Source organism: Arachis hypogaea, chromosome 11, assembly GCF_003086295.3.
Source record: "Arachis hypogaea cultivar Tifrunner chromosome 11, arahy.Tifrunner.gnm2.J5K5, whole genome shotgun sequence".
Lineage (NCBI taxonomy): Eukaryota > Viridiplantae > Streptophyta > Magnoliopsida > Fabales > Fabaceae > Arachis > Arachis hypogaea.
Genome location: NC_092046.1, coordinates 134,452,078 through 134,565,989, shown reverse-complemented (window position 1 = coordinate 134,565,989; position 113,912 = coordinate 134,452,078). Strand labels below are relative to the sequence as shown.

At 36.2% G+C, this 113,912-nt stretch overlaps 8 protein-coding genes and 2 long non-coding RNA genes across 13 annotated transcripts; 4 read left to right on the top strand and 6 right to left on the bottom strand.

Moving 5' to 3' along the window:
• The first annotated feature begins 24,334 nt into the window (after positions 1-24,334).
• On the top strand, positions 24,335-25,889 carry LOC112721865 (uncharacterized). The gene is made up of 2 exons (XM_025772890.1): positions 24,335-25,649; positions 25,750-25,889. The coding sequence occupies exons 1-2, from the start codon at positions 24,335-24,337 to the stop codon at positions 25,887-25,889; spliced, it is 1,455 nt and encodes a 484-aa protein (XP_025628675.1).
• Positions 25,890-31,466: 5,577 nt separating this feature from the next.
• LOC112722733 (uncharacterized) lies at positions 31,467-34,649 on the bottom strand. The gene is made up of 6 exons (XM_025773866.3): positions 34,192-34,649; positions 33,711-33,896; positions 33,186-33,302; positions 32,887-33,036; positions 32,072-32,130; positions 31,467-31,793 (listed from the first exon to the last, which is right to left on the bottom strand). Exons 1-6 carry the CDS (start codon positions 34,396-34,398, stop codon positions 31,658-31,660), a joined length of 855 nt encoding a protein of 284 aa, XP_025629651.1. The 5' UTR covers positions 34,399-34,649; the 3' UTR covers positions 31,467-31,657.
• Positions 34,650-35,411: 762 nt separating this feature from the next.
• Positions 35,412-39,328, bottom strand: LOC112722732 (outer envelope pore protein 37, chloroplastic). Its single transcript, XM_025773865.3, has 6 exons — positions 38,761-39,328; positions 38,591-38,680; positions 38,332-38,508; positions 38,001-38,095; positions 36,412-36,532; positions 35,412-35,764 (listed from the first exon to the last, which is right to left on the bottom strand). The coding sequence occupies exons 1-6, from the start codon at positions 39,133-39,135 to the stop codon at positions 35,633-35,635; spliced, it is 990 nt and encodes a 329-aa protein (XP_025629650.1). The 5' UTR covers positions 39,136-39,328; the 3' UTR covers positions 35,412-35,632.
• A 6,273-nt stretch (positions 39,329-45,601) lies between these two features.
• Positions 45,602-47,467, top strand: LOC114924688 (uncharacterized). The gene is made up of 2 exons (XM_029289960.2): positions 45,602-46,166; positions 46,800-47,467. The coding sequence occupies exons 1-2, from the start codon at positions 45,602-45,604 to the stop codon at positions 47,465-47,467; spliced, it is 1,233 nt and encodes a 410-aa protein (XP_029145793.2).
• A 1,126-nt stretch (positions 47,468-48,593) lies between these two features.
• LOC112722731 (type I inositol polyphosphate 5-phosphatase 12-like) lies at positions 48,594-54,525 on the bottom strand. 2 transcript variants are annotated; one of them, XM_025773864.3, is made up of 11 exons: positions 53,578-54,525; positions 53,224-53,476; positions 52,204-53,020; positions 51,925-52,049; positions 51,664-51,748; positions 50,993-51,158; positions 50,850-50,890; positions 50,492-50,759; positions 50,049-50,172; positions 49,609-49,966; positions 48,594-49,173 (listed from the first exon to the last, which is right to left on the bottom strand). In XM_025773864.3, exons 1-11 carry the CDS (start codon positions 54,338-54,340, stop codon positions 48,895-48,897), a joined length of 3,279 nt encoding a protein of 1,092 aa, XP_025629649.1. In that variant the 5' UTR covers positions 54,341-54,525; the 3' UTR covers positions 48,594-48,894. The 2 variants fall into 2 exon arrangements, with proteins under 2 accessions (XP_025629649.1, XP_025629648.1); XM_025773863.3 differs by having other exon boundaries at positions 48,762-49,173; positions 50,850-51,158.
• A 3,557-nt stretch (positions 54,526-58,082) lies between these two features.
• LOC112721863 (uncharacterized) lies at positions 58,083-59,434 on the bottom strand. The gene is made up of 3 exons (XM_025772888.1): positions 58,909-59,434; positions 58,660-58,770; positions 58,083-58,270 (listed from the first exon to the last, which is right to left on the bottom strand). The coding sequence occupies exons 1-3, from the start codon at positions 59,432-59,434 to the stop codon at positions 58,083-58,085; spliced, it is 825 nt and encodes a 274-aa protein (XP_025628673.1).
• A 3,538-nt stretch (positions 59,435-62,972) lies between these two features.
• On the bottom strand, positions 62,973-64,364 carry LOC140175978 (uncharacterized). The gene is made up of 3 exons (XR_011867105.1): positions 64,087-64,364; positions 63,529-63,611; positions 62,973-63,239 (listed from the first exon to the last, which is right to left on the bottom strand). It is a non-coding gene; the product is annotated as an uncharacterized lncRNA (long non-coding RNA).
• Positions 64,365-82,691: 18,327 nt separating this feature from the next.
• LOC112722730 (uncharacterized) lies at positions 82,692-84,500 on the bottom strand. Its single transcript, XR_003162825.3, has 3 exons — positions 83,989-84,500; positions 83,109-83,255; positions 82,692-83,015 (listed from the first exon to the last, which is right to left on the bottom strand). It is a non-coding gene; the product is annotated as an uncharacterized lncRNA (long non-coding RNA).
• Positions 84,501-94,460: 9,960 nt separating this feature from the next.
• Positions 94,461-97,388, top strand: LOC112722728 (ankyrin repeat protein SKIP35). Of its 3 annotated transcripts, none has more exons than XM_025773860.3 (4): positions 94,461-94,664; positions 95,021-95,522; positions 95,721-96,150; positions 96,364-97,388. In XM_025773860.3, the coding sequence occupies exons 2-4, from the start codon at positions 95,080-95,082 to the stop codon at positions 97,165-97,167; spliced, it is 1,677 nt and encodes a 558-aa protein (XP_025629645.1). In that variant the 5' UTR covers positions 94,461-94,664; positions 95,021-95,079; the 3' UTR covers positions 97,168-97,388. The 3 variants fall into 3 exon arrangements, with proteins under 3 accessions (XP_025629645.1, XP_025629647.1, XP_025629646.1); XM_025773862.2 differs by having other exon boundaries at positions 94,518-94,664; positions 95,072-95,522; XM_025773861.3 differs by having other exon boundaries at positions 94,522-94,664; positions 95,030-95,522.
• A 1,034-nt stretch (positions 97,389-98,422) lies between these two features.
• On the top strand, positions 98,423-102,201 carry LOC112722727 (protein TIFY 3B). Its single transcript, XM_025773858.3, has 5 exons — positions 98,423-99,040; positions 99,806-99,905; positions 100,309-100,501; positions 100,607-100,664; positions 101,766-102,201. The coding sequence occupies exons 1-5, from the start codon at positions 98,889-98,891 to the stop codon at positions 101,887-101,889; spliced, it is 627 nt and encodes a 208-aa protein (XP_025629643.1). The 5' UTR covers positions 98,423-98,888; the 3' UTR covers positions 101,890-102,201.
• Positions 102,202-113,912: the final 11,711 nt, after the last annotated feature.

Below are 113,912 nucleotides of genomic sequence, written 5' to 3'. Positions count from 1 at the left end.
GGTGTAATTTTTCATTTTTATCCACTTTTAGTGACTTTTAAGGCTTGAAACTTAAACCCCAAGTGCTCCATTAATTTTTTACTGTCTCGTACATTTTCTAGAAGCAAATAGCTTCATATATTACTCAAATAACAGTCCAAAAATAGAGAAGCATCACTGAATTTTTAGAATTAAGAATCAAGCACAAAATCACCACAAAATGACTTATATGAACACCAAAAACAAGCACAAACATACTCTAACTAATCCTAATCCTTACCTCTTATTGAATTCAGTTCTTAAAAATTTCACACACTAGAAAACGTGCACACAAGAGTAGAAGCACAGATGGTGATGCTGCAGTTTCGTTTTTGGGCAAAAGTGTCGCAAAAACGTCGAAATTCAACCACTTTGAGTTCGAATTTCTCTAACTCCTTAAGCGTGCTTCAAGAGGAGTTCTCTATATATGAAGGAGAGTAAAAATTCATCATGGCTACTATTTTTAAAATAGAAAAGGAAAAGAAGAAGAACAAGGGTTTACCTAGCCGAAATTTTGGTATAAATGCAAGAGTTAGCGAAAATGGCAAGAGTTTGTATTTGTATGGTTTGAGTCCTTGAAGAACACTTGAAGAATAGTGTATGAATGGTAAGATAAGAGGCTGAAAATTCAGGTAGTGTGTGCAGAATTTTCTCTCTTTCTCTCTCAAGAATTTGGTCAAAAGAATGTAAAAATGTGTAAAGTGTTTTGTGAATTTTGTGGCAAATGCTTCCTTAAATATAAAATCAAAGTCTTGCTGAATTTATGATGGTAAAAGGGGCTGGAATTGTCGTGGTCAAGGGTTGAGCTTCAATGAATAAGGGGCGTGAAAACGAGAAAGCTTGGTCAGCGCTTGCATGTCGAGCTTATCCACGGTTAACCGCAGTTAGTTACTCGAGGTTAAAAACACAACATAGAGGAGTGAAAGGCTGAGATAATCTCGGCCTAGAGGCTGAGAAAGAGAGACAAGTTACTTGGGTGGCAAGTAAGAAGATTTGGGGTTTCTAGGAGTCGTTTGCGAAATGCTAGTTAGAAATTCGGTTCAGAGTAAATTTTTTCCGGGTGGTAAAATAATTAATGGCTACTGTTTATTCTTAAAGGAGTAAATCATGAATGGATGGCTAATATAAATTTTGAGGCACATTTAGTTGGGTAAAAAATATTTTGACCACTGATTCCAAGATTTTCGGTTACTAGAATTTTTCTCGACGCACGAAAAATCATCATTAAAAGTGAATTCCCGGCTCAAAAAGTCTCTAGTGAAAAAATAAACCAATGGTAATCTAAAATCTATTATTTACTAGTCAAACTTGACTTAGGGAGAATTAATTACCCTCATAAAGTCAATTTTGACCTTATTAATGGCCTTTTTCTTTTTAATTTTTAATTTTTTTTCTTTTTTCTTTCTTTTTTTTTATTTTTATTTTTTTTACCATTGGGTCAGCCTCAGTATTTATTATTGGAAAGTAATTCTAGATTTTGCAAAATAAATTTTAAAATTGCCAGAAAAGTCTGTTTACCGAAAACTGGGTTCTTACATTCTACCCTTCTTAAAGAAAATTTTGCCCTTAAAATTTCAGTTATGCACAAGGAATTATAAGGACATCTATGTTTTGTATTATGGTTAATATTTTTAATTGGCGTAATACTCACCTTAAGCGAAGTGACCAGATCTAGTGGCGCTGGTGAATAATCACGGTAAAACTCTGCCCTGGTGACGGGGTCTAGAGGCCCTATCTGAAATTCTCTTGCGAGTTGCGACAGCCCCTTGCCAGATGTCCCTCATTATTGTTGTAGTAACATATATTTGTAGCAAACCGGCAAGGCCTCCCGCCATGATTTTTTTCACACTTCGGGCATATGAAGCCATCTTGAGTTTGCTGAGGTTGTTCTTCCTGTATCAATTCTAGGTCATGATTATTGTTACTACCATTGAAACGAATAGGAAGGTCACCTCCAGGTTGGTTCCAGTGTTGTTGCTGTCCGTTAGATTTGAAATCTCTACGCCGACGGGCTAGTCTCCGATCGAAACTTTGTTGTGTAGCCTCTCGATGATTTGCTCGTGCAACTGCCAACTTCTTTGAATATTTCTCCGCTAGTTGACTCTTATTGACTAATTCAGCAAAGTTCCTGATCTCCATTGGACCCATTAAGGCTAACAGCTCCTCTCTAAGACCTCTCTCATACTTAATACACTTCCACTCCTCATATTCTTCAAGATTTCCTTGGCACACCTTCAAAAATCGACACAAGTCCTCGAACATCCGGGTGTACTCAGCCACCGTCATGCTTTCCTACATCAACTACGGTAATTCCAACTCTTTGGCAGTGCGGGCTATAACACCCTACCACACGGAGCCTTATGCTTAAGTCATAAGACAGAGGTGGCGAGGTATTACGACCTCTAAAAATAAAATTTAGTACATATAGTATTGTGAAGAATGTTTATAACTAGGAGCCTTTGAAGAAAAAAGGGGATAAAACAAAACCGTCAAATGGAAAAGCGCAACACTCCGATCGAAAACATAACGGATAACGGAATAAGCTAAAGCATGATCATATATATACAAAGGAGTGCCAAAAACAGGAATATCAAAAACTCAAAATCCGGTTGCGAAGATAACCAGTCCGAGCATAGAAATATATACATGTAAATAAAATAAGAAACCCCAAAGGAAACCCAAAGGGATGTAAATAGAGAAAACCTATTCTCCAAAACCTCCTCTAAGAGGAGTCATCACAGTATGTATTATTTAGTGGAGATAACAAGTATCTAAGCAAAACATATAAACCAAAATAGAGTCCCGAGAACCAAGGATCTTCGCTAATCCAGAAGCGTCCAGCATGCCTCAGCGAGAAGCCTCACATCCTGCATCTGAAAACCACAAAATCCGCATGGGTGAGAACCGGAGGTTCTCAGCATGGTAACAGTGCCCACATATCTAACATGTAATGTCCTGGAAAAGCCGAAGGTAATCCTAGAACTTTCACCAGATAAATTGAAAGCTTATAAACAGTCTAAACCACAAATGGCAACTGACTAAAGATCTTCAGTCTAACTAATACTTCCCTTTCTAATTTTTGCAGACCTCCCAACTGCCAGCAGTAATATAATAAGGCTAACACAATTATATCAGACAAGGAGATATACAGATAGGAAGCAGGTATGACATTTAGACAATTAGCAGGTAATATGCAGTCAATTAGGTAATTCCAAACAATCCACATAGTATGCATATGATGAATGCCTGTCCTAATAGCTGATGATATCATCTGTAGGTTATATAGCTAACCTGACAAGTCCTGGTAGCTAACCATTGGACTGTCCCTCTGTCGTGTATCCCCAACTCGAGTTATACTCAAAATAATTCATATTCATAATTCATATCCAACACCATCACTGGTGTATATTCACGGGGGCGAGCTCATCCAGAACTTTCACAGTGTCCAGCCACACTTACGATATAGGGTCAGCATAGTATCAAGTCTCAACCTAAAGCACGTGATGGCTAGCCACTGCTACTACCCATGGAAACTCGTATCTTAGATAGTGGAAGTGCAACATTCACATTTCATTCAATACGCAAATATGCAATCATACTCAGCCATAAATCAATAATGGTCCCGCCGTAATCTGGCAATAACTCAGCCATCCGGCTCACAGTTCAATCTAGAACCAGCCATTTATCAACAAATACAGCCCTTCGGCTCATGGCACATAAAGCACTTCCACCGCCATCCTCCGTATCTCATATAATCATCTTTGATAATCATTGATCATATATTTTCCCCTTTCTTCATTCACAAGTTACCACAGTTCCTAGCTTCTTCCCATTGCTAGGCTTATCATAATGATTTAAGACATAAGGGGTGAGATCGAAGGCTTAGAAGTATGAAATTTGGCTTTTAAAACTCAAAAATCAACTTTGAGATGAAAACAGGGTCACGCGTGCGCGTCGCCCACGCGCACGCGTGGAATGCCTCAAGATACAGCGACGCGTACGCATCCCCCCACGCGCATGCGTGGATGGGAGAAAAGCCAAGTGACGCCTACGCGTCAGCCACGCGTACGCGTGGGTGCGTTTTGTGCCCCAGGCACAAAACCGGCACACAAGTCAGGCACAACTCTCTGGAATTTGGCTGGGAAAATCGAATTCGCTCATCGACGCGTACGCGTGGGCCACGTGCACGCGTGGGTAGTGAAACTTTGAAAACGACGCGTGCGCGTCGGCCACGCCTACGCATGGGAGTGCTTTCTGCCAAAAAATTTTCTAAGTTAAAAAGCTGCAGAATTCACAGTTTCACACCCCAATCTTCCGACGGGCATAACTTCTCCGTTTTAAATCATTTTTCACCCGTTCTTCGAACGGCATAAACATCCCAGATCCAATTTTGTTTCTAAATAAATTTGGCATAAACGGGTATCCGGAGTCCAAGTTATGCTCTGTCAAAGTATACCCAAAAACTATATTTTCATACAAAACCACAAAGTGCCATTTTCAAAACACACCAATTACAACCCTTTTCAAAATCAACCAAAACATACCAATTTCAACCCTTTTTGAAATCAACAAAGCATACCAAATTCAACCTCAAGCCTCCTCAACTCATACATTAACATTTTTATCAAAACCACAACCATCATCCGACCATTTTAGCCCATCTCAATCAAATAGCTAAATTACAAACACATTAACATGTCATACACCCTTTCTCATCCCAATTTCCAACAATACCATTTCCAATCAACCATCATTACACATAACCAATATCATACTCACCATCAACATGGTTTCAACCACAAATCAACCTCAATCATTCATCAAGCATATGTCACAACATGCATTTTTCTCATATTTCACACCATCAAGGCATCAATATTCATAATCACATATATGACCACATAATATATCTCAACCATCCAACAACATCAACAATTCAATGCCTATCTTAGGGCATCTAGCCTAAGTTTTCACACCACATTACATTTTAGATATAGAAAACTGAGACCATACCTTAGCCGATTTTCCCCGTTCAACCGGAGCACTTCCAAATCACTCTTTCACAAGCTCTCAAGGTCTCAACACCTCCAAGAACAGATTTTTGTACACCAAAGCCCTTTTCCAAGCTTTCCAAAATCTCAATCAAGCTTCAGTATTCACATACACACTACTTAAGCCATAATTATCATACCCAAACACAACATCTCAATACCCAAACATCATAGAACAACAAATTACACTAGGATTAAAAATTTTACCACACCCAAGGTTCAAGAGACAAGATTAATCTTCTCCTTCAAGAGAGTTGGATCCTATAACATCAAAGACCCCAAAATCTCAACACATTTCTCCATGAAACTCGAAATTTAGGGATGAAGAACTGAGATTTAATCGTGGCTTACCTCAACAATAAAGTAATGGGTTTTGTAGAGCTCTTCGCGGTGAACGTGTGGCCATAAATAGTGCGGTAATCGGAGCTCTAGATCAAAAGTTATGGTGGTTTGAAGATCAACCAAGGGTTAGAACCTGAGAAAGTGTTCTTCCCCCCATCCCTTTCATTTTTAGCGTGTATGAGTGTGTTGTGAGGAGAGAGTGCTGAAAATTAGGGTTTTAGGTTTAGTTTAGGTTGGGCCAAGGGCCCAATATGGGTCCGGTTGGCCCGATTTGGCCCGTTCGGTTCAATCTTGGTCCGATTTCTATAAAATTGGTATCGAAATTCTTGTCTCAATCTCCTCTATCATATTAAGTCATAAAAATCATATTTTTGGCTTTCTAGAATAAATTCTCATTTATGGGCTAATTAGTCATTAATTAACCGGGTTTTACATTCTACCCACCTAATTGGGAATTTTGCCCACAAAATTCAAATTCAATTACCTGAGAATAAGCGCGGATAGTCAGTTCGCATCTCCGACTCGAGTTCCCAAGTGTGCTCCTCAACACCGGCTTGACTCCATGCCACTTTGACTAACGAAACCTCTTTTCCACGCAACCGCTTGATACTAGTATCGTCAATTCTGACCGGAGTCACTGGAAGCATCAAATCTTCTTTTAACTGAACCGATTCAGATTCTAACACATGGCTAACATCAGAAGTATACTTCCGAAGCTGCGACACGTGAAATACGTCGTGCAGGTTCGAAAGGTGAGGTGGTAGAGCCATCCGATACGCCACCAGTCCAACCCTTTCCAGGATCTAAAACGGACCAATGTACCGAGGATTCAACTTCTTTGCTTTAATTGCCCTACCTACTCCTGTGGTTGGAGTAACATTAAGGAAAACATGGTCTCCTTCCTCAAACTCCATGGGCTTCCGCCTCTGATCGGCGTAACTCTTCTGACGACTCTGAGCAGGAAGTATCCTAACTCGGATTTTCTTGACTAGTTCAGTGGTCTCAACTATCATTTTCGGCCCCAACAAGTCTTTCTCCCCAGCTTCATACCAACATAACAGAGATTGACATTTTCTCCCATACAAGGCCTCATACGGAGCCATTCCAATGCTCGCATGGTAGCTATTATTATATGCAAACTCCACTAATGGCATATACCGATCCCAATTCACCGGTTGGTCCAAAACACAAGCCCTCAACATATCCTCTAGTGTTTGGATCGTCCTCTCGGATTGACCATCCGTTTGAGGGTGGTAAGCTGTACTCAAACTTAAGCGGGTCCCGAAAGCTTTCTGAAATGCACCCTAAAACCTCAAAGTGAAACGAGGAACTCTATCAGAGATTATAGTAGTAGGCACACCATGAAGTCCCACAATCTCCTTTATGTACAAACGTGCTAACTCCTCAAGAGTGTAGTTCATCCGAATGGGCAGGAAGTGAGCTAACTTCGTCAGTCGGTCCACAATCACCTAGACAGCATCAAAACCGGCCCTAGTCCTTGGCAATCCGGACACAAAGTCCATCGCAATGCTCTCCCATTTCCATTGCAGAACCTCTAAAGGTTGCAACGTCCCGGAAGGTCTCTGGTGTTCGATCTTCACCTTCTGACAAGTTAAGCACTTTGAGATGTATTCTGCCACATCATTCTTCATACCTGGCCACCAAAACATCGCCTTTAAATCATGGTACATCTTAGTACTCCCTGGGTGGATAGAGAATCCGCTTTGGTGTGCTTCCCTTAAGATATCTTGTCGCAAAGTGCCAACATCCGGCACAATGATCCTATCCTTTAATCTCCATAGCCCATCCTGATCCTCCGACACTCTCTACCACTTTCCTTGCTCAATAGCTGGCAACACCTTCGGTAGCACGTTATCGTTTTCATGAGCCTTTAGGAGTTCGGATTTAAAGTCACTCGAGATTTGTAGTCGACTCAAACATAGAGTCCCAGACACTTCTTGAACACCAATCTTCAGACTCTCGAATTCCTTGAGTAACTTCTCTTCTTGAAGCATCATCCAAGCAGCATACAACAACTTCCGACTTAACACATCCGCTACTACATTAGCTTTTCCCGAATGGTAATTCAACTCAAAGTCGTAGTCCTTCAATAATTCCATCAACATCCTTTGTTGCATATTAAGCTCTTTCTGATCAAAGAGATATTTCAAGCTCTTGTGATCAAAGAAAACTTGGAACTTAACCCCATAGAGGTAATGCCTTCACACCTTTAAGGCAAACACAACCGCAGCAAGTTCCAAATCGTGCGTAGGGTAGTTAACTTCATGAGGTCTCAACTGTATGAGGCATACGGCACCACATTACGATGCTGCATCAGCACGCACCCTAGACCCTTTAATGAGGCATCACAGTACACCTCAAATGGTTCGTTCGGCTCAGGTAGCACCAAAATGGGCGTAGTGGTCAACTTTCGCTTCAACGCTTGAAAGCTATCCTCACACTCAGGAGTCCAAAAAAACGGCGCATCCTTGCGGGTCAACTTTGACAATGGCAAAGCTATTTGCGAAAAGCCTTTGATGAACCTTCGGTAGTAGCCAGCTAAGCCCAGAAAACTCCTTATCTCATTTACTGAGGATGGTTGCCTCCACTCCATCACTGCTTCCACCTTAGATGGGTCTACTGCTATCCCTTGCTTACTCACCACATTATCGCAGAAACTTCACCTCCTTCTTCCAGAATTCACATTTAGACAGTTTCGCATAGAGTTTCTTTTCCTTTAGTATCTGCAAAATGGTCCTCAAGTGTTCCGCATGCTCCTCCTCAGTCTTGGAATAAATCAGTATATCATCAATGAAGACAACAATGAATTTATCCAGAAACAGACGAAAAACTCTGTTCATGTAATCCATAAACACTGCAGGAGTGTTTGTCAACCCAAAAGACATTACAGTGTACTCGTAATGACCATAACGAGTCCTGAAAGCGGTTTTAGGGATATCCTCACCCCTCACCCTTATCTGGTAATACCTGGATCGTAAATCTATCTTGGAGAAGACCCCAGCTCCTTGTAACTGATCCATGAGATCGTCAATCCTCGGCTGCGGGTACTTATTCTTTATTGTGACCTTGTTCAGCTGCCTGTAATCCACACAGAGTCACATACTTCCGTCTTTCTTCTTTACCAGTAGCACTGGCGCACCCCACGGAGAAACACTTGGTCGGATAAAGTTCTTACCCAACAAATCCTCTAACTGAGACTTTAGCTCGGCCATTTCCAGTAGTGACATCCTATAAGGAGCACTCGAGATTGGTCCAGCCCCAGGTACCAACTCGATAGCAAACTTAACCTCTCGGTTAGGTGGAAATTCATCAATATCATCGGGAAACACCTCCGGAAACTTACTCACAATCAGAATTTGTTCCAATCTTTGATCATCACCCGAAACACCCGCGGTTAACAACAAGATACCCTGACATTCGGTCCCAGAGCAATTCACCATCATAGCATTCAAGTAATAACTATTCAATACAACCGGTCCTTCTGTATCTTCCGGTATAAAGTACACCGATTTTGCAGAACAATCGAGTAGGACATGGTTCTCAGATAACCAGTCCAATCCCAAGATAAGATCAAGACCGATCATCGGCAAGCAGATTAAATTATGGACAAAATCACGTTGCTTGACCCTAAATGCAACTTGCAGGCATCCTAGCCTAGTTATCATGGCTTCATGGGTGGCATTATACACCTTTAGGTCATAACCTAAAACTACAATCTTCAATCCTAACTCACTAGCCTTTTCAAATGCAATGAATGAATGTGTTGCTCTCGAATCAAATAAAGCATTTAAAACTTGACCAGCCATTTCACAGTTACCTGGATAAGTGTCTCGGATCCTTCGGCACCTATAGCTGAGGTGGTGAACACCCGACCAGTCTGCTGTGCTTTCCCTGCACCTTGTTTCTGCTTCTCAAGACATTTTGCGGCTTTATGCCCGCCTTACCACAAGAATAGCACAAGCCCCACTCGGCCTTGCACGGGGCTCCCGGATGGTGACTTCCACACCTAGCACAAGCTTACTCACTCTGAGGCTGCTTCCCAAATCTCCTCCCTTGGGAGTTGTTATTGTTGGACCTCCTGAAATTATTCTAACCCTGATTCTGGTGTGATCCAGAACCTCCCCGCTTGAAAGGCGGACCTCTAGGTGCAAAGCTCTTCCCTCGGTTCTGTGGGAATGATCCCTTGTGACTTTCTCTCTCTGCAGCTGCCTTCTTCACACACTCTTCAGCAACCCTACTCTTGTTCACCAACTCAGAGAAGGTTCTGATCTCCATTGGTCCCACTGAGCTGAAGATATCGCTCCGGAGTCTTCTTTCATACTTAATGCACTTCTATTCCTCATAGTCTCCCGGAGTCCCCTGACACATACGGGAAAACTTGAATAACTCCTCAAACTTGTCAGTATACTCAGATACGGACATTACACCCTACTTCAGCTGCAGTAACTCGAGTTCCTTGGCCGTCCTGGCAGAAGTTGGAAAGTACTTCTTATAGAACTCTTCCCGAAAGGCATCCCAGGTGATATAGTCATCACCTTGCTGCAGGAGACGTCGGACTCCTTGCCACTAATGCGATGCTTCCCTAGTGAGCAAATAGGTAGCAAACTCAATACACTGCCCCTCAGGTACCACCTGCGCTTACAGTGCTCACTCCATAGCCTAAAACTAGGTATCGGCTTCAATCGGACTAGTAGTTCCCTTAAACTTAGGTGGATTAACCTTCAAGAAAGTTGCCATTGTCATCGGGCCCTGAGCTCCACCTCCGTCATTGCTATGGTTGTTCATTTGTTGCCCAAGAGCCTCTGCAGTGGCCTACATAGCAGCAGCCATGTTCTCCAACGCCGCCATAAAGTCTACCGGGTCATTTGGGTTAACCCTCAACCCACTAGCACTAGTACGACCTCTCCCATGACCTCGACCGCGTCTACGAGGTGCCATCTGGTTCCTATATACACCAAACAATCGATATTAAGTTGATCAATCTCAATATCGGAAGTCTAGTGCTTCAAAGTCCCAAATGCATGCTCATGAACGTTTATGCCAATTATATCAATCAGATATACTAATAGCACATAACACACATACAGAGAATGCACAAAAGCATAGTCAGTCCATCCCCAGGCTCTACAGGAACGAACTGCTCTGATACCATAATGTAAGACCCTACCACACGGAGCCTTATGCTTAAGTCATAAGACAGAGGTGGCGAGGTATTATGACCTCTAAAAATAAAATTTAGTACATATAGTATTGTGAAGAATGTTTATAACTAGGAGCCTTTGAAGAAAAAAAGGGGATAAAACAAAACCGTTAAATGGAAAAGCGTAACACTCCGATCGAAAACGTAACGGATAACGGAATAAGCTAAAGCAAGATCATATATATACAAAGGAGTGCCAAAAATAGGAATATCAAAAACTCAAAATCCGGTTGCGAAGATAACCAGTCCGAGCATAGAAATATATACATATAAATAAAATAAGAAACCCCAAAGGAAACCCAAAGGGACGTAAATAAAGAAAACCTATTCTCCAAAACCTCCTCTAAGAGGAGTCATCACAGTATGTATTATTTAGTGGAGATAACAAGTATCTAAGCAAAACATATAAACCAAAATAGAGTCCCGAGAACCAAGGATCTTCGCTAATCCAGAAGCGTCCAGCATGCCTCAGCGAGAAGCCTCACACCCTGTATCTGAAAACCACAAAATCCACATGGGTGAGAACCGGAGGTTCTCAGCATGGTAACAGTGCCCACATATCTAACATATAATGTCTTGGGAAAGCCGAAGGCAATTCTAGAACTTCCACTAGATAAATTGAAAGCTTATAAACAGTCTAAACCACAAATAGCAACTGACTAAAGATCTTCAGTCTAACTAATACTTTCCTTTCTAATTCCTGCAGACCTCCCAACCGCCAACAGTAATATAATAAGGCAAACATAATTATATCAGACAAGGAGATATATAGATAGGAAGCAGGTATGACATTTAGACAATTAGCAGGTAATATGCAGTCAATTAGGCAATTCCAAACAATCCACATAGTATGCATATGATGAATGCCTGTCCTAATGGCTGATGATATCATCTGTAGGTTATATGCTAACCTAACAAGTCCTGGTAGCTAACCATTGGATTGTCCCTCTGTCGTGCATCCCCAACTCGAGTTATACTCAAAATAATTCATATTCATAATTCATATCCAACACCATCACTGGTGTATATTCACGGGGGCGAGCTCATCTAGAACTTTCACAGTGTCCGGCCACACTTACGACATAGAGTCAGCAGAGTATCAAGTCTCAACCTGGAGCACGTGGTGGCTAGCCACTGCTACTACCCATGGAAACTCGTATCTCAGATAGTGAAAGTGCAACATTCACATTTCATTCAATACGCATATATGCAATCATACTTAGCCATAAATCAATAATGGTCTCACCGTAATTCGACAATAACTCAGCCATCCGGCTCACAGTTCAATCTAGAACCAGCCATTTATCAACAAATACAGCCCTTCGGCTCATGGCACATAAAGCACTTCCACCGCCATCCTCTGTATCCCATATAATCATCTTTGATAATCATTAATCGTATATTTTCCCCTTTCTTCATTCACAAGTTACCACATTTCCTAGCTTCTTCTCATTGCTAGACTTATCATAATGATTTAAGACATAAGGGGTGAGATCGGAGGCTTAGAAGTATGAAATTTGGCTTTTAAAACTCAAAAATCAACTTTGGGATGAAAACAGAGTCACGTGTGCGCGTCGCCCACGCGCACGCATGGAATGCCTCAAGATACAGCGACGCGTACGCATCCCCCCACGCGCACGCGTGGATGAGAGAAAAGCCAAGAGACGCCTACGCGTCAACCACGCGTACGCGTGGGTGCGTTTTGTGCCCTAGGCACAAAACCGGCACAAGTCAGGCACAACTCTGGAATTTGGCTGGGAAAATCGAATTCGCTCATCGACGGGTACGCGTGGGCCACGCGCACGCGTGCGTAGTGAAACTTTGAAAACGATGCGTGCACGTCGGCCACGCTTACGCATGGGAGTGCTTTCTGCCAAAAAATTTTCTAAGTTAAAAAGCTGCAGAATTCACAGTTTCACACCCCAATCTTTCGACGGGCATAACTTCTCCGTTTTAAATCATTTTTCACTTGTTCTTCGAACGGCATAAACATCCCGGATCCAATTTCGTTTCTAAATAAATTTGGCACAAAACGGGGATCCGGAGTCCAAGTTATGCTCTGTCAAAGTATGCCCAAAAACCATATTTTCATACAAAACCACAAAGTGCCATTTTCAAAATACACCAATTACAACCCTTTTCAAAATCAGCCAAAGCATACCAATTTCAACCCTTTTTGAAATCAACAAAACATACCAAATTCAACCTCAAGCCTCCTCAACTCATACATTAACATTTTTATCAAAACCACAACCATCATCCGACCATTTTAGCACATCTCAATCAAATGGCTAAATTACAAACACATTAACATGTCATACACCCTTCCTCATCCCAATTTCCAACAACACCATTTCCAATCAACCATCATTACACATAACCAATATCATACTCACCATCAACATGGTTTCAACCACAAATCAACCTCAATCATTCATCAAGCATATGTCACAACATGCATTTTTCTCATATATCACACCATCAAGGCATCAATATTCATAATCACATATATGACAACATAATATATCTCAACCATCCAACAACATCAACAATTCAATGCCTATTTTAGGGCCTCTAGCCTAAGTTTTCACACCACATTACATTTTAGATACAGGAAACCGAGACCATACCTTAGCCGATTTCCCCCGCTCAATCGAAGAACTTGCAAATCACTCTTTCATTTTTGGCGTGTATGAGTGTGTTGTGAGGAGAGAGAGTGATGAAAATTCGGGTTTTAGGTTTAGCTTAGGTTGGGCCAAGGGCCCAATATGGGTCCGGTTGGCCCGGTTTGGCCCGTTCGGTCCAATCTTGGTCCGATTTCTATAAAATTGGTATTAAAATTCTCGTCTCAATCTCCTCTATCATATTAAGCCATAAAAATCACATTTTTGTCTTTCTAGAATAAATTCTCATTTATGGGCTAATTAGTCATTAATTAACCGGGTTTTACACGGGCGGACAAAGGAAAATACTTCTTGTAGAACTCAGTGCGGAAGTCAACCCAAGTGATCTCAGTGCCTCCTTGTTTCAACAACTAGCTCACTCCCTGTCACCAATGTTATGCATCCCCCTTTAGCATGTAAGTGGCGAACTCCACTTGTTGTCCTTCAAGGACATGTTGCACCTGTAGAGCCTGTTCCATGCCACGAAACCAATCATCTGCCCTGGTCGGGTTGGTGGTTCCAGAGAAATTTGGCGGATTAACTTTAAGGAAAGATGCCAAAGTCATTGGCCTATCCCCCTCCGGTACGCTATTTTCCGATCCATTTCCATTTCCATGGCCGTTCCTATTACCGTTCCCCAACTGTCGTTCCATTTTTTACACCGCTCTGTTGGTTGCAGCGATGGAATCGTGCATAGCTGCAGCCATTGCGTTCATAGATTCTAACAAGGCGGCCGGGTCAAATGCCGGCTCGGAACTCGGACTCGATTGACGTGGGCTACGCCTGTTTGCAGACATTGAGGTCCTGTTAACACCAAACGATCAACATTAAGGTGATCAGTCTTAATATATCCAGTTTAAGTGCTAACATTTCCAAAATGAATGCTCACAGACCATCATGCAAAATGTATCATTAGAGATACCCTAGCAGCATAGAAATACACAAGCAGGGCATACGGTGAAGCATGGTCAGTCTATTCCCAGGCTCTACCAAGGATGAACTACTCTGATACCATTTGTAACGACCCAGCTTTCAGCATGTCATGACCAATGCTAGTCGCCAGGCGCTACTACACGGCTTTCCCTAGAGACTTTAGACCCTATATTAAATATATACATATGAGCCTGTAGCGCTAGTTGAGATCGCATATCAGATATATAGATATAACGAAATAGATAATAGTTAAATAGATAATATATACATGAAGCATAGAAAATACATAAAACATAGTAATATCATACACATATGCCTGAAGGTTCATTTAGTACATCATAATTCACACCGGGTTACGTTGTTGCTTATTCATAAAAATATTTACAAACACCGTATTTATACTAACAAGCCTCGACTGACAAGAGTCACCCTAGTCTGGACCTATTCTAACTTGTTTCTATAGGTATTTACAAAAGCACCTAGCCCTCTAAAAGTCTATACAAAGCGAGGGCAAAGACAACAACAACTACTACTACTATTATAACTACTACTGGTCATCGATCCCTGGTAGCTGAAGAAACACGGAAGTACTGTGTGGAAGTAAGAGAAGTCGCTCTGACCCTCCGGTAATGCTACTGCTACTCACTAGTCCCAAGGCTAGAAACTCAAAGAAGATCTCGCCAGTCTGCATCTGCGGAATAGGGAAGTAAGGGGTGAGAACCTATGGTTCCCAGCAGGGTACTACACAGGAATCCTATGGGGGGGTTCCGCAGCCTAAGTCTAAGACTTCACGCAGTTAGGTCGGTAAGTCACACAAACAAGTACAAGCACAAGTATATAGTAGAATAGTAAACAAACACAAAGTATAGGAAGCAGAGACAAAATACAATCACAGGTACAAGTAAGCAACCACAAACATAGATAATGCAGCAACCAAGTATGATGCATGTCTAGTCCTATGCAGGCCATGAGCTCATGCGTCGGTTGACTACCCGCAACCTGGCGTTACCTAGGAACTAGTCCTAGATATGGTTTCCCAATTGCGTCCGTCCGTGTATACGTGTCGATGTGGTTAAGCATACCACCAGTCCGTGACAACAGGAAATTGTCGCAAAACTTGACGCCATAATATACGCACAAAGGGGAAACATAGTTTTAGCAATCAGTGGGTAAATACCCGCCTCCAAACAACCTCTAGCACCTTGGGGTTTACATTTCTTTTTTCGCAACACATCGCAATAAACTTTATCTCTAAGGAACTTCTCTGCCCTTCTTTTTAAATAAAACGTGTGCCCGGTCCTTTCTTAAAATATCTCAGCCTTATCACATATTTTACCATTTTTTTATTGGAATTTTTTGTACATTTCTAATTTTACCCTTTCTATATATAACTTCATTTTTCTAGCTTTCTTTAGACTTTTAGTGACGCTTTCACCACTAGTGTTATTACTTTATCATTCTAACCTCATACTTTTACTAAAGACCTTCTAACCTTCCATTAAGTTAATTAATCATTTTTAATTTGACTTTATGCCTAAAATTACTAATATGCTCCTAAGTACTCTAATTTTACCGTTTAACCTGATTTACCGTCAAAATGTTACCGGATTAATCCTAATATTTTTTCTATGACCAAATTACCCATAATACTTTTAATTAATGTTAATTCTACCCTTAGGGACCTAAAAGATCATTTCACCATTTATTAATTTATTTACTTATTCTAGTTACCACTTTTTACCATTTTACTTCTAACTTTTACTAAAGCTTTTATTTAGACCCGAAATTTTATTATAATTATAATTTTGACTCAACTAATTTATATAATTACTATCTTACCCTTAATGATACTAAGTTCAAAATTTTATTTATTTTTCATTTAAATTATCTTTTTAACTCTCTTTTTACCCAAAATGACCATAATACCCTTTTTACTTTTACACCTTTATTCCATAGGATTAAAAATCAGTTTTTTAACCTCTTTCTAACCCTTAAACACGTGACTTTCATGATCATTTAGTTCTTGGATTTTAGGGGTGCATTTTTTTATTTTTATCCAATTTTAGTGACTTTTAAGGCTTGAAACTTAAACCCCAAGTGCTCCATTAATTTTTTTACTGTCCCATACATTTTTCAGAGGCAAATAGCATCATATATTACTCAAATAACAGTTCAAAAATAGAAAAGCATCACTGAATTTACAGAATTAAGAATCAAGCACAAAATCACCACAAAATGACTCATATGAACACCAAAAACAAGCACAAACATACTCTAACTAATCCTAACCCTTACCTCTTATTAAATTCAGTTCTTAAACCTTTCACCCACTAGAAAATGTGCACACAAGGGTAGAAGCACAGCTGGTGATGGTGCAGTTTCATTTTTGGGCGAAAGTGTCGCAAAAACGTTGAAATTCAACCACTTTGAGCTTGAATTTCTCTAACTCCTTAGGCGTGCTCCATGGGTGCTTCAAGAGGAGTTCTCTATACATGGAGGAGAGTAAGAATTCATCATGGCTACTATTTTTAAAATAGAAAAGGAAAAGAAGAAGAACAAGGGTTTATCTAGCCGAAATTTCGGTATAAATGCAAGAATTAGCAAAAACGGGCAAGAGTTTGTATTTGTATGGTTTGAGTCATTGAAGAACACTTGAAGAATAGTGTATGAATGGTGAGATAAGAGGCTAAAAACGTAGGTAGTGTGTGCAGAATTTTCTCTCTTTCTCTCTCAAGAATTTGGTCAAAAGAGTGTAAAAATGTATAAAATGTTTTGTGAATTTTGTGGCAAATGCTTCCTTAAATATAAAATCAAAGTCTTGCTGACTTTATGATGGTAAAAGGGACTGAAATTTTCTTGGTCAAGGGCTAAGCTTCAATGAATAAGGGGTGTGAAAACGAGGAAGCTTGGTCAGTGCTTGCATGTCGAGCTTATCCACGGTTAACCGCAGTTAGTTACTCGAGGTTAAAAGCACAGTAGAGAGGGGTGAAAGGCTTAGATAATCTCAGCCTAGAGCCTGAGAAAGAGAGACAAGTTACTTGGGTGGCAAGTAAGAAGATTTGGGGTCTTTAGGATTCGTTTGCGAAATACTAGTCAGAAATTCGGTACAAAGTAAATTTTACCATATGGTAAAATAATTAATGGCTACTATTTATTCTTAAAGGAGTAAATCATTAATGGATGGCTAATATAAATTTTGAGGCACATTTAGTTGGGTAAAAAATATTGACCACTAATTCCGAGATTTTCGGTTACTAGAATTTTTCTCGACGCATGGAAAACCGTAGTTAAAAGTGAATTCCCGGCTCAAAAAGTCTCTAGTGAGAAAATAAACCAATGGTAATCTAATATCTATTATTTACTAGTCAAACTTGACTTAGGGAAAATTAATTACCCTCATAAAGTTAATTTTGATTTTATTAATGACTTTTTTCTTTTTAATTTTTTATTTTTTTCTTTTTTTTCTTTTTGTTTTTTTTTTACCATTGGGTCAGCCTCACTATTTCTTATTGGACAGTGATTCTAGATTTTGCAAAATAAATTTTAAAATATCCAGAAAAGTTTGTTTACCGAAAACCAGGTTCTTACACCTAGCAGCCCCAATTTTTCCAAATCGCAGTAGTCTCTCCAAGAGTTGAGAAGAATGTTGGAGAGCAGCAGCCAAGGCTCAGGTAATTCTAGTAAAGCATGTTCGCATGGTGACTGGGTGAAGAACGCACACAGTGATAGATGTGGGAATGTTCTGCATTGGTGCGGTTGTGGGTTGCGTTCTATTCTTCGATGGTCTGGGACAGATTCAAATCCAGAGAGACCATTTTATAGATGCCCTAACTATAATGTGAGTTGGTTGAATTGTTGCAACTTGATTGTGTATCTCATTTCTCAAATTCTTCTTGGTTTTGTAGTTGTTCTTTCTCTCAATTTTTTTTTTGGATTTTTAGTGTTGTAGACTGCCGGTAAGAGATGATGCGACTTTTTTAAATGGGTAGATGGTGAAGAAGAAGAAGCCATAGATGGGAGAAATAAAACTCCCATTAGTGAAGATCATTGAAAAAAATTTTTTGGGATGAAAAATTAGTGTAGTTGAAGCTGAAATTAGAATCTTAAAAATGTGGAATATTATGTTGTCTGTGTTTGTCATTATTTTTGAATTTGTGATTGTAGCTTCTGGATTAGGTGGGATGAAATATATGTAAATATGATATCAATTATCTAAATGAAATATTGTTATGTATTTGATTTTTTTTCATGGACCACGAAGTTGATGACAAAATAGAAATAGAATTTTCTGTTCTCTTGAGTAATGATGTATCCTGTGAAAATAGTATAAAACTGAGATTATATGAAAGAGATATAAAATTTTACAAAATAAGTTATAAAAAAACAAAAGATAGCCATTCATTTAGTAATACATAGCGATTAATCATTGTCATCAGTGATAAGCAGCATTAACAATAGCAGTATCTGTAACACACCACAATACCTTACATAACACAGTTTTAGAATATCCTTAGCCAAAATAGATTTTTCTACATAACAGAGTCTCAAAATATCAAAAGAGCATAGTTTGATCAAATGCTCTCTACAAAATATGTCCTATACAACTTCCAGTCAACATTGTAAATCGTATTCTATTTTGTTGTTGGTGGTTTGAAGCCCGGAGTGAGGACGAATTTCATAAACTCTGCAAGCGTGCAGCTGTTCCAGAGCTTTCTCCTTGCATTGGGTCCATCTTAAAAGTTGTTTTTCTCTTAGATTGCAACTTCTCAGGCCTTGTCACATGTTGTGAACGTGGAGGTGGAGGTGGGTCTGATGGAGGGACCTAATAAGATTTTTAACAGAATTAAAAATTAATACATCCCAATTAAAAGATATTAATATATAATCAAATAATATCAATTAATTGGATACAAACAACATTTAATCATATATGATAAACCAATACAAACTAGTCAACAGTTAATCAAATATTAAAAATCAATCACTACCTGTTCTTGGTTTTCTAGCTGTGAGTAAGTGGGTTGGGTGAGTATAATCTCTGAAGTTTGTGCATCATCATCAGCATGAATTGGTGCTAATGGAGCATTTCCATTAACCTCAACAGCTTGTGTGTCAGCAGTAGCAGCATTTGTTGGGTCTGTAGTCTCTCTAGCCTTGGAATCTTTTTCTTTTGCTACAATGGCTGCTACTGCATTAGCAAGGGCACTTGCAAGGTCATCAGCCTTCCTGTGAGCGCAATTCCTCTTTGTATGCCGTCTCGTACCACAGTAAGTACACGTGAATTCCTTGTATTGCCTCTTCAACTTGGTTGAAGTTTTTAACTTCTTAACACCAGAGGGCTCTTCATCAGCGTCCTTCTTTCTTTTTTTGGTTATTGGCCCTGGCTTTTTCCTCATTTTAGGTGCATGAGACCTATTGTGTTGACTTCTCTCCCAAAGATCCTGCCCTGGTATTGGATTGAGAGAGTGATTGTAGGTATTTCTATAGGCTTTTATGGTCAGCCAATAATGACAAAAATTCTCTGAATTTCGATTTATCCTGGAGATGGTTGCACATGCATGGACACACGGCATGCCTGCACACTCTTCTATCATTGTTCTTTGCATAGAAGCACATCTATACCAGCTCCTTGTCATGACTTAGTGCTCGCAGTACACTTTTCATAGGTCTACCAGAAACAAGCCACCAACACTCAACCATATTATCATAACCTAGGACCTTGTAGTAATCTCTCAGTGAAAATACGTCTAGTACATCCTCATTCATCCCAATCAACTTATCAATGTGATCATTGTTATAAACCAAACTGCCATTTGATTTGGTGATAAAACAACCTCCATGATGATACACAATGATTATACATTCATCCATCTACAAATAAGATTAAAAAAGACACAATGGTTAAAAATAACACTAACTTCAATATATTGAAAATAGTAATTCAGATTACAAACAATTCAATTAGGGCCTAGTTTCAATATATTGAGTAAGTTAATCAATCAAAAGTGTATTGGCAACCATTAAAAAAAGAGGTGTTAAAACTTGAATTTTAGAGTAAAGTATTTTGTTAAAGTGTAGTTTAAATCCAAACTATCTCATGCAATCCTTTCTCATTTCAACACAAATTAATTCTACCAAGACCAATTTTCTACAATAATAAGAACTCTCACTACTGATTTCATCAGGTTTCTGTCATGTACAGTAATTATATTCCTTTTACATTGCTCTAATCATTTAAAATGACAAATTTATACGAGAATCATGGTTACTATAGTAATACAATGGTCTAAATATATGTAATTGTATAGTTATATAAATAGAGAAAAATGAAAGAATAAGATTGTCATTTTAAATTGATTAAAGAGTAATACAATTGTTTTAACAATAATCATGGTTGCTATAGTAATACAATGGTCTAAATATATGTAATTGTATAGTTATATAAATAGAGAAAAATGAAAGAATAAGATTGTCATTTTAAATTGATTAAAGAGTAATACAATTGTTTTATCAATAGTTGTTCCAGTAAATAAATATATGTAATTTTAACCGAAAAATACTGGACAGATAATTAAATTAAAATGGAATTTGAAGGAGTAAGATTGTCATTTTAAAATGTGTTACAGATCCGGCCCACGGATCCCGGACCCACGGCTAAACCCGAACCCGGTTCCTCGGGGTCCGACCCATCTCCGTCTTCCGGAAGGCCCGAAACCGGCCCTCTAGAACTCCTAACCGACTTTCGAATTCAAACATCTCCCTTATCTTAGCCAGATAAGATAAGATAAGATAAGATGTTCACCAACGCCTATAAAATGAGGACCCAAGTCCCTCAGGTATTCATTCATTCCTCACACCTTATACCTCTTAGATCCATTCTGACTTGAGCGTCGGAGTGTCTTTGCAGGTACCTCCCCCCATTGCTCCAGTCAAGTGATCCGGCATCTGCCTCAACCCGCAAGTTCTCGATCCATCTCTCAACCCGTACCAGAGACATCTTGTACATTGGCGTCGTCTGTGGGGAACTTGCGCCAGCCGAGCCGGATGGGGGACGTCCTGGAGGAAACCCCCTCAAGCCAGGATGACTCCCGACCGCTTAACCCTACCCCAGAACACCGGGAGGTCACAAACCAAGCAAGAATAGCAAGTACCCTCCACCACACGAACGACCACGTCGTCACGAACCAACGACATCCTGAGAAAGCTAGGGACAAAGCGGCACAGATCATCTAGGATCTCTGCCTCCGGGTCCAGGAGCTCGAAGGCAAACTGACTAATAGAGAAAAACACAACAACGAACGCGGAAGCTAGGCAACTTCCAGATTAAGATCTCGCCACGGCAGGTCACCAACCCGACGACACGATAGGAGAGACGGTCGCAGCGCCTCACACGACCACGATCATGAGAAATCTCCGGAACGATGATACAACAAGAAACACAACCGCAGCACTTTCCGAGATCTAAGTCGTCAACACGACTCAGACGAAGATCGGAGGTACCGAAATACCAAGCGCACAAGAAACGACCACACAATAATGGGAGCTACACCCTTCATAGAAAGAATCTTAAGAGCGAAACTCCCCAAAGGTTTCGACAAACCTACCGACATGAAGTACGATGGGACCAAGGACCCCCAGGAACATCTAACGGTCTTCGAGGCCAGGATGAACCTAGAAGGAGCGGCCGACGCGGTCCGATGCAAAGCCTTCCCGGTAACCCTTGCAGGGCCGGCAATCAAATGGTTCAACGCCCTCCCAAACGGATCCATAGCCAGTTTCCACGATATAACACAAAAGTTCATGGCCCAGTTCACAACCAGAATCACCAAAGCCAAACACCCTATCAGCTTGCTAGGGGTCACGCAAAAACAAGAAGAATCCACAAGGAAATACCTCGACCGCTTCAACGATGAATGCTTGACGATCGACGGACTAACGGATTCCGTCGCAAGCCTTCGCTTAACCAACGGGCTCACGAACGAAGATTTTCGCAAACACCTCACCACCAAACCAGTATGGACCATGCACGAGATCCAGAAGGTCGCCAAAGATTACATCAATGACGAAGAAGTCAGCCAGGTTGTCGCCGCCAACAAACGGCAGCACGACAACACCCAACACGGCAACTCGGCTCCTCGCCAAAATCCACCACCCAGAGAGAATCAAAGGGACCACCCCAGACCGACAAATACAAACCGACCATCAAGAATTGGCAAATTCTCTAATTACACACCCCTGACAGCACCAATTACGGAAGTATACCACCAAATAGCAGACCGAGGCATCATTCCGAAAGCCCGACAACTCAAAGAAAGGACGGGAGGCAACAAAACCCTCTACTGCGACTACCACCGAGGTTACGGTCACAAAACACAAGATTGTTTTGACCTTAAAGACGCCCTCGAACAAGCCATACGAGACGGCAAGCTCCCAGAATTTGCCAAAATCATCAGAGAACCAAGGCGCGTGGAAAGAGACAGGTCACCGGAAAAAGACGAGCGTAACCCGAGAACCCAGAAGCAACCCTCCAGAGGAAGCCCAGAAGACGACCCGACCATCATAGTAAACGTCATCACGGGCAAAGACATATCGAGCAAGTCAAAACTAACAATGAAAAAAGATCTCAAAGTAATGGCGGTCAGAAACCAGACTCCAACCACTACAGCCGACAACACGATAACCTTTTTACCAGAGGACTGCCAGCACGGCACCTCGGCTGAAGATGCCCCCTTCGTCATCTCGGCCAGAATCGGAACAGGACTGGTACGACGGATACTGGTGGACACCGGGGCAGACTCGAACATCCTCTTCCGAGGAGCCTTCGACAAGCTCGGGCTCCACAACGACAACCTCCAAACACACCGCAACGGAGTCACGGGACTCGGAGACAACTTCCTCAAACCAGACGGCTCAATCACCCTTCCCATCACCATAGGAACAAGCAGCCAGAAGAAGACAATCCTATCCGAATTTGTAGTCCTAAAAGACTTCACAGCCTATAACGTGATTCTCGAAAGAAAAACAATCAACTACTTCTCCGCAGTCATCTTTACCAAATACCTCCTCATGAAGTTTAGAACCGAGGACGGATCCATCGGTACCATCCACAGGGACCGAGAGGTCGCAGCCGAATGCGACAACACCAGCCTAGCTCTAAGGAAGAAATCCCGAGATGCAGCCGGGATATTCCTAGCCGACCTGGACGCCCGCCAAGACGACCAACCCAGGCCAAAACCAGAAGGAGACATGGAAAAGCTACAAATAGGGCCAACCAAGGAAGAATACACCTTCATTAATAGGAGCCTCCCATACGATCTTAAAGAAGAACTCTCCCAACTCCTGAAGCAAAATAGAGACTTGTTCGCATTCACACCAGCCGACATGCCGGGAATAAACCCCAACCTAATGTCCCACCGGCTAGCCGTGGACCCCAAAGCTAAACCAGTGGCACAAAGGAGACGAAAAATGTCATCAGACCGAGCCGCCGAGGTCAAAAAGCAAGTTAAAGCCCTACTCGAAGCCAACTTCATCAGAGAACTCCCCTACACGACATGGTTGGCCAACGTTGTACTAGTGAAAAGTCTAACGGGAAATGGCGAATGTGCGTCGACTACACGGACCTCAACAAAGCCTGCCCAAAGGACGCCTTTCCCTTACCAAACATCGACGGACTAGTAGATGCCGCATCCGGCCACCGATACCTCAGCTTCATGGACGCGTATTTCGGCTACAACCAGATCCCGATGCACCGCCCAGACGAAGAAAAAACAGCGTTCATCACCCCAGACGGGACATACTGCTACACAGTGATGCCCTTCGGCCTGAAGAACGCAGGAGCCACCTATCAAAGACTCGTCAACAAGATATTCCAAAACCTATCCGGAAACAAACTAGAAGTCTACATAGACGACATGCTCGTCAAAACCGAATCCGGCGAGCAACTCACCGACGACCTCAAGGTCATAATGAACACCCTACGGAAGCACCAAATGCGACTCAACCCGGCAAAATGTGCCTTCCGGATGGAGGCAGGGAAGTTCCTCGGCTTTATGATCACGCAACGCGGAGTTTAAGCAAACCCGGAGAAATGTCGCGCCGTCCCCGAAATGACGAGCCCAAAAAATGTTAAAGACATCCAAAAGCTCACCGGCCGATTGATGGCGTTATCACGCTTTCTCGGGGCATCGGCCCAAAAGGCGATCCCCTTCTTCAAATTAATGAAAAAAGGAGCCCCTTTCAAGTGGGAAACGGAATGCGAAGAAGCATTCCAACATTTCAAGAGAGTCTTAGCGGAACCACCAATCCTCGCCAAACCCCAAACAGGGGAAACACTCTACCTATACCTCTCCATAACGGAGGAGGCACTCGCAGCAGCGCTCATCTGTGAAAACGAGAAAAAAGAACAAAAACCTGTATACTTCATAAGCAGAGTCTTACAGGATGCGGAAGCTCGCTACTCACGCTTAGAAAAACTAGCCTTCACACTCCTTACAGCCTCCCGACGCCTACGACAATACTTCCAGGCCCATTCTGTGATGGTTCGAACCGACCAGGCGGTTAAGCAGGTACTACAAAAACCCGACCTAGCAGGCAGAATGCTAGCATGGTCCATCGAACTATCCCAGTTCGATATCAGGTTTGAACCCCGATACGCGATCAAAGCACAAGCCATGGCCGACTTTATCGCCGAAATGACACCAGGAAACTCCACCCCCGAATCATGGAGGCTACACGTTGACGGCTCCTCGAACATCACTTCCGGAAGCGCCGGAGTCATTCTTGAAAGCCAAAATGGAGTCGTGATCGAACAGTCAGTACGATACGATTTCCCGGTCTCAAACAACCAGGCAAAATACGAGGCCCTCTTAGCAGGCCTAGCTTTAGCCCGGGAGGTCGGAGCAAAAATCCTAGAGGTAAATACCGATTCCCAAGTAGTCAGCTCCCAAATTAACGGAGACTACCAGACACGAGATCCCCTACTCCAACAATACCTCGCCAAGGTAAACAAATTAAAAGAAGGATTCGAGCACATCACCATACAGCACGTTCCTAGGGAACGAAACGCAAGGGCAGACCTACTTTCTAAACTAGCCAGCACCAAACCCGGACACGGTAGCAAATCACTAATCCAGGAAGTCGTCAAGTCACCTTCCGTGTCAACGACAACCAACGCTCATCTGACATTGTCAAACCAGGGGTCCTTAACCCACCCTATCCTACAGTACCTCCTCGAGGGAACACTGCCGCCAGACCCCAAAGAGGGAAAGCGAATAAAAAGGGAAGCCGCCAACTATACTATTGTCGCAGGACAACTATACAAACACGGATTCTCGCAACCCCTGCTCAAATGTATTGAACCCGGGGACACGGAGTACATACTCTGCGAAATCCACGAAGGCTGCTGCGGCCACCACGTCGGAGGCAAAACGTTAGCCCAAAAAGTCATCAGGGCAGGCTACTTCTGGCCCACAATTATCCGAGATTCCATACAAATAGTTAAAAACTGCGACAAATGTCAAAGGTACGCCAATATCCACCAAGCCGCCCCTCACCAGCTCAGCATCATATCGGCAGAACGGCCGTTCGGCACCTGGGGTATCAACCTCGTCGGGCCTTTCCCTACGGCACCCGGTCAACTCAGGTACCTCATCGTCGCCATAGACTACTACACCAAATGGATCGAAGCCGAACCCCTAGCCTCCATAACGGCAGCCCAATGCCGAAAATTCCTCTAGCGACATATCATCACCCGATTCGGGATCCCCGAGATCGTTATCTTGGACAATGGAACCCAATTTGCTGACAAAAAGTTCAGAGAATTTTTAGAAGGATTACACGTATCTCACCGTTTCAGCTCGGTAGAACACCCCCAAACAAACGGACAGGTGGAATCCGCAAACAAAATAATCGTCAAAGGACTCAAGAAGCGGCTCGACGAAGCCAAAGGACTATGGGCCGACGAACTCGGATCGGTCCTATGGTCATACCGAACCACACCGCAAACGACCACAGAAGAAACACCCTTCCGATTAACATACGGTGTGGAAGCGGTCATCCCGGTAGAAATCGGAGACCCAAGCCCCAGAAAAACGGTCGGCAGTAACGACGAAGAAGCAGAACGAGACCTCATTGACGAGGAAAGAACCATAGCTCATATCAAAGAGCTAGCCCTAAAACAGAGAATCAGCTTAAGATACAACCATGGCGTCATCCGACGAGAATTCACAACCGACGATCTCGTCCTACGACGAAACGACATCGGTCCCCCGACCCCAGGAGAAGGGAAACTCACCCCCAACTGGGAAGGACCATACAGAATCAAGGCGGTAATCGGAAAAGGAGCATACAAACTCGAACGGCTTAACGGCGACGAAGTCCCAAGGACCTGGAACGCCGCAAATTTACGGCGATACTACACCTAGGCCGACCTAACTAGGTCACCCTTTTTACTTGTTTATGTATCTTCCCATTTTACAACTCTCAAATTTGCTTATCTTCCCATTTTACAACTCTTGAAATTGCTTAAGTATCAATCCCGGGTACTCTTTCCCCCCAAAGACGGAGGGTTTTAACGAGGCCCACCCATCAATAAAATTCCATTAAAAGGCTATCCCTAAATTCTTTAATTTTAAGATATCCCAAATACGGAACAAAATTACGGCCACAACTGGGGGACCGATCACCCCCAGGCCCAACACACAGATATCCACAAAAATACGACCACACGACAGTCCGCTCATCCCAAACAGGGAACGAAATAAACCAAAAAATGGAACAGTCTTAAACGGAATATACAAAAAGGCCCGAACGGCCAAAAAAGTCATTTAACGAAATCCGGAGTTACGAAGTCACGGTTACACAGCCCACGGCTAAACCAAAATATCCAAAAAACAAGCCAAGTCTCAAGACAAAAATACAAAATTACAAGAGATAAAGCTACTCGAGGTCGACTATCCGGCCATCACGAACGGCCTTGAACGCTCCCATCACGGACACGTCCACGCCCGGAGCCAGCACCAGGGCCTGTGCCTTCATCGTCTCCTCGGTAGCAGCAATCGCATCCTTAGCATCAGCCAACAACTCCGTTTTCTCCCTCTTCAAGGCAGCAACCTCGGCCTTCAAAGCCTCCGTCTCACCGAGAAGCACGGCAACCTGGGAACCCGCATTAGAAGCCTTTTGCCGCTCCTCACCCAGTTGAGAAAGAAGTGAAGTCTCAACCTCAGAAAGCCGGAGAATCTCTGCCCCGGCCTCCTCAGAAGACTTCACTGCCTTTTCCCTCGCAATCTCGGCAGCCTCAAGCTTCTCCTTCAGCTTAACCATTTCAGCCTGAGAGTGACGGAGTTTCTTATCCAGCAAACCAACTTGAGCCATCACGGGCTCAGCCTTCCGAACAACGACAGCAGACTGAAGGAGGGCACGGTACACCGACTTGGCCTGGAACGAAACATCGCAACCATCAAAAAACGACTTCGTACCAGGAATCAAGTGTTGATCAATAAAACCCGGGGCATCGAAACGACGATCCATCACACTAGGCACCAAACCCTCCTCCTCAAAAGTCTCGCTGCTCGGGTCCTCAGGCCTTTTTCTCTTCCGAGAAGCCTCAGCAGCCGTCACCACGACGACTTCAGGAGAGTTCGCAGGACCAGGAGAAACTTGAGCATCGGCCCGCGCACCTGAGGAAACCACCTCATGAGAAACTGGCTGAGAATCCACGGCAGGATTAGAGACAGGGGTAGAAGGAGACGAAGATCCCTCCTCCTGACCCATCGCGGCCTTCAACCTAGCCAAAGAAGTCAGCCCACCAGCCATCTCAACTGAAAGAAACCAAAGAAAAAATCAAGTTACAAACTCGGGAAAACAAAACATAAAAAATCAGGAAAGAGACAGGGCACACACCGATATACGCCCGACAAGCCTCGGGGTCCCCCATGACATCACGAGGATTCAACGGACGCTCGCCAAACAAATGCCACAAAATGTTGGCGACATCCTTATCCTTCTGGGACAAGCCATCATAGGTGAACTTAGTCAAAACCGACGGGCCAGCCCGGAAATTCCAGTACGTCGGAAACCGGCGGACGCCTTCCGGCGACAACCAAAACGGATGATGCCCCTGAACGGGAGGCACCTTAAAATACTCCCTTTTGAAACCATGAAAGGAATCCTCAAACAACCCAAAAATTCGGCGATGAGGCTGAGCACGGAATGACATATATCCTTTCTTATGCTTCCCTTCTTTAGTCGGGAGAGTGCATAAGAAGAGAAAAAGAAAAATAGGAACAGAAGCCGGAAGGTCGAGATACCGGCACACCAATTCAAAAGACCGCACGGCAGCCCAACTATTCGGATGAAGCTGAGACAGCGCCACGGAACACCGACTCAGCAAATCCTGAACAAACGGCGAGAAAGGAAACCGCACGCCGAGCCGTGTAAACATCGACTCGTAAACCCACATCCAGTCCGGAATAGTGGGCGAATGAAGATTTAAATAACAGACACGCTCGTCGGCATCTGGAAGGGCAAGCTCGTACTGCCGCTCCATCTCACCACCACCACAAATCGCCCCCTGATCACGGAGGCGTTGAAGATCGGCCTCCGTCATCCGTGACGGAACACCCCACACGTCGCTAGTCACCCAAGTGTAGCGAGCGGGGACGCCCCTGGAGGGAGCCACGGGAGCACCAACACCCTCATTTCTCCGCCGATGCATACCTAAAACAGGGAGGAGCACCACCATCAGCCTACCAACCCTACGCAGAAGCAAGAACAGAAACCTACCGCTACTGCCAAAACCAACACGGTGGTGCACCGCCACTACTAACCAAACACAACCACACTCAGCCCCCCCCCCCCCCCAAAACTTAAATACCACCACAGAAAACACAATGCAGCAAGGAAATAACAAAGCAACGCATGGCAAATACAAAACAGGCATAGCACAAAACAAAAAAGAAGAAAAGCGAAGCACACCAACCTGGAAACGGAGAAAAAAGATCCTGGGGAAGCTTGAGAAGCAGAAGCGGCAAACAAGCACCAGAGAGCAGTAACACAGAGAGAAAAGAAGATTTCTTTAAGAAAAAACGAAAAAAGGAAAAATAAAACAAACGAGGGAATTAAAAGGCCAAAACGGTTACCAAAGGAGGGGGGCAAAAATACACAAATAACCCTAAGACAAGGTAAGGCTCGTAGGGGCAAAAGAGGAAAATGCTCCCTCGCATTAAACACCTCCCTCGAAAATAGAAGCTAATAAAGCACGCCTCGAAGAACGCAACAGACGCAGTAGGCTCGGAAGAGTCACGTCAAACCAAAACGGTCAGACGAACCTTCCAGCAAAAGCCGAGGCCAAGACACCGATCTCACGACGGAGAATCAAACGAACACCCAAGAAAAACTAAAGACCCAGCCCGCAGTCAAATACCACACCTCCCAGCAACAGACCGACCTTGCTCGCTCTCCCGCTGCGGGGGCAACTGTTACGGATCCGGCCCACGGATCCCGGACCCACGGCTAAACTCGAACCCGGTTCCTCGGGTCTGACCCATCTCCGTCTTCCGAAAGGCCCGAAACCGGCCCTCTAGAACTCCTAACCGACTTTCAAATTCAAACATCTCCCTTATCTTAGCCAGATAAGATAAGATAAGATAAGATGTTCACCAACGCCTATAAAATGAGGACCCAAGTCCCTCAGGTATTCATTCATTCCTCACACCTTATACCTCTTAGATCCATTCTGACTTGAGCGTCGGAGTGTCTTTGCAGGTACCTCCCCCCATTGCTCCAGTCAAGTGATCCGGCATTTGCCTCAACCCGCAAGTTCTTGATCTATCTCTCAACCCGTACCAGAGACATCTTGTACAAAATGAAATATGAAGAATTAATGACTGCGTTACAAAGAATTGAAAGATTCAGTTGATCACAGCCACATACATACAAAAAAATTAAACTCTAGCATACAAGAACTCTATCATCATCAACAACCATAATCAACCAAAGTCCCCCAAAGTTTTACTTATGAAGTAGAGCGAAAAAAATGAAAAACAAACCTCATGCAACATTTTGCAAAAAACAGAACATGGTATGTTGAGAGCAACGATTTTGTTACTAACCTGTTTTTGAAGAGATGGTGATTTCCAGGCAATTAGTTTTCACAATGGGAGGCGAAACAAGTAAGAAAAGTTTCAAACTTCAGTTACAGCGACAACCATGGTTCTTCTCTGAGGGTACGTATATGAGGGGAGGAGGAGGAAGAAGAAAGGTCAATTTAGATTTCACTTTTGAAGTGGTTAAGGTTAAGTTTTTGGTTTAACCCCTTTTTCATGTCACACAACGTTGTTTTTAAATATTTTCGGCGCCAAGAGTTAAAGGACGTCGTTTTGACAGTGCCAGATGTCAACTAAAATTGCCAGGTCAGCTTTCCAGTGACGGAAAACAACGAAAGGACCAAATTGAAGCACGCATCAAAATTTTAGGGTACAATTAGAATCAATTGAAATTTTGAGGACTAAATTGAGTCGCGATCAAATTTTAGGGAGTATTAACTCCATTATAATCATGTGAGTTTGTTTCTAAATCTTAGTTAGATTTCGTTATGATCTCCCATAACAGTTTATGATTAGAGTGAACAAATGAAATTGCGAGCATTAAATCATATCTCATATGATATAGTTACGGATATTTTCCACACAAATTTTAAATTAAAAATAGTCAATAAGGGTGCAAAACATTCATAAATGATTCTCTTAACAAATTAATAGTGAATAAATAATTGTTGAACACTAAAATATATATAACTTTGAGGATTAAAGAAAGTTTTTTTTTTTTAATTACGTTAACAAGTATCCTTAAGAATATAAAAGCGTCGATATTATATATTTATTCTATTTTTGTTTTTTCGTGGATATTTTGAAATGGATAGTGTAATAAATAATTCTTCAAATACAGGTAAAATTTATAGACATAATTTTCATTAAAAAAATTCGATTATTTATACACCACACAAAGATATTGAGCACTTTGACTACAATTCTCATTCTCAATTCTAAGTAAGGTCAAATTTCAAGATATCATAAATATAAAAGTAGCCTTCTATCTATGAAAAAATTGGATCCAAAAATACTCTTCGAAGCACTTTCTCCTTCCAACCCTCCCTCCCTCCCTCCCTCCTAACCCCATCTTTAAACTAAAACAAAAACAAAAAGCAAAATAAAAAATAAAAAGGAAATGGAAAAAAGAAGATTTAAAGAAAAAATCCATAACCATTCTTCACGAATGAAATTGATGTACCTTCCTAACGATCTTCGAAGAAGCACGAGAAAGCAATACCTCATTTAATGATTATAATATAATTTACAAGTAAAAATAAGCACTACTCTCTTGGTGAACCCATTATGCACATAAATAATTTATTGTGATGCGTAAAAAATGTGTCAGTCAAGGTAGAAGAGAGTCACGATCTTCCTTAAATTTTTGGCTTCCTGACAAGTTTCCATTAGCAACCTACTATCATGGAAAGCAAAACAAATGACTTGCTGGACGTGAGAAATGATGTCCATATTGCATAGCCTGCATTTGGAACAAAGATGTTATCGAAGGTTGTGCGAAAGCATGCTGATTTGACCACTAAAAGGGGAAAAAAAAACACCACCAACTACTACAGAGGAAAAGTCTCAATTTCCCTCATCACTCTCTTCTCTCATCTCTAAATGAGGACAATTGAGACGTTTACATTATAGTTGTTGAATGTTCACTTAGTTGCTCCATTTTAGTTGTCAAATTAACATTTCCCGTAAGTTTTGGTTAGTATTTATGCTAAAATGAAACAAGAAAAAGCAAATATAAACCTGCTTGCTTCTATCAGAGGTAGATGATCATTGTAGGGCTTCTCTATCACATTTTTCACCTGCACATTGAAGGAAATCAGGAATCAGTCTAAAAAACTGGACTAGCCTGTCTAGAATTACTAGAGAAATCAGACAGCCATTTTAAGATGTTATTTGATCTCAAAGATCCAATAGGTTTAGTAGTATGAGACAGTTTTCTTTCCCCCCCCCCCCTCCCCCCTCCCCTTTTCTTTTTAGTGACATCTTTTCATTTCCAACATGCATAAAAGATTTCCACTAAAAATTGTGAAAAAGGAAGGAAAAAAATGTGTTAAAAGAAATAAAGATGAACATATTCCAATAAAAGCAAAAAAAATAGCAAAAGATATTCTAACTGTGGGCAGAGATTCCAGCTTATATAACCTCTAAATTCAAAGAGGTAAAGTATATAATTGAGACTAAGAGACGGGAATACACATAGAAATGAAAAATCTAGTTCACATCCTTCAAAAGAAGAATAATCCAGTTCCTAATCCCAATAAAAATCCCCTCAGCACACACTCCATAAAAGGGAATAAAATTTACACTATTCTTTACATTTGGTAATTATATAAATATATATAGATATAACAATAGATAAACACACAAAGGATATCATATCTTTTCTTAACTGAGGATAAATACGTCATAAACAACTACAAAGAGGACTAAGTTCTACAAATAAACTATCTTTGGTTGAAATAATTAAGTAGAGCATATTATGAAAAGGAGTATAAACACAGAACTTTCATTTCATCTGAAAGAGGGTGCACAAACACTTCAAACTTAAACCTTACTTTTGACAACAGCTCCTGACTCTCAGGAGGCTGTTTGCTTAAACTTTGAGGCAATATAACTGTAAGCAACTCTGGTTTCTCAGCCCGTAAAGCACCTCGAATAACAGCTGCATTAGTCCCAGATGCTCCAGATGTAAATATGTGATTTTTCTGCAAGCAAAAATTTTTACATAAACAAAGGCACAAGCAGTTGTTAGACAAAGACATAGGAATGAATACCGAGAAATCCTAATCAGAATAGTGTTATCTACAATATTTTAAGATAATCTTGATTGATGATACAAGTTACAACATCTTACCGTTATAACCATAGCATAGCTAAGAATCTCAATTAATTCCTGGTGCATGAATCCCATGTTCCGTGTTCCAAAAAAGCCAATAGCTCTAGGTCCTTGCTGTTGAATGGCCAGTAACTCCTGTAAAATATCAAACTTTATTTAATGATATTGTGTAACCTACTATCAAGAAGACAACTCATGTTATTTTCAGGTTACAATAATAACTAGATTAATATTATTTTTAGCCATGGAAAAAAATAATTAAAAAGTGCCTGTAATACTTCATTAAAGAACATATACTATTTATTAAAAATAATGATAGCAAAAAAGACTTAGTTATAACTACAGAAAATTTCAAGTATTTAATTTCTATCCAATGCCAATATAACACCTCCTTAGAGTATTGACCCAATAATACGTTTCCGAATTCCAACTACTTAGAAACTCATTAACCTTTTTATTGACGACCAATTCAATGATGTGTCAATACAAACATTAGAGGATCAATAAAATTTATACAAGTTTTGCAGCTGAATGGTTACGAACCTGGAGATAATCAACATCAGGAACAGGCTTGAACTCAGATACCATAACTGACCCTGATCCTTCGACAACAGATTGAGCCTGAGTGGGAATTTGTTTGCCTAGTTCATCGTCAGAACCATATAAGCCTAACACGTCATCGAATTCGTAACCTGGCTCTTGATCCCTCTTCATGTGTCCATAAAGCCACTATACCAGTACACAAAAACAGAGTCCCTGGTAGTAAAAATTCGTGAAAAAATAACTGCCTGCTGATGCAAGATCCACAAACCAATCCTACACACACTACCCAAACGAAAGCATACTTTTCCATTACATAAATATGATAACGCTAGACTTCACTATTATATCTTATTAGGCAATACTCTAGGTAGCAGCTTTGAATACGTACATGGAATTATCATTCTAAAACTGTTCAGAACATAATTAAGCAATTGGAATAAAATTCAAAAACCAAGGAGTTCAGAGAGAGAGAGAGAGATACCGTCCGTCTAGAAGGAAATGGTTTGGGAGCAGCGGTGTTCCAGTGAGCGAGGCGGCTGTGGTGGTGAGAGAGAGAGAAGTAAAAGAAGGCATTGAAATTAAAATTAGGGTTTGGCTTGGCTTTGTAGGAATAATAGCAATGTGGGGAGAGATAAGAGGAAGTGATGATGGTATTGGTGGAAGGACTTAGAGACATAATTGCGTTCATCTCTTCTCCCAATTTCTCCCTCCCTCCCTTCCTTTTTTCTTCACAATACAATACAATTCAATTATCTCTACACCTTTTCCTTCTCACTGTAAAAGCTTCGGATTTCAGCGCTTCGCACGGACGGAGTGGGATCCCACCTTTCCTTTTTTTTTTTTTTTGTTAATCGAAAGAATAAGGGCTTGATTCGAGCTACTTTCCGAGAAAAACATAAAATAAAATTCTTATTTAACTTTTTTTTTTTTGAACATATCCTAAGATTGCGTTAGAAATTAGAATATATAGATTTTCAATAAAGTGTTTAATATCCTCTAAAATAATATATTTCAATCATTTTCATAGAATAAAGATGATACGAAGAAAGTTCAAATACTTTAACCCGAAAGTTTGATTCTCGTATTGGATATGGAAAAAACTTTAAAATGTTAGACTAATAAAGTAGCCCTAAATTAATCATAATACACGGTGGCAGTGAAATGATAGATACCATATTATGGACAGAAAAGACTAATAATTATATCATAATGCATAAAAAGATAAATCTATTTGACAAATTGTAAGAAAAAAGATAATAATTGTAAGAAAACTTCTCCATGTTTCATTTCCATGGGGAATAAGCCCTCTCAAGTATAGTCGCATTGGATGAACTCATCAGTCACGTTCCTTCCAAGCCCAAATTGCTCAAAATCCCAAAGCTACTTATTTTGTTGAAAATCTCATGTTCATCTGAAATTCAGACTTAGCCCTGTATCCAACAGGGCTAAAATATAACTCAATTGTAAAGACCAAGTAGTAAGGATGTTGACACTTACAGTTTTCTGGACCCCCTACGCGTATGAAGAAAGGCTTTTTATTTTTTGTACAGAAAGGCGTTTTTTATCAGAACATGAACTTGCAAATTTACATGTGCAACGACCAAAAGCATAGTAAATGGACGAATTAATTATTAGTCTGACGGATCGAGAGATATCGCAAAAAACTAAAAAAATTAATAAATAATTTCAGCATCGTCTCCATCTGAGAATATTAAGCTTGAAAATTACAAATCAGAACATTATTTTACAAAATGTGTACAGTTGAAAATTCTGGTCTTCACATAAACCAGTCAAAATAGTTGATCAATAACACTTTTTCATGATGATGTGTCAAGGTACCACGACACCATGGAGTTATCAATAACAAGTACCTTTCTTTTTTTTCTTTTCTATGAGATGAATAGAAATACATCAGCAAACTATTAAATATCCCATCTCTTCTTAACCCGAAACATTAAAACTGAAGATTTTATGTCGTCTTGTGGCACTTGAAGCATGAATTGAACTTTCATCTTCATGGGGGCTGCTTTGGCTTTCCCACCTTCATCTCCGACCTGAATGGAACGAATCAAGTCACTATACATAGTACAGGCACTTAAGACCATCCATACGGCTATGTACTTATGTGGCTGTCCATTTGCTCTAATTGCACACACCACTTCGTGTTTTACAGCTTCACTTTCGAATTGTTCAACTTCTGGCTACAGCTATACCATTGCCAAGCCTTCTTACTTGAATGTTATTAGTATTTTATAACATTCTTTTCCATTTCTGTTTGCTTATACATATGACTTCTTACACCATAACACGGTTGCACAATTTTACGTATCAAGTTTGTGAATTAATGAAATGGTGCCTGAGAGAGGAAAAGAGGGGGGGGGGGGGACTGAATCCACTCCCATCTCTAGTTAAAAAACTAAGGGAAATCTAATGTGGCATGCCACATGTCATGTGCCATATCAGCATTTAACTATGACAAATTAATGGCAACAACCAAAACCAGAAATTTTGAAGATATTCAGGACCAAAACACACATTAAAAAAATTTTCACGGACAAGAACTTATTTAACCCAATATTTTAACATTTTATTATGTGAAAATAATGCATATCACTTGCAACACAGTAACACACACACACAGAGAGAAAATACTATTAAGGATATCAAGCATGAGTTCAATAATTGCAAGATGAGAACATACCCAAAGAGATGCCCAGCCAAGACGAACCTCTGAATCATAACCAGTTTTGAATTTGAAGTCTTTACCATAGGTGCGCTTGTAGACAGCACTCCAATAGTTGGAATCACAATTGTACCAATAACTATACATAAAGTATTTAAAATAAAAGCCACATTAGCATAGGCAGACTTTAACTTTTCATATACAAAGTTGGTAAAGATATTGCATATTTTATAGCAGAAATTTTTTCAGTTATCTTGTTCTAAGTTTAACAATGGCTGTGATTTCAGGACAATTTACAATACAACTTGTACCCCAAGGGGGAAAAAAACAAAAAGAAAATTGAGGGAGTATTCAATCAGTCAACCTGAATACTGAATCATGCCCAGTAGCAAGCTCATATTTTCCCCTTACAGTCTTTAATAGCATAGATAAGTATATACCATTATTCCACAATCTCATGATGAATATTTAAAATAAGGTAATAAGGTTGCATCATGCTAACTAACTCAAAATTACTTCCCAAACATTTTAAAAGCCAAATTTCAAAACCACTCAGATTACTGCCAGGAAGGATGCAACAACAGCAAAGAAATCACAAAGTTTTGTTGTTTATAGATCAAATGCCATTCTACTGTTCTGTTGTAAATCGTCTGCAAACAAAACAGTCAATCCTAAAACCTTTCCAATGGTTTTACACTTTTGCCTATATTTTACTTACGCTTCCTGTACTTCTAACTGTTGGCGATCCTCTATATTTTCTACTCTCTTTACGAAATCTTCTGCAAATGTTCTTCATATATGACCAAAAACCATCTAAAAGAATATTTATACCATCTTTTCTATAAAAAAAATTATTTAAAATAAGAAAAGAATAATAGTGGAGGACAACTGGACAACAGACCACAGTACAAGAAGTTAGAATATACAAAGTATAATTCAAATGAGCAACGCTTCCCAATCCTTAGTATACCTTTTTTTTCATTCATCTAATGCAATATTCTCATATATGCAGAGCATTAAATTCATACAAAGTATAATTCAAATGAGCAACGCTTTCCAATCCCTTAGTATACCTTTTTTTTCCATTCATCTAATGCAATATTCTCATGTATGCAGAGCATTAAATTCATTCTCTTAGCATTTTACAACCCAATTAATCTCATTGAACATCCAAGCAGCTACATCATTGAAACTATGTTGAATAGTATGTTGCGCAATTGACAACCAATATAAAATTGTCTTTCCAATAAATTTATATTATTCAATGGGTTATGATGTATTATATCAACATTCAAGTGCCACCACTCCAGTTTCGTTATTCAGTAGCATGTGAATACTTGAAAAATGAACACAATCAATATTCAAAACCCTAAACAAATAACATCGTTTACCTCCCGATGTTGCCAAAATTGTATCCCTTGGTATGGTATAGATCAAAGAAAATAAAGAAAATAAGCATGCTAGTCAAGAACAGGTCGTATGGCAATGACTGTAAACTAGTAATACCACCATTAGCATTATTATTGTTTAAAAACACTTTGACATCAATGAGTGAGGGAGAGAACAGTGGACATATATATGGTGGAGTCTTAAGAGGCTGTTCTAACCTTAACTTGTCGGAAGGAGTAAGCCTACGCTTAAAGGCAAAAGACAGAGCATTTGAAGGGACAGATAATGTGGGAATAAAAGACATTTCATCATCCTGCATTTATTTGTAACATTCAACACTAAGTTAGACAAAGCATCAAACGATCAAATCATCAAATAACAAGGAGGGGAAAAATAAAATGGCAAATAATGTATACAGAAAACACAAGAAGAAGTTTACAGTAAATATCCCAAGAGAATGTTTAGGAAAGTGATGAAATAGCAACAGAAGGATCATACCAAAAAAAATAAATAAAAGAAAAGCATCACTGCTGCTACCAAATAAATCACCTTATAGCAATATCTCAATTTCAATTCTTCATCCTTATACTGAGCAGTGCCAACACCATCAAAAAACTGACCCTTGAGAATCCCACTCACTGACAACAAATTCTTGGCTTCCTCTTCCTCTGTCTCCTTCTCCTGTAGCGAAACTTCACCTACAGGAAATCTAAGGGTTGCTTTTGGCTGCAAAAGTCAAAGCTGCTATTTATTACTCACCTTGATACAAAAATAAATAAATAAAAATATGCAAATAAATAAATCATACCAATCCAACAGATGGAACGGGAGTGGACAATTCAAGCGCATAGCCAGGATCAGCGAGGTTTGCAAGCATTGTAACCTCTCCTTGTTGAGCCTTAATTAGGGCACAAAAGTGAGAACAAAGAGGAATATGGAGAAATCAGATTGAGATTGAGATTGATAGAGAGATATGACCTTGACATCGTGAGCAGCTTTGACATGCAATCTGGGACCAACATCGAAGGAACTCTTAACAAGAGCATTCTGGTCTTCGAGGTCATAGTGGAGACTAAGGTGCTTGGACACGAAGCTGAGTTGAGGCTCGGAGATTTCACCTTTGCTGTTATTGTGGAATTGGAACTTGAACTTGGCAAGTGTGTCCAACAACTTGCAAGAAATTTTATGGAAGAAGATTGCACTGTCACTGTCGAACTCAGTAGTCACTCTTAGGGTCGGCCTCCTTGGAAATGAGAAGATTGGCTGCGGATGGCTTTGGCTTGACGGCAGTGACTGCGGCGGAGGATCAACCGCCGGTGTGGGTGGAACCATGTGATTAGGGTTTGTTTCCATTTCTACCAACCAATGCTTCCCGTTATCTGTCTCGTCTGGTGTGGCTCCAATTTTTATGTTTAATTTGTCGATCGTCGATACAATCCACCTTTCTTTTACTGACTCTGGTAAAAGACCAAAAGAAAAGAAAAGTCCACCAATTCAAACATTAATTAATTAATTAATCACTCTTCAATTGAGATAAGAAAATAACAATTCAGTTGTGATAGCATGAGCGTTTATATCGCCGTGGGTTTGTTTCGTCAATTTTTTTGAAATTTTTTTTTTTAAAGTTTTTTTTAATTTATAAAAAAATAAAATAATTTTATGTTTAAATATTTTATCCAAAAATAATTTTATTATTTATTAATTATATTTGAATATAATCATATAAAAATATTTTTTTATTTATTTATGACGTAAAAAATATTTTTTTTAAAAAAAATATGTAAATTATAACTTTTTAAAAAATATTTTTATTTTTTTAATATTTTTATTTTTATTATTAAAAATTTATCAAATATACTAAAAAAAATTTTATTAAAAAAGATATTTTTTTTATCAATTTAATAACATCTAAATAAATATTATATAGATTTTTTTTTGAAAGATATTTTTTTTCCTTATGAAAGATGTCTTCTTTTAAATTAATTTTTGAAGAAATAATTTACATTTGAATGTAAATTAATTCTTTTTCCAATTTATATTTTGATGTATATTAAAATGATTTATTTTATTTTTAAACATCCTTTTATATGTGATCAAAAAATTCTTTTTAAAAAGTAAAAATATAATTTCTAACGTTTTTCTTAATAATTCTACTTTAAATTACAAAAAAATATTAAAAGATCGGTAGAATTTAAAATTTTTGTTCAGTAATTAATTAATAATATCTAAAAATATGAATTAAAAATATGTTATCAAATTATTTAATTAAAAAAATATAATTAATAATTAAAAATATTAATTAAAAGTAATAAATTCTGCTGATTATTGAATTTTTTTTGTGCGACAATGAATTCTCAAACACAATAAAAAAGTTGGAGAAGATATAAATTTTTAAATTTCTTTCGGAATAACTTAAATAAAGTCCATAATAATATAATATTATGAAGTATGAATATTTTGTTGAATTATTATATTCATACTTTATAAGTCAGATACATATGACATTTATGTGATACATATTTATTTTATGTACACTTTATTTTAATAAAAAAATATAAATACTTCTTTTGACACACTCAAATTACGTAAGATGTTTTATATAATTAAAAAAGTCAATTAAATTATTTTTTTTATATTTTATATATATTACATGTCTTTTGTCTAAAAAAATTAAAATTAATATGTGTTTATCTTGTATTATATTATATTTTGTGTATATCATATTTTATTGTCTATACGATCTAACCATAATCTATAAATGTTTTATTTGGTTTGTGTATGTACTTAGACATAGACATTAAGATATAAATACTTGAGACATAGATATAAAATATTTGTGTTAGTTTATGTATAATGTTTGAATATAATAAACATGACAGTAACATAGTGTCTAATATTATATTTGATTAATAAAATACAAGAACACTATATAATTAAAATGACTATTTTATCTTTTTAATTTAAATTGAAAATTCAATCATTTAAAAAAAAAGACCAAAGAGAGGCAGAAATCCCAAATTGAATCGAGGGTTTCTCCCCCTCACTTCAAACTCTCAAAAATCTCCCTTCTCCCTAGTTGACATCTTCCTTTTTCGCTATTCTGTGTGGTCCTCTGTGCGATCTTCTTCTGCTGCTGCTGTGCGGTGCCCTTCTTCTTCTTAATTGTTTGTCTTAATTGTTGTGAGTGTGTTTGTTAGATTCTGTTTAACAGAAAGAAAGAGGAAGGCATGGCTCATCGATAAAAAAGTACCGTGTGTAGAATTAACTATCGAAAAAGAAGCCAATGCTAAGAAGCATCTACCATACCCATTTGCTGCTCGATAATATATATGCACAATAATAAAAAAGAGCACCATATAGTAAAATTATTTTCAGGACTATACAAGAATTGCTATGACAATGAGCACAAATTTACTAATACGAATATAGCAGAATTTTTAATAAATTACTAGCAGATTTATAGCAAACTATCACTCACAGCAAACTAATACTTAATAATACATTTATAGTAGAAAAGTACTACTTACATCTTGGGATGGAGTAGGACTATTAAAATAAATAATTACTAGCACAATATCAACATGCTTCAACATTTTCAATAATATTATAGACATTTAACATCTTTTAAAACCATTAAAACAAACTCTTGTCTAGTTGTGTCTTTAATTAGAATACAAGTCATCAAACTGAATTGGCAAATACATATGCCACAAGGAAAAAAATTCAAATGAATTCAAATATAATAATAGTCGACAACAATTGTATGCATACATCATAAAACTAGCAAAAATAAAAATTTTATGCGCCATGTTCTCCTCTCTATACGTTCCACATTTCTGTTGCTAGGTTCTCACGCCATTGAGTCTATTTGTGGCTATTTTTCGCAACATCAATTGTGTCGGCTTCATCAACATCAATTGCATCCTTAAATATCCTTGAATCAGATGCCGATCCTTCCCAACCGCTAAGGACATAGACGAAATTCATATTCCGATTGCAAACTTCTAAGACATTGGTGGATATTCTAGATTTCCTTGTCTGATATCTAGATTTATCATTCTTCGGAACAATGACATCTATGTAAGTTTCATCTAATGCTCTTAGACAACCCTATCAAATGTTAAAAAAATTGTTATTACACACCAGATAAACTTGACCAGCAAGAATTTAAGCTATAAAAAAGACCTACCTTAAACCATTTCCATCTGGGATCCACACAATCTTCCAATACAAGATCTACCGTTGCAAATAATATACTTTGAACACGCAAAACTGAAAACAATATCTTGTGAAAATACCTACTTATAGTTTCACCAAACCTATAGAACCTAACTTGTACGCTACGATTTTTGGTATGATGAGTTAATATGATTAAGAAAGTAGCTACTTGCTCGCCTATGCCAACATGACCATCTTCGTCCAACTCACCCTGAACATTTAGCAATTCACACAAATTGGCAAATGCATTCAAACTCATTCGTAACTCCCATATGCAATTTCTATCTCCACCTGCCCCAATGATATTATCTAATGCATCTCTCCTTAATGGCAATATGTTCACTCTTTGACCAATCGAAGAATGACTCCGCCTTCTATTCCTAACATACATATATAAAGTAACTAAAAAAAATAACATTAACGTGTCAAATTGCATTCTCATAATCCAGTAATATCCAACACATAACTTAATTTGCTCGGAACGATCCATCATCACTTCCTAACAAACAATAAAAAGTAAATGCGTAAAAATAAATAAATATAAATATCCAGCACCAAAACATTCAAATAAGCTTTATATAGTGACCATAACAAATCCAAAAGAAGCAGAGCTAGCAACTCTAGAGTGGACTGGGATCAAAGACTTTTTCCCCAAACCAATGCTCTAAATTATAAAAAAACAAAATAAAAAACTTGAATTCAATACTTTAAACTTCCAACTTCACAAAATAAAAGATCCATGACCCACACTGAATTTCATACTTATATAAAAGCTTCTAAATTTTCTCATTAATATTTCAAAACTTTCAAATTTAGAAAAGACAACAACTTGAACTTTAAATCTAATGCAATTTTAAGTCTAAACTCATAAATTTTTCTGGTAAAGATAAAAGACATGTAAACTATGTGCTTTTTATAAAACAATACATTCCAAAAATTGCTTGCTACTCATACAACATAAATAGTTTTCTTGCTGTTTGAAAATACAAGAAAGACAACCAGACTATGACAAATATTATTGAATTATTGGTTGAAACTTTATAGGCATTCCTCATACTAACCCTTACCATAATCAGATAATAGCTCCAAATATTAACTAAACAACAATAAAATTCATGATACTTCTAATTTGCTTATCATCTCACATTAATCTCCAAAACAAATTTCAACATTCACAATACTTCACAGCCTACCAGTATTATTTGTTCCTTTATTCACACACCACTATTTTTTTCAAAACAAAATGTATTAAAGTTCATGGTAACAAAGCAAGGGAAGACAAAAATAAAAAACTTGAGATAATAATAGAGATGGATAGCATAATCTCAAACCTTTAGTGGAGTTTTCAAGAACAGAAAAAGGTTAGAGAAGCTCCACAAAAGTAGCCATCAATGAGAAAGCTCCACAAAAAATTTTGAGACTTGTTAGGGTTTGTCAAAGGTAGAAGAAGAAGTCTGGAAGTTAAAATTTTAATAAGGATAAAATAGTAAAAAATAATTCAGATAAGTGTCCATCACTCTTTGTCTGTGTCTCATCATTTCATTGAGACATGAAATACGTGTATTATGTGTGCCCCTATGTGTAAGCATGTCTTTTATTTTTTGTGTCTCACAAACCAAACAAGAGACACGCCACTGTGTCTATGTCTTGGCTGGCCTGACATACACACAAACCAAACAGAGTGTAAAGCTACACATAATTAGGGCTGGAAGCAGGGACGGATGTATTCATTGGGGAGTGGGGGCAACTGCCCCCAGTGAAATTCCAAAAATGTCTTAGTAGTTCTTAGTGAAATGTCTAAATTGCCCCCAGTATATAATTAATTTTGACCCCAGGACCCAGACCCCACTTCAAACTAAATCCCTAACCCTTCTTTTTCCCCAATCTTCTTCATCTGCTCCAGCCCTCCCTCCAGGCTCCAGCCGCCAGTTGCTGTGTCGCATGCCATCAAGCACCAGCCCACCACTCCGCGTTTCAGACAGTGTCACGGTTCTCTCCTCGCTTACGTCTCCGCCCTCGTGTCTCCAGAGTCCAGAGTCACTGGCTCACTGCTGCCGTGCCGCGTCTCCGAACGACCGCATCCCCTTCTGGCTTCTGCCTTGTGCCTTCTTCTTCTTCTTCTTCTTCTTCTTCGAATACTGCGAATCTGCGAATCTGAGTTCCTCTTCTCTCTTCGATTTTCACTCTTCAGACTTCAGTAGAGAACGCCTACCTTTCGTCTTCGTCCTGCTGCCGCTGAACGTTGCACGCCAACACCGCTACTGTCTATTGGGTTCTGCACTTTTGCTTCTTAGTTCCTAGAGTTCAGCTGTTCAGATTCAGTCTTGAATTATTCTATTTCTTGGTACATTCATGAATCATGATTCAGCAATCTGCAATTCTGTTTATTCACTTATTTGCTAATTGGATTAATTTGTTTGATAATTGATTTAGTTGGTTTGTTAATTGTGAATTTGTGATTGAATTTGTTCTGATGTAATTGCAACTTTGCAAGTTTAGTTTGATTAATTTGTTTGTTAATTCACTTATTCACTTCTTGGATTAATTTGTTTGTTAATTTGTGAATTGGGATTGAATTTTATTCATTTACACTATACTCCTTTTTTTCTTCTTTGATATATAAAGATTGCGTCTTTTGGTCTTTCCTACTTGCTTAAGATGGAAAAAAATGAAGACTAATATCTGATATGTAAAGACTCATTATATCATATGATATTGTTTATATGAGCTTTGAAATAAGTTTATATAGTATTGTTTAAATTTCATTACAGCCTTACAGGGCCTTTGAAATAAGTTTATATGCTCAATTTCTGTTTCTGGAGTCTGGACTACTATTCTACCAATGTTGAACAATGGCTCAATGAGTAATATTACCTCATTGACTTAGATGGCATTTATAGGCAGGCCTATAGCAATTCTGTCTCATCATCAGGTGTGCATCAGCACTGCAAGAGCTTAGAACGGATTGGGATATTAGTTGTTGTTATTTTTGTTGGAACTTGGAAATTTATTTAAATGACATATGTATATCAATTTTGTATTTATAATTTTTAATTTGTATAGAATTGTGAACTTTTTTATTAATTAATTAACTTAGATTTATAATTTTATCTTATTAGTAATGGAGAAGTATTTCAAAAGAACCTCGTCATTGGAGATTGGATCTCAAAATAATTCATCGACCTCTTCTAATAAAAGGAGGTTTTTAGAATTCGAAGTAGAGAGTCTTATAGCAGATCCAGGACAACGACCAAAGATTTCAAGTTATCACCCGAATGACAGAGACAAAGTTAGATGTGCATATTTGCAAAAAGGTCCTTGTCAACCAAGGACTCATGATTTTCCACAAACTGCTTATGGTTCTTCTTTTCGAAGATTTAATCCTAATTGGTTTGATGACTATGGCAACTGGTTAGAGTATAGTATATCAAAAGATGCTGTTTTTTGTCTTTGTTGTTACCTTATGAAATCCGAGACTGAAGGTGGTGATGCTTTTGTAACTAATGGCTTTTCAAATTGGAAAAAGAAGGAGAGACTACAAATTCATGTTGGGATTCATGATAGCGCTCATAATCAGGCTTAGAGAAAATGTGAAGCACTTATGAGACCAAAACAACACATCACTGCTGCTATTGAAAAACAATCTGAGCAAGCTAAAAATAATTATCAAATTCACTTGACAGCAACAATTGATTGTATTAGATTTCTTTTGCGACAAGGATTGACCTTTTGTGGTAATGATGAGACGGATGATTCTGTTAACCAAGGAAATTTTTTGGAACTTCTAAACTTTCTTGCGCAACATAATGAAGAGATTGATCGTGCTTTCAAAAATGCTCGTGAAAATCTTAAACTAATAGCACCCTCAATCCAAAAAGACATTGTAAGAGCTGCTGCAAGGAAAACGACAAAAGTCATTGTTGATGATCTTGGTGATGAATTATTTGCTGTATTGGTTGATGAAGCCTGCGACATTTCCATTAAGGAGCAAATGTCAGTTTGCTTAAGGTATGTGAACAAAGAAGGACAAGTTAGGGAGCATTTTTTTGGTCTTGTTCATGTTTCTAATACTAATGCTTTATCTCTAAAATTAGCATTGGAGTCATTATTAGAAACATATAATTTAAGTTTATCAAGAGTACGTGGACAAGGATATGATGGTGCAAGTAACATGCAAGGAGAATTTAATGGTTTGAAAACTTTGATATTGAAAGAAAATTCTTATGCTTTCTATGTACATTGCTTTGCCCACCAACTTCAGTTAGCTCTTGTAACGGTTGTAAAAAAATAAGTTGAAATTGCTTTGCTTTTTAATTTGTTAACCAATTTGTGCAATGTTATTGGAGTTTCGTGTAAACGAAGAGATATACTTCGTGATAATTAGATGACTAAGATAATTGAAGCATTAAAGAGTGGAGAAATTTCTAGTGGGCGTGGTTTGAATCAAGAAACAGCTTTAAAAAGAGCTGGAGACACTAGATGGGGTTCACACTATGGAACTATACTTAGATTAATTTCTTTATTTCCTTCTGTGGTTAATGTTCTTGAATATGTTGAGGAAGATAGAAATAATTCAGAACAAAGAGCTGAAGCATGTCATTTATTGAATGTCATTCAATCCTTTGAATTCATTTTCAACTTGCACTTGATGAAAAATATCTTGGGAGTTACTAATGAGTTATCTCAGGCGTTACAAAGGAATGATCAAGATATTGTAAATGCTATGGCATTAGTCAAAGTGTCTAAGTAATGATTGCAAAATATAAGAGATGATGGTTGGTCTCTTTTACTTGATGAAGTCTCACTGTTTTGTGACAAACATGATATTATTGTTCCAATCATGGATGATATATTTGTGTCACAAGGAAGATCAAGACGCAAAGCTCAAAAGATATCAAATTTGCATCATTTTCAAGTTGAGATATTTTATCAAGTAGTTGATAGACAACTTCAAGAACTCAATAATCGTTTTACAGAGGTGAATACTGAATTGCTTCTTTGCATAGCTTGTTTGAATCCAAGACACTCATTTTTTGCATTTGATAAGGAGAAGTTGATCCAGTTAGCTCAATTTTATCCATTAGAATTTTCTTCCACTCAACTTTTGGCACTTGACAGTCAACTTGAGAACTTCATACTAGATGTGCATTCTGATGATCATTTCTCGGACTTAAATGGAATTGGTGCTCTTTCTCAGAAGTTGGTTGAGACTCGAAAGAATATTGTTTATCCATTAGTGTTTCTTCTTTTAAAGTTGGCTTTAGTTTTGCCTGTAGCAACTGCATCAGTTGAAAGAACTTTTTCTGCTATGAACGTCATAAAGAGTCGACTTCGTAACCGTATGGGAGATGAATTTTTAAATGATTGTTTAGTGACATACATAGAAAGAGAGACATTTGATTGTATTGACAATGAAAAGATTATTCAATCTTTTCAAAATATGAAACTTAGAAGAATGGAATTCTAAATTATTTGTTATTATTTTGAATTATTATTTTATTATTTTGCCCCCACTAAAAAAATTTTCTGGATCCGTCACTGGCTAGAAGTGAGTTGAGTTGAGCCGAGCTAGACCAAGCTCAAGCTCGGCTCACGAAAATTAAGTTTAGCTCACGGCTCGACTCATTAACAATCGAGCCTATTTTGTAAGCTCAAATTCGACTCAACGAAAGCTCACGAGTTAGTTCGAGCTCATGAGTTGGCTCAAATAATAGGAATATAATCTATAATTCTATACCAATAAATTATAACTTATATATATATTAAAAAATATTTTAAAAAATTAATATATTGTCTATCTATCAATTATAAATTTTTTATTTATATCCTACATCAAAATTATATATAAAAATGACTATAAAATTTTAAACAATTAAGAACATTAATATATATCTACAATTATATATTACTATTATATATATATATATATATATATATATATATATATATTAAATTATTAATACGCATAACCTATATGCATTTAATCTATACTTTTAATATTATATATATAATCGAGCCAGCTCACGAGCTAATGAGCTGAACTTATCCAAGTTCAAGCTCGACTCATTTAATTTATGAGCTCAAATCCAAGTTCAAGCTTGGCTCGCCAGCTCACGAGTTCAGGTTATCGAGCTATTAATGAGTCGAGCTCAAGCTGGCTCATGAGGGACTCACTTCCAGTCCTACACATAATACATCTATATACAGACAAGGGGAAGAAATTATGATTAATCTTTACAAATTAAATTATAAAATTATCTATATATTTATTAGTTTCTCATGAGAGAAGGATGCGTTTTATTGTTTCAACCAAAATGTATAGCTTGCTAAATTGCTCAGAAAAGAAGAGAGTAGATGTTAGCAACTTTTTTTATATAGTTAAGATCAAATACATTATCCTTATTCAAGTTTTAGTTTGATAATTTTATTTATAACTTGAATTTAATTTTGTTATTTTCCTTGATTGTGTTTGAGTTTAATTATAAATATGAATTTGGGAGAATGGTGAAATTGTGATTCTTCAAGTCAAGTAACTCGTGGGCATATTATTGGAATGCTAAGACTAAAGATGGATCTTTGGTTTTCAAGGGTGATTTCTTATAATTCCCTATTATAGTATTATACAAAACTCAAAAGTTTGATAAAATCAAGTTTACAAAGATCACATTGATTGAAAATTAATTTTACAAACTCTAATCCAAACATACACTACAAATCAAAACATAGAGAGCTTTCAGATGTTTAACAAATTCAACAATGCCTCTTATCCTGTGAGTCTCTATCATTGACCTTTCCCTCCTTCCCCTTAGACCTTTTTCTTCCTCTTTTTTCACATCTTACAAGCCATCAACCACATAAGTGGAACTGCTTAATTTCTGAAACTAATCTATGTAGTTAGCATGCATAATTTCTTCTAGCATTGTTGGATTTTGAGTCAGTTCGAAGTGTCTTTGCCGTGAAGTAATGACGCACGTGGACTTTCTGACTGTATGTTTGGATGGAGCAACTGCCTTGGACATGAACAACTAAGATTACTTCTTTGTCTTGGTTCTCTTCACTCCTCCGTTTCGTTGATCCACCATCTGTAGAATCTTCTGACGAATGCAACTCTTCATGCCGTACTGAAACCTCTACGCTCTGCTCAGGTTTAATTATGCCAGCAGGTGGAGTAACCTAATTTTAAGATATTTCAGATAAGAACTCTTTGCTAATCATAATTTTTATTTAAGGTATATGATTTGACAACCATACATGATAGGGTTGAATGGCATTGTTTGATCCATAGAAGCTGACGCGCTATCTAGTGGAATAAGACTTTGTTGTTGCATATGATTAGAAAACCATTTTTCTTAACAATTATTATAAAAGGATAAGAATATTCAACAGGAGAGGAGAACAAAATAAAGTACACAGAGATAAAATCATAAAGCAAAAGCAAAAACAAAACACGCATATAAACAAATTAAAACTAGTAAACTACACCTAAAAGCCTTGAGGCATAAGAATAACGCTATATGAAGTCATTTTTGGTGAGGACACCAAACAAAAGAGAAAGAGAGCAAAGGGAAAGGAGAAAAAAATAAGTGAGAGAAAAGAAAGATACAATACCTCAAGCCATCTAGGAAATCCAAAGTCACCTTTTGCAACAAAATGAGGCTCTCCCTCATTCTTGACAACAGACTGCCCCTCACAAATGATCTTATACACAACATTATCCTTCGTACTTTTGTTTACTATAAGCAACGATGAAGTATCCAGGTTTTGAAGGGTTATTTTGTCTGGAGTGATAATGGTTTCTGGAACATGACATAATTCTTCAAGCATAGATCTAACTTTCTCATTTGATGTCATAATATCTCCAAATTCCTTTCTCCTTGTAGATCTATCAGCATGAGAAATTCTCACATTGATTTTACACCGAACTGGTTTGTGATCACTATCAGTCACATCCATTACAGCATCATACCTGTTAACGGATCAAATGGTGAAATGATGTAGCCAAGACGAAAATCAAACAATGAAAAAGCAATCAAGACGATGTAACATACAGTAAAATTGATGACACAACAGGGCAGTCTAAGTTGCATTCAGCTTGTGTACTTGATCGAGTGTCACGATAGATAATTCTATCACACCATGCAGGAATTCGTTTTTTCTCTCCCGAATCATAACCTAAAAGAATATATTAAAAGTTATGCTATTGTTATTTTCATTTTTAACCATGTAAAGTTACAAGTTTATTAACGGACATATTCAAATTGTTGTGTTCACCGAGTTAATAATGCTTTTGACTAAAAAAATAGGTGAAAACTCAGGTACAGTCGACTTCACGTGAAGTTGATAACCGTTAGATAATTTGACTGATTTGACAAGTGAAGTCGAGTGCACCTCAGTTTCCACAAAAAAATATGATAGTGAAGAACAAAAACGAAATAAAAAAAAATCTAGTACACAGACACTAAAAGTAGTGTTTGCTGTCCCTATTTATTACCTCCTAAACCAGGCTGATGCCTCTCAAATTTATAAGTTGGAGGAAATTTGATAATACCCTCCCTCATTCCCTGGAAAACTTTACCAGCTTTCATCTCCGCCCTGAGCTGATCCTTTTCTCTTAGCCAATCAAAGCATCTTTGAGAAACAAAATCCCTAGCTTCATCATATGATATACCGAAAAGTCGGTAGTTGAAATCACCAAAAAATACCACCATATCTGCATCAGATAGCTCAGGTTTTGCTTCTTCAATGGTGATACCCATAGCCTATGGCACAATGAGGCCATGTAACAGTTATGATGAATTAGTTTGGAAAGACATGAAAACATTATCATAAGATGTAAGAAAAATACTCACATTTGTACCGCGCAGCATATGAACAGCAGTAGAGACACCAGCTGCAATAGAGAGGACCAATGGCAAGCCAGAAGTGTAAAGTAGCCAAAATAAATATGTTGACAAGGCAAGAGAGGAAGAGAAGAACAGGTATGGCACCATACCAGCTGCAGTATTAAGTAGGTTGGATGATCGACTGAATACCATATTTCGATAAATGTGGTCAAAATCAGCATTACGCCGATTAACTGCTTCTAAATGTGCAGCCAAGTGACAATTTACAAAGCACATTATTCGATCATATACTCTGATTCTCAAACCCACTCCTCCCTGCTTGATCAAATATTGCCTCATTAGTATTCATTTCATTTAGAGTGAAACTTATGTTCACAACTCGAGCATTTTATTTTTTAATGCCCATCTAGTGTTTAACATCAAAATTAATACTGCTATATACATACTAAGAAGTCACAATAAAGTGAATTGTTCAACTCCAAGAGAGAGAGAGAATCTCTAACATTTCTTCCATGTAACACATTCGCTACAGTTTAGATAAGGTACTGAATAGGGGTATTTGGATGAAACTTCATAGATAACTTTCAAGGTTAACCAAATTATGTAGGAAAATGTACTTGCGCTAAATTGAGAAGAGAATGGCATAATTGAATATAAAGTTTTTAAGCATTTGAGCATTACTTGCTTGAATTTCACTATAACAAACAGTTGAAACCATAATGAACTGATAAACTTTACTATAATTATAGTGCCTTCATGGGCAGAATTGAAGTACAACCTTATTTTAAACCTTAAAGTAACTGGGAAAACAGATGCAAACCTTATTGCCAATTGCACGTCCAAATCCACATGGGACTGCTCCAGCATCAATGTCACCAACATGTGTTCTAAGATTCTTTCTGACCCTAATTGAGGAATGTCAACTCATAATATATGAACAAGAAAAAAATATTAAACATAGAAATCAGAAGTACATAAACCAAAGATTTAAGATGTCTTTCCATGGCAAAAGAAACAGGAATAACTAGTTTATCTCATTAATTTGATTGATCAGCCACAAACTTTCACAACAATTACTCACCAAAGAGAAACAAGCAAACCGGCAAGCTGCCTAGAACCCATACGCTCAAAAGCTTTTCCTTCTCCTAAGGCCTTTCCTATTGTATCCAGCCACCATTGCCCCATTGCGCTTCCTTCGAGCCCTACCTGAGATGTAGGCAATAAATGCATGCAAACAAAATGCATATTAGATAAGATAGGTTATGTAATATTTATATTTGATTCTCCAATACACATTATTCTAAATTTTAAAAAGGAAAAAAAATAATTGCATAATTTAGGCATATGAATGAGGTCTTACAGTTTCTTTTGCTGCCGACATTGCAAGGAAACCTGCACCCATCTCCACTTCTTGCAAACCAACTACAACTATGCCTACATCTGATACGACGGAACCCAACCATGACAAAAGTGCCTCCTGGGATGTTCTACCTTGACCGACATTCCATGTGCCAATCAAAATTCTAACATTGTGCCGTCTCGTGTAACTAACTTCTCTTGCAGCTAACTCTGTCCTTATTATGTTGTCAATAGGACCTGGAGATGCGATATTCCATCCCCGTATGCCTCCATGACTTGCCAAGCTAAAAACATAACCATTGCCAACAGCTAATCTAATCACAGGACCATTATGAGCGACCCATCCTGCAATTAAATTGCCTTCAAGGTCCAAAACTTGGATAATACCACTCATATAACCTACATACATCCGTGTTCCAAAAGTGCAGATGCACTGGACAGCACAAGGATGGCGATTACAATCTTGCACACGGTTCCCGGTCCCATCCCATTGTACAAGCATGCCATTTGTAGATCCACTCCAAATCATTCCATCGCTTGTCTGCACAAGAGCTTCTGTTCTTCTAGAATCATCAACAAATGCCCCAGCTCCTTTGCTTGCAACTCTACGGACAGCATCTGCAGCTCCCATTATAGCATTACGCGATCGTTGAAGAAAACTAGGACCCTGAGATTTATCCTTTTTGTTGGAGGAATTAGACTTTGCCTTGGGTTCATCTTCTACTCCTTGATCTTGCTGCATTGATGACATGTCAACTCGATTTTCCGCCTGGCCATCCACGTTAAATACTTTTAGGAGTTCCTTGGTACGGGCATCCCTATTAAAGTATCAATTATTGAGTTACACGAATTCTACTTAGACATTCATGGCCTATTTTTGTAGGCAAAATCCTTCTAAAAATGTTGAGGAGGACAAAATGGAGATTACCACAAAAAAAAATCACAAAAGGATGCAAAACTTTAAACATATCCTCTCATCAACCTCAACGAATGTAATATTATGTAAGAATAAGAAGCATACCATAGTGAAAAAGAAAGAGGCCCAGCACACCAGACTCTACCTTTAACATGATCAGACAACAAACACTTAACCTCTTGAGAAGATATGCTGCAAACACCATTAACTGTGACTTGACTTCTAAGGTCAATGAAAGACCGCTCTACAAGTAACGCCGCCATATGCCTTTCCTCTGGAGACAGAGAAAGAGATTTCTCCATGGATTCCCATGGCCAGATTTTAATCACACCCCCTTCGGAACCCGACCAGAGATCACCTTGATGCAAACCAGAAGAAAGAATCACAAACTAGGTGGGAAGAAAATACAGTTACACTAATAAGGAAGTGATAAGAGAATGAAATTAGCATAGCACCTACCATAGGAACTTATGACCATGGAATGCACTGGTCCTCTATGTGCCTGCCAAGAAAGACCTTCCTTAAAGGGCGTAGAAAAAGTTTGATCCATCTTCCAAGACCTAATTTTTCCATCCTTATGGCCACTCCAAACCAACCTAGTGCCGTTATCAACCGCCAAAGACATGGTAGGTGATATCTCTGCTGATTCATAAAATGGCGAAGCATCCTCATCCCCTCTTCTCACCTTTCCACCAAGACCACAACCTGCTTCATATGCATTCTTGAACTCCCACACCCTCACCCCACACTCCTGCCCAGCCCACAACTGCTCTTCCGTACAAGCAATCGTTCTCAGGAACTTACCGAGTTGAGTCTCCCTCAACGGATGCGGCCTTAATTCAAGACACGGAGGCCGCCCTGGATGAACGGCGGATCTAGTAGGAGCCTTGAAGATCCCCATCCCGCCGCCGCTGCCTATAAACTCCTGCAAAGGCTGAGCCTGATCTTCAGGTCCACCGGGACCCTCGAGGTATTCATCGGTGGCAGAGGAGGAGCGCGTGAAGAATTCATCATCGGAATCAGATTGTTCATAGAAAGAGCTAATGTTGTTGGAAATGCGATTGTCATCCAAACTGTGCTTGCGGACTTGATTGTGTCGCTTGCGTTCCGAAGGTCCTGGAAGCTGCTGGCTGTAGGAATGGGCCTTGCGATGTGGCGGAAGGGAGCCTCCGCCCGCTAAATTTTCGTTGTCCTTGTCGTCGTCTTCGATTCGTTCGTCCATGGTCGGTGGAAGAATGGGAGTAGCGGAAATCGAAGGAGATTGAAGAAGAAGAGAGAGAAAACGAAGAATGATTGAAGAGAAAAGTGGAAAGGGTGTATAGGGATTGGGGAGAGTGTGGCCATGCGGGAACTAAGGCGCTGCATACTCCAACCTTACGGACAGGAAAGCCTTTGCACTTCTTCACCACTGAAATACAATACATTCATATCAATCTTTCACTTTGGCGCGCCAAATCAATATTATTTTTTTAAAAAAAATTAAAATAGTGAGTTATTAAGTGTTAAATAATAAATACTTTATTATTACTCTAGATTTAAACAAACTAAAATGTGCATGGTGACATGTATCCATAAGTGTAACTAACATTCAACAAAAAATTGACTGATTTAGAATGAAATTTGAATTGAAATTAATGGATAAAATAAAATCTGATTTTAAAAAGATGATATCACATTAATAAAAAATGAGTGAATATTAAATTCGAGTCCTGATAATTTTTTTAAAAAACAACGAGACTCCTAGAAAAAAAAAAAACTATTTTCTAACCTTTGATTTTTTTTTTCGTAAAATAAGTTAGTCCTTACGTCAATAATCTATCTCTGAGATTAATAGTAAAGGTACCAGGCTTAGAGGGAAGCAGATGAATGAGGAAAGAAAGAGAGAGGAGAGAGAAAACAGAGAAGATAAACTTTCAATTATGTTTACTTGAGTGAGATGAATAAATTAGTTACAATGAATGAATATCTGCAATATGTAACTGCAACTAATGAACTCCCTGCCAGGTGGCACACTAAGAACCACACACCTACTAACTAACTAATGCATCATCACAGTAATATACTTATCACGCCTAATACACTACCACAACTAATACACACACTATCAAATAGAATATGAATATGTGGCACGTTAAGATGATGTGTTCGTTAAGTGCCAGATTGGATTGGCATATTAATGAATCATCCAACTCGACTCTTGACAATTTTTAAAAATATAACTTAGGGTTTTGTTTGCGGCTTTGCGCAGAACATGAGTAACCCTAAGTGCCTCTTCCTCCTTCCTCTTTGTATAGAACTCTAATTATGCTACCACCATAAGTCATGGGATCATTCTTCAAAAACTAGGAGTCGCACTCTGCGTGGTTATAGTGTTGGTGAAGAGAGTAGGAGCTGCATCTTTTTTTTTCTGTGGAAGTCTTGGGCAGCCAAGAAAGAAGAAATTCATGTCTCCAAAATGTCACTGTGACACTTATGCGATTCTCTTCCAATCTTGCACAAAACTTAATCCAATTAGGTTCTTCTTGGGATACCCTAATTACAATGTAAATATTGATTTATAATTTTTGCATAAAATTTATTTTTTATATATTTTTTAAATTTAAAAATTTTATATAATTTTTGTATTTTACAATCAAAATTTTTAATTTTCAGGTACCCATCCCACATTGTAAGTATTTCAAATGGCTAGATGTATTAGTTCAAAAAAATATTGATGAGGACATTATTTCTAAAAATGCTATTTTAATAGAAAGGAGATTAAAGGAGGTAGAACATAGAATGAAGGAGCTAGAGATGGAATTGAATTTGAAAAATCAAAATGAAATTGGATCTTAAGGTGGTAGATATTACTTCAAATGTTTTAGGCTTATAATTTTGAGTATAATTAGTATCATAATTGATTTAATTTTTAGGACATGTCCTAAGTAATTGTCATAACCTTAGTTGTGATATTTTGTGATAATTATGTTACTTTGTAATGCTTTTAAGATGTAACTAAATCTGTGTAAGATTATATTTTACATTAATAAATTTGCTATCACTTTAATCTGAAATGATATTGTATTGAAAGAAATTAGATTATACTACAAATATGTAATCACATATTTTAATGGATAAATATATAAAAATCTGGGTATACAATAATTGTAAGCTAAATCTAAAATATATGTTTCATCAATCTGAAAAAAGTCTCTACAATATGATTTTCGTATCTGTTATATGATAGTAAAGATGGAACTATAAGCACAATCCAAAATAGTTCCATAATCTATTATAATAAACTTAGCACTATGTCTAAAGTATGATTGTTTGTGCAGTAGCAAAATAATGTCTCTAAATTCTAACTTATATACCAGCGAATAAGTTTACAACTATTAATGAACCAAAATATAATTAATTGAGTTCATAAGACACATATTACTCTTCATTTATAGACCAACAAAATACATATGAGTCTTCACTTGGTGCTTGCAATCCATTAATGAATCTCCTCAAGTATGAATTGGAGGCCTAAAATCAGGTGTTGGCATGAAGGTAAACCTGCTGCCGGATGTCCCTAAGGTAGCTACTCCAAGTGGTTCTAGATAGTTTTGAGTGGATGGTATTAGAGGCCTCACAATGGTTTGCTTCATTTAGAACCCAACAGGAGGCTCGGAAATTTGCTGAGTAACATGCACAAGATAAAATAACCATTTCAGCACAAGAAATGAGCAACATTAAAGTCACCAAATACAATCATATACTCACAAGTCCATCATTATGGGGTGCAAATTGAGATAAATCAATCTCTTCAATAAAATCTACATTAGGTGAGGCTCTCACTTTTGGCATCTTTTTCTTATTCTTTTTTGCCTTTGCCTGGAAATGATGACACAAATATAACATATAGATTCAATAATTTGCAATCAACAACACATAACAGACTTGGCAGAATTAAAACAATTAAAAAAATAGAATACAAAAAATAACAAATGCAACCATCGAATCATGCTGTTGTCCTTGCTTGTTTGTGCAGCTCCAACAGAAGTTCCTGATTGAGTCATGGTTGCCTTCTTTGTCCTTTTAGTCTTTGATTGTCAATTTGAATTTTTAGGTGCACCTTTGCAAGTCTTGTGATAATGACATTTCTCTCTACACTTACTACAAGTTACTTGGCCTGATCTCCTAACTTTATTGCCAATCACCATTTCGATAGGAGCTTTCATCTTCCAAAGTTTTGGCCGGCCAGCTAGACGTACGATTGGGGGAGGGAGGATTCCTTGACAATCTGTAGGGATCAAATATTTCTCAATGTTTACCGGTTGGATCACATAAGAGTATATTGCTCGGACAGCATCCATTGTCAGTGACTTATTGACAAAGTCTTATGATTTGTATCCCATGTTTTTCAATCTAGAAATTGCAGCAATTGCATGCTTGCATGGAAGTCCTACATACATTTTTAACAAATCAAAGACCATAATGAATAGGCATAAATATAGTTGATATAATTAATGATAGCATAGTATACATGAATTACTTGTGAGTTGCCACACATTGCATGTGCAAGTGTGCTCTTTGAGATTTACACCAAGCTTGTGGGAATTTCTTTGAACTTCATAGATAGCTTTGTCATTATCTCCACTCCATACTGCATTCCACTTGTTGCTTCCAGGCATAATAATCTGTTCCAGCTTAATCTGTTGCACATGAGCCAATTTACCATTGTATTTAGCTAGTTTTCTCTTGTGATTGGCTACTTTTCGCATAATATAGCATTTCAACTCCTCATACATGGTTAATATTGATTTTTCTTTATAACCAACAATCTTGGCATTCCATACTTCACACATATTGTTGGTTATGTTGTCCACTTTTGGTCTATGACTGAAGTATGATTTTGACCAACATGATGGAGCAAATCGCATCATATGCTCCCAAGCATTACAATTCATCTGCTTCAACTTCTCCATGTTGTTATTGAACTACATCTCAGTAGTTGACTTTGCACACCTCCAAACCATGCTTTTGGAATCTTTGTCTTTAAATTTTTTTGTGAAATTCTTCCAAATATGAAGTACACAATTCCGATGATTTGCATTTGGTATAACATAAATAAGGGCAGCTGCTATCCCCTGATTCAGTCCAACAACAAAATTCAAAACAAAGTTCACTAATAAAATATACTAACAAAAAGCATTAAAGCAAAATTCACTAATAAAATATACTAAATGCATTAAGGACAACATCCACTAATAAACTCCTATAACAGAATTTAGCAACACCATAAACATCATAAATAAACATCACTAATAAAGTTCTATAACAGAATTCAGAAAAACCATAAATATCATAAAAAAAAACTTCACTAATCATACTCAGATAACAAAATTCAAAACACATTATACTAGAATTCAAAATACCATAAACACCATAAATAAACTTCACTAATCATACTCTTATAACAAAATTCAGAACACATTATAACAGAATTTAAAACACCACAAGCATCATAAATAAACTTCACTAATAATACTCTTTAGCATGTTATAGAATGCTTACCCTTCTGTTGGTCCGAGATGAAATTTAGTTCTTCATTGCAAACATCACCCAAGTCTTCTTTTAACCTTGTTAGAAACCACTTCCTTGTCTCAGTGTTTTCACTGTCCACCACTGCATAAGATATAACAAAGAAATGATTATTTCCATCTTATGCTATTGTAGATAGGAGTTGTCCACCATAATATCCTTTCAAAAAGCATCATTAAGGCTCAATCAACTGCCTGCAACCAGCCTTGAACCCAAGCTTACAAGCCTCAAGCGAGATGTAAAGCCTATCAAACAATGGCAGACCCTCTGGTTGAGGTATTGCCCACATCATTGCAGTGGAACCTGGGTTTCTCTTTAACAGCTCACTCAAGTAGTCTTGTATTTTACCATATTCTTCTCCTACTTTTCCAATTACTTGTTCCCTTGCAGCCTTCAAGACTCTTGCGATCATCTTGTCATGCAGTTGCATATTATACTCTTCAACCATGTGCACCTTAGCCTCTTTTGGTGTCAAGTCCACCCGAGTTTCCAAAATCTTAAACAACTTGCTTGTAACCCACTTGCGGTCGGCCAAATTAGAACCAAAATCCCTCCCACACGTATGGTTATTTACAAAAGTTTTGATCTGATAGCAACAATCTCTAGAATTATATGAGGTATAGATTAACCATGGACATCCTTCTTCAGCACACGTCATGCTAGTTCTTTCTGCTTCGTTCCTAATATATCGGCATTCCTTTCCCTCATAGACAAAGTTATCCTTCAAGCACTCCTTGAACTCAGCCATTGTGTCAAACTCCATACCCAACTCAAAGTACACTTCTCCATAGCCATAATTGGTTTTATGCTCTTGACCCACTTTTATCTTGTCTAGAATCAGGTTGGGCCTTAGAACCACTAAGCCCAGTATGTTGTCCACCTATATTGCCCCCTGAACCAACTCCAATATTACCCCTTCCACTAGGACTAAAGTTGGGCCTATCATGTTTCATTCTCTTCCTAGCATACTTCATTGAATTAGCTTTTTTCTTGTCCATGTTAATATTTCCAGCAATCTTCCCGTCAGCACTACCCTTCCCATTACCACAATCATCTTTCCCATCAGTAGCCTTCTTTTTAGTAGACGTCCTCAGCTTCATTCTATCTTCGTCACTATCAGTGTCACTACTTTCATCATATGCATCTGAAGGAGGATTGTAGGGGTGTCCATGGATCGGATCGTATCCGTAGATCCACGGTAAATATCTGCATCCGATCCGAAAATTACGGATACGATCCGATCCGCAAATTGATCGGATCGGATCCGATCCGCACCCTTTGCGGATCAGATCTCGGATATCTGCTCTACATCCGCATATCCGATCCGCAGATCCGCAGATCCGCACTATAATAATTAAAAAATAAATAAATATATATGTTTGGTATTATATTTACTTATTTGTATATTTTAGTTAGTAATTATTATTCATATATTGTATTATTTTATTTTTGTTATTTAGAGAGAGTTTGATTAAAAATATTTTAGGAATAAATAAGTTTAAAAGTATGAAAGAAATATTTTTATCGAATCCTTTTACATAAAAATATGATTAAAAAGAGAAGGTTTAATTATGTGGATATATCCGATATTCGATCTGATCCGATCCGCAAAAGTGCAGATCGGATCGAATCGGATCCGGCACTAAAAAGTGCGGATATCATATCCAATCCAATCCGATAGAAATTGTGCGGATCGGATAGAATTTTCGGCCATATCCGATCCGATCCGATCCGATCCGCGGACACCCCTAGAGGATTGTATGCCTTATCCTCAGAACTTCCGTCATCTTTATCAGATGAGGATGAGGAGGAAGAATCATTAACTTGACCAGCAGTCTGACCTAAATCATTGTTAACATAGCAAGGCTCACCAACTAGGTGTTCAAAGTATAAATTAAAATCCAGACAGTCAGTCGCCAATAAACTGTTTCTCAAATCATTTATCTCAGAATCTCCCTTAATCACATGAAGTCCAAATTCTAAATTTTGAGCTATGAGTTCTAACCAGTACATTGCAGCATAATTAGCATATCCTAAACTCTTTAATAGTTCTTCCAGATCAAAAAAGTTTACTAAATCTAAGTCCATTTGAGGAAATTTATGTACCTTTCCATCCAAATATTGCAACACCCCATTACTATCCTTCCCAAGTCTCCCACCACGGTTAAACACGAGTACTGCAAAGTTAGACATTTACAGCACCAACAAAAGACAAATTCAGTAGCAATAACAATAGTTAATAGATAGATATATTTAAAAGTAATGTAGATTATTTAGTAATTTTAATGATTGATAGTCATGTCTAACTAAACAGGTCAATGTGAATTATATATCAACTTATCTAAAATTCAGATAGATTAGTTCATACCAAATGGTTTCAAGTTATACTTGTTTAAACTCTTGCAAAAAATTAAATAAAACTATGCAATAAGTTAATGAAAATCTATGACCAATGGAACATTTTTGTGTGTGCGTATGTGTGCTGGAGCAAGTACAAATATCATTTCCAAGAATAGCAAGTAAGATTCATAACTAAACACTATATTGCATTGCAGTAGAATAAAATACAAACTTATGAATAATAAGGAATGGAAGCATCAACCTCAACAAAACACATAAGCTTTTCAGTCAAAATATACAGAGCATATATAATATTGACAAGCCTCTAAATAGTAAATTCAGCCCATCATGCAAAATTTAAATATAAGCTATACTCCAAATCATAAGTTTCAAAGCATATTCAATGGTAGAGAGTGTGAATAAAAGCATATTCAACTTGATCATACACATGCAATGGCAGAAAGAGAAAGAGTGAGTAACGAAGCTTACCTCAATAGTCAGTTATTCCATCACGGCGCCATAAAAAATGCCGTCAATAGCTCCGTCGGAACCAACTTCTTTCTCCAAGTGAAGCATCATCAACAATTTTTTGGAGAGAGAGGATTAGGGTTTTCTGTAATTCCAGAGAGTGAAAGAGGACTTTCATGTCATCAGGGTTGAATCTTCTTTTTTTAGTAGAATTGTTAGTGGTCAGGTTGGATGGCCCATTAATCTGTCCATCCAGGTTGGCATTTAAGTGACACATCATTAACTTAACGTGCCACGTATTCATGGTCAGTTAGCTCTAGAGAGAAATTATTAACGAATGGGCTAACTTGTCTAACGGAATTAAAAAACAAGGGCCAAAAAGTTTTTTTTTCTCTAGGGGTCTCGTTGTCTTTTGATGCTATTGTCAGGGGCCATTTAGGATTTTTTCTCATAAAAAATTGAAAAAAAAATTATTACTTATATAATTCTACAAATATTAATAGGTTTAATTACTCTGTTGGTCCCTATAGTTTCACGAAATTTTTAATTAGGTCCCTATACTTTTTTTCCTTTTAATTGGGTCCCTATACATTATTTTTTTTTCAATTTAGTCCCTATTAACGTTAAACATCAAAAAAATATTAGTAAATTGTGAAATTAATTTTATACCCTTAGGGACCTAATTAAAAAGAAAAATAATATAGGGACTTAATTGAAAATTCGGTGAAACTATAAATATTCAATGAAAGATATTCCTATAATCCCTATTCAATGATTCTAAGACATGAAAAATATTTCTATAATCCCTTTTATTTTGTCAGTATTATTGTTTTGCTTATTTATATACAAATTGTACCAAAAATACTTTCTCTTTTTTTTTTTTCGACTTTCAAAATACCTTATCTTAAGAACCTAAAGAAAAAGAATGGATAAAATGAAATAGAAATAGTAGTAATAAGCATATATAAAATTCAGTTTTCATCCTTCAAGTATTGATTATGATAATGTATCCAGTTTACATAATAAACTTTACATTAATACTTAAGAGCATACTTACATCTAGTTTGGAATTGGAGGAATGCATCCACCAATTTATATTGTATACAAATAAACAATAATCGATGTAAAATAAAATACTACAATTTTGTATGCGCCCTTTAGCAAATGGGCAAAAGATTATCACTATGAAAATCCATGCTATGCCTAATGAATGCAAAATTGGGTGACTTCAATTCAATAGGTAAGTACTCATGCCTGTCTAAAAACTTCTCTATAACGACTGAGAATGCCGCAAAGCCAGCACAACCAACACATGCTGCTTTTGGACCACCTATAATCACAAAGCAACACCAAAGCATTCTGAAACAAAGGTAGAGAATAGATTTTTGAACTAAATAAGAAACATTTAAATCTTAATTGAAAACAGTGTATTCATGCCACATTGCAGCCCAATCTTAATTCATACCACATTGCGCACGGTATCTCACTCGTCTTTCCTCTCTCTGGAGCTTTCTCGTCAGAAGTTCATCCTTCGCTCTCTCCTTCTCGAGCTCTTTCCTCTTCTTTTCTGCATTGATCTTTCGCTTCTTTTCCTGGATGAGGTTCAGACAAAACACGGGAAGAAACATCATTCTAAATATTGGAATTCATGAACATGAGTTGAGATTGATATAGTTTTGTCATCAGTGGATTTACCTATCAAATACTTGTCCAGAAGGAACCATTGCTACATAATTAGCTGCTACCTGTAATTACAATTACAGTTACATTACATAAGGTATATTACCAAAGGATGCGTATAGAAATGAAGTTGCATTTGGTTAGATACAAATATATTTGATTACACTGAGACAGAGATACAGAGAGACACAGCATGACAAAACCATTGTCCCCGTGTCTTACATGTTGCTTAAAATGCGAAAGTGTTCTAGTTCTATATTTCCTTTTTCAACGGTTAACTTCGAGCAGAATAGATATTATCTATCTTGTATTGCATATAAAAAAGAAATGAACAAATTAGAAGAAATTCCACACCTGAAATCCAACTGGGGGACTAGGACCTTGTCCAACTTTAATATCCTTGTATTGCAAACCTGATTCAGTAGTTACCATAGGCACTTTCATTACATAAAATGTTTAAAGTCAACATTAGTCATTTAGCAATGGATATTCCAAGTAAAATCCATTGATACCATGGTGGTCATTGATTAAGGGTCTTAAAAATGTGAATATTAAAACTTAAGTGCAATCACATAGATTGGTTATTAACAGATTCTTTGCATGGTGCACAAATTCTTTGAAAATATAAGAATGTCTGCTATTCCTTTAAGAATGATAGATTCTATTATCAGGAAAGAATAGCTTAGATACTAATAATGCTTTGAATTTCTAAGATTTATTTGAAGAATTTCTCTTAAAAAATAACTGACATTTGAGAAAGGTGCAGACTAACATTAGTAGAAACAGGAGATGCAATGCAATTACATCAAATATCAAAGCATTATTAGCAATTTACAACAACTATTTGTAATGTCTTAGCAGAGAAAAACAAAGAAAGGAGGCAGAGAAGGGAACAATGTATTCTCACCATACATTTTCAAGCTCCTTCTCACAAGCTTCATCACATAGTTTCGGCTTATCTTCCGGGGGCAAACCAGCTCCTTTGGCTTCCAATGAACCAACAAAGAGGCTTGAGATTCCCAAAGCCAATCCAAGAAAGTCTCTGCGGGAATTGGTATTAACCATAGCAGCACATTCAGTTGTATCTAAGGCCTTTGCTTTTACCACCGATCTTCGGTATTGCGGAACCAAGCATCGAAGCCTGTCAGCAGCAATGCCTTGAGGATTGCAGCCCAAACTTTTACAAGTAGAACCTGTATGCCTCTATGACAATGATCAATTAAACTCAATCAATTAATTATAGATAACATACATAATCAAAACTCATAATCAATTCAACTCTCTCAAAGGCATTTAATCAAACACCTTATCTCCAATCTCACCTCTTTCCTTATTTCTAACAATCAATTAATTACAGATAAAATACATAATCAGAACTCATAATCAAAATTTTTTAGCATAATTAAAACTAATTTTAGCAAACTCAACTTCACAATTAGATCAATTGGTTCTCTTTGTCATTCAGAATGCTGGTTACCTAATTAAATAAAGTCAAATTATATACAAGCAGCAACCAAAAATAAGCATAAGCAAAATTAGAGGTATTTAACAATTAAGATTTCTCAACATTGAACCTGAAGCATTAGAATCGGGAGAGGATGCCATTTGACTACTAGTTATTTTAAGCATAACATTTCTTCCGTTCTTAGTGCAGTGGGAGGAAGACATTATTGAGAAGAATTATTATCCAATGCTGAAAAACTAAAACAAAATTCAGTCATCACCTGTTGTTGCAGAACCAGTCCAGACAGCAAAATGCGGAGTCGAGGAGCGGCGATTTGAGGCAAGGCACCGCGAAGCGCGGTGAGGCAAGGCGGGACGAGGGGATGCAATAGGCAAGGCGGATGAGCGGAGCAGAACAGAGCACCTGTGGGCGATGCAGAGGGACGACGACGACGCCATGGAAGACGGCAGCAGAGTGCGACGGAGGAGAAATCCAATTGAGAACTTAGGAGAATAACCTAGGGATAGTTAGAGTTCTCTGATTTTGGGGGACAGAAATATAAAGGGTATTTTTGGTATTTTATAAAAATATAGGTGTTTTTAATTAAATTTTTTGACTAAATTATGAGAATATTCGATTTTTAATGGAATATTCTATTATTTCAAACGGTTTTATGACGGTAAGGACTAAATTAAAAAAAATAAAAATATAGGGACCCAATTAAAAGAAAAAAAAAGTATAAAAACCTAATTAAAAATTTCGTAAAATTATAGGGACCAACAGAGTAATTAAACCATATTAATATAATATTTGATGGACTCAAAACAAAGTTAAAATGAAAGTTAGCATTAGAGGCAGAAGTCTCAAATGAATTACTTCATTGTCAACTGTATATAATTATCAATAATGTTATATACATATAAAAATCAGTTATTAAAATTATCACCAGAATAAAAAATATATTAGAATATAAAATATATATTAAAAATAAATTAAATTATATATATATTTATACCAGCTACATAATAATTAATTTTAGGAGTAAAGTGTCGTTTTTATCTTCAACATTTGAGGTAAGTCCTAAAGTTGTCCCTAACATTTAAATCGTCCTATTTAAGTCCCTAAGGTAGCGTTTGTTTTGAGGTACTGAGATAGAGACTGAAAGACTGAGACTCAGAATCGTGTTTGTTAGTTCAGAGACTGGTACTAAAATTTCTGTCTCTGTCTCTAAAATTTCAGTATTTCAGTACCTCCAAAAAGTAGGGACACAGGGGACTGAAATTTTTAGAGATAGAGACTGAAACTTTAATAACATTTTATACCTAAAATACTTTCATTTCAATTAATTAATTTCAATTTTATCCTTTTTGCAAATTAAATTAGAATTTCATTCTTGTTTCAATTCATGTCTCCCATTTTGCACCAAACAGAATACTGAGATTTATTTCAATCCATGTCTCTTTAGTCTCTGTCTCTCAGTCTTAGTCTTTCTGTCTCTGTCTCTTCACCAAACGCTACCTAATTGTTTTAAAATTGGCTCAATATTGTCTTGCCGTTAGGGATCTATTAACAGAATTGACAGTAGAACAAAATTGTGACGATTTTAAAACGTTAGGGACTTAAATAGGACGAAAACGTTGGGACAAAAATGATATATAGAAATAAATTTTAAGTTTATCCTTCAATATTATCAATTTTTTATGGTACATAAATTATTTTTTAATTACATCTAAGTAAATTATACTTAATCACATTACTTTTATCCTAAATAAATTTATTTTTTTATAATTTTACTCTTAAAGATTTTACTCATCATGAAATGCTTGTAGAATGACTAGTACATAAACTTGCGGAAAAGAAAATGATACATATACAATAAAGTATAAATTGTACCATTTGTCTCTAATGTATCGAAATTCTTTAATATTTAATTTAGTTAAACTTTATTTTTAATTTTATTCTTTAATAATATCAAATTTTTATGGTAGATAATTATTCGATTATATTTTAAATTTTATTCTTAATTACATTATTTTTTCTAAGTGAATTTATTTTTTATTAACAACAAAATTAAAAAATAAATTAAATAATTATTTGTCATAAAAAAATTGAAATTATTGAAGAAAATATTAAAATTTATTAAAAAGTTAAAAAAACTTTTCTTCAATAATTTTAATTTTAATAAATTTTTATCTTTTCTTCAATAATTTCAATTTTTTTACGACAAATAATTACTTAATTTATTGTTTAATTTTGCTCTTATAAAAAATAAATTCACTTAGAAAAAGATAATGTGATTAAGAATAAAATTAATAATTATCTACCACAAAAATTTGATATTATTAAAGAATAAAATTAAAAATAAAGTATAAATTAAATATTAACGAATTTCGATACATTAGAGACAAAAGGTACAATATATGTATCTTTTTTTTTTCTTTTCTTCAAGTTTATGTACTAGTCATTCTACAAATATTCCATGATGACTAAAAATTTTTAAGAGTAAAATTATAAAAAATAAATTTATTTAGAACGAAAGTAATGTGATTAAGTATAATTTACTTAGATGTGATTAAAAAATAATTGAATAACTATGTACCGTAAAAAGTTGATATTATTGAAGGATAAAATTAAAATTTATTTATATGTATCATTTTTGTCCTCAACGTTTCCGTCCTATTTAAGTCCCTAACGTTTCAAAATTGTCTTAATTTTGTCCCGCCGTCAATTCTGTTACCAGATCCCTAACTACAGGATAATATTGAGCCAATTTTGAAATATTAGAGACTTAAATAGGATGATTTAAACATTAGAAATAACTTTAGAACTTACTCCAAACGTTACGGACAAAAACGATACTTTGCTCTTAATTTTAGTATACAGATAGTATTTTTTTTTATTTAGATCCTCTAAATTTTGAATTTTTATTTTAGAAGATAAAGTGTGATCTCTCACATTTGAATAGTGTCTCTCTCATATTTTCTCTTGGTTCCACCTATGAAATAAATGGTAAAAGATCACACTTTACCCTCTAAAATGAAATTCAAAATTTAGAGGATCAAAATCCATTTTTTTTAAACAAAGAAAATTGCACAGCCTTTAAAAAAATTTATCTTTTATTATTTATTATTGTGTTACAATATAAATCAGAAAAAATAAAAATAATTGTCCTTGAAGAAATACTTAAGAAGTTACAATTTTTTAAATAATATCACCGCAACAATATTAATTATGATATTTGTTTGTCTTTTTAACCAGTGATTTATTTATTTTTTCTTATTCGTTAAGAATTTAATTTTAGCTTAATAACATATAAGTAGTTTTTTAAAGGGTTAAGTACGATTTTAGTCTTTAAGGTATAGGCTAATATTTTTTTTGTCTCTAATCTTTTTTTGTATATAAAATTATCTCTAAGATTCAAGTTGATTTTAAAATTGTCTTTTGAACAATTATACCCCTATGATTGTTAGTGTCTGTTATTATTTTTTATCAAATAATAATATTCATAATAATAATAATAATAATAAATAGATAAATAACAAAACAAAAAAATAACGGAGCATTGTGTGAAGAAGATAAGAAGATCGTCTTCTTCGAAAGCTCAAAGGAGATAAGTAGAGTTAAGATTCAACAATGCTACGTCCATGGCGTCCCAGAGTTCAAGATCTTCTCGATTTCGTTCACCTGCGAAAGAGCTGCTATACGGACATGGAGAGAGGCCAACTCTACGAACTTCATCAACGAAGGATAACCCAGGCCGAAGATTTTGGGATTGTGTATACTATGAGGTATGTTGTTGTTTCTACTTTGTGAATTTGAGTTTGGGGATTTGGGTTTTTTCACTTATGTTTCTGGGTTGTGACAGGTTCAGGATGGTTGTAATTTTTTCTGTTGGGCAGATCCGGAGCCTAGAGGAGCTCAGCAGGATACGAAAATTGCAAAAACTAGAAGAAAAATTACAAGCTTAAAAGCAAGATTAAAGAATGTTGAATGGAAACTTAGGATTGTTGCTGCTTTAGGGATTGTTAGGTGGATTAGGTTTTTATTTTTGTTGCTGCAAAATCCATATAAGTTAAGGCAATCATATGGAATGCACCTAAATTTGAGATGATTAGTTAGGCAATTTTAGGAGATTTTTGTGTTCGATTGGTAAATTTTTAGGAAAATTTGAGATGTTACAATGATTTAATGGTGTATCATTGTGAATCTGTTTAAAGCAATAAAGGAAAGTGATATCTTAATTTCTAAGATTAAATCAGAAGCTCAATATAGCAATTTGTAGAAATGAGAGCTGTAAATCTAGTAATAACCTAATGGCCAATTTGAATTAAAGACAACTTAAAACTTTCACAATTCAACACATAGCTTACACAAGTCTAAATCCAAACCATAGCATACAGTGGTCCATGCAACTTAAACAAAAAAAAAAAGAAAATCAATACAATTAAAGATAGTTGAAAATACTTAAACACCTAAAACCAAATAACAGTATCCAAAATGCTGCACAAAACATTGTTTCTAACTGAGCAACACAATGATAACAAAAAAAAAATATAACAAGCAATATCTAAAGATTTTCCTAAGCTCTAGGAGGTAATTTTGCCAATAGCTTGAGCTTCTGCAGAGGTACATGTGGTTCACCAGTCTAGATGATTGAAAAATAAGCCTTTCTCTCAGTTGGTTGACTCAGTGATTGTTTCTTGTTGGATGAGATTGTTGCTGCTGCACTTTTGTTCTTTGCCAATGGTTGGATTGAAGGTGCTTAGGGTTGGACTGAGCTGGTGTAACACCTAAGTTCTTGGGCTGGACTTGGTTGTTGGGCTGAGTTGATGCATTATTGGGTTGAGCTGTTGATTTCTTGGGATGAGTTGCTAGAAGGTTGGGTTGTGAGGATGAAGTCTTTCTTTTCTTCCCTCTCTGAACTGTTTGACCAGGGGGTTGTGAGTATGAAGCCTTCCTCCCTCTCTTAGGAGCTTTGGTAGCTTGTTGTGTTGGGACTTGAGCCTATGAAGGTAATCAATTTTTTTTAAATAGAATCAAAATTAAATACATAAGCAAAAAGTGAAATACATACATAGCATAAACCCAAGTAAACCCTAGAATATAATGGCACATACACTCTTCTTAGGCCTTGTGCACCCCCCTTCTTGTGTACTACAGCACCACAATTAGAGCACTTTTTGTAAGAACCGTAATTAATTAACTGTTTAATTAAAATAATTTAATTGTTCAAAATAGGTTCAAAAATTTAGAATATTAATTAGAAAATTTAAATATAATATTTGGACTCAATAGATTTTTCTAAGTTGGAAAATGTGATTTTATGCGAAAGATTGCGTAAAAACACATACCGGTAAATTAGCTCGCAGTACCGACTTAAGTCTGCCCAGTACTGTATGAGAGTAATAAAAACAGTAGAAAAACTTAGGAAAATATTTAAAATTAAAAATCGGGCGTAAATTTTAAAGGTTTGGCCCAAAATTGGGCCAAACGGGCTAAAAACGCTAACGGATTGGATCGGGCCCAAATTGGACCCAAGCCCAACATATATAAGCCAATTAGAGGTCATTTCAGCCACTTCACACTTCATAACTCAACACACACAGCAACTGGTAGGGTTAGAGAGGAAAGGAAGAACACTATTCATTTTCTCACTCTTTTGCTCGTAACTTGAGCTATGGTGCTCCGATTCGCAAATGGTTTGCAGCCACACGAAGCTCTTATTGAGCCAGTTAGTTTTATCTAACCAAAGTGGTAAGATTTTTGAAAATCCTTGCCCAGTTTTTATCTCTATGAACTTCAAAATTTTAGGTTTGGTTTTTTAGTGATTTTTGTGATTTTGGGTGTTTGGGTACACTCTAACACTTGGTTGCTATTGGATTTTGCCCCCAAAACTATTAGGTAAAGTAAAAATATCTTAAACCCTTATGGATTTATGATTTTGGTAAACCCTAGGTATTAATTATGATGAATTAATTGTGTATAGCTTGAAATTTATGATTATTAGAGCTTTTGGATTGTGTGGTGGCTTGAATACACATAACATACACCTAGACACAAACTCAATCACTAATCACAAAATCTTAAGTGTTTCACTTAGGGTTAAGGATCTTACCATACCCAAGGATCAAAGGAGTGAGATTGAGCCTTCTCTTCAAGCTAATTAGATCCTATAACATCAAAGAGCTCAAAATCTTAACACTTTTATTCAATAATTTCGAATTCAAAGGGCCGGACAATTGGAAGAAAAATGTGGCTTACCTCAAAAAAAAGTTGTGAACTTTGTAGAGCTCGGTGTCGCGGTTGCGTAGCCACAAACGGTGCAGCGATAAGAGCTCCGGATCAAAAGTTACAAAGATTTGAAGGTAAAGCTAGGTTTTTGTCTTGGAACTCTCTTCTTCCCTCTTTCCTTAAGTTCTCAGTGTGAATGGCTCATGAGGGAGGAAGAAGATGCTGAGTTCCTTTGTTTAATGAGATTTGGGTTGGGCCTTGGGCCCACTTTAGGTCCGGTTTAATCGGTTCGGTCCGTTTAGCCCAATCTTGGGCCAAATTCTTTAAAATTAGTGTCAAAATTCTCGTTTTAATTTTCTCTATCATATTAAACCATAAAAATCATATTTCTAATATTCTAGAATAAATTTTAATTTGTGGGTTAATTATGCGTTAATTAACCAGATTTTACAATGACCGGCAAAGGCGCGACAACCGGTGAAAAGGCGACGAACTGCGAAGGCACGATGATCGATGAACTCGCGACAATGGAAAGAGGCGACGATGGCGAAGATAACGGACCCCCTATTGGCTATTGCAGTGTGCGTGACGGTGACGTATGACCTGACTACGTGAGAGACTGAGAGGTGGCGGTGAGGGACTGAGGTGTGGGAAGTAGCGGTGAAGGACTGAGGGGTTAGGAGGTGGCAGTTGGTGGTGGTGATGGTGAGACCGTGCCGTTCAGCCACCGTTCACGTGTCTGAGAGGACAGGGGTAAGGGGAAGTTTGAGGTTGAGGGACTTCAGATTTAAGTTTGTGAATTGTGAGTTGTTAGTGCGGCTAGGGTTTTCAGTTTCCCTCATAATATATATTAAGGGTATTATAGTCTTTTTACACATTCGGAGATTAAACAGGTCACCACGGGGCGGGGACCTCTATCCCCGCCCCCGCCCCGTTTAACAAACGGGACCCCGTCCCTTATCCCCGCGGGTGAAAAATCCTCTCCGTATTCGCACCCCCGGCGGGTAAATCCCCACGGTAGAGAGGGATTTTGCCATCTCTAGCATCAAGGATAAAGAAGCGTGTGACTTTAAATCATTTGGATGAACTTAGATGTTAAAATTATTTGAACGTAAAAAATAATTCTATTGGTTATTACCATTTAAATCTCTCGTTAAAACCATCAATCTATTTCCCTGAAATACCACTAAATAATAAATACATAACCGTTATTATCTTTAATATGTGTGATTAAAAAAAACCAGTATAAATAATTTCAGTTTCAAAAATAGTTATTATTACACTTATTCAAAATCAATTATTATTTATGAGAGACAAAGTTGCACGTGCATAAGATACATCACACAATGATCTACTAATAGAATTAAGTAAAGTCAATTAAAGAAGTTTTGGTGCTTTATTTTGTCTATTTAAACTTTTTTTCAATCTTTTTTTATTTATTAATTTGTCTTTATCCAAAAAATATGACTTTTTTTTTCTTGGTCATAAATCATTTTTCATAATTATAGTTTATATTTATTTATTTTTGCAAATTTTAAACTATGATTACATATAATATAAGGAAGTAGTTATTTTCATAAAAATATTTTTATATAAAAATAGTATTATAAAACCGTTAGATAATTTAATATATTTAATTTAACATATTTAACAAAATATTCTAATATTTCACATATTATTTTTGTATAAAAATGCATTCATAGAAGTAGTCACATGAAAAAAAAAAACAAAGATATCATCAAAATAATTTTAGAAAAAAATCATGTAATTAGTTTTATTTTTAATTTCGTTCTTTATGTAAAAAACCCAATATTATTGTTAATAATTTTTTTTTTTTAAAACTTGATATATCTCTCATTATTATTGTAGAATTAAAATGAATAAGATTGTACGACACCTTACTATCTATGTTATATTCTTAGGTGCATATAATAAATAAAAATTGTTTTATTTTAGATATCTAAAAACTAAAGTGTCTGTCACAAAAAAAAAAAAAAAAAACTAAAGTGTCTAAGTACTTTTAGCTATCAATATCAACTATATATATATATTTTATGGTTAAGATCAATCGTTTACAAACATTAAACCACTTAAACTTTAACAAACTTAAAATGCTTCCCATAGTGTTAGCTAATACTCTAATAGTATTAGGTCTTATACGACATATCAAATAGGAGCTAATGCAGAAAAAAACTTGATGCCAAAAAATTGAAAATCTACGTACAATTTTTGTGATAAAGAATATATTAGCAATCATTCGTTAAATTATAGCTTTTCTCGGTTAATTACACATAGGTACTACAACAACAACAAAATTTTATCCCATTAGATGAAGTCGGCTACATAGATCAAACGACGTTATTGAACTCTATCATATATCATATCTACAGGAAGACCATTTATATATAAATCTCGTTTGACTACTTTATAGATGGTCTTCTTAGATCTTCATCTGCCTTTCACCCCTTATCCATCTTTCATCTTATCCAGCCCCCTGATTGGATGCTCGGTCGGTCTTCTTCTCACATGTCCAAACCACCTGGGACGCGATTGTACCATCTTTTCCACAATAAGTGCTACTCCAACTCTCTCTCTTTTATCTTCCTTTCTTATACTATCCAATCACGTATGACCACTCATTCATCTCAACATCTTCATCTCTGCCACACTTAATTTATGTTCATACTCTCCTTTGGTTGCCCAACACTCTGTACCATAAAACATAGTCGGTCTGATAAGAGTGTGATAGAATTTACCTTTAAGTTTTAAATGCACTTTTTTGTCACATATAAAACTAGACGCACTCTGCCATTTTGACCAACTTGCTTGGATCTAGGGGTATAATCGGTTCGATTTGGTTCAGTTTTGGACCGAAAACCAACCGAACCGACCTGATCGGTCCTCTAATAATACCAACCATTCGGTTGGCTGCGGTTTGATCAACCGAACTGAACCGAACCGAACCAACTGCGATTTGGTTCGGTCGGTTTTTTCGGTTTTTTTTACACCTATTGATCAGAATTAAAATTATCATAAAATAAAGTTTAAAACCTTCAATAAACTAGAATAACAAGAGTATATCACATCCAAATTCAATACAAATTCAACTTAATTAAACATAAAACAAAGACAACTAAAAATGTCTAGCAAAACAACAAAAATAAACACACTTTAAACTGAAACAGTCACTTTGTAACAAATAAAAACCAAACAGCTACCATACTTAATCTGAATCTCATCATCATCTTCTCCGATTGGTGCAATTTCTACAAAAATAAAACAAAAAAATCAATATAGATTATAAACATAATATAGATTATAAATTATAAACATAAACCATAAAAGGAACTACAAATTTCTTTTTTGCATACCTAATTCAAGTTTCTCAAACTCTTCAATAAGCTCCTCAATCAGTTGTCATTGGAGAAGCACGAAGCTAATTTTGTGTGCATATCAATGCCTCAACTGTCTTTGGAGTTAAAGAACTCCTATAGTTGTTAAGCACTCTTCCACCAGTGCTAAAAGTGGATTCTGAAGCAACAGTCGAGACCGGCATTGCTAAGACATCTCTAGCTATTTGGGATAAGATAGGATACTTGCTAGAATTTACCTTCCACCAATTCAATATGTCAAAAGTATTTTGATCACGAGACTTCTCTAAACCATCCATCAAATACAAATCCAACTCATTCTTGTTGATGATCTCATGAAAATGCACCTTCTTGAAAAAATCACCAGCCATGTCGCCATCAGGTACTCCCACATCTGATGCACCATCCATTGTTGCTGAAGTAAAAGATCTACCCCCATTATTTGCATTCACATAGCATTCAAACATCTTGGAGAAGGTCTCTTTCACTTTTGCACCCAAAAAATCAGCATCATCCTTATCATATAGCTTTTCAAAGCTAAAGTTCACAAACTTCAACTTGTATCTAGGATCAAGAACCACAGCAATAAAAATCATCATATTGATATTTTTTATGTTACCCCAGTACTTGTCATACTTAAGCTTCATCCTCTCAGCCATACTCCCAAGTAATGGATCTCGACTACCACAAGAAGCCTTGAATACTCGCAAGATCTTACAAAACTCATGAAAATATTGAGAAGAAGTCACAAGCAAACTACCAGACACACTCTTTGTAACATCATGAAAAATTTTCAAGAATTCCATAAAGTGTTTTGCATTGTCCCAATCAATATTCCTTGGAATCCCACCTTGCATTAGAGCATATTCTGTATCTCTCTCCCCTAGCTTCTTGAACGCCTTTTGAAACTTCAAACCACTTTCAAGCATGGTGTATGTAGAGTTCCATCTAGTGGGAACATCAAGTTGAACAATACACTTGTCTTGTATCCTAGCTTCCTTAATGAAATTTTTGAACCTATTCATATGACTAGGGAAAGCACGCACATATCTAATAGCATTTCTTATCTTGCTAATAGATTCATGCATCTCTTTCAATCCATCATTAACAACAAGATTAAGAATATGTACACAATACCTAACATGCAAATGCTCTCCTTTCAAAGGATGTAAATTCCAATCCTCCATTCTAGTTCTTAGATAAGATATTGCAGTATCATTAGAACTAGCGTTATCAACAGTAATTGTAAACACTCTAGATATCCCCCACCCCAAAAGACATCTCTCAATTTTTCTACTAATTGTTTCTCCCTTGTGGTTTTTAATAAGACAAAAATTGATAATCCTCTTTTGCAATTTCCAATCATGATCAATGTAATGAGCAGTGAGACACATATAATTCAGATTTTGCACAGAAGTCCAACAATCAGTAGTTAAACAAACAGATTGATTCGGTTGTTTGAATACAGTTTTCAACCTATTCTTCTCACTAATGTAAAGATTCCAACAATCCTTAGCAACAGTAATCCTTTCCGAAAGTGGAAATCTAGGTTGCACAATACTCATATAGAATCTGAATCCCTCCCCCTCAACAAACTTGAACAGTAGCTCATCAACAATTATCATCCTAGCAAGGGTTTTTCTACACATTTCAGCATCAAAAGTAACTGCAGTAAATACCCCTTCACCCTCTTTTTTTTGTTGGAAGGTAAGGATTGTTTGACTAGGGTCACCCGAGTCCCTAGGAAATTTTTTACATTGGTTCAACAAATGATAACGCATATTAGTTGTACCATTTCTATGAGAGTCACATGCATATGATGCACCACACCAATTACATTTAGCCCTAGGATGTGATGGCTTGGACTTAGGATCCTTTGTAAAGTGTTCCCAAGTCCAAGATCTAGGTCTAGAAGGTTTTCTGTTACCTTCATTAGCTTCATCCTTGCCATCCTCTTCATCAGTTTCCACAGTGCTTGGAGCTGGATTTGTAGGAGTTGCTCCCGGAGTTGCACCCACATTAGTTGAATCAACCTTCCTCTTCTTTGATCTAGGATGGGGCGGGGGTTTGGTAAGCATGTCGCTGTCCGTTGAAGAACGTACCACGGACTCAACAATTTCACCCCCAACTTCAGGCGTCCGCTCATTGGGCACCTCATTGCTTGTTGGCTGCATATATATAAACAGAACAAAGAAAAATTAGCATTTTTAACTCATGAACAGCACCAAAAGTTTTGTTTCCAGCAACAAAACCACAACAGCTCATAAGCAGCTTATGCAAAATTAGCATTTTTAATTATATGCAGCCATATATATGCACTTATGCAGAACAAAACCATTGGATAACAACTTCAACATCTTGCACCAAACATATAGCCATATTTCAAAGTCTTAAACTAAAATCAAAGGGGTAATTAGTGTAGAACCGGCACAAAGATATACACTTATACACTATATTATAAATTGACCTTTGCAATGTGAAATATCAAATGTCACGATATTTCATGCCACAGTTGAAGCCTTCCTCAACTTGCAGTTCTGTTACATCTTAGAGACTTAAAAAGACACAATAAAAGTTCCAAAAAAAACCCTAAACCAAGACTAAGGCATTAAATTATTAAGTAAGACAACTACCATGCATTCTTGTTATTAATAACTTCATAATAATATAATATGTTACCATGAGTTAGAGCAAAGTCAATTAAGCAATCCACTTCTATGTATTAGAGCATCAATTCCATAAGTAATCTGCAGAATCTAGCATCATGATCTTAACAAGTTCTCTAATCTGACTGCTCAAAGAATTGCATTTATTATTGGTTGCATATTTCACTGTCAGTAATTTTTGGTATCAATATTAGTGTGGAAATGAGATACAAGAACTTGATTTGATAAACTTTCAACCAGAATTCGAGAGAAAATGAGATCAAGCACAATATCACTAAAAATCAAGCACAACATCACTAAAAATCCCACAAACAGAATTTCTAAAAACAAAACCACAAACAGAATTTCTAAAAAACAATTATTCAGGTTAAATCAGGCACAATATCACTAAAAATTCCACTAAATCAAGTACAAATATCACTAAAAATATTGCAGACTAGGAGAAATTACTGTAAAAAAATTACTGTAAAAAAATAACCAACCACAAATTCTAACCTCCGAAGAAGACATTGTTCACTTGCTTTTTGTAGGAGAGGGCTTGGTGACAGGAGTGCTGCTCGAGTTGGACTGCTCGGCGACGAACTGCTGCTTGGCGAATGGATTGCTGCTCGGCGACGGGCTGGTTGGAGTGCTGCTCGGCTTTGGCTTTGTTTCGATGGCGACCCTGTGACGGCGACGAATGAACGCCTTCGAGCAACGATTGGCGACTTCATTGACGGTGGACAGCACTCTCTAGCTCCCTCAGGCTCTCCTTCTGTCAAGCATGGAGGTTGGAGGTGGAACCGTGGAAGAATGGGAGAGAGAAGTTTTTTGTGGGTGAATTCGGTGTAGCGGCGTAAAAGAAGAAGAAAGCTAGGGTTGTGGCTAAGTGGCCCTTTTATACCTAGGTTAAAGGGCAACTTAGTAAAAACACACGCCACTGAACCCTCACTATTCGGTTCGGTTCGGTTTGGTTCGGTTCGGTTTCTGTCGAGCCAACAAAAACCGAACCAAACCGATCGGTTTATTTCAAAAAAAAAAAAATTGGTTTTTCGGTTTTTCAATCGGTTGTTGTAAAATTCGGTTCGGTTTTGTGATAATTTTTGGTCCGGTTCGGTAATTTACACCCCTACTTGGATCCTATGATTTATATTATGTTCAATCTCTCTATTATCCTGTATGATGCACCCAAGATACTTAAACTTTCAACTTTTCGTAGGATATTTTCTCCAATCTTCACCTCTGTATTAGGATTTTTCCTTCGGTGGCTGAACTTACATTCTATATATTTCGTCTTACTAAGGCTTATGTGCAGACCATACACTTCTAGACCTTTTCTCCATAAATCCAACTTCTTATTTAGGTCTTCTCTTAACTCTCCCATAAAGACGATATCATCGGCAAAAAGCATGCACCATGGCACAGGCTCTTGGATATGCTCTGTGAGTACTTCCAAGACTAATGTGTAAAGGTATGGACTTAAGAATGATCCCTGGTATAATTCTATACCAATAGAAAATTTCTCTGTCACACCACCTTGAGTCTTCACACTAGTTGTAGCTCATTATACATGTTCTAATTACACGAATATATGCAATCCTAACTCTCTTTCTTTCCAAAATCTTCCATAAGACCTCCCTTGGCACCCGATTGTATTCTTTTTTCAAATCAATAAACACCATATGTAGATCCCTTTTATTTCTACGATACCTCTCCATCATCCTTCTTAACAGGTATATCACTTCAGTGGTGGATCTGTCTGGCATAAAACCAAATTGGTTCTTTGTTACTTGTGTCTCTTGTCTCAACCTCCGTTCTATCATCCTTTCCAATAACTTCATGGTATGGCTCATGAGCTTGATCCCTCTATAGTTTTTGCAACTTTGTATATCCCCTTTATTATTGTAGATAGGTACCAAGATGCTCTTTCTCCACTTATCTGGCATCTTTTTTTACATTAAAATCTCATTAAAAAGTTTGGTTAACCAATTGATGCCTTTCTCTCTAAGGCCCTTCTAAAATTCAATCGGAATATTATTGGGTCCTACTATCCTGCCATTTTTCATCCGCTTTAGAGTCTCTTTTACCTCGAAGTCTCGAATTCTCTGATAGTAGTCGAAGTTTTAATCTTCTTCCCTCGTGCATAACCGACCAAGGCTCGAAAGAGTCTTCTGTCCTTCATTAAATAACTCATAGAAGTAGCTCTTTCACCTTTCATTGATTTCTCTTCTTGAGGCAAAACCTCTCCGTCTTTATTCTTTATGCACTTAACCTGATCCAAGTCTCTCGTTCTTCTTTCACGGCTCTTTGCAATTTTATATATACCATTTTCTCCTTCCTTTGTGCCTAAAGACTGGTAGAGACCCTCATATACTCTTGTTCTTGCTTCACTTACAGCCACTTTTATCTCTTTCTTAGCCGTCTTATATTTTTTCCATTTAACTGTATTGCGGCACAAAGACCACTCTTTAAAGCACTCTCTTTTTGCCTTTATCTTTTTTTGTACACTCGGATTCTACCACCAGGTCTCTTTGTCTCTTAGTCCGATAGGTTATAAGATGTTTGTTTCTCTTTTTAAAACATGTATTTGCGATGAGAAAGTCAAAGGTTGAGGAAAAGTCCAAAATAGTTTTACCCTCGGTATTGACCACCTCGAAACTATGGCCTCTGTGAATACTTCCATACCCAATCACTTCTCTTTCAACATGGCCATTTAAATCTTCTCCTAAGAAAATCTTATCTCCCGAAGGTATGTCTTGGACCAAAATTTCTAAATCCTCCAAAAATCTTATCTTGTATTGCTCATCCAAACCCACTTGCAATACATAAGCACTAATTACATGAAAAGTACCTCCTTCCACCACAAGTTTGATAGAGATGATCTGATCTCCCACCTTCTTGACATCTACTATGTCCTTCTTCTACCGCTTATCCACAATAATACCTACCTCATTCCTATTCTTCACCTTTCTTGTATACCAAAGTTTAAACCCGGAAGTATCCAATTCCCTAGCCTTCACGCCGACCCATTTTGTTTCTTTTAGGCACATGATGTTAATCTTCCTCCTTGTCATGGTATCCACTATCTCCATGAATTTTTCTGTTAGAGTGCCTATGTTTCATGTCCCAAATCTCAGCTTTCTGTCGCTCCGACTTTTACCTTTACCTTTTTCTTTGTCAACTAGCTTATTTACCCTCATCCGTTCACAAAAATGCGGGAAGCCATACATCGTGTTGCTTCCAGACAATGACATAGCTTTAGCGCAATGATATCTTTGATCTATATCATGAAGATTCGACTAAGTTTTTATGTTGGCTGTCGAAGACCTAACACAATCCTCCTCCTTTATCCAAGTTTGAGACCAGCTATGTATCGCAGGTGTAGCATAGGCAGAATTTAATTACACATAGGTACAATTTGATAAAAAAAAAAAATTGAAAGTCTACGATACAAGGGAGGATGTCAATAATGTGAAAGTGTCGTTTGCAAATGCAAGTGCTATGTGAAGCAAATAAATATTTGACTGGCTCTAAGAAGGTTATTGTAATGTGAGTGTCTTCTCCTTCCTGAATTTTTCTTTTATTCTTTTCTCTCTCTGATATTTCTCTGTTCTAATTCCTACTACCTCAATCTTCTTGTGCAGGTGATATTTGGACATCTAGTTTCTTCTTATTTGAGAATTTTCCTTTGAGTTTCATCACTTATCCCTCACTATACTCTTTGTATTCTCATTGTACTCCTATCATTATTAGTTGATTGAATTTTCATTCTTTAATTCGTATCAATGGGTGCTTTTAGTGAGTTATAATGGCTGAAGACACAAGGATGCAGTCAATGCAAGCGGCCATAATGAAGCTGACAGAATAGGTCGATAGACACAACGAATGGTTTGCAACCATTGTGCAAACCTTAGCCTAGATTCAGGTTCAATTGGCTCAACGGATGGAAGAGGCGTCGTGTCGGCCACAGGCTCGGTTCGTTTTTGCGACCCCACGGCAAATGAAGGTAGACTTCGGGCTTGTTTGGATGAGCTTCTAAGAATAGATTTTTTTCGAATTTTCTTTATTTAAAAGTTCTTATGAAAAAGTAAAAGTAATTTTATATTTGAATATTTTATCTAAAAAAATCTTTTTATCTATCAATTATGTTTGGGTATAACAATACAAAATTACTTTTTTGTTTATTTATCATGTGAAAAATATCTTTTTTAAAGAAAAAAAGATCTTTTAAAAAAGATGTAAAAAATTATAGCTTCTCAAATTTTTTTTTTATTTTTTTAGAATTTTTATTTTTACTACTAAAAATTTACCAAACATATTAAAAAAAGAGAAAATTTTTTCATTAAAAAAGATATTTTTCTATCAACTTAATGGTACTTAAACAAGATATTCTCCAAATTCTTAAGGGTAGAAGATGTACTTCAATGAATATATAGGGCTGAGAGGTTCTTCAGAATCTATGACATTCTTGAAGAGTAGAGGTTAGATCTGGTGCTAGGGAATCTAGAAGAGTGAGCACTGGCGTGGTTTAAGATATGTGAAAGTTTAGATATGCTAAACAATTGGCTCACCCTTTCTATTGCAATTTATATACATTTTAGTTCATCCCAATTTAAGAACCCTAGGAAAAGAGTTACTGGTGCTTAAACAATCTTTCTTTGTGAAAAACTATTTTGATGGTTTTTACGGTATGGATGATACCCTGTTATTAGATTGTTTCGTTGGTGGGTTACACCTTGAACTCAGACGGGAGATTAAGGCATGGCACCCAGCCTCACTTATTCCAGCAGTAGCTTTTGCCAAGCTCTTCGAAGAGAAGTTCTTCCCCAATACTCAAAGGTGGCGCGCAGGTGCACCAACGACCTAGACTACTTACACTAAACCCAATTTCACTCGTATCAATAAACCACCCACCCAAGCCCCTGCCACCCAATCACAACCACAGCTTCCACCATTGTTATCATCCCCACCTAAACCATGATCGATGAGAAAATTATCTCCAGCCGAAATTCAATTCAGAAGGGAGAAGGGAATATGATTCAGATGTGATGAGAGACTCATCCAATTACAAATGTGCTACCAAATACTATTTTATTATATAATCGGTTGAGGAATTTCTACCAGAACAAGAATTGGTAGAGGTGGTTGAAGAGAGTCAATAGCCAGAGAAGGTGGAAGAAGTGATTATAGAGGAGCTTTTCCATCTTTCTTATAATGCTCTCATTGGAATACCAACAAGGAGGTCATTTCGCTTCACCGGAACTATTAATGGCAGGGAGATCCATATTCTAATGGAGTAGGGCAATTTGAATAATTTTATTCACCACTCTCTAGCAACTCGGTTAGCTATTCCAATTTACCAAGCTCCTAAATTTAGGGTACAAGTGGGAAGAAGTGAATTACTACAATGTGAAGGCGACATAAGAGATTTACCAGTTAAGATTCAAAATCACATGCTCTTTATTGAAGCATTTGCTTTGCCTATTGCAAGTGAAGAACTGTTATTGGGTAATATTTGACTAGAAACTTTGGACACGCACCTAGTGAATTATTGGAAGAAATTTATTACCTTTCGGCACTGGGACCAGTTAGCGATACTAGGGGTGTTCGCGGTGCGGTTTGGTTCGATTTTTAAGAAAAATGTCATCCGATCCGATCGTTTAATTAAACTGCGGTTCGGTTTGGTTTGGTTTTTTTGTCGAAGCCATCCGAACCAAACCAAACCAATTAAAATCGGTTTGGTTTGATTCGGTTTGTTCGGTTTTTTCAATCAATTCAAAAAAAAAAAACAATACTATTATAAATTACCAAAGTTGCAAGAACAAATTAGAAAGAACAGAACCAAACTAATTCATTGAATGGCATTATTGTAACAACACAAATACACAATCCACATCATTAACGAAACTTAACTTTCTTTTCAAGTTAATCATTCTCTAAGTACATAAATTCTTTTCTGGAGTCCTACTCTTTGTCTGCACAAAGATGTGGTACACAAGTATCCATATTTGCTCAACACACTTTCTATTTTTGAATTATTGCACATCACCACAAACAGTAAAATGTTTGCCATCGAAAACATTTATATCAACAAGAGAAGGCAAAGCTTTCAACATTTCTCTGGTTTGCAATACAATCTGGAATGCATAACTAATACAAGAACCAAGACAAAACAAGCAAAGTTAGTAAGTGATAACACTTAAAGAAATTCAAAGTTATTAATGAACTCCTATGCTTAAGTACCATTTGTGTAAGCACTTTTAATTCTTGAAATCATCCATCATTTTCTTCACAAAATCCAAAGTAACAACATCCCCCTCTATTCTTGCTCCTGAATATTGTGGCTCCACATCTAGCATCAAAACAAACTCCAAGTTCTCTTCTTATATCCTGCCAAAGACCAATACTAGATAATGAACAACAAATACTAGGAATCAACAACAATGAACAAATAATTAAAAAAACAAAAGCAGAAACACAATAAAATAAAATTACCAGCATTCAGCAACAATGAACAATGAACAACAATCAGCAACAATGAACAAATAATGAACAACAATGAACAACAATCAGCAACAATGAACAAATAGATTGAGCAGAAATTGAATGCAAATAAATCACAAAATCAACTCAAAACAAGCAAAAATAAATTAAACCCAGTAGCTCAAAATCACAGAATCAGAATTATTAATAAATTAAATCACAAAATCAACTCAAAACAAACAACTAAAATTAACAAAATCAGTAAACAAGCACAATAACTCATCAGTATTATTAACAAAATTTCAAAACAAGCAAAATAAGTGTAGAAAACCAAAAATCAATTCAGAATCACATCATCACAGAATCAGAGAATCACAAAATTTGAACTAAGCAAAACAAGCAAATTTGAACCCAGCAACTCAGAAGCACAGAATCAGAGTTATTAAGAAGAAAATAACAAAACCTTAAACAAATCCAGCGACTCAGAATCACAGAAATTATAATTAACAAAATCAAACCCTAACTATTTCATAATTATAAACCTAATATGTCTAATTAGCTTCAGATACATAGAAGGAGAGAAAATCAAACTTGAAGTCAAGTGGATGGGAAGGAGGAAGAGCATTGGAAGAGGGCCAACCGGTGCCTGCTGTGTTGTGGGTGGGAGATTGAGGAATGCTGTGTTGTGGGTGCCTGTGTGGCCAGAAACACTGCTACGCCTGGGTCAGTGGGTGCTCTGCCGGGTCAGTGGGTGCTCTGCTAGACTGCTACGCCTGGGTGCGAGGGTGGTGCTGGTGCTGGGTCTTCGTGGTGCTCTGTCCGCGAAGAGGTTCGACGGCGTTGGGAGGAAGGGTCTCTCGCGGCGCTGGGAGGTGCTGCAACGTGAGTTTGCCGCCGGCCTCGAGACTCAAGAATGGGGTTTCACTTTCGAGGGGGGAACGGTGCAGAATGTGAAGGCCTGAGGGGAGAGCGCGACTGTGAGAGGAGATCAACAGGTTTCACTTCCGATTGGGGTAAGGGGGAACGGTCACTCTGAATGGGGTTAGGTCACGCTGGGAGACTGGGAGTGGGAGGCGTGGGGTTAGGTCACGCAGCTGAATGGGGAATTGGGGGTGGGGGGTGGGGTGTGGTTATTTTAGGGTTTTTAACTTCACCGGTTCAGTTCGGTTCGATTGAGGTTTTCATGGTTAGAATCGAAAACCGAATCGAACTGCAAAAAAAACTGCCACACATTTTTTTCGGTTTTTTTGGTTTTCAATTTATTCAGTTTTCGATTTTTTCGGTTCGGTTGGTCAGTTTAGTTCGGTCCGGATCGGTTTTGAACACCCCTAAGCGACATTACTGAGCTTCAACAAGTCCCAACACAGGCGCAATTTAATCAATTCAAGCGTCTCCAAGCCACTAATGAGATTTATGCATCATACACTCTTGAAATTATGGATTCGAATGAGAAACTACAACCCCATTAGACCTACCAATAGATATGGAACCTGAATTAGCTTGGTTGTTGCAGATTTTTATAGAGGTGTTTCAGATATTCCACGACCTTCCACCGCCAAGGTCCCATGATCATGCAATTAATCTAGTCCCTAATGCTGCACCTATTAATGTATGACTGTATCGTTATCCTTATAGCTAGAAAACAGAAATTGAACTGATTGTTGCTGAAATACTAATTGAAGGGATTGTCCAACCAAGTTCGAGCCCGTTTTCATCCCCGATTTTACTCGTGAAGAAGAAGGATGACACTTGAAATTTTTGCATAGATTATTGAGCTTTAAATGCGGTGACAATCAAAGACTTGCTTCTTATGCCAACGGTGGATGAACTATTAGATGAGCTATTTGGGGCGCAGTTCTTTTCTAAGTTAGATTTGAGGTTGGGTATCATCAGATTCAAGCGAAGCTTGGGGATTGTTTTAAAATAGCTTTTAGGACACATAAAGGTTTATATATAGGGTGTTCGTTCAGTTTTTTAAGAAAAAATAATTCGATCCAATTTTATATTAGTAGTTTGGTTCAGTTGATTAAATTTTTTTACTGAGACCATTCGAACGAAACTCAATCAATTAAATTCGGTTTGTTTTGGTTTGATTGATTCGGTTTTTCAATTAATTCAAATGAAAATATGTCCTACTATTTCATAAAGCCTTAACATGAAATCATAGAAATATAAAAACATCATTAAGAATTAAAATTGTAATCACAGAATAATATAAAACATTAACAAAAGTAGAAGCACAACAAAATAAAATAGGTTGAACAAATACTCAATAACAATTTACATGTTTCCAGCAACAACAAATACTCAATAGGTTGAACAATAATCAACAACAACAAATCAATAATAAAATATGTTTAACAGCAGTGTTTTAAAATAGTGGCCATGGCGGCGCCATAACGGTATGGCGTGGCGGGATTTGGCCTCGCCGCCATACAAAGGCCATCGCAACGTGGTTTTCACGGCAGGCAAAAGGCGGCCACAATTGCAGTGGCGCCATGGTGGACCTCCATAAAAATGGCGAAAATGGCAGGTTTTTTTGGATTTTTCAAAAAAACTCGAGGGTAATTAGGTAAATTAGCAAAAGTCTAATTGATACATGTAACCCACTTCAGCCGCTGTAATTCAAAAACGACTCTTCCTCTCTGATTGACGTCCAAAACGGATATCTATCTATGTTCTCTTTCTCTCATCTCTGTGCCTCCCGTCGCCGCCGATCTTCGCCACCGCCTGTTGCCGTTCGTTGCCACCCTTCACTGCTGATGGTCCCCACCGCTCATCACCACAGTTCCCTCTTTTTTCTAGTTCGTAGAAGTTATAGTACATACATTCGTTTTTTTTCATTCAGTTCACTCACTTTACTAGTTCACTCTCTTCCCTTATAAACCTCTCTTCCTCCAATTTTTTTTCCTTTCAGTTCAGTTCACTATGTCAACTTTTAGACCAGCCCGTAATTTTGATGTCCCTGCCCCTATCCCTGCCTTGCCCCTGCCTCTACCTCTGCTGACCATGCTGCTGGAATTGCTCCTGCTCGTTCTACAGCTGTTGTCCGTGCTAGTAGAATTGACCTAGGGTGAAAATATGTTAGTGTTGTGGAAGAAGGAAATACCAATGACACCAATATGTAATTTTTGTGAAAAAATTATGAAAGGAGGAATTACACGGGCAAAGGAGCACTTAATGATTAAGCATGGGAATGTTGTTGGATATAAAATGGTCCCAAAGGATGTTATTGCTGAATTATGGGAGTTTTACAAGCAGAAAAAAATCAAAGAAGACAAAGTGCTACATCGGCAAGCATGGAGGAACATAGTATCAATGCTAGGGAGCTTGATTTAGATAGTTTGGGGTTTGGATTGTTAGAGGAAGATGCTCAAGGAATTGATGAAATTCCAAATCCAACTCCAATGGCAGCAGCTAGAGGGGGTGCAAGTTCTATGAGAGGTCCAATGGATTTGTTTGTTAAAAGACCCGAAATGCCATTGCAAGAAATAAAAAGGAGAAATTGAGGCAACAGAATATCAAGGAAGCATGTAATAAGGAAGCGGTTCGTAGAGTTCATCGATACATAGCACGGTGGTTCTACCAAGCTGGGATTCCATTGAATCCAGTGAGGTTGAAGAGTTTTCAAGAAATATTTGTGGGCTGTTGGAAGCTTTGGTCCTAATTTATCTGCTCCCACTTATCATGCTCTAAGGGTTCCACTCCTTAATGAGGAGTTAGAATACACCAAAGACTTGTTGAAGGTTCATAAGGAACAATGAAAAAAGTATGACTACTCTATTATGTCAGATGCTTGGACGGATAAGAGACAACGGAGTATTATCAATTTTCTTGTAAACTCTCCTGCTAGGACAATATTTTTGAAGTCTATTGATGTCTCTGATTATGTGAAGATGGGTGAAAAAATGTTTGAGCTTCTTGATGGTATTGTTGAGGAAATTGGGGAGCAAAATGTTGTTCAAGTTATAATGACCACGGGAGCAACTATATTCTAGCCGGTAAGTTGCTGATGGAGAAAAGACCAAATTTGTTTTGGACCCTGTGTGCTACCCATTATTTGGATTTGATGTTTGAAGACATTGGGAGGATACCATTAATCCAAAAAACCATAAAAGTGCCATTTCTTTGGTTAGCTTCACTTATAACCACTCTAGCACTTTATCCATGTTGAGACACTTCACAAACGGCAAGAAATTGGTGAGGCATGCAGTCGGCCAATTTGCCACTTCATTTCTCTTTTTGGAAAGGCTTTATGAGGAGAAAGGAAATCTAAGAAGAATATTCATCTCGGATGAGTGGGTAAGGAATAAGTTGTCAAGGGAGGCAAAGGGGAGGGAGGCAACAAATATTGTTATTAGGCCCTCCTTTTGGAATCATGTCAAGTACACCCTTAAGATCATGGGTCTTCTTGTTCGGGTGCTTCGACTTGTTGATGGGGAGAAAAAGCCACCAATGGATTATATATATGAAGCAATGGAGAATGCAAATGAATGCATCATGAAAACATTTTCTAATTATGTGAGCAAATATTCTGAAGTTTTTAAAATCATTGACAACAGATGGAATTGCCAACTTCATCGTCCATTGCATGCAGCCGGTCATTTTCTGAATTCGGAGTTGTTTTATGATAATCCTCGTATTGAGCTGAATTAGAAGTTACAAAGGGGTGATTTGAGTGCATCACTAGATTGGTGCCAAGTATAGCTGTGCAAGAGAAGATATTAGAAGAGCAAGCACTATATAAGGCCGGCTATGGACTTTTTGGATCAGCCTTTGCAAAATCTCAGAGGAAAAAGCTTTCACCCGGTAAGATTAATCCTCCAATGCATTATTAACTTAGTTAGAGTGTTAATTAAATTCTTAAGACAAATTTATTTTAATTTTATAGTATTTTCGTGGCAGACATACGGGCATGAAGCTCCAAACATGCGAGACCTTGCTATCAAGATTTTGAGCTTGACTTGTAGTGCTTTAGGATGTGAGCGCAACTAGAGCATTTTTGAGCATGTAAAGTATCACTTAAACTCGTTAAAATTTAGAAATAATAAACTTCCAAACTCCATAGCTACTTAGATTATATTTAATACTTTTGTAGATTCATACTAAAAAAAGAAATAGGCTTGATCATGAAAGGATGGAGAGTTTGGTATTTATAAAATATAACCAACAGCTTATCGAAAGGTATAACCTTAAAGATGAAGTTGACCCTATTACACTCAATGACATTGATGAGTGTAATGAGTGGCTTGTTGGAGAACTTGGGACTGCCACCTTTCAAAGTGATGATAATGTGAAAGATGATGCTGATTTAGTTCATGAAGGTGACAACACTTTGAGTTGGAACCTTGTGTTTGAAGCAATGGGGGGACGTGAGCTTACGGCAAATACTAGGAGAAGACAACAAAATAGAAAAAGGAAAGAACCTACAGCTCCAAAGGGTGGACCAAATGGGTCTAAGGCCTCCAAAAAAGGAAAGGTAGTAATTGTGGAAGAGGAAGAACCAGAATTTGAAAATTCAGAAGATTCCAAAAATGAAGAAGAGGAGATTCAATTTAATGATACTGAATCAGATGATGATGAGGGGGCAGAGGGGCACGATAAAAACTGTGTTAATTTGGATGAAGTCGATGAGAGCTAGAATTTAGATGATTTATTTTATCATTTGTTAGTTTAAAGACATGATGAGACAATGGCTTTGGCCTTTCTTTTAAGTTTTTAGTTTTTATGTTCTATGTCTTATGTTTATTTCCTACATTTGCTATTATATTTGCTGCATTAATTGGATGTTTTATGACTACAAAAATGATTATATATATTAGATTTTATAGTTTATTATATTTGCAATTTTTCTGCATGTTTTTTTGTATATATATATATATATGCATTTTTTAGGTAATCCGCCATTTTCGCCATTTTTCGCAACGCCATCCGCCATTATTTTATGGCGAAATTTTGGCTCACCGCCGTGAGCCGCTATCCGCAATAAAAAATTATGTTTAACAGTAATTGAATCAGAAATTGAACCAACCTGACTCGAAGACTCCATTCTTGAGGACGACGGCGGTTGCTGTGGAGGAGACGGCGACTGAGGTGGGTGAGAAACTATGGCAGCTGCTGGTGCGTGAAGAGACACGGTGTGCAGGAGATGGTGATTGCTGTGCGTGGAGGACAACGAGGAAGGGAGGGGGAGAAAGGGCTGCACTGAGAAGAGGAAAGCACGATGAGGAAGGGGTTCACGACGAGAAGAGGGAAGCGCGATGAGGAAAGGGGCCACGCCGAAAAGAGGGATCCGCGATGAGGAAGAGGGGTAGAGAAAGGGACGCGCCTCCGCGAGGGTGTTGTTCAGTGGCGACTTCAGGGCTAATAGGACAATGCCACTGTGGAGTGTGGGAGTACAAGTTTTGGGCGAGAGGATTCGAGAGTGTGCGCTAGGGTTATTGTAGGCAGTGGCGGCTAGGTTGAATGGAATGGGTGATCCTCGTTTGGGTGGTTGGGTTTATTTAGGGTTTTTAAGAATTTCGGTTCAGTTTAGTTAGATTTTTTTCTATTAGAATTAAAAACGAATTGAACCGTAGAAAAACAACAAAACATTATTTTTTGGTTTTTCGATTTCAGTTTTTTCTATTCGGTTAGTCAGTTTTGTTCAGTTTGGATTGGTTTTAAATACCCCTATCTATATGAATGGAGTGTGATGCCGTTTGGTTTGACAAATGTCTCTGCCACATTCTAGAGTTTAATGAACTCTATTTTTGCAAAGGTTTGTGCTGAGAAAGTTTGTGCTAGTTTTTTTTTCGACAATATACTGATGTACAGTCTAGACTAGCAATCCCACATCCACCACTTCATGTGTGTTGTCAATTTTAAAGAATCATGCTCTATTTGCTAAACTCAGCAAATGTTATTTTGGCCAATCTTAATAGACTATCTTAAACATATTGTGTCAAGGGAAAAAGTAAGGGTGGATGATTCTAAAGTGCAAGCAATTAAACAGTGGCCGTTACCTACCTCAATCAAACAATTGAGAGCATTTTTGGGGTTAGCCAGCTACTACCATAATTTTATCAAGTAATTTGCTGTTTTTGCAATCTCTTTAACAGACCTTCTAAAGAAGAATGGGTTTGTTTGATCTTGTAAGACTTCAGAAGCTTTTCCTACACTTAAAACAAGTTCTTTCAAATGCTCCTATTTCGATACTTTTGGACTTTTCAAAGCCTTTTACCTTAGAGACCGATGAGAGATCGATGCTTAGAGGATAAGAATTGGTCCAATTTTGAGCCAAGAGGGTCACCTATTGCATACTATTCTAAAAAGTTGTCAAGAGTAAGGCAAAAACAATTAGCATATGCAAGGGAGATGCAAGCAATAATTTTAGCGGTGGCAAAATTTTGTCGATAATCTTAATCTTGTGATCCTCTCTTGTGTAAAATACATTAAACATTATTATTAAAAATGGATTGACAATTTTATAAACTAATTTATACTAGAGTTCTACTAGGTAGACAACGGATGGTGCGACAACGTAAACAATGGGCTACATCTTAGGTCCACTAAAAAAAAACATCCCACCCCATTTATCCATTACAACCCTAGCCTCTTACCTTCCACCTTTTTCTCCTGTTACCGTAGCCGTTTCACTCCCCCTTCTCTGTCGCGCCGTCACCGACGCACCTTACCGCCGCCGCTGCACCTTCTCCCATGCGTCATGCCGCTCCTATTCTCCCTGCAAGTGACGCTGTCGCTACGCGCCTTCTTCTCTCCTCCGTCGTGCCGCGACCATGCTCCCCACAAGTAACACTGCCATTTGTCCTCCCCTCCCCTGCATCCCGCCGGCGTTCTGAACGAAAAAAGTTGGTCCACTTTTCCCTTGCGCTCGGTCACGTCTGTGCTCCTCGAAAGCAACGCCGTCAATCGTCCCGAACCCTCCCTGTGTCCCACCAATTGAAGAATCAACGCAGCCACTCATATGTCTCGTGGTGATAATGAATGTTCCTTTTCATGTTTTCTGATATTTCTTTAATGATGGATTGGATTTCTTTTATTTTAGCCGGATGTATCTTTGATTTTAAGTAGATGTTTTTTTTTTATTTGATGTGAATGTTTCTTTATTTTAGATGGAAGTTTCTTTGAGGAGGGCGATGCGAGGGTTAGGGTTGGCAATGGGTAGGGTAGGGTAGGGTTTGGACCCTACCCTAACCTTACCCGCGAGTTGAAAATTTTATTAAAACTCTACCCTACCCTACTCGCGGTTTGAGAATCTCTCAACCCTAACCCTATCCGCACCCTAAAATTCTAAACCCTACCCTATCCTACCCTACCCGCAGAAATATCAAAATTTTTCAAAGTAAATATAAAATTCAATCATTTCGAATTTTATATATAATAATAACATAAAAAATAAGAGTAATTCTCCACATACAAGTGATTTTCCATACAAGTCATACAAGTCATTTATAAACACGCCGTTTCACGTTTTTTTTTGTGCCTCTTTTTCTTCTTCTTCTTTCTCCGTGCTTTCTCTTCCTCTTCCTCTTCCTCTTCCTCTTCCTCTTCTTCTTCTTCTTCTTTCTCCGTGTCTCTTTTTCTTCTCTTCCTCCTTCTTTTTTTATTGAAATTTCTTCTCCTCTTTTCGTTTTCTCTTTCTCCTTCATCAAAATCACCAGAAAAAACGAAGAAACATTATTCAAGGTACGTTTCTTGCCTTCTCTTTCTCCTTCTTCTTCTTCTTCTTGCTGCACGTTCTTCTTCCTCTTCCTGTTCTTCTTCTTCATTTACGTGCTTTTCTCTTTGTTTTCTTTCTTCGTTATTCTCGATTTCCATTATTTTTTGACATCAAGCTCTGAAATCATTTTTGAAGAAGAAGCAGCAGCAGAAGATGAGGAGGAAAAAGAGAAAGAGTTCTGAATTATGCATAAGGTGTACTTCAATGAATTTTGGGTGTATTTCTTAAATCCTTTGGGTGTATTTTTGTAATTCTTTGGGTGTATTTCTGTAATCCTTGGGTGTATTGATTTCAAGAAGAAATATACTGTCTCTCCCTATATTGGGTGTATTTCTTAAATCCTTTGGGCGTATTTCTTAAATCCTTTGGGTGTATTTCTGTAATCCTTTGGGTGTATTTCTGTAACTGTTTGGGTGTATTTCTGTAATTCTTTGGATATATTTCTGTAATCGTTTGGGTGTATTTTTGTAATCGTTCGGGTGTATTTCTAAAGTTCCATCATCTTCAAAACAATTTCAAAGCTTGATTTCAGAAACCATGAAAATCGAAAAAAACAGAAGGAGATCGAAGGCAAAGAGAGAACGCTTTTCCATACAAATCATACAAGTCATTTATATTCACGCTGTAACGCGCGTGTTAGGCCCAACTTCTTCTTCTTCTGTAACGCGCGTGTTAAGCCCAACTTGTAAGACTTGTAAACAAAAATGACTTGTATGTGTAGCACTCCTCAAAAAATAAAAAACTAATGCTCTAAATTACTAAATTAACTAATTAGTTCTAGTGGTTGTTCATTTATTGTAAGTCATTATATAAGGGAGGTTGTGGGTTCAACTCTCACTTTCTTCACTATATACCATAGTTGTCAGAACCGAACCGGTGATCGAACCTGTCAAGTTACTGGGTTACTGGGTCATTGGTTCAACCGGTGAGTCACTGGTTGAATCGGTTAACCCAGTCCTATGTAAATAAAAAATAAAAAATAGTAAAAAATTTAAAGTTAAAATTTAAAATATATATTTTTACTAATATTTTAAGAATATTCAACTATTCTAAAATAATATGAAACATAAATAATAAGTATTTTATTAATTTTAATGTATCATAAATATTTTATTTTGTTTTTATATTAAAATAATAATTATTTTCAAAATTTAATAATTTATTAATAAATTTATATCTATTATACTATTATATACTACAAATATTTATTAAAAAATAATATTAATAGATATTATATAATTATAAAAAGAAAAAATTAGTGAATTTATAATTATTATTAAATAAAAATATAATCAATTTAAAAATAAATGAGTTTATAACTAAAATTAAAATAAATTAAATAGAAGTAAATATATTTGATAAAAGATACCTATATATATATTAATTTGTAAAAATGATAATTAGAACTGATAGTCTGGTGGTTGTGACATGCCCCTTTTTTATTGAGGACAGGGGTTCGAACCCCACTTCACTCATTTTGCAAAATTTTAATTACCAGCGGTTCAGTTGGACCGATTTACTACGAGTTTGACCGGTTCATACCGGTTCTCATCCTTGTGCGGTCTAATTAGCGGACCGGACCGATTTAGGATCCGATTCATCGGTTTTTCGGTCGAACCGGCCGATCCGGTCAACACTGCTATATACCTAATTTTTATAAAATATGTGTTATATATGAAGTGCGAGTAAGGTAGGGTAGGGTACGGCATACCCGGACCATACCCTACTCTACCCGAACGGGTTGGACCGGATTGGGTACCCGCGTGTAGGGTATGAATTGCCAGCCCTAGCGAGGACGGGGGCGCGACGTGATGGAGGATGGCGATGCGAAGGAGGAAGAGGTGATGCCGGCGCTGAAGAAGAAGAAAATTAGGATAGAGGCGCAACGAATGACGCTAAAAAATTAAGATTTGTGGGATGAGTAGGAGTGAAAAATAAAATTAGGTTAAATTTTGATTATAATTATTAAAAATCTAATTTTTAAAATTAATTAAATATTTTTTTTAATCAGTTATTTACAACCTGTATTTGAACAATTCTTTGCCACCTTTTAAAGTGGTGCCTAATTTACCTAAATATGAGTAACTGTTGGTGATGAGAAAGAAATTGTTAGTGGACTCTATTTTTTTGTATTTGTGTTAGGCATTTATTTTTAGGCATGGTAGCAATGGGTTTTATATTATTAAAAAGTAACTATTTCAATAATAATATTTTTATATAAAAATAATATTATAAATAGCTAGATAATTTAATTAAATATATTCGGTTTAATATATCAAATAATCTAATAGTTCACATATATCATTGAAGTAATCACTTTTATGAAAAATATTTGACAGATTTTTTCGTCTAAAATATAAAATATCAACGTTCAATTTTTTTTTCTTTTTAAGTTTTAACTGTGGAAAGGTATATTTTATTATAATAACAAGTGATACTGCAAAATCATACAAGAATAGTATAATCCAAAATGGAAGTTTAAAATGGGATATACGAATCTATATTTGGGGTCAAATATGAAAGTCTCAAGGAGTATTACTGGTTTGGCAAGGGGGTTTTCTTCCATCCATTCCGTTTCTCTCACAATCAATCAGGTTTTTCAGCTATCCACTAATTCTTGCGGTCGGGTTTTGCAATTTATAGTTTTATCTCTTCTTTCCTGAATTTTTTTTTGTTGAGTATTCCTTTGCCAAACATATTTTAATTCCTTCGCACAACTATTGTCTTTTGAAATGGTTATATGCAATTCTAATTCTAATTGTGATTCTTATGGTATTGGTATCTTATGATTGACTACCGAATCTCCTTATATGTCTGCAATTATCAATTGGATTCTTTTAATGCGTTATTATTACCTGTTTATTAGTTAGGGTTTGTAACAATTGACGTAAGTTTCTGTAAATGAATTCTGAAAATAACAAAATGAAATTCCAAAGAAAAGAAATTCAAGGTTTTGCAGTTGAGAAAGGGGAGCTAGCAATGTAATTTTTATTGACTGTAGCACCAATTATGAGGAAAGAATCAAGAATGGCAACCTCTTATTGTTGCAATGCCAAGAAGATCAAATCTGCAGAATTTATAGATTGTGAACCAGGAAGCATTGAGAAAAGTGGTTTGGAAAATAAATTATGTAGACAAGAAAGGATTGAAATCGGTCGGTTGTTTCAAGGTGCAGTGAGTTCCCATGATTGGGAGCTAGCAGAAAGTTTGATTTTGTATACCGATCCACAAACACTTAATGATGCCTTGTGTATCACAGTAGATTCCATATGGTTCTTGAGAACAGAGGTGGAACTTAAAGGGATAACTGAATTTATCAAGAAGTTAGTTGCCGACGGTGCTTGTGACTTCACAAGAGCTGTTCAAAGGACTTCATTTCTTGCTGCATGTGTCTCTGCTTGCCAGAGCAGGACAGTATGCCTTGCTGATACAATTAGTATAATGGCCCAAAGGTACAATTGATTTACTCAATGTTGTTCATTCTGTTGTAGTGTTTTTCTTTTTGACATTTTGTTTTTGATAGCAAATGATGTTTATATGAGAGTTCAGTCACTAACAAGTAGTGATTCAATTGGATCCAATCGGATTGAAAATGAATGGGAAGGGGGTTATCACATATGAGGATGACATGTGAACTTTGCTTTTGTTAGGTTGCATGAGCGTCTCCAAGAGTGCAATGGTGATGAAATCTTGAAGGTAGAAGCTAGTGCTAAGGTTCAAAAGTTTACCGAATGGGCTCTAAAATGTATAAGCGCCCATTCACGACTTCAGGATGTCGATAATGTTGGACACATCTCGGCCATTGAGGTCCAGCTCCAGTTATCTGGCTTTAAGATGTTCCTTGATCTTGCTGGAAATCGCCTTACAGGGAAGGATTTCAGTGAGGCATTTGATGCGGCATGCTTTCCTCTTACTCTTTTCTCAAGCTCATTTGATCCAAGTTGGGCACTTGGCATATCAGCTACTGTGATCCAAGGTTTACTGGGAATGTTAGTAGATGGTGGTGCTGACAATGTTAATCAGTGCTTCTTGGAGGCGTCGCGATTTGGTAGTACAGAACTCGTGAGAATATTATTGCAGGTGACTCTGATATTTATTTTGCTCACTTTTTTTATCCTAGATCCGTCGATTAATAATTTTCTAGTATTGAAAGTAGCCAACTTTCCTTTCCATGATTAATGACAAAGTGAATTGCTTAATTTTGGTGTTTTATAGTTGATTTGCTATTTTAAAATGTTTGTATAGTAAGTGTGCTAAAACTGTTTTATGTCATGTTGGGATCAAATTGTGGAGATTGCACAAAGGAATAACCTGGATGTTGATGTTGACTTGGCATTAGGCTTTGCTTCCCATTATTGCAAAATAGGGACTATGGAGTGTTTGGTGGAAGAGGGGAATGCCATAGCATTTCTAGGCCCTTTGATGAGAGCTGCCGAAAGGGGCTGCATTCAAGTTGTTGAGTGGTTTGTACAAAGGGGTAGCCGAGACATGGAGCTATGCCTTGCCCTTACAGCAGCCACTTCTAGCTGCCAAGTTGACATAGCTGCATACATTCTTCCACATGTACCTCGGCATGTCCTTTCTACGCTTAGTATCGAAATTATCAAGGCTGCCGGTGAGCGCAGCGGCGGATCTCTTGACGGCGTAGCATTTCTGCTGCAATCCGATTTCTTAGGTGATCCTGCATCTACTTATGCTGTTGCAGATATCATTGCTAAATCAGAGGATGAGGGTGTTGCTTCTGAACTAAGGACTTTTCTCCATGAGCATTGGTCAGAAGCAGCATACTTGGAAGGAGTAAGGCTAGGACAAGAGCATTACATGAACCTGTTAAGAATCATTAAATGGGGAGGGTGTTTAAAAGATCTTCCAATTCCATTGATAATTGCTATTGCTTATCTCCCTCTTTATAGAGAGTGTAGCAAAGCTGGTGGCTGTTTGTTTTCCCAAAGGCTTAGGGGACAATTGGTGGAGGCCACAAGAAGGCTTGGGAATACTGATGATAGGGTGTTTGATGATCTTACCAATTCTAGAGAACTTCTGCTTGTTCTAGAGCATCACCTTCCTGATTTTCTAGTTTCTACGCCCATTGACTAGCTAGATTAAGTTATGCTGTAAAAAAGTTGAAAATGCTAATTTTACGACCATAAGTCAAGCTATAACGAACAACCTGGAGAATAAGTTAGAATTGTTTTCATTATTATGAAGACAATTCTAACTTCCCTTAGGTTGTTGCTTGACTTGCAATCGTCAAATTTGCATTATTTGTATTTTTCTTATAATATTTATTTAATTCCACTTCATTTCATTATTATTTACCCTATGCTTTGGTTAATGGTAATTTTTTTCTTGAACTTTTCTGGCAAGATTTGCTTCTTGCTTTTATATCATACCAAATCTTTGGTTGGGTGTATGGTATACACACAAGACACAACACACACACGGTTAGGTTAGATATTAGATATCAAAATATTTTATATTTAAAATACTAAAATAGGTCATAATCAGTAATTGTAATTATATTATTAGCTTCCCAGTAAACTATTTAAATATACACTGCATCTAGTACAAATACATGTCAACAAAACTCAGTAAATTTGTCTTTAAAAAAAAACAAGTTAGGCAGTTATTAAAATTAAATAAAACATTAAATGAACCATCTTTCGTTTTTTAGTTTTTAAGATTGCTTTAGTAACTTTCCAAAATACATAAGTATAAAATAGAGAGAAAAAGAAAAAGAAGTGTCTAGTCTCTATCTTTTTTCTATTGTTTCCAATCTTTTTTATTTAATTGAAATTTAGACAGTTTTTTTTTTTGTAAAAACTATATAGACATTTTATTTATTTTTGTATTTGACTAAATTTTCAAACAAGTTTATTTATTTTGTTATCCTTGTATTCTTTTTTAAAATTATTGTTAAACTAAAATAAATATCATTTAAAACACAAAAAGTTTGCCCATAGAAAAACTAAACAAGTATTCTATACTATATAGTACTTAAAAGCTATTATTTGTATGACAATTTTTTTTTCAAATACCTAGAATACTTATATTGAGTAATTATTAGAAGTTCAAATTTATTATTTTAACTATCTTTCTAATATTTAAAATGGTAAAAAAACTCAAATATATAGCTTACTCTTTAGAAAGAAGATGATAAAAAAATATTTAATTACTTTTATTTAGAAATTAAGAGAATAATTAAAAAATAAATAAATTAAGACTCCTAATATTTTTTATGAGAAATTATAAGTGACTAATAATTTTTTTTTTTTATGTTGTCTTATATTTAAATCAACATAACATATTTTTCTGGTTTTATATTAAAAGCAGTGTCTCCAAATATCACGGTCCATTTTTTGTTAGAGAAGGATGGAGTGGAAATTTCCAATGGCCCTTGTGGCAGGAAACAAACCAAATGACACTGATAATGCAAAGTGATATACATCACAATATAATAATAAATGAAATTTAAAAGGGACATGGAATAGGATTTATGCACAAAAAGCACATGTTTCTTATGAAAAATGGAGAATAATTAATGGTTTTGGTTGGAGAGAGGGACCACCAGACACTGTAAGGTATCAATGGAAGGCACCTCCTCCTCTTTTCTCTCTCATCTCTCTTCTTATTGAAAGCGGTCTGATTCAACTATTCAAGTACCAACAAAACGTTCAAAATCCAGCTCAGTTGATCCATAACCATACAATAAAAAGCTTAAGCTTTTCACTGTGCCCTGTCAACAAAATAATTAAAACATCTTTAAGCCTTTTTCTTTCTGTTTTTTGGATCTGTTGTGTTATCCAAAAATCTCAACCATGGCTTGTTTGAAACCTGATGAGTTGGAGCTTGTTGGTAGAGGAGAGCAAGGTTCTCATCATGCTATGGAAAGAATTGGTGATGCTAATGTTGGTTCCAACAACAACAACATGGCTGATGATGCTTCTATGATGCATTTTCCTGCTAACTGGTCTGTCTCTCATAACTCACATGTCTCTACACTTTTTTTTTAAGAAAAAAAACATCTTTTTAAGTTATTCTTTCCTTCTTGTTACTATTTATTTATTATTTCTTTTCTTTATAATAGGATATCCATTCATGTGAGGTGAGAGAGAATCCCTATGGTTTTGAATTCAGTATCTTATTTTTTATTTTTATTAATGATTATTATTTAATTAATGGGAAACTGAAAAGGTAGTAGTCATGCTTGCTTCAAAAGGGATAGGCTTAAGTTCAACTTTCTAAAATCTAAAATAATCTGAGTTTTGCCAAGTTCAAGAGGTTAAATTTTTTACTTTTATTTGGTGTCTCATAGTCCTGGAATGAAAAAAAAAAAAAAAGGCTATCTTTGAAATTTATTTTCTACCCACCAAATCGGATTGCTAGTAGTAAAACCTTCTAAACAAGTTGCACCAAATTCTCCTAAGTTATGAGGTTATATAATATTATATACGATAATCTTTATTTCTAGAAGTTTACACTAATCTCTTATGAGCTAAAGTTATATGATAGCCTTTAGATTTGTATAAAATGTCCTTCTACTCTGAATAATAATGGGTAGTATTAATTTTTCTTCTTAACTGAGTAATATGTATGATGTTTTAAATATATAAAAAAATAAAAAATTCAAAACTTTCTTTATTTAAAAATTTAGAGAATGAGTTAAATTTTTTCTCTTGTAACTGTCAAACCTACCGACACTTTGTATACTCTGCTTTTTCCTTATTTTCTTCAGGCCAATGCCAGCATCTGGACTGAATGCATCAGCTCCAACTCATTTTACCATCTTATTCAATGGGAACACTTTTGTCTATGATGGAATTAATACAGAGAAGGTAGCAAAAGAGTTTTGATTTCATTCCTTCCCTTTGCTTTGTATTAACTTTCTATGTACCTGCACTCAAAAGTGTCATAGAAATCACTCACTTCTTTTGGATTTGTTTGATATTTGCATAAGTCTCTTTTTTCTTGTTTTTATTTATCTTATGTTATTTTTTTTATTTTTGGGATTTACCAAAGAATCGAACTCTAAAACTTTCTAACACAGAGTTCTGTTATGAAACCACTTATTTCAAAAGCTGATAAGAGGAGGCAAGATGAATAGTTATCTCTAACACAGAGAATATAATATAGACAGTCTAACTTGATAATTATATTAGTGACTGCAGTATTTGAACCTGTGATCGTGAGGTCACAGAGTGACAATGCTAAAATATATTTTGTAATGTTTAACAACAGGTGCAAGAGATAATGCTTATTGCTGCTGCATATGCCAAGTCTGCTGAAGTGAAAATTGGGACACAATCTTCATTCACTCCACTCATTCCCACTTCCACAAGTTCTTCTCCTGCACAAAGAAATTCCAACAACTTGCCTTCAAAACAATCTGTGTGCTTTCCTGCAGAAAAGAGTTCCATTTGCAGGCTGCAAGGTGGGATATATATATATGATAGCATTGATTCCATGCTAGCTTTGTTTTCTATTACTTTGATGTAACATTTTGTTGCTTTCTCTTGATCTCTCTTTTTCTCTTCAGAATTTCCGTTAGCACGTAGACAATCTCTTCAGAGGTTTCTTGAGAAGCGACGAGTCAGGTACTAATAATTAGTTCCATGCCATGTTTGATGATGGTTCTAGCTAATCAAGTTAGAAATTCCATTAATGTTGTATTGACTAAAGATTCAGTTTAGTTATTGAAATTGCAAATGTACTCCATTTTAGTTCTTGCTTCCGGAAATTAATTATTTGGTCCCTAATGTTACGTTTGGTAGGTCATTTTTGTCTTTGCCTAGTCAACTCTTTAAGTCTTAACCAATTGTTATATTTTGTTGACACATCAATCGTGTCACGCAACAGGTGTATTAGCCATTAATGTCACATGTCTTGAATCTCATTTGTTACCAGTTCACACTCGTATACAGATTAAAAACGTACCTAATATACAGGGTTAATAGTCGGATTATAGTTTTTAAATTTTTTGAAAATTTTTATTAGTTAAATTAGTCATTTAAAAGATTACAAATTAATTATTTTTATTCATATGTCACACAATTAATAGTTTCCGTCAACAATTGATGATATAGAATGTAGTATACATAACACTTAACATGTCCAATTAAACGTCGAACAAATATGTTTATGAAAATCTATCAATTTTTTGTAATTATATAAACCCTAATCCTAATATAACTTAACGACACTAAATTGATAGATTTTCATAAATATATTTGTTTAGCTTCTAATTGGATATGCTAAGTGAATTAACGTTCTATATCATCAATCGTTGATGAAAATTATTAATTGAATGATTGAAGGATAAAAATGATAATTTATAATGTTTGAAGGAGTAATTTGATTTATAAAATTTTTCAAGAACAAATTTAAAGAACGAGCTATTTTTTAGAGACTAATTTGACTATTAACTCTAATATATAGAATTAAAAAAAAAGGAAAAAAAATCAACAAAACATGATATTTATTCTCCCTTTCTTTATATCTCTGCACATTCTCAATATGTATATGCATCAGAATAAGCACTATGTTATGTTAAAACAGAATAAAGAACCATTACTTGACTTTTGACTAATGATTAATTGGTCAGGGAATAAGAGCAGAGGCTAAAACCTTACTGTTGTATTTGATTATTGATTTGTTGTAATCATTGTTCTCATTGAGTTTATTTTTTAACTTTTAAGGTTGTTTAGCAAAGCCCCTTATGGTTTCTCAAAAAACATGGCTGGCCTCTATGATGACAATAGTCCAGGGAACATAGAGAACAGCTTTTATGATGACAATAGTCCACAAGATTTTGCTTCTTAATTGAAACAAAGAATGGATTTCTGGCAAGTATTACTGCCTCTTGTGGAATGCCAACGTAGTTATGATGCTGGTGTACCTTTATGTGTAGAATTGTATTGTTTTCTGTAACATCATGCGCTCATGTGGATGTATAATAGAAAACAAGCAAAACTATGTTACATGTTCTTGATCCTAGAGATCGTATGTTAACTAACTATTTTGAACCTATGACTTGGAAGATGCATTGGTCTGTAATACTCTTCAAAACTATACATCATGCTTAAAACACCTGCTTGTTATATAGTGTTAATGTGAGTAGACATTTATTATCAACTGTTCTACTCGTTTGTCACTTTTAGTTACAAAGACTGTTGTTTTTATCTATGGTTGTTCAGAATATTGATAAAATTACTTGCAAAAGAAAGAAACTAATATTAAGAAATGGATCATCTCAATTTTTTTTTAACAATTGATGGAATAAAGTGTGATTTCTTATCATTAGTTTTATAAGTGGGATCAAGAATAAATATGAGAAAGAGAGAGTAACAAAAAGTTAAAAATCACACTTTACACTCTCAATTTTTTTTAACAATAGAGAGAATTCATTTCCCTAATATTGTGTCAATAAAAGATGAGTTATTCTTAATAAAAATATTTAAACGTTAAATTTTTATTAATTCTATTAAAAATTTAACTAAAATTTTCAAATTATCTACTTTAACAAAAATTTAACATTTAGGTACTCTTATCTTATCAAGTATAATTCATCTTTTATAGATATAATATTAATTTTTATTTTATGGATAATTTTACTAGTATTTTAAAATTTATAGATAAAAAATAGTAGTCTTTCTCTTTTAATTATTTGTATAAATATTAAGAAACATACAATGAAAAATTCATTGTGAAATACTAAAATAATCTAGTTTTTAGTTTTTACTAGCTGATTAATTTATTCTACATTACAATTTTGGATTATTAATATGTTTAGGAACCAAGAGTTTATACAGAGGATAGAGGTGTACATAAGGTCGGGTGAAATCCGGTTCGTCTTGATTCGTATCCGACCTTAAATAATAACTAGTTTATTTTTCAAATTTTTATCCGATTCTAGATCCAGTAAAATTACACTATTTTTGGGTCACACTTAAATAGAGTTTCGACCGGATGAAGTCCGGGTCTTGATAAATTTTATATCAAAAAATTATAATGCACTCATTTATAAAGAAAAAAAAAATACTTGTTACAGAAAAGTTGATAACTATACTTAAACTTGAATTTGTCCATAAATTCTAAATTTATGCTTCTTTGATCTATTTTCTAATTCAACAAATATAATTAAAAATAAAATAATAAGCTTATAATTAATATAACATAATATTGGAATTAATTTAAAACATATATACCTTTTTTAGTCCTTTTAAGCTGGATAAAATCGAATTCGTTTTGACCCAAATCCGACCCTAAATAATGACTGAATGTATTTTTTAGATTCTTATCCGATTTTAAACCCAATAAAATCACACCAAATTAATCTCAAAATATTTAAATCCGGACCAAATCTTTCGCCCGAATCAAACCAAATCATGTGCACCTCTACAGAGTGATAGTGAAAAAAGTATTCTCCTTGGTTCATGATATTTGTCTTTATCATCGTCTGTACACTAATAAAATCTCAAAATAGTAACTGATTAAAAATTATTTATCAAAATATTCTTATTTAATAGGCATATAGCTTAAATGTTTTAATTTTTATAGTGTTTAATATTGAAAAAAGTGTAATTATATAAATAATTAAAAAACACAATTTAATTTTAATATATTAATAATATAAAATATTTATCTTATTATTTAATCACACATCTTCTTTTAAATAATTATTCACATGTTGAATGTAAAAATTATTTAGATTTTTAATTTTGTCAAGTATCAACAATAAATTTATGATTTAATTTAAGAGATAATACTCAATTTAGTCTTTAAAATTTTAATTGTCTCTATTTAATCTCCAAATTTTATGAACGTGAGTCATGTACTCATGTTAGTCCCTAAAACAACTTTCGATAGCAAAATATTAACGAAACATTGACGTCAATAGCCGGATACCATGATAGACTTTGTAAAATAACATTATTTTGGTTTTGGCACTCAAATAGCAAAAAAAGAATATCGTAAGTAGTTTTAAAATTTTTTTTCCTAAAATAAGTGATACCACATCAATTTTGGATTATTTGAGCAATAAAACTAAAATGACGCCATTTTATAAGTTTTAGCGTGCCATCTAGTTGTATATGTCAGTGTTTTATTAATGTCTGTTTACTGAAAATTGTCATAAAGACTAATGTCAATCACTTTTACAAAATTTAGGGACTAAATAGAAACAATTAAAATTTTAGAGACTAAATTAAATATTAATTTTTTAATTTAATATTTAGATATTAACCATATTACGTGTACATTCAAATCTGTTACTATAACTACTAATATAAAATATATATAGTTTGATGATTAATTTTAGTGTATAAATAATATTTTGATTTGAGTTTATCTAACAAAAATTATTTTTAATATGAAAATAGAGATGGTGTTTTGGTTGAATATTAATATTTAAAGTGTATTACAGTATTATAGAAATCATTCAATACGCTCCCCACATGTTAGGCAGAATGTTGTCACGTGTCCAACACGCCTCCTACGTGTTGGCCAAGATACTGTCACGTGTCCAACACGCCTCACGTGTTACAATACGTCCCTGCATGTTACCCTTCTACCTGACACCTCCATCCATACATAAATACACTAGATTCATCCATTCCCAACCAATACACCACCCTACACCCCATAACCAAATTTTTGAACCTTTATCTAACATGTTTTTCATATTTCATTACTTACTCAGCCGACAGCCGCCTGATTGTGCAGTTTGATCTTTTATTGCATGAGCTACACTAGACAGGCTATAATGCTATAACACACGCATTTAAATTTCCAATCGGACTTTTGGGTTTTTTTTTTTTCCTTAAATGATAATTACAAATAGAAAATTGTTAGAGGATCGTTATAAATTATATTTTAATTATTAGTTAATTATTAATATTTAAAAATATGAGATAAAATATATTGTTGAATATTAAATTAAAAAATTAAATTTAGTATTTATTTAAATGTCATTAAGTTGATAAAAAAAATTTAATAAAAAAATATTTTTTTATTTTTTAGTATGTTTAATAAATATTTAGTAATAAAAGTGAAAGTATTAGAAAAATAAAAAATATCTTTTTTGAGAAGTTACAATTTACATTTTTTTTTAAAAGATTTTTTTTCTTAAAAAAAATATTTTTCACATAATAAATAAACAAAAAAATATTTTTATATTGTTATGCCCAAACATAATTGATAAATAAAAAAATCTTTTTGCATGAGATATCTAAACATAAAATTATTTTTACTTTTCTATAAATTTTTTTTAAAAAAAGATAACTTAAACAAAGATATTTTCTTACAAATTCACTTAAAGAGACCCTAAAAAAGGCTCATTTTTTTACATATAAAAATAATTATGGTGTAACTCAATGAAATAGAGGTTTGTAAGCTTTTTTTTACATATGAAAATAATTCTGGTGTAATTCAATGAAATGGAGAATTATAAAGTATTTACACTATTATGATATAAGTGAAAATCGCAGATTGCATTTTGCTATTTCGCTTTTTTTTTTTTGTTTCTGAAACACACAAAACGCAGGTTGTATTTTTCTTTGTTAACTTTTTCTTTTATTTTCGTTTTTGAGATTAACAAAACGCAACTTGCATAATATATGTACAAAATTTTTTTATTGAAAGCTGCAAACGCAACTTACATTTTGTACAAAAAAATATTTTAATCGAGAATCTTACTTATAAATACCAATACCAATTCATCCGAGATTTATACCCTACTCCCACTTCCATTCTTCTTTCTTTCATACTTGTGAGTTTTTTGACAATAAGTAGTGTACAAAATATTGGGTTAGGTGAAGTTGAGGTTATGGAAGGTATTGCAAATTTGCAAGTGTATTATAACGGTGATATTATACCAAAAATGCACACGGAGTGACTTTTTTCTGTGAATGTTCATTTTTCTTTGTCATTCCATGCACCATGAGTTTTGTACAGTTGTAAAATGGTCCTTGTGAGAACATACAAAGTCACATTCCAAAGAGGGTGAGCAACATGTCATACAGAAATCCAGTACAAGTATTTGGTTAGCTGATACAGTTTCAAATAATGTCTATCACTAACGACGCATGTATGCAGCAGATGCTCTATATTTATTGACAAACCCGATTTCACGTGCCAACATAGAGTTGTACGTTGAGTTTGAATAGCATACGGGACTGGACACGGTTGGCAAGGAGGTGAATGTTGACGAGCTCAGGGATATAAATTAGAAAGATAACAACGACAGTGAAGAGGAGTTCGAAACCAACTACAAATTCGATGACGAAAATGATGACCGAGACGAGGCAGGCAATCTGACGATGCAAAATGAAGCACATGCACTTGTAAACCAACACCCCTTTGGTGTTCTGTCTTTTATGTGAACTCTGGATCTCGCAACCATGCATGCCCCGAAATTTCCTGAGTATGCTGATATGGGTATGTTATATTTATTAATTAAAGTTACGACTATCATTTCTTTTATTTTCCTTGACCGACTAACGATGGTTTGTATGAATCTAAACCGCAGACATTCTATCCAAAATGCAAGGAATATGGTGTAGGGTGCGATTGGCTTATCCGAGTTAGCTTGATTCGAAAGAAAGGTTGTTGGGATATCAGGAGGTACAATGGCAAACACATGTACACCATAGAGACAATTTCACAAGATCATGCCAAGTTGCACTCAGACACGATTGTAGATGCTATTAGACCGTTGGTTGAAGCAGACCCGTCGATAAATGTGAAGTCTATTATTGTAGAAGTTCAATCCAGGTTCGACTACATTGTAAATTATTGTAAGGTTTGGTTGGCAAAGCAAAAATTTGTGTCAAAAGTTTTCGATGATTGAAATTTTTTTTACCAGACTCTGCCAGTATGGTTGAAAGTAATGAATGCGAAGATACCAATATCTCGTGTTGAAATAAAAACTCTCCCTGTATTTCGTGAGAGTGAGGAGGTGAATGGTGTAAAAGTTCTCCATTACGTATTTTGGAGCTTCTATCCGTGTATTACAATATTTAGACACTGTAAGCCATTGGTGCAGGTTGATGGCACACACATATACAAAAAATATAAAAGTGCACTTTTAGTAGCGGTGGCACAAGACAAGAACCAAAACATTGTGCCGATTACTTTTGCCATTGTGGAGAGTAAGACGACAGGCGCATGGGAGTTTTTTCTTACTAATTTGCACAGATATATTGTTACTATTGATGGCGTGGGCATTATTTCTGATTGCCATAACTCTATCGATGCAGCAATAACTCGCAGTAACGGTATATGGTCACCACCAAGAGCGTGGCACATATTTTGCATCAGGCGGATCGAGTCCAACTTCTTAAGGAGGTTCAACACTCCATACTTGCATTAACTCGTGGTTAACACGGGTATTTGAATTTGCTGTTATGGTCCTATTCTTAGTAAGTTGTGTTGTCTGCATATGATTACATGGTTTGTTCTACATGCTATTCTAGAATGGAACAGGAGTACAACAAAAACTACCAAAGGCTTAAAGAGTGGGGTGAGGCATATACTTGATGGTGCGATGAGATCGGTATTGAGAGATGGGTGTTGGCATTTGACGGGAGTCATCGTTGGGGTCATATGACGACGAATTTGATAGAGTGCATAAATTCTGTCCTTAAGGATATGTGCAACCTTCCTGTAACTGCCATTGTTAGGTCTATTTTCTATCGGCTAAACGAATTGTTTACTCGGAAGAGCGTCGAGGCTCATGAGCATGTTTGTAATGGATTCACGTATTCAGAATTTGCCACCAAACAAATTGAAGAAAGTTTTCGACGTGCAGGAAACATCGTTGTCAACCGGTCCGACAGGCGCAATGAGATGTTTAAGGTTTGTGAAATGCGAGATGGTTTTATATACACTGTTAACCTTGTGCAACGTCACTATGATTGTGGCCATTTCTAGGTTGAACAACTTCCATGTCGCCACGTTCTTGTATGATGCGTTAACCACGCTCAAATAGATAATCTGTGTCTCTCATTACCTGAGACAAACTGATGTCATCAATTTCAACTAATGGACTGAAGTGGCTGTCGGCTGGGATTACCATCTATGGTATGTACGGCTCTGCTGGCTGTTGTGATTGTGGTTATGGTATATACTGTTGTTGCTGATCAGCTGGAAAATGTTGTTGTTGCTCATAAACCAAAAATTGATGTTGTTGGCCATAAGCCAATACTTGAAACTGCTGGTCATATGCCGACACCTAAAACTGCTGCTCATATGCTGGTATCTAAATAATATTAGCACCATTAAACTAATATTAATAGTAATAATAATAATAATAATAACATCTTCATAGCTCGGAATATGAAATTGTTGCTCATAGCCCAAAATATGAAACTGTTGCTCATGAGGGGGATTTGGCTATTGAGGTCCAGGTGGTGACGGAGTTGTTCCTGTGGTTTATTCACCTTGACTTCTGTCCCTGCAACTCTATCTGACAACTGTAGGTGATGCCCGTACTGCCGTGTGTACCACTCGTAGTACACCGGGAGAGGATGAAATTCGAAAATCTCGTCCCCTAACTGCAGTGTATTATAGCGGTCAGAATTTCACATGTTAACCCAATCTTTGTTCCTGTCGCTCCAGTCATGGTTTTGTGGGCCGGTCAACCGCCTGCAATGAGCATCACCAATCTGAAATGCTGGCTCCGGTCGAAGTTGTTCAAGCCTGAATTGTCATCTAACTCGGTCTATTTAGTGCCACTCTATACACTTGAATGACACTAACGGAGACTTTGTGGAACACATAAACACATTTATGGCTAGGTCGTTAGGAACCATCACTCCCATATACGGCCATCATATAAATTGGACATTAATAAACACGAAGCCGATAAGTTAAATTATTTGACATAGTAAACTGCTTAACATAAATTGTTAAAACCTACCTCTTTGACTCCCATGTCATCTAGTTGTTGCCTAAAGTGCGTCGTAGACCTTCGCGATATCTCGTTAGTCGGCGCCAATGACTCCTAATAATAACGATAACAATTACCATTGCGCAAGTGGAACACCAACAACGACGAGCTCATTGCGAGGAATAGGTGCTAAAAACGGCATTCGCTCCCATGCCCAAACAAAAAACAGAATGAGGGGGCCATCTATCTCTTTACAGTTGGATCGTGATGCACGACACAACTATCTGTACTTATGTGCTAGACTAGCTACCCTCAACTATAGAGTGAAATGCAATGAAAATCTCGAAGTAGAGGCAAAAACTTCGAGTTTACAGAATTCCTTGACTTGTTCAAAAATACAACTATTCCAAGCACATAGAAAATGTGAGCCCAGACATACCGCTCGATCGACTCCTGTGTGTCTAATAATTTGGTGTCTCTACATCGCCGAACTCATGCAAGATTTACCTTATCCAATACGTGATCATCTGGATCGGGTAGCCTACTAAAACAAGCTAAGCAGTTCTCCACCAAAAACTAGTGACTGATGTCTGTCCTACCCATGACGGGCTCACTATTAACCGGGAGGCCAAGTATATGTGTCACAAACTCACAATCACTTCGCCGACTAGAAGGTAAAAGGTGCAGGTTTCAGGCCTCCATCATTCTACTAAAACACTCATCAGTGCAGAATGTCCTCTTATTTCGCCTACTCACAAAACATGGTGAAACGGTGGAACCCCGTTAATGCTAGGGCCGTTGCAGCTATCTTATTATAAGTTCTAACGGATAAATTTTCTAGACAACAAATTTATGATAACTTGCAAAAAAAAATTTATTAATATTAATTAATAACTATAATTAGTGTTATTAATAATAATAATAATAATAATAATAATAATAATTAACCACAATAATAATCGTAACAACAACAACAACAATAATAATAATAATAATATTTATTATTATTATTATTATTATTATTATTCATAATAAAAATATTAACCGTCGTACCATTTTTGAGTTATTAATAATAATATGTTAATAATAATAATAATAATAATAATAATAATAATAATAATAATAATAATATATTAAAAAATAATAATAAGAATATAATAATGACATAATAATATATTATTATTATTATACTTTTTCGAATAATAATACATTAATAAATTATTATGATTAATATATTAATAATAATAAATTATTATTATTATATTATTCAGTATTGTAAATAATAATAATAATAATAACAAAAAAAGTATATTAATTATACATTACTCATAATATGCTAAGATTAATAATAATATGTTAAGAATAATAACTTGTGATTATGAATATATTAATAGCATATTAATAATAATATATTATTATTATTATTGTTATATTATTCAAAATAATAATATATTATTAATAATAACAGTTAACAGTAACAATAATAACAATGACAATAATCATCATTAATTTTAATAAGAAAATAGAATAATAATAATAAATAATAACAACAACAGAAACCGTGTAACACATACTAACACTAACATTCTAATAATAATAATAATAATAATAATAATAATAATAATAATTAATTCTATACCAAAAATCTACTAATAAAACACAAGTAAATTTATTCATAATTAAAATACAAAAAAAATATTTATTTATTAAGGATGATCCAAATATTCAATAATATGTTCTTGAAGTAATGTAAAATTATGAACTATTTTTTATCATAATTTTATTCTTCACTCACTCAAACTACTCCCACTTTCTTTCTGATTTTCTTTCTCCTCCCTCCCTTGCAACCAAAACGCAAAAGCAAAATGTAGTGAAACAAGCTTACTTTTTCTGGAAGCTGGACGCAAAACACGTTGTAAAGACCCTCTCCTTCCTTCACCAACACGTGTCGGACATACAAACTACCTCCATGCCAATCGCAAGTGGCACTTTGCTCTGCACACCTGTCAAACACAACCTGCGGGTGGTCTTTCAAACATGGTCAAATGGTACGTATTGTCTGCATACAGGAGACATTTACATCTGGTTGTCTCTCCATATCAAACGAAAGTTGCGTTTTGCAGCAACTTTTTTTTTTCTTCGATGCAAAACGTGCCTTGTATTTTATAAGTCTCTAAACTTGCAGATCCACATATGTGGATAACACACCATGCACCAATATAATTAAATTACACTATTTTCTATTCTATTTTTAAATTAATTTTTGTCTAAAAAATTGAATTAATAATTAAATAATAACTAAAAATAATAAATTCTAATAATTTCATAATATTTCTCTTGCACAACTAAAGTTATTCCAATGGTTTTAAAATTAATTGTCCTTTTTTAATTATATATAATTATTAAACGAATATTAAAGTTACTAAAAATGTAAATCATAAGAAAATAAAAATATCTTTAATATTATTGTCTTATCAAATGTTTACTTTTCTAAACTTTTTTAATTAATATTAGAGAATATAATAGAAAAATTAATTAATAAATTTTTTAAATTAAAAATAACATTTAATTTGCAACAAAATAAAAAAGAAAAGAGATCATTCACGAAGGAAGTAGCACACATGCATTTAATTATCATCGGACTTTTTTATCCTAGGAATTAACTAGGAACTTAAAAGTCAAGATTTAAAGCAGTTAAACCATTCAAGTATTTTCGTAATTATGGATGACAATAGAGTAAGTTTTTATCTTACTCGATTCTACTCCCTTTTATAATAGTTTGCATAAAATTTGATCCACGTACTTTTATTTGTAAATAGTAAAAAGTTAAACCCTAACTTATTTTTATAAGTATTTATTTCGCCTTTATAATTATTAAAATTTAATAAATAATATAAAATTTTAAAATTTATATAACTATCATTATATATATACATAACATAAATTAAAATAAATTATTATTATTATTATTATTATTATTATTACTAAATAATAATATATTAATTATATATTATTAATAATATACTAATAATAAAAATAATGAATAATATATACCAAAAACAGTAATAATAAAAAAATAGTAGTTATTAATAACAAAAAAAATGTTAATTATACATTAATCATAATATGCTAAGATTAATAATAATATGTTAAGAATAATAACATGATTATGAATATATTAATAGCATATTAATAATATATTATTATTATTCAAAATAATAATATATTTTAATAATAACGGTTAACAGTAACAATAATAACAATGACAATAATCATCATTAATTTTAATAAGAAAATAAAATAATAATAAATAATAACAACAACAGAAACCGTGTAACACACTAACACTAACATTCTAATAATAATAATAATAATAATAAAATTCTACACCAAAAATCTTCTAATAAAACACAAATAAGTAAATTTATTCATGATTAAAATACAAAAAAAGTACTTATTTATTAAAGATGATCCAGATATTCAATAATATGTTCTTGAGATAATATAAAATTACGAACTATTTTTCTTCTGTAATTTTACTCCTCACTCACTCAAATTACTTCCTCTTTTTTTCTGGTCTTCTTCCTCCTCCCTCTCTTGCAACCAAAATGCAGAAGCAAAATGTAGTGAAACAAACTTACCTTCTCTAGAAGCAAGACACAAAACACATTATAAAGACCTTTTCTACTTCCTTCACCAACATGTGTCGGACATACAAATTACTTCCATGCCAATTGTAAGCTGTACTTTGTTCTGCGTAGATGTCAAATGCAACCTGTGTTTGGTCATTTCAAACATGGTCAAGCGGCATGTCTTCTCTGCATACAGGAGACACGTTTTTATATCTAGTTGCCCCTCCATGCCAAATGGGGGTTGCATTTTGCAGCAACCTTTTTTTTTCCTTCCATGCAAAAACATGTCTTGCATTTTGCAAGTCTATGAACTTGTATATCCACAAATGTGGATAACACCAATTGTTACGGTAGGTAACCGGAGATTAGTGGGATGGATTCGTTGGGTTAGCCCAATCGTCTGAGGAGGAAAACTTTCGAGCAGGTTCGCGTCTTTGGGGCCTCCGTTCGACTTGTGAGTATGAGTGAATGGGGGGTGGTACCTGCAAAGACACTCCGATGCCTAAGTCAGCAAGGGTGTAAGCAGGTCTAGAGAGTATTGGGACTTAGAGATACCTGAGAGATGTCAGTGTATTTATAGTGGTGAACCAATAACCACCGTTGAAGTAGTTCCACCTTTTAAGGTGGATAACCGTCACTTTATCTTAGAGAAGTTGAGATATGGCTCCTGGAAGTGGGTTGAGAGTTTTTAGGGGCAGTTATTTTAATATTATCTGCCAGCTAATCCTCGTTCCCGACTTCCTTAGAGCAAGTCGTGGCAAGAACCGACTTCTCAGGGGAAGGTCGGTGTAAGGTGAGGCTCAATCCTGTGGGTTGGGCCTTTTGTTTGGACCTGGACCTTAGCGTTGGGCCAGGGTATGAACAGTGCCCCTACTAGAGCCCAATTTCTTTCAGGGATTGGGTTCAAGTATTCTACTCGGGGTTGTAGCCGACCTGCAGAGGAACCGACGTGAATTTTCGAAACCGACGTGACTTTTCGGAATCGACGTGACTTTTGGATTTCCACATTCGCGTCTAATCAAGCATCGCGTCCGTTTAGGGGTTCGTGTATCCACACGTAGGGATTAATTGCATTGGTAACTGTGCACCCATTAATGACAGCCTCCGTTTTTACCATTATGCCCCTAGCGTGTTTATAAATATTTTCCCTCTCTTTCGTTGTTTCGTTTCTAAAAACTTCACATTCGCGCACTCTTGTTTTGGAGAAAGCTTCGTTCTTGCCTTCGGTCGACTATTGCTATTCCTGTTGCTTCAGAAGCAAAGGTCAGTCTTCTTTTCTCCTCTATCACAAATGCTTTTTATTTGCATGTTTTTGTTTCGGAGAA

Bases quoted from the DNA above. Each gene is read 5' to 3' on its own strand.
- LOC114924688 (XM_029289960.2), top strand. From the start codon at position 45,602: ATGAGACCAAAACAACACATCACTGCTGCTATTGAAAAACAATCTGAG. The intron at 46,167-46,799 runs GTAACATGCAAG...TACTTGATGAAG, and splicing joins ACAAGGATATGATGGTGCAA to TCTCACTGTTTTGTGACAAA.
- LOC112721863 (XM_025772888.1), bottom strand. From the start codon at position 59,434: ATGGCTGAGTTCAAGGAGTGCTTGAAGGATAACTTTGTCTATGAGGGA. The intron at 58,771-58,908 runs GTAAGCTTGGGT...TATCTTATGCAG, and splicing joins TTACATCTCGCTTGAGGCTT to TGGTGGACAGTGAAAACACT. The intron at 58,271-58,659 runs GTAAGCATTCTA...ATATTTTATTAG, and splicing joins CATCTCGGACCAACAGAAGG to TGAACTTTGTTTTGAATTTT.
- LOC112722728 (XM_025773860.3), top strand. From the start codon at position 95,080: ATGAGGAAAGAATCAAGAATGGCAACCTCTTATTGTTGCAATGCCAAG. The intron at 95,523-95,720 runs GTACAATTGATT...TGCTTTTGTTAG, and splicing joins ATTAGTATAATGGCCCAAAG to GTTGCATGAGCGTCTCCAAG. The intron at 96,151-96,363 runs GTGACTCTGATA...CAAATTGTGGAG, and splicing joins TCGTGAGAATATTATTGCAG to ATTGCACAAAGGAATAACCT.
- LOC112722727 (XM_025773858.3), top strand. From the start codon at position 98,889: ATGGCTTGTTTGAAACCTGATGAGTTGGAGCTTGTTGGTAGAGGAGAG. The intron at 99,041-99,805 runs GTCTGTCTCTCA...TATTTTCTTCAG, and splicing joins ATGCATTTTCCTGCTAACTG to GCCAATGCCAGCATCTGGAC. The intron at 100,665-101,765 runs GTACTAATAATT...TTAACTTTTAAG, and splicing joins CTTGAGAAGCGACGAGTCAG to GTTGTTTAGCAAAGCCCCTT.
- LOC112722733 (XM_025773866.3), bottom strand. From the start codon at position 34,398: ATGAACGCAATTATGTCTCTAAGTCCTTCCACCAATACCATCATCACT. The intron at 33,303-33,710 runs GTTCGTAACCAT...GATATTTTACAG, and splicing joins CTGATGTTGATTATCTCCAG to GAGTTACTGGCCATTCAACA. The intron at 32,131-32,886 runs GTAAGGTTTAAG...TTCAATGTGCAG, and splicing joins GTCAGGAGCTGTTGTCAAAA to GTGAAAAATGTGATAGAGAA.
- LOC112722732 (XM_025773865.3), bottom strand. From the start codon at position 39,135: ATGGAAACAAACCCTAATCACATGGTTCCACCCACACCGGCGGTTGAT. The intron at 38,681-38,760 runs GTCATATCTCTC...GCCCTAATTAAG, and splicing joins AAGCTGCTCACGATGTCAAG to GCTCAACAAGGAGAGGTTAC. The intron at 38,509-38,590 runs GTATGATTTATT...TGACTTTTGCAG, and splicing joins CCGTTCCATCTGTTGGATTG to CCAAAAGCAACCCTTAGATT.
- LOC112721865 (XM_025772890.1), top strand. From the start codon at position 24,335: ATGACGAGCCCAAAAAATGTTAAAGACATCCAAAAGCTCACCGGCCGA. The intron at 25,650-25,749 runs GCAAAACGTTAG...CAAATGTCAAAG, and splicing joins CTGCGGCCACCACGTCGGAG to GTACGCCAATATCCACCAAG.
- LOC112722731 (XM_025773863.3), bottom strand. From the start codon at position 54,340: ATGGACGAACGAATCGAAGACGACGACAAGGACAACGAAAATTTAGCG. The intron at 53,477-53,577 runs GTAGGTGCTATG...GTTTGCATCAAG, and splicing joins CATGGTCATAAGTTCCTATG to GTGATCTCTGGTCGGGTTCC. The intron at 50,173-50,491 runs GTAATAAATAGG...ATATTCTTTTAG, and splicing joins GCATCAGCCTGGTTTAGGAG to GTTATGATTCGGGAGAGAAA.